General features: G+C 37.2%; 1 long non-coding RNA gene across 1 annotated transcript in view; it reads right to left on the minus strand.

Annotated features, from left to right (window-relative positions):
* Positions 1–136,233: 136,233 nt before the first annotated feature.
* Positions 136,234–144,179, minus strand: part of LOC145043355 (uncharacterized) — a 21,796-nt gene continuing 13,850 nt past the window's right edge. Inside the window, exon 3 of the long non-coding RNA XR_013680986.1 lies at positions 136,234–136,270. This is a non-coding gene — a long non-coding RNA (uncharacterized LOC145043355). The remainder of the gene's footprint in view (positions 136,271–144,179) is intronic.

The raw sequence follows: 144,179 nt of genomic DNA on the forward strand, positions 1-144,179 counted from the left end.
ACCATTATGCATCTTGATTTGCATCGTGCTACTGTTGTCGATACTGCTCACCCAATCATCACCCATCTTAATTGTGCTATTCCACTCTTTGAAGGAGTCCAACCACTCATGATTGCATTCCTTATGTTAGGATGCTGCAGAGTTAAAGACACAGGCATCAATAGAACTAGATGTACATATTGTCAAAACTTCACCATGATCCCCTTCATTAAAATTTCCTTGAACGACAACAACATTGTTGTTGCTTGGTCCAGCACCATTATTCCCTTTCTTCAGCAATGGACAATCTCTTCTTAAGTTCCCATTTTCATTGTAGTTATAACATCTCCTTCCTATCCTTTTCAATCTGTTTTCACTTCCTACATTTTTGGAATTGAATCAATAGTAGCAGAATCACAAGGAAAATGAAAACCAAGATTTCCTTTATCCGGTATCAAACGGGAGCTACGAGCAAATAGTTTGATGTTGGATTTAGATTTGGAACTTGACTTCCCTTTGTTACGTCCACCTATATCTGATCTTCTTCCTCTGCTTTCGAACAAACTTGAACTAGATACTTCTTCTCCAACTAAAACTTCTCTTTTTAGTTCCTTGGACATTAAAGAATCCTTCACATCATTTAGAGTGATCGTTGTTCTACCATACAACATGGTATCAAAAAAATTCTCATAAGAATGCAGTAGAGAACATAAGAGGATAGGTGCTTGATCTTCATCTTCAATCTTTAAATTCACACCTTGTAAAACCAAGATGATTCTATTGAAGTTATCAAATTGATCCTTCACTTGGGTGCTTTTTGACATCCTAAGAGTATACAAACGTTGCTAATGATACAACCTGTTGGTCAGAGAATTGTTCTAATACTTGTCACCCAACATCTCCCAAATCCTACATGCACTCGTTTGATCCACAAATTCTTTAAGTACTTCGTCTGTCAAACTCAATAGAATTACGTTGTGTGCTCTTATGAGAATATCCACCTTCCTTTCATCTGCCATGTCCTTTGGCAGTTTTGTTTCTCCTTCCATTACCAATGCATATCCTTGTTGAACCAGAAGAGCCTTCATCTTCACCTTCCACAAAGTGAAATCATGCAAACCATTGAAATTCTACAAATCGAATTTGTAAGATGCCATCTTCAATCAACAGAGCATAAACCGTAACTTTGATACTACTTTTTAAGAAATCAAACGATACTTGTCAAGACTCAAAATAAATCTGATCCCACTTTCCAATTTCTGATGACCCTTATTAGGAAGTAATGCAAATAATAAGAAAAAATAAAAGCACACAAAGACACCGTGTTTACGTGGTTCGGTTAAGGAGACATACATCCACAGGTAGGAGGGAAGTATTCTTTATTTCAGAGTTCTCAAACAAAGGTTACAAGTACAACTCACCAAAGATTCATCCTACTCATTAAGGATTCAAAAGACACTAAATGACTTAGCATGTATTCCTATTTATAATTAAGGGATAAGATCTATAATGTTAATGGGCCAAGCCCATTAGCCCATAGGCCCATGAATGGTGTCAACCAATCACAATTCGCCATGCAGGATCTTCTCGAGCATTCACCTATGTTATACAAAACATGTGTATCCTTAAAGTGTGTCACACCCCCAAATCAGGACGGCGGAAATGTCCAGGGGCGGATGACGTCATTGTATAGTATCATAACAATTGGATATAAATGAATCATAGCATCACAAACATTTATACATTGAGAATACAAGTTTACATTGTTTAAAGACATTGTTTACTAAATAGTTAAGTACAAACAATTGAAAAGTTGAAATCATGATGTTGTGACGCATGCCCTCAAAAATGTTTTTGTTATACCTGCTCACTGGTTTCCTGAAAATACAATCAATTTTGAAAAGCGTCAACGTTAAAGTTGGTGAGTTCATAAGCGTTTTTGTATGCATAAAATTAGTAATGTTTCATTGTAATGGATAGCGTAAAGTTTTCCAGAAAATCCATTATTTTCTTAAATGTAAGATGTAGTCTTGAACTGTTAGACCAAAAATGTAAGTTATACTGAACCGGGAAATAGTATGTAGTTTTATTTTTATATAAAAGAGATTAAGTGTAAGTTACTCCGTAAACCAACTCGTTTTGTTAATCTCTATGTGAGTTATTGTAACCATGCTTAATATGACTGATATGCCCGAACGACATTCTTCAGGCGTCGGAATTGGTAGACTTTTGTCACCCTAGACTTGTCGGTCTAACTGTAGCGAACAACTGAGGTGTGGGGTTGTTAATCCCATATAGATTTATACAAAATGGTCTCGCTCTTCCTCCAGGAGACTCTAGTTATAATGCATGACTAAAGGTGTACACTAGGTAGGTACGGTGAAGGAACGTCTCACAAGAGCATCAACAAATTTACATGAACTATGACTCCTTTCTCTTGTAAATTAATTATACCTTTGAAAACTAAACGTTTCCTCTGAAATGAAAGAGTAGTTTTGTGGCTCTCTAAACTATAGAAATTATAGTTTATCTTGTAAGTTTGTTGAGACCATTTATATAATCCTTAATATAAATATAAAGATATTACCTTATCTAGTGTCACAATATGAAAGTAAAACTTGATATGTTTGGGATAAAACAACCAAAATAGTAAGTGACTACAAAGTAACTATTTTTACTAAAAAAAACTATCTTTTAGGTGAAATGTTTCCAAAACCTTGAAATTTTGCATCATATTTTCTTGATGATATTGGTAACATAATATAAGTTATGTTTTTGGTTAACTTTGCATATCAAACTATTTTATCACAAATGTTGTATAAAAGTGGTGATAATCTTATCTTAATCAAATAATGGCTTATACTTCAACATCAAGAAGTAACAACAAATATTCATGTACTAAATAGATTTTTGCTTGTATCCTCCCCCCTCCCCCCTAAAACAAGAAAAGGTTTGAAAATGTAGGGGTATGAACTCACCTTGATTGGTTTTGTTAGTTGATTGGGAGAGGTGATGAGAAGTTTTTCAAGCTTAAATACTTGAATAAAGCTGATGATCTTCCTTAAGAATATTATTATCTAAGGTTTTAACACATTTAAAGTGTGTAAATTGAATGATCTTAACATAAGATTTTAAAGGATGCTAAGAAGTTTCGAATTTACTTACCAAACCTAAGAAGAATCCTAAAAGAAATAAGCCTCTTTAATGCTTGGAAGTTAACCTCTTGATTGCAATGGAATTTTCATAGTAAGTAGAATGGAATTATGGTATGTGAGAGAGTGGTTTTCGTCCATAATAAAAGGATGGAGATGATAAGATATCTGCTTAGTAAACTAGAGGTTAAAGCATTGTTATTTGGTGGTTAATACATGGTTTACTGTGATCATATTGGGAATGGGTGAGCTTTCAACTCCTAAAGTCAACCTTTCTTGTCTTATCCTCATTCATGACCGCAAATACTTCAAAATACTTTAATATGACCATAATCATACATGATTTCGGTCCTAGACTTGATTCCACTAATTGATTTCGGTCCTAGGCCTTTCCTCATGGTGCTTTCAGCCTTAATGGATCTTTAATGTGTGTTTTCGGCCCTAGTGGGTTTGCTTTGGATTGATTTTGGTCTTAACAATTCCTAGACATTAGGATTTCAGTCTTGAGTAATATAGATCACAAATATAATGGCATTAAAACTCAATAATTCAAGGCCCTTGCATAAATACATGTTGTTATGTTATAACCATTTGATTCTTATTTGCTTTGCATGAACTTTTCAAGGCTTAATTCAAACGTGAATTCCCAAGTGTATATTATCTTTAATTATACAAATGGTTCCCTCTTGGCTTTCAAATAACATTATTACATTAAAGTTACATAGATATACTTACATACAAGACTCCTTAGGCTTGGTTTGACTCAAAATTTTCTAGTTGTGACAAAGCGCATGATGGAGCACCTTGAGCCATAGTGATATAACATGAACATTAGTGGCCCAATATCCGTAATGGTGGAATAACAAGGTGTATTCCTTGAGCATCACCAACTTTTGACGATCATAGAGGACTTCATATCATATGTTGCTCATCAGGTATATCATGGCTCATCAAGAAACCAACATATTCAATTGGCTCAACATCTTCACTTGGCTTAACATCTTCATGGTTCAATATCTCCATGGCTCAACATGTTGGACCATATTGCTCCAAGTTTCTTCAAATCACTCAAATATGTTCCAAGCCACACCAAGTTGATTCAAACCCCCTTTTAGATGATTTGTTCCTTTAACACTTGATCCGTTTCTTTGTCAAATGATCCAAAGTCATCTCAGATGATCCGTTCCTATATATATATATATATATATATATATATATATATATATATATATATATATATATATATTGATATGTAAATCTTCTGTGGTATATTCACATATCATTAATCATATATGATTATTCACACATTGTCTATTTTAAAGTGATTAATTTTATCTGATTATGTGGTTGGTGGTGGATGTGGTGGTGGTAGAGGTAGAGGTGAAGGAGGTGGCGGTGGTTGATAGCAGCTGGTGATTGTGGCGTTGACGATTGTAAAGGAAAAAGGTGATGACATTGTATATTTATGTCATGTCGTTGCACTGTAACGCTTACACAATAATGAAATTAAAATATATGGCCTATATTTAATCTCTTCTTCTCAACATTTTTTTTCTTTCACACACACACACACACATATATATATATAATTTCACATTGTGAATTCTTATTATATTTATCGGATTCACCGTGTTAATTAAGATTCATATTGTAAACATGTTCAGATTCACACTGTAAGTTTGATGGAAAAAACAGTAATTTTTTTTCCAGATTTGATATAATTCGAAAAAAATAAAAAGTTATGAATATATATATATATATATATATATATATATATATATATATATATATATATATATATGATAAAAAATAAGTTCTAAAAATTGAAATAAATAGTTCATTGGTTCCATGGTTAATCATGGTTATCCATTAAACTTAGCTATATATATATATATATATATATATATATATATATATATATATATATATATATATATATATATATATATATATATATATATATATATATACTCTAATAAATGAAGGTTTTTTTTGCCACTTTCACACTCTCATTTAATTTGCTAAATGTAATTTTGTGATTATTTTGAATTAATTTTTTTCCACAAGTCATTTTATAAGTTTTTATTTTTTTTAAATTTCATATAATATTTTAATTTAATAATTGTAATAAATAGTAGTAATAAATGGATATCAATATCATTAATAAACTTACCTTTTAATTTTAAAATTCTCAAAATTAAAGCTTATTAGTTTTTTGTTTATTTATTTAAATTATTTTTTAAATTTGAAAGATAAAAACATTTTCATTATAATAATTCATTATTCTTCTTATTTTCTTAAAAAATTAAAGATGTGAAATATTTAGATCGTTATATTTATTTATTTTAAAATTAACTCATGTAATATATGGGTCTCAATATATATATATATATATATATATATATATATATATATATATATATATATATATATATATATATATATATATATATAAAATTTATGAGAAATAACAAATTAAGCATCCTTTTTTTATTTTATCGAATTGTTGAAAATAGGACAACAAAATGACGAGGAAACCTATTGGAATAGGATAGCCTCAATTTGCAAAAACAAAATTGTTAAAGTAATAGCAAAGTTCTTTATTGACCATCATTGCTTCATATCTATTTATTATCGACTTAACAATCAACCACTTATGTATTATCAAGTTATCAAATGCTAAAAAAAATACAAAACATAAATTAATAGCAAAACAAGAGTAAAATTTACAATCGATCAAAACCCATAAATGAAAAAATATTTATTTTTGGGATGCTCCTTTTTGATGAAAGAAGGTAATATTGGAGGGAAAACAATAAAGAAAAAAAGAATTAAAGAAAGCAGACAGCAAGGTAAAGAAAAAGAAAGCAAGTGATCACATCAAGGAAACAGTCCATTCCCATATACATTACATACTGACCAAAATTACATTTACATCTACCCATAAATTGTACCACCCAACATAGCCTAACATACAACTTTTGTTTTCTTCTTACAGTTGCACTAGACCATTCACACAGGATCTTCTAAGATTTTCTAAATCTGCAACTGCAAGAAAAGATAAAAAGATGAAGAAATACTGCAAGCGTTTAGTCTTTATTTTTATCAAAGTTTTTTTTAATGGGGAAAAATATAAAAATTAATTAACAATACATTTTCAAGAAAAAAAATTTAGATTTACAATATGAAAATTTTAAATTATTTCTATTCATTTCAAATTGTAACACGACAAAGATTCAAATTTTAGCATGTTTTACTACTACAATATAAAAAAAGACTAATGAATAGAAATAATTAAAATTTTCATACATTTTCAAGAAAAAAAATTTAGATTTACAATATGAAAATTTTAAACAAAGATTCAAATTTTAGCATGTTTTACTACTAAAATTTCAAGTTCCGTTGAAGACGAAATATACAACGGAACTTGAAATTTTAGTTTTTCAGTGATCAACACCGATACTTATGTAATGGAAACATAAATGTTATAAACATTTTATTTAAAAAAACAAACATTTTATTAAATTCTTAATTGTTTGGACTTTTTGAAATCGTGTGTTTTTCTTTTTTATGATTATCAATAAGAGATTCACGCTACTGTGATTTTTTTACATAACAAAACATTTAATATAAAATTTTTCTAGCAAAAATTGAAATCATACGAGTATTTTAACAAATCACTAATTTAATATAAACGTAATTCCGTATGGATTGAAATATATATATATATATATATATATATATATATATATATATATATATATATATATATATATATATATATATATATTTGTTTTAAATTTAAACAATCAAAATTTGATATCATGAATAAATTATTCGTTACTCAATATCAAAATTTAAGATTTAAAAGGGGCGCTTAGTAAAACAAATGGAAGTGAATAGTACTACAGATTTTTACTGTGACTATGACCATTTGAACAATGGAGATAGCATATTGATAGCAAGCAATGAAAAAAAGTAAAATCAGTCACAGTATGACAGTTTATATTAAAATAAATGGAGCAGGAATAACTGACTAAAATTCACATACTCCAAATTAATACTTCTTTTAAAATAATAAACTTAGAAAAGGTATTTATTATTACTGTATGACAGTTTATATCAAAATAAGGGAGCAGGAAACTGACTAAAATTCACATACTCCAAATTAATACTTCTTTTAAAAAACGATATTTATTATTGAATAATTTTATTTTTATGTGTTTTATTACTACTTCATAATTTTTTTTTTCTGATTTGTATAAACGTCTTAATCGTAATAAGAACTGGTATAAAAATGTTATTTATTTAAAAAAATTATATTTGAACAACATGCTATATTTTTTTTATTGATGTATTGTCTTCATTATCCATAAAGAAAAAAAAACATATCTCACATAATAACCACAAATTATGAAGATATCAAAACATTATCATGCTTTTCAAAATGTCAATTTTCGAAAATTTACTTATGGTAAAAAGGTTCTTCAGAATTTAATTACTTAGAAAATGACCTATATATTTTAAATATGGTTCGGAAATAAGATTTATTGAAATGTATATGGTTTCAAAATATGATTAAAAGACGTACATTTATTTCGAAAATAAATTTATCAGAATTTTCAAACTCACTTAGACTTCAAGAATCTATATATGACAAAGTAATTTCGGAACGTGATTTTTCTGGTAATTTCAAACTCAATTATTGTTTTCAAAGTATTTTTTCTGCAAAAAGAATATTTAGAAATTTCGAATTCGTCTGAAAATTATCTAATTTTTACACTATTCAAACATACATTTTCAGTATATGTGAGGGTACGTTTTTTGTTATTCAACACATTATCTCTGGTAATTTCGAAGTCAATTTTAAATGTGTTATTCATATCTTTAAATCTTTATACTAATAAAAGAGTACTTCTTTTACCATTTGTTATCATATTAAATCTCTTAATTAATATGTTGTCACATGTCAATCTATTAGTTCTCTATTTTAAATTTATTAGACATCATCATTAATGTGATGCTATTTGTCAATTTATTTATTCTCTATTTTAAATTTTAAATTTAAATTTTATATTATTGTTTTCATTAACTCACAGATAAAAAATATCTAATATATATTAAAAATTAATTTTACATATTTATTTGAATCAACGATTATAATTTCATATAACTAATAAAAACATTTTTTAATTAATTATTTATTTAAAATAATTGATTAATAATTTTGAGTTTTTTTATTATAAAAGTTCAATTAATTTTATAACTATAGTTTCCACATGTTATAAACTAATTATACAAATAAAATTTGAAAGTTATATTCAAAATCATAAAGTAATTATAAGGGGGATAACCACAAGGCTAATAACTAAACATTAAGTTACTCATATGTGGAAGCGTATGAAACCGAATATAAAAGATTTAATTATAATAAAAAGATCTTATATATATTTTATAAAAAGATCTTCGAATTTTATATGATCGAGGTTCATTTTTAAAGTATAAGAATTTGACTTATATTTGTTGCTTTAAAAACAAATACAGTCTTTTATCCTTGTAGGAATTGATTTGCATTTGATAAATGTGTTATGGACTATGGACTATGGAGTTGGGTAGGGAGTAGACTTACTTCAAAAAAGCATATGAAGCTACAGCATGCGTATGGGGGTCAACTTTTTTCATGCTTTTTTCTTCTTTTCTTAATTTTCTTTTTCTTTTTCTAAATACTTAAATAAATTTTTAAAAGAAATAAAGAATCCCTATACGCCTTTGGTAAAAGAAGCCAGAAAAAGAAATACATTATTTATTAATTTCTAATAAATTTTCTTACCCACGATGTAAAAAAGTTGCGTTGAAAATACCATAAAGCAATACGAAAATATTCTATTATTCCATCTCAAAAAGTGTATCAGTGGGATTTGGAAATTGAAGTAAAAATAAATAGGAAGTATTACTATATTAGTGTATAATCATGTATTTTTTTATTAGACAAAATCATAAAAGAAGTATTTAATAAATATCGTTTTTTATTCAAAATAACCATATTTTTTGCAACGAAATCACTGCTAAATCGCTTTATGCTACGACATTGCTTTTTTGAATAGCATTAACCAAAATAAACTTCTAAAATAAATTCAATGAAAAATCATTTATATAAGGTGACGCCCATTTAAAGAAACATTATTGGAAGTGATTTTTAGTCCTGCGGTTGTTAAATACTAAGGTCTATTCATGTATTATATGTGTTAATTAAAAAAATTAAATATAAAAATCTAAATATTTAAGAAGATTAGATTTATAAAAACATAAGAAAAATAATAAATCACTAATATTGATTTTTATTATCTTTTAAATTTAAATAAATAAACAAAATAAACTAATAAACATTAGTTTAGTTTGAAAATTTTGAAATAAGAATATAAATCCATTAATAAAAGTAGTATTCACTTATTAATATATTAAAATAACCAGAAAATAACGTTTAACAAATTGAATAAGAGTATGTCACATGGAAAAAAATTAATTTAAAATAATCAGAAAATAACATTTGACAAATTGAATTAAAATATGACATATAGAAAAAAAAATATTTATTTGTTAGAATAAATAAGATAATTATATAAAAAGGTAAAGTTAAAATATTATCCACATTATAGTCATTTTAATGTTTTTAATCCGTTATCATTTAAAGAGTTAAGTTTATATTAAAAAAAATCTGTAAACGAATAATATAAATCGTTATATATTTTCTTTAAAAAAACAATTTATTCAACCAAAACATCATAAAAATTTATATAAATTTTAAAATCATTAAAACAAATATAATAAAAATTAAAACTAAATAATGTATTATGGCATTAGATATTGTATTTAAATTAATATAAAAAAAAAATTAAAAATAAATCTAAAGATAATACAATAAATAAATAAATATATATACTTTTAACATATTCTTTTATGTAAAAATAAAAAAAATATTAAATTGATTTGAAATAAGTAATGTTTTATATATTAAAAAAATGTTTCATTATTACTTAATAATTAGATACCGTCTTCAACCCACTTTCAAACCACTGTAAGTTAATCATCGTTGCAAAGCCGTGAACCACTGTGAAAGAGAACAATGTGAACCACCGAGTTATAAAGGTGCACAAACAAGAACAAGTTTTAAAAAATCAAGATACTTATCTTATTAAAACATAGGTTTTTTAAAATCTTTATCCAAAACGTTAAAAATAGAAAACGTTATTCGAACTAGAAAATCTTTAGGAAATCACTTAATAATTATTGCGACGACTCAAATAATTATAACTACAAATAGCTTTGTTTATACACTTTATAATTCATGCTTATAATTTATCTCTTGTTATAAAATGTTGTGTTTATGAAAATGTATTTGCATTATAAACGAAACATTTTGACAAAAATAATATCAGTTTGAAATCTTAAATAAAAAGTATCTAATATAAGAGGTCAAAAATTCAGTTTTTTGTTAAAAAGAAATTTGTTTTTAAAATTCTTAAATAGCAAAAAATTTAAATATTTAAAAAGGTTTAAAATATTTTTTTAATTTAATCTAAACTTCATAACTTTATAATAAAAGGAAGTTTTATAAAAAAGTTAAAAACTCGTTCCTATCGTTATAACGTCGAATTAAAATTGGATATTAATTTTAACTAGTAAAATTGAATATAAGATATAAATTCAATTATATATGTTTGGAACTTTATAAATGTACTATGAAATATTTTATGTATGTAATATTCATGATACAAAATGATTTAAAATGCTAGAATAAGAAAACATTTATAAAAGTCATTTTTTTCAAAAAACATCAAATTTATGCAATCTTGTGCATTATTTGTGAATGTTGGTTCACCTTATCTATTTTGATTGTCAAATGATGGTTAATGTGTCTTATATTTACTTATGTGATAAAATTCACATAACCATTTTTGAAGTACAATTCACAAGTTTTTTAAATGGATGATTTGATCAAGTATCTTACGTAATAAAAGTCACTTAAGCATAAAAGACTTCAGGCACAATGTGATTAACATGCCATTAAAACACATAGATGTTTTTTTTTTTTTTTTTTGTATCTCATTAATACTTAGAACTACATAAGGGTTGTAATTGGTTATCGCAACTTACCGATCAACAAAATCACTTGTGTTGTGGGTAATTTCCTCAAGTTATTTTGAGCGATGTGTATCTTAGCTTTTCAATCTGAATTTAAAGGGAAATTAATTTTAAAAGAAATTATATCAAAGATATTAAAATGACTCTTATTATTTTCTAGATGGCTACCCCAACTGTAACCACCTCATCATTCGCAATCTGGTCCATCCTCGAAATCGAAAAACTAAGCGGACCTAACTTTCTTGATTGGTTTAGAAAACTTAGGATTTTCCTCGAACTTAAGGAAAATGACTATTTGAACCCATTCTAGAAGAGCTCCCAGCCAATGCAACCAAAGAATTGAAATATTGTCACACCCCCAAACCTAGGATGGTGGAAACGTCCGGGGGTGGAATACTTCAACTATAGTATCATAACAACGAGTATAATAGTGATCAAATTAAATACAACCATCATGAATATAATCGAGAAAGTTACATGGTTTCATGAGTACATGTTTCAAAATCGATAACAATATAATGATAAAATGGTTTGTCTAACGTCGTAGCGTTCCATCCTCAAAAGCTGGTAGTCACATGTTTTTATTGATTACCTGATGATACAATACATTTTGAAAGAGTTTCAATAATTAAGTTGGTGAGTGCATAAGTTTTAGTTTATAAAGTTGAAAACTTTCTTTGTATATGTAGTGTATGCACTAGAAAAACCCAATATTTTCCTTATAAAATGAGTTGTCGTCTTAAGACCCAAAGACCGAAATGTTCAAGTATTTTTCCCATACTTATAATAGTGTATGAAGTTTTATATGAATGAACCCATTTGAATGTAGAAATCACCCTAAACTGTGTGTTGTTATTTCCCTAGGTGAGCTGTTATAACCATACTATTGACATAGTAACATGTTACGACGTTTTTCAGGCGTCGGAATGTTATGACATTTGTCACCCCAGACCTGTCGGTCTAGCTGTTGCATGCAGCTAAGGTGTGGGTTGTCAATCCCAATATAGATTTATATACAAGTATCTCACTCTCCCTACAAGTGACTCTGGTTATAACTACAAGATTTTAACCAGTACTCTAAGAGTACAATGAAGTAGTTCCTCACAACCGGATTTAACGAGTTTACGTGTAGTGTGATTGAAGATCCTTTTTGTAGTAGGAATAGAACCTTCCTTAGTAAGTACCTAGAGTTAATGTAACATAAACTATACCTATTATAACTTATCATGTTTGTTTGTAGTAAATGAAAAGCCTTTTGTAATGTAAACGGAACCATTCATAGTGAGTTTGTAGTGTAACAAAACATAAACTATACTAATTATAGTTTATCTTATATGTTTGTAGCGAATAAAAACTCTTATGATGAATGAGTATTTCTGTTTCCTGAACGTAAACTTAACAGGAAACACAAGTAAATATATTGTCATCATCTATATACACTTTGCTCAACAAATTAAAAAGTCTTAATAAACTTGTAAACTGTTTTAACTAGTTTTAATTTTTCTGTCACTTATTTTATAAAAATCACAGAAAAATCATCGGAAAAAAAAAACTGAATCCGTAAACTCTAGAAGTTCAAAAAATGTGTCTAGTTTGTTCAAAAAATTTATTATGATTTTTAATGTTCTCTAACTAGTGTGAAAATGTCCATCTGCATTAACTGGTCCGAAATCATTTTTGCAGTGATAGACAATTTTGTAAAGATCACCATAAATTGTAAAAAAAATCGTATGAAAATGTGCAAATAGTAATTAGAAAGGTATAAACCTGAACTATTTTTATATTGAACAGTTTTGAAAAATATTGAGTTTAAGGTGATCAAAACAGTTCGTGATTATGCCATAACTTTTATGTTGAAAGCTGTTATTTGAGTTTGAGTATGTTTTTGGTGTTCTAACTTGTATTCTCCCCCTTAAAACTAGAATAAAAACATGAAAATATGGGGGTATAAACTCACCTTGAGTGATTCCTTGAGATGGATGGTTGAAGAAAAGGGGTTTCCAAGTCAATAACACTTGAAGAATGCTTAAGGATTTGAATATTCTAAGAACAAATATGACAATATTTGCGTAAGAAATCCATGATTTGAGTGAAGGAATGTAGAATATTTAGGAGTAATAATGAATAACTCACCAAAATTGGGGGAAGGAATTGTGACTTCCTGGGAGTTTTGAGTTCCAGAGAGAAGAAGAGAGAAAGAGATAGAGAGAGAGAATGTTTGTCTTTGGATAAAGGCAAATAAGATTTTTGGGAAATGTGGAGAATATAGAATTGTTATGTGGATTTGATGAAATCAAATCAGGTGGAGTGTTGGGGAGAGTAGAAAAAGGACAATGGTTTGACTAGGTAGAGTATGAATAGTGACATAAAGTAGGTATGTGGATGGCTTGGTGTCATAACTTTTTGGAAAAGTCAACAAGCCCTTAAATAATATCTTGTACAAAAGATATGATCTATAATAAGAATTTCCCCAAAAATACAGATAAAATATGATTCTATGGTGTCTAATATGTCAAAATACGACTTTGGGTGAAAATCCCCCGTCAAAATTATCAAAAAACGGGCTTAAAATGCGAAAGTGGTCCAAAAACCGAGAAAGAGAAGCGAACATGTGAAGGGGAGGTTGTAGGCGAGAGGGTTCGCTTCTAGTGTAGAAGGTGCGAAAGGGGAAGGGGGTGGGGGGTTCATACCGAGGAGGTTCACATGTGAGGGGTTCCTTTGGGTGCGATAGGATTTGCAGTGAGGGCTGCGATGCGAGTCACGTCCGGTTCGCAATGAAGGAAGTCCCGGTCAGAGATTAGGGTGAGAGTGCGAGATCTCCCGGCTAAGCTACGAATGTGATGTTCATAATGAGAGGGAGGCTCGGAGCGAAGGAGGGCTTGCAAAAGCTCCCGATTCGCAAGTATAGATGTGAACCTCGTAGCTGACTACGAATGTTGTTGCAACTTGCGTGGACCTGCGAGGGTTCGCAGGTGAATAGTGACCTGCGAACGTTCAGGACTGTTTTTGACTTCCTTCTTCCGTTTTAAGTTGTTACTGACCAAGGGAAAGTTTGGGATGGTACGGATGACCATATAAACTTTGGAAAACGTGGTTTTTATTTACCAAGAGTTTTGTGAGAGATTGGGAGAGATTCTAAAAGAGATTTGGGAGAGATAGTGATAGAGTGGGAGAGATTGAGAGAGACTTTGAGTGTAGCCTTTGATTGAGTTTAGCCCCATAATTCAAGGTTCTTAAACCCCATTATGCCTCATTATGAGTGTTTTACTTACACCCCCGAATGCTGCTTAATAGTGCTTTATATAGTCATTACATCTCTCACCCTGACTAGGGCTTAGAATTTCTTAACTTTTGAAACTTTTGAGTGACACCTTGTATTATGATAGAAGGTTGTACATTAGAAAACATAGAATATACCCTATCATACAAGCACTAATTGAGTTTATCGGTTTGACCCGTTGACTATGACTTAACCAGAATTTGATTGTTGTCACAAATATGATCGGACGAAACATGTAAATTACTTGACCAAAGTGGCTTGCATCATGCTTGCAACAATGAGCCCTGAGCTTCATAAAACTTGTAACACCCGTTTCCTGGGAAGAATCGAATTAGGGTTTCAAGGAGTTAAAAGGTTGGATTTTGGAAAAGAAGAAACCTCACAACGTGAGACATAAAGGCTCACGATGTGAGATGAGTTTATATGAAAACTGTTTTTCGGGACTGGTCTCACGAAATGGGACATAGAGGCTCACCTATTTTAGGGTTTCTTTTGTATTTAAGCAACTCTAAACCCATTTTAGGGTTCATCTCCAGCCTTTAAACCCTTTTTCACCTTAGAACACCCTAGCCTTTATACCTTGCTTGATTCTTGGTCATTTTGGAGACTTTCTTGGTTTGAAGAAGAAGAAGAAAAGAAGAAGAAGAAGAAGAAGAAGAATACTTTAAAATTAATAAAAAAAACATAACGTAAACTCTTCATCACCTACAAAAAAAACATAATGTAAAATTAATGAAAAAAAGTTAATTAATACACCAAATTCAAATTTTCAGCAAGTAAAAAAAAATCAAATACTTTTAATTCCAAACAACCAATCTTTGGTACAAATTATAGCCTCAACAATGTCATGCTTCAAAGAACTTCGATATTGATTAAGAACACGACTAGAGGTGGCAAAAATTGACACGACACGAACCCGACACGAAATAAACGGGTTTGGGTAAGATATTTCAACCCGTTTAAATAAACGGGTTGACACGACACGACACGAAAATTAAACGGGTAAGGTTAGGGTTGACAATTTCAACTCGAATATGACTCGAAATTGACCCGTTTATATATATGCAAATTTTTTGAATTATTTAAATAAACTAGAAAGATATAAAACCAAACCATAAGTAAAAGAAAACCTTCGAATTGAGTTGTTTTGTAATGTTGAAATAACCTAGCCATCTAGATCAAGACTTAATTTCAGTTTTTCCATTCTCTCCCAAACTACCCAGTCTCTTTCACCACTCTCACATCCTCGCGATCTTTTCATCCGCCTCTCCAACTCCCACTCTTTTAATTTTGTTATCTGAACTTGCTATGACTTCATCTATTCTGCCTCCAAACTATTAGTTTTTCCTCTCCGCCTACCTAACTCCTACTCTTTCAACATGCTCAATCTTTTAACCTCACATGACACAACATATTTTAAGGTATAGCCCTAACCCGAAACCCGACATGAACTCGACATGAAAATAAACAGGTTGACACGAGACGACACGTCAATTAAATGGGACGGGTTAGGGTCAAGTACTTTCAACCCGTTTATTGTTTCGACACGACACAAACCCAACACGACACGACACGATTGCCACCTCTAAACACGACCACCATTACTAAAGGCAGATTCAGATGCTAAAGTGGAGACCTGGATGCTTAAAATACATCGGGCCATGGAAGCAAGCTTTAGATAACGATATTGATGTGCTTTCCAAAAAGATAGAACATCCAAATCCCCATCCATGTCACTTCTTGGCTCATCTAAGTACATCTCCAACTGTGACTTTTGAGACAAAGCAAACTCTGTGCTCTCATACGTCGTGAACTCATATGAAAAAAATTATTAATAAGAAAAAAAATATGCATTAAGTTAAGAATATTTAATAAGTAGTTTCTTACCTTTAACATGTCTCTCATGCTTTTACTAAGCACCGCGTGACTCTTATTTTCATGCACAACATTTCTTGAATCACCCCTTGATACTGTTGAAGTTTTAGAAGACACATGTGAATCAATAACATACTCTTTAAAGAGATCAAATAATCTCTCCCTTACATGATCATTGTGATCACAAGATTTTCTTCCATATAGTTTTTTTTAAATGAACTCAATGTACTGTATTTTATAATGTGGATCCAAAATTGCAACCATCACCAAAATCACACTGTACTCAGATCAATACTTTGAAAACTTCTCATACATTTTGGAAGCTATTTCCTTCATAAACTTATCTGAACTTACCATTTCTTCTTTTAAAGTTTTTTCAACCATAGAAATAGAAGGAAAATATAAGTTTGTTGTGGAGTATTTGTTTCCAAAAAAGATGCAGTAACTTCATAAAAAACCTCCAAGAATCTAAAAATCTTTTCTAATTTACCCCATTCATCATGACTTGGGCAATCCAAATAATTAGAGTAACTAAGTGCTAAATGAAAGAAACCACGCCAAAAAAATATAGCACTTCCAATCATAAGATGGGCGGCATTCCATCGGGTAGGAACATCTTGATGCAAACCTATCTTTGGATTCAAATTGACATATTTCACACAATCAATAAATTTCTTTCTCCTTTCTTGAGAACCCTTCGCATACTTGATAGACTCTCGTACTTTAACGATCCCTTCATAAATAGCTTTCAAACCATCTTTCACTACTAAATTTAGCACATGAGCACAACAACGAATACGAAAATAATCTCCATTACTACGAAGAGCACCTTCATTGCACAATTGACCTTTTAGTAGATTGACAAAAGTATCATTACTTGATGCATTTTCTAATGTGATAGTAAACAACTTTTTATCCATCCCCTAATTGGTCAATAAAGTGGAAATTGTTTCTATTAATCATACGCCACTATGTCGGGGTGACGTATATTGAAAGCTTAAAATTCTCTTTTGCAATTTCCAGTCCTCATTAATGAAGTGACAAGTCACACACAAAAAACCATACGTGTTAATTGAAGACCACATATCAAAAGTTAAAGAAATTCTACCTGGGTTTAACTCGAGTAATTTCTTAAGTCTTATTTGCCCCCTCTTAAACAGGCTCAAAACATATGATTTAGTTGTGTTTCTAGTATAAGTGGTAACATATTCATTGAAGTACCGAAATACTTCTCTAATCCACTCATACACCACAAAATTAAAAGGTATATCATGCTTGAAAATAGCTTCACTCACAAGTTCACTAAATCTTTCGGGTTTATAAACCATGGAATTCATAGATAATAAACCACCAGATTTTGAAATAAGTAGTTGTGCTATGTCACTTGTATCTCTCCTAGGACACTTTTTTATGTGACTTTGAAAACTTGATGTTCAATTTTTTGTTTCACAGATATATCTTTTTGAGCATCTATTACATTTTGCCCTTCCCCTCCTATCAGTACCAATTGGAAGTCTTTCAAAAAACCTCCATACCTTCGACCATCGTTCTCTTTTTGATTTGACATGAACTTGTTCACCTTCTATTTTAACATCTACATCAATGTCATATTCTTCGAGGTTAACCTCCTTTAAAAAATGAACATAAGATTTAGGTATGCAATGAATTGAAAGAGTATTAAACTACCTAAAATGCAATAAATTGAAATGGTAGTAAAAATACCCGTGGAGCCACAACTACAACATGTTATGTTTTTTAATCAAGATTTGACTTCTTCATAACTAGGATGCCAAAAGTTTAAAAAAAGAATCAGAAAGAAACAAATGTATTACTATAAAGTCAGAAATAAGAAAGAAATCTTTACACATAGCAGTAAATTTCGAAAAACTCTGCAATGAAGTAAGAAAGAAACGAATTTATTACCATAAAGTCAAAAAAAAAAAAGATGAACACATAACATTGACTTTTAAAAAACACGAAGCCGTAAAATAAAGTCACATAGGAAAGGAAATCTAAGCTTGTAATAAAGATATATTTTGCCATAGAATGAACATAATACCAATTATAATTAGAGCATGTTTTTTTTAAAGAGAAGTAAACGAAAAGGTAAAACTGAAGTTGTACTTGGACTTTTATTATTATTACTTTGATATTTTTACTTAAATAATATTGTGTTTCCTTACAACAATGAATGTAAAGGGCTTGAAGAAACAATCACAACCTTGAAACAACTTCTTTCAGAAAATACCACAATTAAAGCACAAGCAGTTGAGATTGAACAACTCAAACAAAAAGTAGCCAAGATTACAAAGTCAAAAGAGCAATAAGAAAGTGAGAACAAAAGGACGAGAGAAGAGAGCTCATACACCAATGAATTAGCCTCTGATGCTGTAAATGAGGTTAAGATGATGTCTGAACAAGTCATGAAGCTAATGAACAAAGGTGTTGTTGTAAATTATATTTGTTGCAAAGTAAGTGAAATAATTAGATCATGTTATAAAAACAAGAATCAAAATCATACATGAAACATACATTGATACACCATACATTGTGCAGTTAGAAAGAAGAACACACAACAAGGAATTTTGGAAATCATATATTCTGCAATCAGAAAGAAGCATAAAAAAGTAATCATCGTTGATGGCTTGTACCAATAAATCAGAGCATATTAGGCAAAAAAAGAAACACATAGCAAGGAATTTCGAAAATCATAAATGGAGAAAATAGAAGGAATTTTGAAACATTATTGGACTAACATCGAACAAAAATAAGGAATCATCATTGATGCCTTGTACTAATGAGTAAAGATAATAAGAGGAGGTGAATTAGAGTTTCATACTTGTGTGATGGCGGTCAAAGCAGCAAATAAGAAAATATAGTTATATTATCAATTAGCTGTTGGTGATTTGTTATCATCAATGTTATTTAAGTGTAATGAGATAACTTTATTGACAAAAAGTGATCTTGATAAATATTAAACAAGTATGGAAGGTGTGGAGTACACACTTGTTTAAGTTTGATCAAGTATCAAAGTACACTGTCATTTAGGGGCGAAGCCCCTAAACGAACGGGGGTCAGGGGGCAGCTCCCCTAGGAGCGGGGTCCAAGGGGCAGAGCCCCTGGCTGGAAATTTTTTATATACGTTATGTTACCATATAAAAAATGCATTAGAAATCCTGTTTTTTAAATAATTGACCCAATTTTGACTTTTATTCAGTTGATCCGTTTTATGACCGTTTTGGTGGTTTTGTGATAGTTTTAAACTGTCATATGACAATTTTCAGACAAAGATCTAAATTCAGTTTTTGGTCTCATTTCTGGTACTCACAAAATCATATCCTCTCATTCTCTTTCTTTCCCTCTGATATAATCTGAGTCTTATCCAATTAAGGATTTGGGAGTACCATCCAAATACTTCGATTAGAAAGTGATTATCACGATTCTTAGATTTCCAAGTGCCAGTAAACCATATATCCAACAATAATCAAAGTAATCTTTGATCATGGCAAGTGGTGATTCTATAAAGGATATGACAAGCAAGTTTAACAAATTGAACAAGTTTGAACGGAAAGATTTTTGTAGATGGCATAAGAAGATGCACTTTCTTCTTACCACTCTGAAAGTGGTGTATGTTCTGAGTACACCCATGTAGTCTTACCAAAATCTGTTGAAGATGAACCTTTAGAGGCAACAAGAAGAAGATCAAAGTGGGAAAATGATGATTACATATGTCGTGGTTATATTCTCAATGGTATGTCTGACTCTATTTTTGATATCTATCAAAATTTCTAATCTGCAAAAGAAATATGGGATTCTCTTGAATCCAAGTATATGGTTGAAGATGCTTCTAGCAAGAAGTTTCTTGTCAGTAACTTTATGGGTTACAAGATGATTGACACCAGTCCTGTTATGGAACAATACCATGAAATTTTAAGGATCATAAGAAAGTTTGCTCAACACAATCTGAAAATGGATAAAGCCATTGTGGTGGCTGTGATTATTGACAAACTTCCCACTTCCTGGAAGGATTTTAAACACAATATGAAACATAACAAAAAGGAATTGACTTTAACTCAACTTGGAAGCCATTTACGGATTGAATAGTCCTTAAGGAGTCAAGAATTTGATAACAATCCCAAAGGCAAGAACCAAGTTGGTTCCTCTTCTGTGAACATGGTGGATGGAGAAGGATCAAAGAATCAAAATAAGTCTAATGGAAAAAAGGAAGTTTAAAGGAAAGGATGACAAGTATTCCAACAAGAAGGCTAAAGTGGTGTGTTGGAATTGTAACAAACTGGGTCACTTCAAGAAATATTGTTGTTTGCGTAAAGTGAACAAGGATGGTGCAGGACCAAGTGGATCCAAGGGTCCATAAAAGCAACAAGGTCAGAATTATGTTTTCATGCAGAAGTCTAACTATATTCAGAATTATATTTTTGTGATTTCTAAAGCATTTTATGTGCATGATGATAATGTTGCATGGTGGGTTGATTCAGGAGCAACAAGTCATGTTTGCAAAGATCAATATTGGTTCAAGGACTTTCAACCAATTAATGATGGATTTGTTGTGAAAATGGGAAATGTTGCAACTGAACCAATCAAGGGCATAGGATCTGTTTTACTTACTTTTATTTCTGGGAAATGTTTGTGTTTGAACAATGTTTTATATGTTCCAGGGATTCGTAAGAATCTCGTGTCTGAAATTGTATTAAATAATTTTGGTTACAAACAAGTATTAGAAAGTGACAAGTATATCTTGTCAAGACATGGTTCTTTTATGGGATTTGATATGTATGTAATGGAGTGATTAGGCTAAATATTAATTATCCTTTTATTGATAATTCTGTTTGCATGGCTTCTACTAGTACTATCAATAATTTTAATAAATATAAATTATGGCATGCTAGACTAGGACACATTCATTATAAGAGATTAAAAGACATGTCTAAAATGAGTTTCATTCCAGCTTTTGATATGCAAAATAATGGAATATGTAAAACATGCATGCTAACTAAAATCACTAGACAACCTTTCAAAGATGTTGTTAGGGAAAGCAAGGTGTTGGATTTAATACATAGTCATTTATGTGATTTCCATACAACACCTTCCCTTGGAAACAAAAAGTATGTTGTTACTTTTATTGATGATGCATCTAAATATTGTTATGTTTATTTGCTACATTCTAAGGATGAAGCACTTGATAAATTTAAAATTTATAAACAAGTTGAGCTTTATAAAAATGAATTAATAAAAGTCTTGCGTACTGATAGAGGTGGTGAGTGTTATGATCCAGTTTATTATGAATCAACTGGAATAATACATCAAACCACAGCTCCTTATACACCACAACAAAATGGTGTAGCTAAAAGGAAGAATAGGACTTTGAAAGAAATGGTTAATTCCATGTTGTCCTATTCTAGATTAAATGAAGGGTTTTGGGGTGAGGCAATGTTAACTGCATGTTACATCTGGAATAGAACTCCAAATAAAAGGAGTAAGAATACTCATTATGAACTTTGGTGTAAAAAGGTACCAAATTTGAGTTATCTAAAAGTTTGGGGTTGTAGAGTAGTTGTAAGGCTTGTCGAACCTAAAAGGAAAACATTGGGTGAGAGAGGTGTAGATTGTATCTTTATTGGATATGTTGAGCATTCAAAAGCATATAGATTCTATGTTTTACAATCTAATGACTCTGTGTTTGTAAATATAGTGATAGAGTCAAGAGATGTTGTCTTTGATGAAGAAAGATTTACATCTATACCTAGACCACGGGACATGATTCATCAATCTTCTAGAAAGAGTACTAATCAAGCTGAAGATGTTTCTGGTGGTGCATGTTCTGTACCTGAACCTAGGAAACGCACAAGAGTTAGAAAAGCTAAGTCTTTTGGATCTTATTTTCAATTTTATTTAGTTAATGGAACAAGGAATGAGACTATATCTCAACATCAATATTGTTTTAATATTGAGGAGGATCCAAAGACTTTTAGTGAAGTTATGGCTTCTAGGGATGTTCATTTTTGGAAAGAAGCAATTCAGGATGAGATTGATTCTATCATGCATTACAATACTTGGGTATTGTCTGATTTACCTCCTGGTTGCTAGGCATTAGGATGAAAATGGATCCTCAAAAGGAAAATGAAGGTGGATGGCACAATAGATAAGTATAAAGCCATATTGGTTATCCAAGGGTTTAGACAAAAGGAAGGCATTGATTTCTTTGATACTTATGCTCCTGTTGCCAGAATTTCCACTACTAGATTATTATAAGCTCTTGCAGTTATACATAATCTTGTGATTCACCAAATGGATGTGAAAACTGCATTCTTGAATGGTGACTTGGATGAGGAAATATACTTGAAACAACCTGAAGGGTTTGTGATGCCTGGAAATGAACACAAAGTGTGCAAGTTGAAGAAATCATTATATGGTTTGAAACAAGCACCAAAACAATGGCATCAAAAATTTGATGATGTTGTCTTGTCTAATGGTTTTAGATTAAACCAAGCTGATAAGTGTGTATATAGAAAATTTGATACTTCTGGTCAAGGAGTTATGATTTGTCTATATGTAGATGATATGTTGATTTTTGGTACTGATTTACAAGAAGTTGATAAAACCAAGAAATTCTTATCATCTAGTTTTGAAATGAAAGACTTGGGGGAGGCTGAGGTAATTCTTGCAATGATATTTTTGCAATGGTGTCCTTCTTCTTCTCTTAGGTGTCGATTACATAATCTAGGAATCCCTTGCAGCCATGTTGTATATATATCTCCTGTCCCTTTTGGCGGAACAAAAAGCTGAACTATTTCTGGAACCCTCGCCTTGAATGGTCAGCTCTCCCCTCCTTGGCATCTGAACTCGTACTATCTTTCACCTACAACTGATTATACCTTCCATTGGTCCAGCTAGTCCATGCCCACTATTATTTTCACATCCCTCATATGAATAGGAATAAGATATATTAGAAAACCTGTGTTTTGGATTATTAGGGTACAATTAAAGGTAAACTTTTGATGCTTTAATTATTTGATCGTTGCTATCTCGACCTTTAGGGTATGTTCCAGATCTATATGGTGATATCAAAGGTTTTTTTTAAAGTTAAGTGATATAAAGGAATGACTCGCCATGAATAAGAAATACTAAGGAAGAGATAGAGTTGACTAGAAATGTAGCTACTTTCATGCAAAACACTACTAGGTACTAAAAGGCATATATATACATTACAAAAATAAGGAATCAATGCCAGCTACGACGTCTGGAGATTCAACCCTTCCCTGGCATCCATCAGTGAGCCTTAAATTTGTAGGTACTAGAGTTTACAATGAAACTGCTGATCTTAGAAGAGGACATTCGACCTTAAAATGGCCCATCTGGTTGCAGTTGTAACAAACACACAAGCATGTCACCCATATCCTTGTCGACAAGGAACCTTAAGGAACTTTCCACACTTGTTGCAAGTATGGTCCTTCTATCCCCCAAACTTCGAATCGGCTGGCTTGAACTGCTTAGTTGTTGGCTAAGACTGAACCGAACACTGTCTCTTCTCTTTTCTTTGCGTATCCAACTCAATTTCTCTCTTCATGGCATATGAATTCATTTATGATAAGTGTAAGTCCCCAAAACACTACGTATCAATCAGATTCACTTGATGGTGCGGAATCCCAATCAAGTGAATGATGCAAGATATAATATAAAACAAGAACAAGATGAATAATCTTCAATACACGCTATTTATGGGTTTTATCCATAAGAACTTTCCTATGTGCGCATGCAAAACCCTAATGCTTGGATCTAGGCTTTCTAATTAAACATGCTTTGAATCCAAGACTTCTAATGCCTAATTAGGTTAAATAACAACATTGAAACAGATCTAGAACCATACCTTTGAATTCCTTGTTGATCTTGTTGTCTTGGAGCTTCTAGAGTCACAAATGTCACTCCTCTAATGGTTTACAAACACCAATACCAAGGAAGATGATTTAGGAGAGAGGAGAGGGGAGGAAATCGGCCAGAGTTCTCTTACTTTAGATGAGATGCCGATTTCCCTTACCCATGGGGTCTATTTATACTTGTAGACTCCTTAAGGGTTACAATCTAAACCCTAATTGGATAATCTTCTCTTAAGGCTATCCAAATCCATTCCTAGATAACATCATGGATGATTTTGAGCTATCCTTTAGCTCCTAGAATTCGTCCAATCCATATCTATATGGATTTACAGTCTCAAGTTTAACTATCAAACAATTGACAGTTTATACCCTCTTTATTTAATTAATCTCTTTAAGTCACCAAATTAATTCCAATTAATTCTATGACTTATATTAATCAAATAAGTATATATTATTCTTTATAATATTTACTCTCTCTTAATAAATCATTCCATCAAGTTGCTATGGTGAAGGCAACCCAAAAGGACCATGCACAACCGGGTCAAATACTTGCCTAATATAGTTACAGCCTTAGACACTATTCCAACAGTCTCCCACTTGGATAAGTCTAGTAACTATACAAGTACAATTCGGTTTGCAATCGTAGCTCTCAAAGACGCTGTCAAACTTTGATCTAATCAATCTTGTCCTTTAGATAAGGGATCGTACAGTCCTCTGTTAGATATCATGTTGACAATCCTATGGAACAGTTAGTCTAGCATTTAGGTTTCTCGATCTCTGATTTATTTGACATAGAACTTAATCGAACACATCAATTCAGTTCTGACCGGGCCCGGCACATAAGTCAAATCAAATCATCGAGCGGCCGAGATATCGCTTTTACCTTCTTTGATAAAAGTTACAGATAAACTTCGACTTATATGCATTTACTTATTCATTAACCAACTATACACAACAATGCGTTTTATAACACCAAGTTACTGATGCGTTTTCGCATTATCAATGTACAATCAATTAACTAATAATAAACCATATATCTAGGTTTTAAGACTATATGATATTATCGTCTTGCGATCACCTTTTATATCGTATTCCATAAAGTGATTCCAGCAAGCACGGGTTTGTTCCAATGCTCAAAACCAGTTCATAAGCACTCATGAACGTTGCAGCAACCCTTTGCTATGTCTAACACCATTTAGACAATCTACACACCAATTCATGATAATCTTCATTCATATCTACTTCTAACATATGAACGATTGTGGACAATTTGAAAAATTCGATTATTCCTAATAAACTCAATTATTCTGGAAGTCAAAACATGCAAAGTGAAACAATAGTTAAACGATCAACATAAGACAGTAACATTACTCATAAATAAAACTCCTTTATCTAATCGTCAAATGTTAATTACATTTCTCTATTACTCTTTTCTAATACTATCTAATCTATGCTAATATCATCCTTCAGCCCAATACTCCTAGCATGCTGCAAGTGCTTAACCCTACTCAGTCCCTTCGTAAGCGGATCTGCTGGGTTATCTTCTGATGATATCCTCTTAACTATGAGTTGTCCTTCTTCTACACGATGTCTAATGAAGTGATATTTTTTGTCGATATGTCTTGATCTACCATGATCCCTCGGTTCCTTGGTCAAGGCAACCGCACCTTCGTTATCATAGAAAATCTCCATGGGCTCCTTTATGGCAGGTACAACTCCAAGATCACCGATGAAGTTCTTTAGCCATATTGCCTCCTTTGACACTTCGCTCGCTGAGATGTACTCTGATTCGCACGTTGAATCAGCTACGGTTTCCTGTTTGGAACTCTTCCAAGTTACTGATCCTCCATTTAGGGTAAAGACCCAGCCCAACTGCGAACGGTAGTTGTCCCTGTCGGTCTGAAAACTGGCGTCACTATACCCTCGCACCTTCAAGTCATCACTCCCTCCAAGGACTAAGAACCATTCCTTTGTCCTCCGAAGGTACTTAAGGATATTCTTCACTGCAATCCAATGTGCTTTTCCAGGGTTCCCTTGATATCTGCTAACCACGCTCAAAGCGAAGGCTACATCAGGGCGAGTACAAGTCATAGCGTACATGATTGAGCCAACTGCGGAAGCGTATGGTACTCGGCTCATTTATGCTATTTCAGCTTTGGTACTCGGACTTTGAGTCTTACTCAACTTGGCATTACTTTGTATCAGTAGTTCTCCCTTCTTTGAGTTTTCCGTACTAAAACGTTTTAGTACCTTCTCTAAGTAAGTATTCTGACTAAGTCCAATTAGTCTCTTACTTCTTTCTCTTACTATCCTTATTCCCAAAATGTAAGAAGCCTCTCCGAGGTCCTTCATAGCGAAGCACTTCCCGAGCCAGGACTTAACTTCCTGCAGAGTCGGGATGTCGTTTCCTATGAGTAATATGTCATCGACATATAGAACGAGGAAGCTTACTATACTCCCATTGGCTTTGACATATACACAAGATTCGTCTTCGCTTCGTACAAATCCAAACTCTTTGACTTTCTCATCGAAGCAAAGATTCCATCTGCGAGACGCTTGCTTAAGTCCATAAATGGACTTCTCAAGATTACACACTCTATTTGGATGCTTCGGATCCACAAACCCCTCTGGCTGAGCCATGTAAACATCCTCAACCAACTTTCCGTTAAGGAAGGCGGTCTTGACATCCATTTGCCAAATTTCATAATCATGAAATGCGGCAATCGCTAGCATCACTCTAATAGATTTAATCTTCACAACTGGTGAGAAGGTCTCATCATAGTCAACTCCTGGAGTTTGAGTAAAGCCCTTCGCGCTTTATATGTGTGCACGTTCCCATCCACGTCAGTCTTCTTCTTGAAGATCCATTTGCACCCAACGGTCTTACGTCCGGGCACATAATCAACCAAATTCCAAACTTGGTTATCATACATGGATTGGATCTCGCTATCCATTGCCTCTTTCCATTTCGCAGACTCCGGGCCTGCCATGGCTTCCTTATAGCTATTAGGTTCATCAAGATTTACTAGTGTACCATCACTAATATACGTGTCCCCTTCGGTAGTAATATGAAAACCATAAAACTGGGGATGAACTCTAACTCTATCGGAACGTCTAAGAGGTAAGGACTCGTCAATCGGTTCAACCGGAGTTTCCTCCTCGGGTTGAGTTCCAGCGGTAGAGGTTTCTTCATCTATCGACTCTTGAATCTCTTCAAGTTCGATTTTCCTCCCACTATCTCCTTGGCTTATGAGTTCTCGCTCTCGGAAAACTCCTCTCCTCGCAAGAAAGACAACATTGTCCTTCGGTCTATAGAAGAGATATCCAAAGGATGTCTGCGGGTAGCTGATGAAAATACATCGCTCACTTCGAGGTTCAAGCTTGTCATGAGTATCTCGTCTTACGAAAGCCTCACAACCCCAAACCTTGATGTGTGCCAACGAGGGAGCTTTCCCTGTCCACATCTCGTGAGGTGTTTTGGCAACCTTCTTAGTAGGAACTCGGTTAAGGATATGGGCAGCAGTCTCTAAGGCATACCCCCAAAAAGAGATAGGTAGTGAAGCACGACTCAACATAGAGCGAACCATATCCAATAAGGTTCGATTACGCCTTTCTGCCACACCATTCAACTGCGGTGTCCTAGGAGGTGTCAATTGCGAAACTATTCCACACTCCTTGAGATAATTGTGGAATTCAAGACTTAGGTACTCTCCTCCTTGATCGGATCGAAGCATCTTGATTTTCCTACCCAATTGATTCTCCACTTCATTCTTGAACTCTTTGAACTTTTCAAAGGTTTCTGACTTTTGCTTGATTAAATAGATATACCCATATCTACTATAATCATCGGTAAAAGTCACATAGAAGCGGTTCCCATCCTTCGTGGTTGATCTAAAGGGTCCACATACATCGGTATGTATTAGGTCCAATAGACCCTCACCCCTTTCACAAGTACTCGTGAAGGGTGTCTTAGTCATCTTTCCAAGTAAACAAGACTCGCATGTGTCATCTTCCCTAAGGTCGAATGACTCCAACACTCCATCCTTTTGGAGTTGGGCTATGCGTTTCTTGTTGACATGTCCAAGACGACAATGCCACAAGGATGCTTTATCCATACTAGTAGAAGAATCAATATTCAAAACATCATTTCCTAAGTTATCAACAATCATGACAGTTTCATATATTCCATTACATGGTATAGCTTGAAAGTAAAAGACACCATTTAGATAAGCCAAAATAGAACCATTCTCATTATTAAAAGAAAATCTAAATCCTTGTGTATATAAACCATGAAATGAAATGATGTTTCTAGCCATTTCTGGCGAATAGCAACAATTGTTCAAATCTAAACATAAATTATTCCTAAGCACTAAAGAATACACTCCAATCTTGGTCACAGGCGACGATCTTCTGTTCCCCATGATTAGATTGATCCTTCCTTGCTCCACATCCATACTTCTTCTTAGTCCCTGCACATTAGAACAAATGTGATAACCACAACCGGTATGAAGAACCCAAGAAATAGCATGATTAGAATCATTAGATTTAATTGTGTATATACCTGCGAAAGATGGCTTGATCTTTCCTTCTTTGAGTGCTTGCAGGTATTTTGGGCAGCTTCTCTTCCAATGTCCTATCTTGTGGTAGTGGTGGTACTCTGTCTCCTTCGGGTTAGGACAGGGCTTAGTGGGATCAACTTTGGTCCCACTAGAAGAGGCACCATCTCGGGCTTTAACCTTGCGATAGTTCTTCGATGAAGCCTTCCTCTTCTTTCCCTTTCCTTGACCAATTGCCAAGACAGGAACAACAGGCGGATTGGGAGTAGGTGCAACAGATTTGTCTTTGAAGTTGCTCTCAGCGACCCTCAAGAGACCTTGGAGTTTGCTTAGGGTGACCTCCTCTTTGTTCATGTGGTAGGTCATCCTAAATTGGTTGTACATCGGAGGCAAAGAGTGAAGCACCATGTCGATCGCCAGGTCTTCCCCAAAGTCAACATTTAACTTGCGAAGGCGGTCGACATACCTTTGCATCTTTTGCAGGTGCACGGTTAGAGATTCTCCATGATCCAACTTAGCGGAAATCATGTTAGTGAAAATCTCATAACGCTCTTATCTCGCGTTTTGGTGGTATCTCTCCAATAAGTCTTGATGCATCTCGTACGGGTACATGTCCTCGTAGGACTTTTGGAATTCGGAGCTCATGGTGGCAATCATGATGCAATGTACCTTCGTTGCATCTCGCTCATGAGTCTCAAAAGCGGTGATTTCGGCCGGAGTAGCGATTTCGAGGTTGATCTTCTCAAGCTTTTCATTGAGGACATACTCCTTATCCTCATAGCGAGCAATGGTGCGAATGTATCTTATCCATTCGCTAAAGTCCGTTCCATCGAAGGTGACCTTTTGGCAAAGGCTCATCAACGTGAAAGAACTAGCAGCAGCGTTCTTTGCGTTCGACATCTATAGAAAGGACAAAGATAGATTAGAATAAGAATCCCTAATTATCACTCAATAAGAAAAATTAGGGTTAGGATCCAACAATAACATTTACATACTAGAAAAGGGATGCCGTAATCTAACATGCAAATAAATTGAAGGTAAGTGAATGACGAGTCACTAATTCTCCATCACAAGACCTAAACTATTAGTCCTAAGTGTATTGAGAATTCCTAGGTTCGGATGAGATTCATTGAAACTATTCAATGGCATGTTTAAATCTCGATATGCCCCTCTTGTTTGTGACTGGGATACCGAGGATCACAAAGCGGGTGTGAATTACCATGCAAATTCACATGGTGCCTTCATTGTAACGATCACCTATTCGATGTGCCGGTAAACCACACACGCTCCATCGAACTATGATAAACAATGAATCACCCTTTGCCACCTTTGCTTAGAACCAATTAGTGTGCCGGTAAACCACACACGCTCCACTAACTTCTTAGCAAGGGTGCAAAGTGTAATTTCATGGGATTGCATCAATTCACTTTTCCTAAAGTAACTAAGATTGGGAAATTTTAAAAATGTGTAGTTACTTTGTATTACTTATTATACTTTTAATGAGAGGATGAGGTTGCCCTATCCTACCCGTTCGGCTAACGACCCTCCACCAATCAAGCAAGCGGTGGGTGTGAGTGTACACCCATTAAGCGCCATTTTATAGGCCACAACCTTATACCCACCTTATAGATCAGCTTCGTGAATGAGGCTTACTAACGGTAAGACTAGCATTTAGTTATACATATATATATATATATATATATATATATATATATATATATATATATATATATATATATATATATATTATTCTAGTAATATCATATTAGTATAGGGTTGTGTTTTAAACCTTTTAAAACGTAGGGTTTGAAATTTAAGTTGTCTAAATTAAAACTTTTAATCACAAATATAAATTTCAAAACATGAGGGCAAGTTTTAAACATTTAAAACATGGAGGATCAAATAACAAATAATTCCAATTAACAATTAATATCCTAATTATCTATATTTGATTTATTCAAGATTTCTTTTAAGATAATTACCAAAATAATCAAAATAATTAATTAATTATCATATAAGGAAATTAAATATTTTATTAGATGATAAATATCTTTAATTAGACCAAGATTATAGTCATATATATCAAAAAATCGGATTAGGGTTGATCTAATGTGATTAAAGTAAGTTTCCATAAGATAAACATGAAAAAATCCCGGTTTTGGCTAATCCTGACGCTCGGACTCGCCGAGTACACAAAGGGACTCGCCGAGTCAGGCCTACTTGCCGAGTCCATGACTCAGAAACCAAAAAATCAAATTTTGCAGGTTTGTTTCAGTTAATCAAGCAACAATTTAAAGAAAACCAAGCTAGACTCTGATACCACTGATGGGTTTTATCCATAAGAACTTTCCTATGTGTGCATGCAAAACCCTAATGCTTGGATCTAGGCTTTCTAATTAAACATGCTTTGAATCCAAGACTTCTAATGCCTAATTAGGTTAAATAACAACATTGAAACAGATCTAGAACCATACCTTTGAATTCCTTGTTGATCTTGTTGTCTTGGAGCTTCTAGAGTCACAAATGTCACTCCTCTAATGGCTTACAAACACCAATAGCAAGGAAGATGATTTAGGAGAGAGGAGAGGGGAGGAAATCGGCCAGAGTTCTCTTACTTTAGATGAGATGCTGATTTCCCTTACCCATGGGGTCTATTTATACTTGTAGACTCCTTAAGGGTTACAATCTAAACCCTAATTGGATAATCTTCTCTTAAGGCTATCCAAATCCATTCCTAGATAACATCATGGACGATTTTGAGCTATCCTTTAGCTCCTAGAATTCGTCCAATCCATATCTATATGGATTTACAGTCTCAAGTTTAACTATCAAACAATTGACAGTTTATACCCTCTTTATTTAATTAATCTCTTTAAGTCACCAAATTAATTCCAGTTAATTCTATGACTTATATTAATCAAATAACTATATATTATTCTTTATAATATTTACTCTCTCTTAATAAATCATTCCATCAAGTTGCTATGGTGAAGTCAACCCAAAAGGACCATGCACAACCGGGTCAAATACTTGCCTAATATAGTTACAGCCTTAGACATTATTCCAACAGCTATTACAAATGAAGAGTCGGGTACATAAGATTCTTGATTACACACGTTTCTCTCTTGTTTCTCTCTAGATCTCGTTCTTGACTTGTTGGCCACCACAAAAACATCCCACTTCAATTATAGGGCTAAAATAACACTATTTATACCTAGACCTAATAACCAAGGCCCAACACATAACCCGAACATGACAATATTAATCCTAACCGAAATCACATCAGATTTCAGTCCAAACAACACCAAAACATGGTGTTTTCGGTCCTAGACCAAGAACTCTAATAGCTTATAAAAAGAAAAGTATAAACCACAATTTATGACCTAACAATCTCCTCCTTGGTTTATAGCTTTCTTTTCATATATCCTAACAATCTCCCCGTCTGATTGTAGCTTTCTTTTTCTTCACTTTGTTCTTGGCTTCAGCTTTTATCTTCGATTCCTTCATAACTTCAAGATGGACATATGAACTTCTACATGAATGATTTAATATTGAATAATTGGACTTCCTTCTAAAATCTGACTTTGAACACACATTAGGTGTAGAGGCTTCTTGTAAGGATTCTTGAAAATCAGAACTTGCAACTTTGAGAAACTTCAGAGAAAATAACAGAGAGACCAATTCTTCTGGATCACATCAGCAAGTTCATAGATAGCTGCAAATTGATCGAGGAGGCTTTTATGCAATCTGTCACATAACTTCAAGTACAACTTCACCTTGCTTCTGGGGTTGAAAATTTGAATTTTGAAAAATAATCTTCACTTCTTATTCCTTCAAATTCTGATCACGAACGCTATAGGTGTGGGAGTGACCCTGGTCAGGGAAGGCTAAGACGGCGCCTCGCATGTGGGTAGCAAGAGGGTGCTTATGCCCCGACGGTGGGGCCTTATGGGGAAGGGCCCAGCCCAATAGGGACAACACACCCCCCACTTCAAGTGCACCTCTGTATCGACTAAATCACTCTAAGGGTCTAATCGGTGGAACTGGTGAACCTCGCGAACTGGTTAGATGCGTGGGGCAGAGGGCTCGTAGTACCCCTTTTTCTTGATCTGGACTTTTCTTAGCTTCGGTAGTGAATCACAGAATTCTTTAATGATCACCATTACGCATTAAAAAGTAACCATGACTAAAAAGTCCCCGTGTATCACAGAATCATAAAGACCCTTCTCACGATAGTTTTTCAAGGACCCAGCCTTGGCTCAGAAGGAGACTACTCGCAGTATTTGTGTGAGCATGTAGGAACACACTACGATTTTTGAGTATCAGGGAACTACTCATGGCCATTTTGATGTAGACCTTGCATATCCTAGATTATAGACCTCAATGCAGTTTTTCAAGTTAAACAAGTTAACTTGGCCCCTGGCGAGACGTTTAACGATAATCGTGCCTTGCGAGGTGCATCCTCCTGGTGCCATGACATCTATACAGTTTTAGACTTTTAAATCCTTAAGTACAATAGTTCTTAGAAAGATACTGCCTAACTGACATTTTGTACAGTTGCATGCCTTCAATTTCTCCCATACGACAGTTCTTGAAAAGATACTACCTAACTGACTATTTGTATGGTTTCACGCCGTCAATTCCTTAGGAAAGTAGAGTGAAGTGTAATGACCGTCTAATCCTTTCAACTCCTTGCGCGGAAAATCCAAATACAAGGAATTCCAAATAACTCTTTACTTTAGGTGAGTGCTCAATTATCCGAGTGAGAAGACGAATATAGAGATGCATATGTTGTATCCCAAGTCGGATCTCTTCCAATCATGCGGATGGACAACATATGACTAACATAGATAGAGGGTTGGAGAGATAGAAAGGTGCATATGTTGTTTCCAAGGTTGGACCTGCTGATCACGCAAAGGGGACATCATACAACTGACATAGATGGATAGAAAAAAGCATAGATAGAGAAGTATAGAAATAGAGGTGCATATGTCGCGTCTTACGTCAGATCTTCTGATCACGCAAAGGGGGCAACATATGACTGACCGAGAGGATAAGAAAGAAAAAGAATTTCACACAGACCTACTTTATTAGAACCCCCCAGTCACCCTATCAACACCAGAACTAAGGAAATAAGTTCGTACATCGAAGAAGTGTTGAGCGATGATTCTAGACAATAATTAAGTTTAATGTATCTTGTTGGATCTCTTGTTTATCTTACTGCTCAATCTATCCAAGCATCGTATGGTCAGTCCAAATGAAACTATTTAAGTCCAGATGAGTTAACATTGTCAAGTCCTTTCATTGTCAGTTGTGTCTAGTCCTTTAATTTTGAATCCTTCATGCCTACCAACACATTGAACATAGAGTCTACACAATTCAACTTCAATACATTACATGCATCTCATATTGCCCTTTAGCACTAAACTTCATATCACTTCCCAAGAGTACTCACGAGAGAAAAACATATTTTTTTTATTTTTTTATTTTTTTATTTTTTTATTTTATAATTTTTGTATTTTGATTTCTCCCTCTTAATTTGTGCATGAGAAGAAAGAAAATAAAATAAATACACAAAAATAAAAAATTTGTCTTCAAAACGAATTATTTCAAGAAAAACTTAGAAGTATCAAGAAGAAAACTTAAACCGTAATTCAAAATTTTAAGTTACATCCAGATGATCTGAGAACAGCATGCAGATGTAGAAACATGTTCAGCCTTAGTTGTGTTTCAATTCTGAAAATAAGTTAAGATATCCAATATTAATCATGCCATTAAATGAGATCCCCATTTGTGATCCTTTATTTCTTCCTTCCCGCAAAGGACACATACGCTCACTAAAGTTCTGAATGTTGTACAGATGAGAGATGTCTCCTATCATGTGCCTGGAACAACCACTATCAACAAACCAAAGTCTGATGATATTCTTCCATAGCTGCTCTGACACATAGTACGAGATTAGTTGGTTTTAGGAACCCAATCCATTTTGAAGCTGGGTTGACCATCACTATCTACACACGGTACTCTTTCCCATGACATATCCTGTTTATCACATACAGAAGATGAAGAAATGTTAGAATCATTAGATGATTTAGGAGTGTGAAATTTTGGTACCCATCTTTAGTCTGGTTTAAACCATTTCTTGTTTGATCGGATGAATGCCTCAACACTTGTCTTAGAACTTGAAACCGACTGCCGAGATGACTTCGACCTAACCGATCGTTGTCTAACAGAACCATTTCTTGAATTTGGCTTCTTGTCAGACATTACCTTCTTATCCTTGGGAGATTGATTCTTGACCTTCTTAGCGTTCCAGTCACCATTATGTGAACGTGACCTCGAAGGGTTTTTTTTAGAAGATCTCCCTCTTGGCATATTATCCCAACCTTGTTTCTAGTAGGGAACATACGCACAATTTGGACGACTTATGGCAATGTGTCTAGGTGTTCCATAGTAAAAACGTGTTTTTTTCCTCACGTGGAAGTAGTTTCTTCCTGTCCCTGATAGCATTCCCATGAATTGTCTCTGATTGTTTCCACAAACATACTTACATTAAGCAGTTTGTTTTGATTGTTTTGGTGAGCTGTATTTATCAACAACATGTTCATTAGGAGTAACAAAATTTCAAGCAACACATTCATAGGGCAAAGGGACACTAGTTAGACAATCAACAGAATTAACATAACTAGAATGATTTATGTTCTCAATGTTCTCATCTTACACTACTTTACCTACACTTGAAGTAGAAGCATTAGTATCACTCACCTCTATACTCTCGGTTGGACCGGATTGTTCAGTCTTAATTGAAGTTGGTGTAGGGGGCTGGCTAAACTAAGCAAGTATCTCTACCTCATTGGTTTCAAGGGGTGGGGTATAGTTATCATTGAATGGAGGTGGAAGACTGTGATACCCTAGACCCCTATTCTGGTTATCTTTAGATTTTAATTGTTTTTAATCATTGTTTCAACCTTTTTACTTGACACATCAATTTTTTAAAATAAAAGTCTGCATTTTCAAACTTATTTTTCAATGTGTTAAGCTCGACAGTTAGACTGGCAATCTTTTGTTGGGCATAATCATAATGTTCACATTTATCGCTATAATCTACTTGAAGTTTTCTATAGTCATTGGTTTTGGCCTCTAATTTTTCTTTTAATGGTTTTTGGTCCTTTCTGAGACTGTATCCTTCATATTTAAGGTCCTCAATTTCTCAAATTAATAATTCATGTTGATCACGATAATGTTTAACTTTAGCTTCACAGGACTGAGAGCATGAAGTTTCATTAACCTTGGTGATTGAAGAACTCATTATTCACCAAAAAGGATAATTTACCAAAAATTAGAATTGATCTGAAGCCAAGAAAAATGCCCTTTGACTTGAAATCTTGAAAGTCAAACATTGAAGTCAAACTTAAAAGTCAAACTTGAAAGTCCAAGTTGAAAGCTAAAATTGAAAGTCAAACGTGAGAACTTGAAAGTCAAAAGTCAAAATTGAAAGTAAAAAGTTAAACTTGAAAGTCAAAGATGAAAGTCAAAACTTTTGTAAAAAAAGGAATAACCTTGATCGAAAACAAAATTTCATGACCAAAAACGAGAATATTTGACCAAAAACGAGGGTATTTGACCGAATACATGCCTTTTTGATCAAATCCGAATCTTTAGGACCAAAAACAAAGCTTTAATATAAAAAACGAGGCTTTAATGCTGAAAACAAAGCTTTGGGGCCGAAAAATGAGATTTTGAACCGAAATAGGGAAGCTTCTAATGTTGACCAAGGAGTCTTGAACCGAGAAGCTTCTAATGTTGGCCGAGAAGCTTCTAATGTTTAGTGGTTGCGTATTCTAGACAAAACAATGCTCTCCCATTAACATCTTTGTGATCTCCATTGCTGATTTTGATGTCTGCTTGAGCAAAATGTAATATAGAGCTAGGAGCTCCCTCTCCACTTATGGTACATACTCTATCTTGAATATATCAGTAAATTATTCCCACGTCATCGTAGGAGAAAAGGATTTAGAATATAAACCCCACCAATCCTTTGCTCCCATGCGTAGAAGGTTGAATGCAAACTAGACCTTTTGTCTATTCGGGCAAGAGCATGTGTAGAAACATCCCTCAACATTTACAACCCATATCATGCTAGAAATTGGGTCCTTGATACCATCACACTCTAAGGATTTTATGTTAGTGAACTCTTGGTAGGGCATTTCCCAACCTCCCAGCAGTGCAACAACATCAACAACATCAAAATGGATATCATTTTGGTCTTGATCGTTTGAAAAAACTCTAGAAACCTCTTCTTTATGGCCGCCACAACCCCAACTTTTGTTAAATCGCATATGTCATTCTCACTCGGACCTGACTCGTCTGAACCCATTAGAGAAGCATAACCGCCTCCTCTTGTGATCATCAAATACTGGAGTTATCAATTGAAATAAATTAATATGTAATCAAATAACTAACTCGTAATAATATTTAAACCATTAACAATTCCTTAGTATCCTTGTGGTTTTTCCTGGTTCCTTTATGGATCCGGTGTTTCCGATAGTTTGGGCCTATAGTACCTTCCACACCTATCCATACTAGTTTCAGGAACTGTCCGAATATTTCCAAGTCACTACATTCCACTACTATCGGGCCTTAATACAAACCTAGTGTTGAAAGAGCCAAAAACTTAAGCTTTCATAGAATTTCTTTATGGTATTCCGTCTACCCACTCTCTCGCACTGCTAAATTCTCTGGTAGCATTGAGTGTCTCCTTGTGTATGCAAGTCGTACATAATCTAGAATTGGATAGATGTAACACCAATATCTTTAACACAAATTTACACGCAAACATTTTCATTCATATAAATATTAAACAAGGAAAGTTTCATACATATCAAACAACATGTTTTAACTTTAATAAGTGTACAAAATATAGCCTAAGGATCACATTGGGTTGTTACAAAATATTAGACTATATATATTACACACAAAAGCAACTTTTATCATTTCCTTGATTCCAAAAGACTTTTATTAGAAACCCCTTTAGTTACTATAAAACACATTAATAACATCTATAATAAGCAACATGCTTTGTGAATAAAACTATTTTTCATAACTTGAAACATAACTATCAAAAATCATTTCATAATACAAATATAAATTCTCATATTTCTCAAGCATTCCTTACATTGTTTGACAATAGTATTTTTATCACCAAGATTAATACCAATACTCCTTTCATCGGTGTTACTGAAAAATAGATCACCAAATCTTTTCATTTTCACTATGAGTCAGTTCAGTTAGCAAGACTACGATGGCAATAATTTCATTCCTAGGATATTATAGTTTCAAAGACTATCCTAAATTTCTATCCATTTAGAACTTTAGCATTCCATCACCAAGACTTGCTAATTTAATGTTCCATCACCAAGATTTGTTAATTCAATCTTTCATTACAAACATATATATATATATATATATATATATATATATATATATATATATATATATATATATATATATATATAGTAACATCCCGAAATATCAAGAGTAGAGCTGAAGGGCTAAAAGAGTAAATTGGGAAAGAGCGACTCGGCGAGTAGAGTCGCGACTTGGTCGCGTGTTAAGTGGCCGACTCGGCGAGTCAGTGTATTGGACTCGGCGAGTAGGCGCTGAGTGGAGAAAACCCTAATTCCCGGGGTTGAGCCTTATATAATGATTATTATGTCTTCCTCCCAGCCTCTTTATCACCCCTTGAGCCCCAGAAAACCCTAAATCGCGGAGAAGCACCATTGTTGAGTGGATTGGATCTTGGAGAAGTAATGGTTGAAGGAATTTTTGGAGATTGAAGGCTTGGAGCAAGGAGCTTTGTTTGGATTCGAGTCTCATTTCAGTTGGGGCATTCCTTTGAGGTAATATCTCGTTTTTTTTTTTTGAGTTGCTATTTCTTAGATGCATCATTTTGGGGGTGTTGGAGATCATATCTTTGGATGTATTGGAGTTTAGAGGCTAGATCTGAGGTTGCTACCTCAGATCTGGAAGGGAGAAAGTCTAGAGTGCATGAAAGTCCCTGTTTGTGAGTGGTTGATGGAGCCATCTTGTCCCAAACCCTAGCCCCAATGTGCAAACGGCTTAGATCTCTTTGGATTCACGTAAAGTTTGCCACTTTACGTGATGGATGAGTGGTAGGAGGCTAGATCTATGTCTTGGAGCAATTGCATGGCCTGGAATGCTTCGGAATGTATTCAGACCGGTGGTACTCGGCGAGTCACATGGGTGGACTCGACGAGTTGGATGAAGATGGCCTGGAACTCGGCGAGTTGTATTAACAACTCGGCGAGTCTGTTCTTGGACTCGACGAGTCTTGTCGAAGAGTCCCAAATATTTCCTGGTTGAGTCGAGAATCGGTGAGTCAAGGGATGACTCGGTGAGTTGGGTGTGAGTGGACTCAGAGTAGTGGGACTCGGCGAGTCTCGGGGTGACTCGGCGAGTTGAGTCGCGGATTGGGGAAGTTCTGATTATGGGAACTCGACGAGTCACAGGGTTGACTCGACGAGTAGAGTCAGTCAGGGGTTGACCTAGACTGAGGACTTCGATTTCGACCAAGGGTTGGCCGTTGACTTTTAGGGTTTGGACAGCGATGTGGCCTTGGGCCAAGAGAGAGATAAAATAGACTTTTACCCATAAGAGGGTGTTATGAGAGGATTTATTCTAGCCTCGAGAGTTATATTCATGAGAGTATTTGCCTTACGTGTTAGGCGGTGGCGAGTTCGAGATTCAAGTGTGGGGATATATGCTTTCTGCTTGCCAGGTGAGTCTTCTCACTATACTTTACCTTGAGTAGGTAACCAGAGTTATGTGATCAGAGTATTTGTATGCTATTTGTATGTGATGTGTTGTACTGCATTATTTCTATGTGATTTATGATGTGCATGTTTATAGAGTTGGAACCGGAAGGTTCCCAGAGTTAGAACCTGAGGGTTCACAGAGTTTGGGTGCACGGACCCATAGAGTTATAGCCTCGAGTGGCTAATATGTGTTATGTGTGGTATTTTGGGGAACTCACTAAGCTTCGTGCTTACAGTGTTTTGTGTAATGTTTTTCAGGTCTCTTTCAGTATCACGGGACAGCACCGGCTTGATTGTACACACCAGAGAAAGAGTCATATTTTGGAGGATCCTGGTTTTCTATGCAAGTGAAAATGGAATCATGTTTTGTAAATCGACTATGAATGAGATTTTAAACAAGTGTTTCTAAGAATAAAATGATTATTTTAAATGAAAATTTTGTCTTGAAATTTACGGTGTTACAAGTTGGTATCAGAGCCTTGGTTTGAGGGATTCGGACGCGCCTTCGGGTAAATCTGGACTCAAACTGAGGAAGTAAGAAAAGTTTTTAAAGAAATAATTTTCTAAAAGTGAATAAGAGTTCAAAGAGAAAGCAAGAAGGAGCAGTGTGTACAATCAGCCAGAGCCCGAACGGTGATTTCCCGAAATACCCTTATTTTTTTTGTGTTATGAGATATGTATGATGCACTTTATGAGATATTATTGCATGCTAGAGACAGGCTAGGTATTTCATATGTTAGGACTAGAGTGGCCTGATTTGTGATGCCTTAGCCTAGGACTCGTTGTTATATGTGTTATGCTTTTGAGTATGTGATGAGTGAGAGTATCCAGTTAGAACCCATGAGGGGTAGAGTTACAGAGTTCGGTGGTACTTTCGAGGATGAGCTGAGAAGGTGGAGTTATCACAGAGAGGGATTCCTATGTATTCTTCGATGCTCGAATGCTGCTTGCTTTGTGCTTTGTGGAACTCTCGATGATGGGAGTCAGCTACCAAGTGAATATGACGATATTCAGGAGGTAGATGGCTGGCATCATTAGGAGCTCTTCAGTAGCTGATAGCAAAGAAGTGGGAGGACAACCGAAGAGCCTAGGGAATAACCCTATCCAGATGAGTGCGCTTGTAGAATACAGAATTTCGTTGGGGAGCGAGCGCGCGATGAGATTGGTGAAAGAGCAGGTCGAGCAGCTATTTAGAAGCTCTGGGATGGTCCGTGTGGAAAGTATGGGTAGATGTGGCAGGTAGTATGGGCCCGTACTACTGAAAGCAGAGGACCCATACTTGATACAGGGAGTATTCTGAAGGTTCTAAGGAGCAGATTGTGGAGTGATGTTATGGTTTGAGTACCATACATCGGAGCGGATCGAGGAGTGATGTTATGGTTCGGGTACCATACATCAGAGCAGATTGAGGAGTGATGTTATGGTTTGAGTACCATACATCGGAGCGGATCGAGGAGTGATGTTATGGTTTGAGTACCATACATCGGAGCGGATCGAGGAGTGATGTTATGGTTCAGGTACCATACATCAGGGCGGATCGAGGAGTGATGTTATGGTTCGGGTACCATACATCAGGGCAGATTGAGGAGTGATGTTATGGTTCGGGTACCATACATCAAAAGCAGATTGAGGAGCGATGTTATGGTTTGAGTACCATACATCGTAGCGGATCGAGGAGTGATGTTATGGTTCGGGTACCATACAGTAGGGCAGATTGGGGAGTGATGTCATGGTTAGGGTACCATACACCGGGGCATATTGAGAAGAGATGTCGTGGAAGGAGTACCATGGTTCGTAGTGAATGATGTCTGTGGTTCTCCGGTTATTCGGCCACGAGTAAGTTCGAAGAGGTGTCCCGTGAGAGGAAGATCGAGAGTCCCTCAGAGTATTCTAGTAAGGAGTCAGTGGAAGGGAGAATTTCGATCTGAGTTGAGCGATCAGTCGATAAAGGAGATGCCACCTCCTATGATCGGGGAGGTACTGATTATGTAAGTGTGAGAATATGAGAAGCATGATGTTTTGGTTTTGGGTTTAGGGGTAAACCCTGCAGGTCGTCATTGATGATGATTTCCCCCAGAGTATCAGGTAACATGTGTGCCGCGAGGCAGTGATTTATCATGAGCAGATAGGCAGTTTGGATTGAGATAGTCGAGGGCCATGCTACACCTAATTGAGTATAGTCGGGTGTATGGTAGTGGTATAAGTGGGGAGTTCAGTCGAGTTTAGCGGTGCAGAGAGTTTTCTATCCATGGGGTGTTGAATATGGGAGTGGGTCCTTGTTCTTGGGGTGATCCCGGTGTTGGAGCGTTGGTTGATAAGTTGACGTGAGGGGTACTGTGATTTTATGGTTCAGTCTATGAGCCAGGGATGTTATTGAGCAGTTGAGTTGTTGGTACTAGATTGGTACGAGATTTGGAACGACTAGAGGCAGACGTGACGAGAAGTTCTTGAGGAGTTCATCAGAGGTTCAGAGTATATGAGGTCGATTCATTTCTGTAAGGGGGATTATCGGGCGTTGTGTAGCACTTTCCGGGGGCAGGTGCGATTTTGCTGGAGAATATAGTTATGGAATAGTTGTGTGCTATTTGGTGACGATTCGAACCCTAAGTAGGGGAGAACCGGGTGCCACATGTAAGGAAGCAGAGATTTGTCAAGAGCAGTTATAAGTGGAGTATAGAGATATGCGGTAAGAAATCATGAGACCAGAGATGTCGGTGGTCGAGGAAAGGGGTCAGAGTGAGTTAATGCGGGAAGTACTTGTTTGAGAAGGATGAATGTCTCCACGACAGGTGTTTATTAGTCAGGAATCTGGTATTGGTCAGTGTTGGGGCAAGTAGATAAAGATTGATTGGGCAACCAACTCCCAGGTCGGTATGCGTATCCTTGTTTGGATATTGAGCGGCAGGAAAATGAGTTTCGAAGAATTATCAGCGTGTTTCGTAGCATTAGCGTTTCTTCGTATTGCAGTTGAGAAATTGAATACACCGAAGTTGCGACTTGGGAAAAATGAAGATCTAGTTATGGGGTTCAGAGGGAATGTATTATTGCATCTATATGGTGCTTGGGGCAGGAAATCTGTGGTCGTGGCAGGATCTTATGATGTTCGGTGGGGGTGTTCCGAGGTATCCGGGTATTGATATCTTTATTTCAAGTTATTCGTGAATCTTGAGGCGAGACGACTTGTGGTATATCAAGTATCTATGGATCTATTGAGAGCCCTTCGAGTATGGGCATCCAGGGAGATTACTTGGGAGAGTGGATCTTCGCAAGGGTAGGCATCTGTTATGGTGATTGCCTCCAGAGTCTGTGATGAATATTCGAGACGAGTATGGGTAGCCGCCTATGATATTCTGTAGAGCACGAGCTAGTGTAGTCAGAGGGTGTTGTGATACTGCGGGGAGCCGTAGTACTCACTAGTCAGAGGGTGTTGTGATACTGCGGGGAGCCGTAGTACTCACTAGTCAGAGGGTGTTGTGATACTGCGGGGAGCCGTAGTACTCACTAGTCAGAGGGTGTTGTGATACTGCGGGGAGCCGTAGTACTCACTAGTCAGAGGGTGTTGTGATACTGTGGGGAGCCGTAGTACTCACTAGTTAGAGGGTGTTGTGATACTGCGGGGAGCCGTAGTACACACTAGTCAGAGGGTGTTGTGATGCCGTGGGGAGCCGTAGTGCTCACTAGATGGCAAGAGAGTGTGATGATGGAATGTTCTCCGATCAGTGTATGATGTGGAAGAATTTTGGGCTTGAGTAGCCCTAGTATTGAGTCTTTGGAGCCTGGATGTTGGACGAGGGGTGAGACTGGGGTCCCCGTCTCTGTCGGGGAATGTGGTGAGATGCGCAAGGGATATGCGCAGCACAAACCAGAGATCAGAGTGGAAACGATCCTCGGTTGGATTGTACTTTCTTGCATAAGGAAAAGAGAATTTCGTGACTTGCGTGTCACGGGGACGGGTTAGTGGTCACGGGGAGGAAGTTAGTGGGATGTTTGGATCATGATTTGGGTGACCTTTGGAGGCTCAGCTGTGGAGTCAAAAGCTAACCTAGTGCCCAATCTAGAAGAGGGATATGAGATGAGCTAGAGCTTATCATGATGATGTCTAAGGACACCTCAGAGGGAGTGAACGATTCAGACACTCAAAGACATGCTTCGGGCATATGTATTAGATGTCGAAGGGTGTTGCGGCACGTATTTATCCTTAGTTGAGTTATCCCATTCAACAGCCATCATTAGTGCATTGGTATGCCACCCTTTGTGCTGTTGTATGGGAGGAAGTGTTGGACCCTCATTTGCTGGGGAAAGTGTTGATTCGCGGAAGTGAAAGTTGTAATGAGAATGGATGATTTGGAATATGGTGGTCGAACACTGTGTCTGTGACATTGGTATGGAATGACTTCATGATGGGATGTCTGCTGAGGACGCGGAAGGATTCCGCGGGTGTAGAGCCAAGAGTCTCAGGATGGATGCAGGGATGGAGTCTGGGACTCCCAACTTGATTCTGATCAAGGGCTGTGTGCGTAGTGGTGGTTTCTTCTGGGGATGTTGGAGACGTCATCAGTGTGACGGGTTTTCCTAACCCGAGAGTGCGAAGGTTGGTGCGGCATGGGTGTGTGATTGCAAGAAGAGGACTCATGGGAGTTGCTCTGGGATTTAAGAATGGGTCTTTCCGTCGTCACGGATTGGATAGAATGGGATTCGGATCGGGGATCCGATGGTTCATGGCTTCTAACCCTTATGGGTCGAGTTATTGTTGAGATTTGGGGCAGAGATACTTCATGGGTAATTCTCGGATCGTTGTGTGTGGTCATCAGAGGGTACATCCGGTGCCCGGTTCGAGACAATGGTCAGGACACTGTAAGGAAAGGGAAAGTGTATTCGAGTTTCGATGGGTATGCCTTGTGAGATCTGGTCCGATTAAGGCCAGGTGGCACGTTGTGGGAGTAATTCTGGAGTTGAGTTGCTGTAGGCTTTGAGGGCGAAGCCTAATTTAAGTGGGGGAGAATTGTAACATCCCGAAATATCAAGAGTAGAGCTGAAGGGCTAAAAGAGTAAATTGGGAAAGAGCGACTCGGCGAGTCCATGTGTGGACTCGGCGAGTAGAGTCGCGACTTGGTCACGTGTTAAGTGGCCGACTCGGCGAGTCAGTGTATTGGACTCGGCGAGTAGGTGCTGAGTGGAGAAAACCCTAATTCCCGGGGTTGAGCCTTATATAATGATCATTATGTCTTCCTCCCAGCCTCTTTATCACCCCTTGAGCCCCAGAAAACCCTAAATCGCGGAGAAGCACCATTGTTGAGTGGATTGGATCTTGGAGAAGTAATGGTTGAAGGAATTTTCGGAGATTGAAGGCTTGGAGCAAGGAGCTTTGTTTGGATTCGAGTCTCATTTCAGTTGGGGCATTCCTTTGAGGTAATATCTCGTTTTTTTTGAGTTGCTATTTCTTAGATGCATCATTTTGGGGGTGTTGGAGATCATATCTTTGGATGTATTGGAGTTTAGAGGCTAGATCTGAGGTTGCTACCTCAGATCTGGAAGGGAGAAGGTCTAGAGTGCATGAAAGTTGTAACACCGTAAGTTTCAAGACAAAATTTTCATTTAAAATTATCATTTTAATATTAAACACTTGTTTAAAATCTCATTCATAATTGAATTACAAAACATAGTTTCATTTTCACTTGAATAGAAAACCAGGATCCTCCAAAATATAACTCCTTCTCTGGTGTGTACAATCGAGCCGGTACCGTCCTGTGTTACTGAAAGAACCTGAAAACAACATAACACAAAACACTGTAAGCACGAAGCTTAGTGAGTTCCCCAATATACAACTTACGCATATACGCCTTTCCAGGCCCTGACCTTCCGGTCCACAACACGACGCCTTCCGGCCCTTAACATAATCGCCTTCCGGCCCATAACGTATTGCCTTCCGGCCCATAACACATTGCCTTCCGGCCCATAACACATTGCCTTCCGGCCCATATAAACATACACAGCACGCATAACAATTAACTTACCACATATATCATATATCTTATCCGACCTTCCGGTCACATAACATATTGCCTTCCGGCCCATAAGACATACACAGCACATATAATAATTAACTTACCACATATAGCACATATATCACATATCATATCCGACCTTCCGGTCACACAGTCAAACCCTTCCGGGTACAGTATAGTGAGAAGACTCACCTCGTGGATACTGAAAGTTAGCAACTCCTGAAATCACTCGTACTTGATCCGCCGAGCTACAAACTCCCTATAACATCATATATCTCTTATTAACACTTTTATCTTCCAAGTTAACTGACCCTAAGAAATCACACATAGGTCAACTCTGGTCAACAGTCCACGGTCAACTAGACCGGACTCGGCGAGTACTCTGGCGACTCGGCGAGTCTAGTCGTCCTTCAATCCTCTAAGGTTTCCCTTCTACTCGTCGAGTATCCTCCTTGACCCGACGAGTTACTCCTGGAAGAATCGCGAGGCCACCCCGACTGCACTCGCCGAGTCTAGTCGTCCTTCAATCCTCTAAGGTTTCCCTTCTACTCGTCGAGTATCCTCCTTGACCCGACGAGTTACTCCTGGAAGAATCGCGAGGCCACCCCGACTCCACTCGCCGAGTCTGAGGAACAGCTCGACGAGTCCCAGTTATTCTTCAAGCTACTCGCCGAGTCTGCTCATCTGACTCGGCGAGTCCATGCCATGCAGCCGCTCAAACTGCTTCCTAAGGTCATAACTGCTCCGACCATTCATAGGTCTGGCCTTCCTCGACTGGTCCATTACGTAAGGTCTTCATTTAGGTGCTCATGCTACACCCTGAGACTTATAATTCACGTGTTGACCTAAGGCATAAGGATTTCAATCCAAAACCTTCACCAATTCCCGAAATGCACAGATATGGGACATTCTGGACCTCATAGGGTCCCAACACGGGGTTACAATCGTTTGGGGGACTAGGGTAACATTCAATCTATCCACAAAAGGGTTCCATAAACCCTAATCCTCTAAATACATCACCATAGCAGAGTATACTTGAATTCTTACCTGGATAATGTACTCTCTGTGTCCCCAATCCTCAGAACGTGATTCCCTTGCTGTTCCTTTAGCCAAGCCCTTCTCTTCCTTGCACAACAACTCCTTCAAAATCACCAATGGCCTTTAATCTTGCTCTAGATGCACACAATCGATTTAGGGTTCTTCTCAGAAGGCTAAAACGAACAATGACGGCCTATAAGTCCTTTTTATACGTCCCAAAACTGAACGGATAGGGTTTTCGCTAAACAGCGCAGATTCGCTGAGTCCCTATCTGGACTCGTCGAGTCCAGTCGCGAATCCGCGATCAGGTCTGCGATCCTACTCGGCGAGTCTGGCTCCAACTCGCCAAGTCCCCTCTTAAAACACCCCAAAAATATAATTTTAACAATACTTGAAATTCCGGGCTGTTACAATTCTCCCCCACTAGAATCAGACTTTGCCCTCGAAGTCTCACTCTGAAAATAGCTCCGGATGCTGCTCCCGCATCTCACGTTCCGGCTCCCAAGTCATTTCCGATTCCTTCCGGGGTTGCCACTGAACCAACACCAGAGGTACCTCCATGTTCCTCAGAACCTTGATCTTCCGATCCCTGATGGTCACTGGTCTCTCAGCATAATTCAGGCTCGCATCCACCTAAATGTTTTCTAGTGGAACCACTGCTGACTCATCGGCTATACACTTCTTCAATTGTGACACATGAAAAGCGTCGTGGATCTATCTCAATTCCGTTGGCAGCTCCAAACGGTAGGCCACCCGTCCTACCCTCGCAATCTCACGAAAAGGCCCAATATACCGGGGCCCCAACTTGCCCTTCTTCCTGAATCGAATCACTCCTTTCCAAGGAGAGACCTTCAGGAATACGAAGTCGCCGACCTGAAACTCCAGCTCGGACCGGTGTCTGTCTGCATAACTTTTCTGTCGGCTGTAGGCGGTCAATAACCTCTGTTTAACCTGCTGAATCTGCTCTGTCGACTGAAGCACGATCTCTGTACTGCCCACCACTCCCTGTAACCGAGAATTACCCAAGATGCAACTTTGCTCTAAATCTCAACGATCACTCGGTCCATAAGGGTTAGGAAACCTGAATCACCGGATCCCCGATCCAAAGCCCACTTTATCCATTTCGGGACGACTGAGAGACCCATTCTCACTCTCAGAGCAACTCTCACGAGTACTCCTCTTGCAATCGCATACCCATGCTGCACTAGCCCCAACATACCTTTCTCTTCCCTTACCTAGGGAAATCCGCTTGACGACCTTGCCACTACTCCATGTATCTCACATGCTCTGGATCTGCTCGCAAGGACTCTCGAGTCCATGCGTTACCTCTCCTCAGCAAACGAGGGTCCGACACCGCCTCCTATGCAACAGCTCAAAGGGCGGCATACCAATGCACTAATGATGGTTGTTGATATGGGACAACTCAACCAAGGATAAATACGTGCCGCGACTTCCTCCAAAATCTCATACACTTGCCCGAAGCACGTCTTCGAGCGTCTAAATCGTTCATTCTCTCTAAAGTGTCCCCAGACGTCATCATGATAAGCGCATTTCTCATATTCCTCTTCGAAACTGAGTACCAGGTCAGCTTTTGGCTCCACAGCTGAGCCCCCAACGGTCCCCCATATCATGATCCAAATATCCCACTAACTTCCTCCCCGTGACCAGTATCCCGGCCCAGTGACACGCAAGTCACGAAATCCTCTTTTCCTCATGCGAGAAAAATACAATCCAACCGAGGATCGTCTCGACTCTAATCTCTGGTTTCTGCTGCGCATCTTCCTTGCGTATCTCCCCGCATCTCCCGACAGAGACGGAGACCCCCGTCTCGCCCCCGACTCAACATCCAAGCTCCAAAGACTTAATACTAGAGCTACTCAAACCCAACTCTTCCACATCATACACTGCTCGAAAAACGTTCCAACATCGAAGTTCTCTTGCCATCTAGTGAGTACTACGGCTCCTCGCAGTATCACAACACCCTCTGACTAGTGAGTACTGCGACTCGAATATCCATCACAGACTCTGGAGGCAATCAACATAACAAACACCCATCTTTGCGAAAATCCACTCTCTCAAATAATCTCCTTGGATGCCCATACTCGAAGGGCTCCCACTAGACCCACAGATACTTGATATGCCACACGTCGATTCAATTCAGGATTCACGAGTAACTCCGAAATAAAGATATCATACCCGGATATCTCAGAATACCCCAACAGAACATCACAAGATCCTGCCACAACCACTGATCTCCTGCCCCAAGCATCATATAGACACAATAATACATTTCCTCTGAACCCCATAATTAGATCTACATTTTTCCCACATTACAACTACGGTGCATCTAATTTCTCGATTGGAATACGAGAAAACGCTGACACTACGAAATATGCTGATAATTCTCCGAAATCCCTTTTTCCCAACGCTCAAAATCCAAACGAGGATACGCATACCGACCCCGGGAGTTGGCCGCCCAATCATTCTCTATCTACTTGCAACAACACCAATCACCTGTCATGGATACATTCGTCCTCCTCCTCAAGTACTTCCCGCATTAACTCCCTCTGACCCCTTTCCTCGATCACCGACATCTCTGGTCTCATGATTTCTTACAGCATATCTCTATACTCCACTTATAACTACTCTTGACAAATCTTTGCTTTCTTACATACTGCACTCGGTTCTCCCCCACTTAGGGTTCGAACCATCACCAATTAGCACACCACCAACCCACGACTATTTTTCACCAGCGAACTTGCACCCGCCCCCGGAAAGTGTTACGCAACGCCCGATAATTCCCCCTTAAGGAACTCAATCAACCCCCTATACTCTGAACCTCCGATGAACTCCTCAAGAACCTCTCATCACGACTGCCTCTAATCGTTCCAAATCTCATACCAATCTAACACTAAGCATCTCAACTACTCAATAACATCCCTGTCTCATAGACTGCACCGCAAAATCATCGTTCCTCTCACCTCAACTCATCAACCAATGTTCCAACACTGGAATTGTCCCAAGGACAGGGACCCACTCCCAACATAGACGAGAACTCTCTGCACTGCAAAACTCGACTGAACTCCCCACTGCTACCACTATAACACAACCTACTATTCTCAATTAGGTGTGGTGTGGTCCTCGACTACCTCAGTCCCAACTGACTGTCTGCTCACGATGAGTCACTGCCTCGCGGCACGCATGCTACCTGATACTCTGGGGAAATCATCACCGATAACGACCTGCAGGGTGTACCCCCAAACCCAAAACTGAAACATTAGGCCTCTCATGTCTTGCATACGAACAAAAAATAGCACCACCCACCTAGAAGGTGACCTCTCCTCTATCGACTGATTGCTCAACTCAGACCGAAATTTTTCCTCTTTCTTTAACTCCTTACCAACATACTCTGATAGGCACTCGCCTTTCCTCTCGAGGGATGCCTCTCCATACTCAATCATGGTCTACAGGCCTAAAACCCATAGCATCCGATCTCTACCTCATCGATCATGACCGGATAACAAGATAATCACCAGCATCATTCACTACGAACCATAACATCACTCCTCAATCTGCTCCGATGTATGGTACTCGAACCATAACATCACTCCTCAATCTGCTCCGATGTATGGTACTCGAACCATAACATCACTCCTCAATCCGCTCCTTAGGACCTTCAGAATACTCCCTGTATCAAGTATGGGTCCTCTACTTTCAGTAGTACGGGCCCATACTACCTGCCACATCTACCCATACTTTCCACACAGACCATCCCAGAGCTCCTAAGTAGCTGTTCGACCTGCTCTTTCACCAATCCCATCGCACGTGCTCGCTCCCCAGCGAAATCCTCTACTCTACCAGCGCACTTATCTGGCTAGGTTTACTCCCTAGTCTCTCCCGTTGTCCTCCCACTTCTTTGCTATCAGCTGCTGAAGAGCTCCTAATGATGCCAGCCATCTACCTCCTAAATATCGTCATACTCACTTAGTAGCTAACTCCCATCATCGAGAGTTCCACAAAGCACAAAGCAAGCAGCATTCGAGCATCGAAGAATACATAGGACTCCCCATCTGTGATAACTCCACCTTCTCGGCTCATCCTCGGAAGTACCACTGAACTCTGTAACTCTACCCCTCGTGTATTCTAAATGGATACTCTCACTCATCACATACTCAAAAGCATAACACATATAACAACAAATCCTAGGCTAAGGCATCACAAATCAGGCCACTCTAGTCCTAAGATATGAAATACCTAGCCTGTCTCTAGCATGCAATAATATCTCATAAAATGCATCATAGTTATTTCATAACACAAAAGTAAGGGTATTTTGGGAAATCACCGTTTGGCTCTGGCTGATTGTACACACTGCTCTTTCTTGCTTTCTCTTTGAACTCTTATTCACTTTTAGAAAACTATTTATTTAAAAAAACTTTTTCTTACTTCCTCAGTTTGAGTCCAGATTTACCCGAAGGTGCATCCGAATCCCTCAAACCAAGGCTCTGATACCAATTTGTAACACCGTAAGTTTCAAGACAAAATTTTCATTTAAAATTATCATTTTAATATTAAACACTTGTTTAAAATCTCATTCATAATTGAATTACAAAACATAGTTTCATTTTCACTTGAATAGAAAACCAGGATCCTCCAAAATATAACTCCTTCTCTGGTGTGTACAATCGAGCCGGTACCGTCCCGTGTTACTGAAAGAACCTAAAAACAACATAACACAAAACACTGTAAGCACGAAGCTTAGTGAGTTCCCCAATATACAACTTACGCATATACACCTTTCCAGGCCCTGACCTTCCGGTCCACAACACGACGCCTTCCGGCCCTTAACATAATCGCCTTCCGGCCCATAACGTATTGCCTTCCGGCCCATAACACATTGCCTTCCGGCCCATATAAACATACATAGCACGCATAACAATTAACTTACCACATATAGCACATATATCATATATCTTATCCGACCTTCCGGTCACATAACATATTGCCTTCCGGCCCATAAGACATACACAACACATATAATAATTAACTTACCACATATAGCACATATATCACATATCATATCCGACCTTCCGGTCACACAGTCAAACCCTTCCGGGTACAGTATAGTGAGAAGACTCACCTCGTGGATACTGAAAGTTAGCAACTCCTGAAATCACTCGTACTTGATCCGCCGAGCTACAAACTCCCTATAACATCATATATCTCTTATTAACACTTTTATCTTCCAAGTTAACTGACCCTAAGAAATCACACATAGGTCAACTCTGGTCAACAGTCCACGGTCAACTCGACCGGACTCGGCGAGTACTCTGGCGACTCGGCGAGTCTAGTCGTCCTTCAATCCTCTAAGGTTTCCCTTCTACTCGTCGAGTATCCTCCTTGACCCGACGAGTTACTCCTGGAAGAATCGCGGGGCCACCCCGACTCCACTCGCCGAGTCTGAGGAACAGCTCGATGAGTCCCAGTTATTCTTCAAGCTACTCGCCGAGTCTGCTCATCTGACTCGGCGAGTCCATGCCATGCAGCCGCTCAAACTGCTTCCTAAGGTCATAACTGCTCCGACCATTCATAGGTCTGGCCTTCCTCGACTGGTCCATTACGTAAGGTCTTCATTTAGGTGCTCATGCTACACCCTGAGACTTATAATTCACGTGTTGACCTAAGGCATAAGGATTTCAATCCAAAGCCTTCACCAATTCCCGAAATGCACAGATATGGGACATTCTGGACCTCCAAGGGTCCCAACACGGGGTTATAATCGTTTGGGGGACTAGGGTAACATTCAATCTATCTACAAAAGGGTTCCATAAACCCTAATCCTCTAAATACATCACCATAGCAGAGTATACTCGAATTCTTACCTGGATAATGTACTCTCTGTGTCCCCAATCCTCAGAACGTGATTCCCTTGCTGTTCCTTTAGCCAAGCCCTTCTCTTCCTTGCACAACAACTCCTTCAAAATCACCAATGGCCTTTAATCTTGCTCTAGATGCACACAATCGATTTAGGGTTCTTCTCAGAAGGCTAAAACGAACAATGACGGCCTATAAGTCCTTTTTATACGTCCCAAAACTGAACGGCTAGGGTTTTCGCTAAACAGCGCAGACTCGCCGAGTCCCTATCTGGACTCGTCGAGTCCAGTCGTGAATCCGCGATCAGGTCTGCGATCCTACTCGGCGAGTCTGGCTCCAACTCGCCGAGTCCCCTCTTAAAACACCCCAAAAATATAATTTTAACAATACTTGAAATTCCGGGCTGTTACAAAAGTCCACGTTTGTGAGTGGTTCATGGAGCCATCTTGTCCCAAACCCTAGCCCCAATGTGCAAACGGCTTAGATCTCTTTGGATTCACGTAAAGTTTGCCACTTTACGTGATGGATGAGTGGTAGGAGGCTAGATCTATGTCTTGGAGCAGTTGCATGGCCTGGAATGCTTCGGAATGTATTCAGACCGGTGGTACTCGATGAGTCACATGGGTGGACTCGACGAGTTGGATGAAGATGGCCTGGAACTCGGCGAGTTGTATGAACAACTCGGCGAGTAAGTTGAAGATAGCCGTAGACTCGGCGAGTCTGTTCTTGGACTCGACGAGTCTTGTCGAAGAGTCCCAAATATTTCCTGGTTGAGTCGAGAATCGGTGAGTCAAGGGATGACTTGGTGAGTTGGGTGTGAGTGGACTCAGAGTAGTGGGACTCAGCGAGTCTCGGGGTGACTCGGCAAGTTGAGTCGCGGATTGGGGAAGTTCTGATTATGGGAACTCGACGAGTCACAGGGTTGACTCGACGAGTAGAGTCAGTCAGGGGTTGACCTAGACTGAGGACTTCGATTTTGACCAAGGGTTGGCCGTTGACTTTTAGGGTTTGGACAGCGATGTGGCCTTGGGCCAAGAGAGAGATAAAATAGACTTTTACCCATAAGAGGGTGTTATGAGAGGATTTATTCTAGCCTCGAGAGTTATATTCATGAGAGTATTTGCCTTACGTGTTAGGCGGTGGCGAGTTCGAGATTCAAGTGTGGGGATATCTGCTTTCTGCTTGCCAGGTGAGTCTTCTCACTATACTTTACCTTGAGTAGGTAACCAGAGTTATGTGATCAGAGTATTTGTATGCTATTTGTATGTGATGTGTTGTACTGCATTATTTCTATGTTATTTATGATGTGCATGTTTATAGAGTTGGAACTGGAAGGTTCCCAGAGTTAGAACCTGAGGGTTCACAGAGTTTGGGTGCACGGACCCATAGAGTTATAGCCTCGAGTGGCTAATATGTGTTATGTGTGGTATTTTGGGGAACTCACTAAGCTTCGTGCTTACAGTGTTTTGTGTAATGTTTTTCAGGTCTCTTTCAGTATCACGGGACGGCACCGGCTTGATTGTACACACCAGAGAAAGAGTCATATTTTGGAGGATCCTGGTTTTCTATGCAAGTGAAAATGGAATCATGTTTTGTAAATCGACTATGAATGAGATTTTAAACAAGTGTTTCTAAGAATAAAATGATTATTTTAAATGAAAATTTTGTCTTGAAATTTACGGTGTTACAAGTTGGTATCAGAGCCTTGGTTTGAGGGATTCGGACGCGCCTTCGGGTAAATCTGGACTCAAACTGAGGAAGTAAGAAAAGTTTTTAAAGAAATAATTTTCTAAAAGTGAATAAGTGTTCAAAGAGAAAGCAAGAAGGAGCAGTGTGTACAATCAGCCAGAGCCTGAACGGTGATTTCCTGAAATACCCTTATTTTTTTTGTGTTATGAGATATGTATGATGCACTTTATGAGATATTATTGCATGCTAGAGACAGGCTAGGTATTTCATATGTTAGGACTAGAGTGGCCTGATTTGTGATGCCTTAGCCTAGGACTCGTTGTTATATGTGTTATGCTTTTGAGTATGTGATGAGTGAGAGTATCCAGTTAGAACCTATGAGGGGTAGAGTTACAGAGTTCGGTGGTACTTTCGAGGATGAGCTGAGAAGGTGGAGTTATCACAGAGAGGGAGTCATATGTATTCTTCGATGCTCGAATGCTGCTTGCTTTGTGCTTTGTGGAACTCTCGATGATGGGAGTCAGCTACCAAGTGAATATGACGATATTCAGGAGGTAGATGGCTGGCATCATTAGGAGCTCTTCAGCAGCTGATAGCAAAGAAGTGGGAGGACAACCGAAGAGCCTAGGGAATAACCCTATCCAGATGAGTGCGCTTGTAGAATAGAGAATTTCGCTGGGGAGCGAGCGCGCGATGGGATTGGTGAAAGAGCAGGTCGAGCAGCTATTTAGAAGCTCTGGGATGGTCCGTGTGGAAAGTATGGGTAGATGTGGCAGGTAGTATGGGCCCGTACTACTGAAAGCAGAGGACCCATACTTGATACAGGGAGTATTCTGAAGGTTCTAAGGAGCAGATTGTGGAGTGATGTTATGGTTTGAGCAACGTACTTTCACCATTTCTTGGTATACCCTTTTCCATGTCGTGGTTCTTTCAAATCACATTGCTATGATTTTTACATCATAAATATTACCGCCTCCCGCCATGTGGCCCTTCCTTCACTGCAATGCGGTTTCGCTGTTCAGAAAATTTTCTTCGTAAGTATTCCTATTTTACCCTTCTCTACCCTTTTAGTCATACCAATTTATCATTTCTCCTTCTCCAAAATTTTATATCATCTTTAAGCATAAATATATAATTTCTTCTTCCAAGAAAGATTTAACTTACAAATCATAGTAAATAAGCAAAATGACCTTCACAACCCTTAGTTAGTAATAGCATTGCGTGCTTCGTAATACCATACATACACATATACCCATCATTCTTAACTTAATTAAACTAGTACATTAAAATAGTCAGTCGAACTAATGATTCTATCATAAGTCCACAACCAAACAAGGAACATGAAATAAAGTTTGAATCAAGCATTCTAAGGCTATAGAATCCTAGTTATATACCACTCTAAAACATACACTCATCAAATATATAATATCAGAATAGGTTTCAAGTAGCACATTTAATAATTTTTTAAGGCTTCAAGGCATCCCAACTATCAAGTAATTATAATATTCAATTCCTAAAAAGATCTTACCCTTCATACGTGCATGAATTTCTAACAATTCAAATATTAACATATATAGCGAGTATGTATATATTGGGAATTACCTTCCTTTTTGTATCGCATACTTTCTTTAAAAAATAATTATTTTTCAAAAGATTTGTAAATATATTTCAGATCCTTACTTTGAGTTCAGACACATGCAAGCATGAGTCAAAAGCCTTTAAATCATGGCTCTGATACCAACTTGTAACATCCCATTTTCCAACATAATTTTTTCATATTTAAAATGAAATAGAATAACTCCAACAGCCCATCTTTATTAATAGATCAAACTCATTATATTTATTAAACATAAAAGCGGAAGTCTAAAACATATTATTTATTTGATGTGAGTATAGTCATGTTGGATCCTTTTCACGACGAGAGGATGAGAGGAACAACCTGAAAACAATTACTTTGTAACTGTAAGCCAATGCTTAGTGAGTTCCCCAACATACCACATACAACAATATACACACAATGCATAGATATAATAATGGCATTCAACACAAAGCTAGTTAGCCCCTTTGGCCTTCAGCATAAAGCTAGTATGCCTGAGTATATTGGCTCGGAACACAAATTTGGACTGCCCTCAACTCACAACATAATATGTCAACACATATGTATATCAAACAGACAAATAAACAATCCAAAACTACAAGAACCTCACTAAACAATTCTACTTGCATAACAATACAACTATATCCTAACATACAAATTATACGTATTGTATTATATAGTATAGTGATAAAACTCACTACTACTCTCCAAACAGGTAATTAGGTAGCTTTGTAGACAGCTTGGAATGAGCACAACCTATAATACATCATACCGGTTACTGTCTTATTTGAGTGTAACATCTAATATTTAGATCCTTCACTAATCCCAAAATATACTTTCATGACCATCAAATAAGGATTAACCAATCATGACAATCAGGAGGTAGAACCATTTCGAGACATAACTTTTCATAAATCCAACAACCAAGCCATCATTTCTATCCTAGACACCTTCTCATAAGTAGTCTAATCAATACATTTAACTAGAATTAATGACTAATCTAGACTTGAAGATTCATAAAAATGACTTAGGGTATTACCAGTTAAGAGTATGTATAACTTACTCGTTTTTGAAAAAAATCCATATATCTACGATCATAACTTTGATTCCTACTAATCTCTTTCTAATTTTTCTAGAATACTCTCTTTTGTCCAACGCGCCTTGTATGGCTATGCTTAGATAGTTGAAGAAATGTAATTCTCGACTCTCTATAAATAGAGATCAATATTTCTTACTAAATATATATCAGATAACACTATGCATCTTGAATTTCATATTTTGTGTTATTACTCTCAAAGTTCACCTGATTATAACCGTATATTATCTCTCTTCAGAGCAAGTCATTCTTGACTTAATCACTAAGTTTGATCTCACTTACTAACTTGGTTTGAATGCATTCCTTGTTAAGAGTCAACTTATGTGTATACTTGATATAATATCTTCTATCATTTATATTTCCTTATATTTCCGCACCTAGCTCTCTAACTATCTAACTCTAACTTATTATTATTGTTGAGCGTTTAGATCCTTTGAGATAAACTATTCAGCAACTATACTTGTTCTAACGTTTGTTCAAGCGTGTCTCAAGTTTTTCTCTCAACAATTGGTATCAGAGCCAAAGTGGTTGCCTTTTGAAGTAAAACTCTGATTTTTAAAAAGACTTATATACTACTGAAGCTCATTTAAAAAAAAATCAAAACAAGGAAATATGGCACAGGCGTTATCTCTCAATGTTCAAACAGTGTTGGTGGTTCAAATAGAGCACCGATACTTGTGGCGAATGAATATCATCACTGGTCCCAGATAATGGAAAGATATTTAAGAAGACTTGGAAGAGACGTATGGAGATCTGTTGAAGAAGGGCTTCATGTTCCTGTTCTTACTCCAGTACAAGCCGATGGGGCCACAGCCAGACTAGGAGGAGGACAACCAGCGTTGAATCGTCCCACCAAAGACGATCTTGACAAAATGGAAAATAAAGCTATTGGCTTTTATAAGATATCATGTGGAGTTGCGACTGACAACTTCAACATAATCATAAATTGCAAGTCTGTAAAGGAGATCTGGGATGTTCTTAAAAACCTGTATGAAGGAACTGAACAAGCTCAAGACAAAAAGCTTACTACTGCACTCAATGAGTTTAATAACTTTAAAGCTCATGAGAGTGAAAGTTTGGAAGATTCCTTTAAGAGGTTTAATCTGATAGTGACAAAGTTATCCAACGGTGGCACGATCCGAAGCAACCATGAAACAAATCTTCAGTTTCTAAACGGTTCAGGAAGACACTGGATGACTGCCAAAATGATTGTTCAAGGGGATAGGAAAATTCACTCTCTGTCTGTGTATAAGATCTATGGTGAACTACAAGCTCAAGAGTCTACGGTACTCAAAGATTGTGCATACTTCGGTGGTCCAATTGCTCTTGTAGCACAATATCCTCACTCTCAATCTTACTCCACTGCATATGACAACCCTCCGCATTCATATGAAGCAGACTCAGAGTATGACGATGAAGAAGAATTTCAGAATGCAATTGCTCTTGTCAGTCAAGAATTCAATCGATTACCACCCACTTCATTCCGAAAGAATGAGCAGTATAACAAACCACCTTTCAACCGTAATCTTAACTCTGAAAACAATCACTCTCGTTTCACTAAAAACCCTTACCCACCACCGCAGTCTCAAAATACTCAACCCAAGTAAGCACCAAAGTCCATCCAAATCCCTGACTCCGATACGCCCTCAGAAGAAAAAAGTGATGTGATATGTCACAAGTGCAACAAAGAGAATCATTTTGCCAAAGACTGCAAGGCATATGTGGTGAAAGATATAGCATTCTATCTCAGAATGGCTCAAGAGATGGAGGAAAAAGAAAAACGAAGGGCATATGTTGCTCAAGTAAAAAGAGATCATCAAGTTTGGTCCTCCTAGGATATGATGAAATCAGCACCATTAAAGGAAAGGGAAAGACATGTATGATAGCGACTGCTAATGAGAATAACTCTACAAAGATGGAGAATAATTATTTCTATATGGTGAAATATGGGACACTCAGCATTGTCGATCAGGCAAAAATTATGATTCAAACTCTAAATTATATCATGCATGACTGTCAGCCATTCTTAGACAATCTTATTGACATATGTGTTTCCGTCCTTAGAGACTATAACAAAGCATTAGATGAGAAAAATGTTGCGTCCCAGGAGATGTCCCACATAAGAGGATGATTGGACAACAAAGGACTCAAAATGGCTATGTTAGAAAAGGACTTAATTGTAACCCCCGGGTTTCAGGGCTAATCATTTTAGACAATGTAATTGTCTAGCTCAACTATTGTAACTCTTTTTGAAGTAATAAAGATGAAATATTTGAGTATTATGTGAATTATGTGTATTTATTTGCTTATTATTTAATTATAAATGTATAATTAATAAAGAATAAAATAAGTGTCAAAATTAAAGTGTGAGATAAGCCCGATATCTTTATATAAAGTTTTAGTGATCGAAACAAGGATTCTGGGGATAAAAAGAATGCCGAAATCTGAGTTATAACAAAGACGTTATGACCCGTCGAAGTTTTACGGCAAAACCGGCACGACACCGGGAGACGTAAATAGTGAATTTACGATGGATGACTTTTTAGCCTTATTGATCTAAACAAGTTGTAGTATATGTTAAACCGAGAACATCCATAAAAAGAACGCCCAAATCTGAGTTCGTATGAGGAACTTATGATTTTTCTAAGATTCGGCTTGGCATTGCACAACCCGAAACTCGAATTTTAGTTCGAGCGGTTTTTGGCTTACGCAACCTAAATGAGAGTTGAAGATCTCATTTATAGGAACTCAACAATAAAAAGACAGACGAAAATGGAGTCCGTATAAAGGAGTTACGAATTCTTCGCGGTCATTTAACATTCTAAACGCCTCCTACTGTTAAATTTGATTCGGTCGAGAATTAGCCGACGAAGTCAAAATGAAAGTTGTAGATCTTATTTTTACCTACGCGTGGATATAAAGAACGTCAGAAACGGAGCTCGTATGTGAAAGTTACGGATTTTAGAAGTCGGAAGTGTCCTGTGCGAAAATGGGTGACATGACACAATCTTGGCCATTTCTTTCTCCCCAAGGCTTGCCACCAGATGGTAACATGTGGCACCAAGTTCAGCCACATTTCACCCTATAAATACCACCTCTCCCACCCTCATTTTCTTCACATATTTCCCATTCTTTCTTCTCTTTACTCTCTCTCTCTCTCTCTCTCTCTAGAACCTCTCTCTAGCCCTAAAATCCCCCGAAAAGCCTAGGGAACCTCCCTAGCACGGGGCGGAAGCCCCGGAGTGCTCGACGGCTCCGAGAAGAAGAGTTTTTTGGCTCGGAAAAACTGCTCCAAGCAAAGCCTGGTTTTCTATAAAACCCGCTGTAAGGGAGCTACGCCTATGCTATTTTTAATATAGCTTTTATTTAAATATAGTAACGTTATTAGGAACTTATAATAAATACTTGGGCTATTATTATGGGTTATATAAGTATTTTTAATGCTTATATAATAGTAATAATAGCTAGACTATTAATTAGTCTTGGCAAATAATAGACTAAACTCTAGTGATAATAATACTAGGTTTCGTCAAAGGAAATTATTTTTAAGAAGCGAAGCACTATCTGAGTTCGGAATCACCACCTTTTCAAGTGAGTGCATGGTCCCTTTCATCTTACACATAGATATGAAGTATTTTATATAAACGACGTGCTATGTGTGTATATTATTTTTATACTTGCTATCTATGCTGGATGAACGATTTTATACAAGTTTTATATGATTTAAATTGTATATGTATTTTATATCTACAAAAATGTTGGGGTAAAACATGGGTAGATGTAATAGGTGATGTGTGATAAAATGATAAGAGGCCTCTATGTTGTTGTTGTTGATCCAGTCATCCAGCGGAGTATAGATGACGATCACAGACTCTTCTAGACAGTCCAGTGGAACACTAGCAGGCTCGCAACCTGTAGGTGTTTGTGAATGATGTGTTCACCGGTGTACTCCATCCCCCACATGGTTTCCTTTAGGACATTTATTGCTAAGGAAACCCCTTAGCAGTAGTGTCCATCCCGATGATGATCCTTAGGCTAGGTCCCTTATGATAGGTGTTTAGGGACGTAAAGTGAGGATAACGGGAACGGGTAATCGGGTTATTATTGATTGATGAAATTAATAAACTTATTTATTGTGGGCTGAAAACCCTATGTGCTCACCAGGCTCCCAAGCCTGACCCACTCAGTTTCTTGTATTACAGGTAGTGGCGCATGAGCATAGATGTGATGTTTTGGATGAGGGATTACGGATATAGGCCTGTAGATATGAAATAAGGTAGTAAGGCTTATATTGTACTGTTTATGCTTTTGATCTGTATCGAACATGACATCCCAAGTCTTTTAATGAAATACATTTCCTTGGAAATGCTTTTGATAAATCTTTATCATACTTTGTTTTGGGACAAATTCCGCAACACTTTTATTTAAAATGATACTCTGATTTTCAAACAAAGCATAAACAAAATCGGTCTTTTCTGGCCGTGAAAATGGGGATGTCACAGTTGGTATCAGAGCATTAGTTTAAGCGAACTAGGAATTTGTAGTATTTTTAGACTTAAACTTAGAATGCTAAACGATGATTGTGAGGTGTGAGCACTAGCTTATTTTAGGAATTGTGCCTAAAATGCTTTTATGTGCTAAATGCTTTGTGCCTGATATGTTGTTAATTGTTCGGATCTATGGTATGTTGTCGACCGGATCTGGTAACCTTATGTGTTTAGGATTCTAAACGTACGACTAAGATATTAGAACTAGCATGTAAACATTTCGGAGAGATGAGGATGATTTGAACATCAGTCCTAAATAAAGATCTAAATTCACTTTATTTGGTGTATAGATCAAGATGGCAAGGACCCGTAGCGGAAATGTAAATGCAAATGGGAACAGAAACCAACCCCCAGTGATTGAGAAAATACCAATTGTGGAATTTGTTTCCGGGCCAATAATGGTGGCCGGAGTGCAAGCGATCATCCAGGCGATGTTGGATCGTCAAATGGAGGAAACCAGGCGATTGCTCCAGCAAAATCGAGAGGAAGCAACCATAGAGATCGAACAGTCCGAGTTGAATGAAGGGAAGACTGAGGAGGGAAACTACAGTGGGACTGTTGGGCAAGCCAACCCACCGATAGTTAGGCAAAACCACCAGGATGGAGGAAATGATGGACGTGGATGCAAATACAAGGATTTCATGGCATCCAAACCACCGAGTCTATCCGGAAGCCCGACACCGGTGGAAGTCATGAACTGGATTTCTGAGATGGAGACGATGTTTGAGAGTTACGAGTGTAGCAACAGGTAGAAGACTGCTCTCGCGGTTCCTCTGTTGAAATCTGGAGTACTAAGCTGGTGGAAGCTACTAGCTGATTCAATGCCCAAAGGTGAAGCAAGCAAGATGTCATGGGAGGATTTTCTGGTGCAGTTAAAGATGCAATACTGCTCTGAGTAGGATCTTCTGGAGATCAACAATGAATTCCAAAATCTAAAGAAGGGAAGAATGAGCGTTACTGAATACGCTACAAGCTTTACTGAGAAAATGAAGCTTGTTCCTCACCTCATCCCAACTGAACTCTCCAAGGTTAACAAATTTGCCCTCGGATTACCAACGGACTTTGGTCCAATGGTTAAGAAAACTACCACTCTGAAAGCCGCTATCTGGGCTGCTAAGAATGTGGAGACCCAGATACGAGAGAAGGGTTTGGAGAGAGCCGAAGTGGGAGAGAAAAGGAAGTTTGATGAATCATCGAGGTCCGGAAAGAAGAGTAAATTCTCGAAATCTGGTTCGAGAGGAGGAAGATCAGAAGCGAAGTGGTGTGACAAGTGCAAGAAGAAGCACTCTGGGAAGTGTGACGGAGGGGTCACTTGTTTCAAGTGTGGAAAGCCTGGGCAATATGCCAATGAATGCACGTTCACTAAAAAGGTTTGTTATGAGTGCAACGAGAAGGGGCACATTTCAAAGGATTGCCCGAAGAAAAAGGAGGCAGGAAGACCCAACATACCACCGAAGTCAAAGGTAAGAGCCTTCCAGATGACGCTCGAGGCTGCAAAGGAGGCAGCAAATGTCGCTTCAGGTACCTTTCTTGTAAATGGTTTGCCTACTAATATACTATTTGATTCTGGAGCCACCTGCTCCTTTGTGTCGTGTAAGTTTGGTGGGAAACTAGCATTACCTGTAGAAAAACTTGATAATGCCCTAATTGTAGAAGTTGCCAGTGGCAAATTCGTACTTGTTAGTAATTGTATTAAGAATGTAGTCATCGACCTAAATGGAAACGAATTCCATGAGGAGCTATTACCCATAGAGTTAAACAGTTTTGACATAGTTTTGGGAATGGATTGGCTTAGCGCCAACGATGTTGAGATTCTTTGCAGGAAGAAGATAGTGAGGGTGAACCCACCCGGAAAAGAATCATTTATGGTGTACGGGGACAAACATAGAGTGAATTCTGGAATAATCTCCCTGATGAAAGGCATGAGATGTTTGTCCAAAGGATGTGCATCATACTTGTCATTCGTAATCGATGCTAAGAAGGAAAAGAAAGAGGTGCAGAATATACCGGTTGTGTGCGATTATCCGGAAGTTTTTCCCGAAGATCTTCCCGGATTACCACCTGATAGGCAAGTAGACTTTCAAATAGACTTCTTACCAGGTACAACACCGATAGCAAAGGCACCTAACCGATTAGCACCAACGGAGATGAAGGAGCTTATGACGCAACTTCAGGAGCTGTTGGACAACGGTTTCATTCGACCTAGTTCATCACCCTGGGGAGCTCCGGTGTTATTCGTAAAGAAGCAGGACGGAAGCATGAGAATGTGTATAGACTACCGAGAGCTGAACAAGACAACGGTGAAGAACAAGTATCCATTACCGAGGATTGACGACCTATTCGATCAGCTGCAAGGTTCGAGCTACTTCTCAAAGATCGAATTTAGGTCGGGATATCATCAGCTGAAAGTGAGAGATCAGGATATCGAGAAGACTACATTCAGAACAAGATATGGACACTACGAGTTCTTGGTTATGTCGTTTGGACTAACCAATGCTCCAACAACATTCATGGATTTGATGAATAGGGTTTGTAAACCATTCCTCGATAAATCTGTAATAGTGTTCATCGACGATATTCTGATCTACTCGAAAAGCCAAGAGAAGCATGGAAAGCATCTACGGGAAGTGTTGGAAGTGTTAAAGAAGGAGAAGCTTTACGCTAAGTTCTCCATGTGTGATTTTTGGATCCGAGAAGTCCAATTCTTCGTTCATGTGGTTATCCAAGAAGGGATAATGGTTGACCCAACAAAAATCGAAGCTGTAATGAAGTGGGAACGTCCAAAGAGTCCCACGGAGATCCGAAGCTTTCTAGGATTAGCTGGATATTACCAAAGATTTATCCAAGGCTTTTCTTCGATAGCTGCTCCATTGACAGCTTTGACTCACAAATGAGCTACATATACGTGGAGTGAGAAACACGATGAGGCATTCGAGAAGATAAAGAAGAAGTTATGTGAAGCATTGATACTTTCTCTACCCGATGGAGTTGAAGACTTCACGGTTTATAGTGATGCATCTGGATTCGGGTTGGGTTGTGTTCTGATCCAAAGAGAAAAGGTGATAGCATACGCATCTCGACAATTGAAAGAGCATGAAAAGAACTACCCTACTCATGATCTGGAGTTGGCAGTGGTAGTACTTTCCTTAAAGATATGGAGGCATTACCTCTACGGCACGAAGTGCAAGCTTTCATAAGAGTCTCCAGTATCTCTTTAATCATAAAGAGTTTAACATGAGGCAACGACGCTAGCTAGAACTACTCAAGGACTATGACTGTGAAATACTTTACCACCTCGGTAAAGCAAATGTTATTGTTGATGCTCTCAGTCGGAAAGTCAACCTTGAAAGGAAAAGGCCAAGAGCGCTGAGGATTGAAGTCGTCTCGATGATTGTGGAAAGTATCAGGAAAGCCCAAGAAGAAGCTTTAGAGAAGAATGACCGAAAGAAAGAACGTTTTGGCAAAACGTTAGTGTTTGGTACAAACAGTCGAGGACTGAAGGTATTCCAAGATCGGATTTGGGTACCTAAGACGGGAGGAATAAGAGATATTCTGATGGAAGAAGCACACATGACCATGTACTCAATTCATCCCGGTAGAACTAAAATGTATAGGGACTTAATGTTGGGTTTTGAGCAATCTAACACTTCCTAAGTATGCATGCAACCCTAATAAACCTTGGATCTATGTTTGTCTAAATACATGCAAAATAATAATTTTCCAAGGTTCATAACCTATCTAACATGGCATGGGGTACTTTTAAACATAAAAGAATTAGATGAGATTACATACCTTTCGATGATGAGTTTGATTCCTAAGGAGTTTGAGGGCCAAGCACCAATAGTGTGAATGCCTCAAATAGAATCACAAATCACCACAAACTCTTGGAAAACTTTGAGAGAGTGTATACACACTTAAAAAATCGGCCACACACAAACACACACACTAGTGGCTATTTCATGCAACAAAAGCATGCTTATATAGTGTACATGATTAGGGTGAAACCCTAATAACCCATGACCTTTCCTTTCCCAAGGATCCATGGGTTAAAAGCTCCATGTATCATCCATGGACTTCCATATAAGCCTTGCCCATTAACTAATGAGTATTAGCCCACACCATATAAAACAATAGCCCACAATTTAATTAGTCTTCCTTTTAATCTCTAAATTAATTCATAATTAATTTAAGACTAAGACTAATTAAATAACACGACTTCATATTAATATATTATAACTTATAATATATTAATAATCATATATGTATAACTCTCATAAAATTATCCAAAAATAGTTCGGATGAAATGCAACCCAAATGGACCATGTCGGGTCGGGTCAAGTATATACCAAATAAGTTATGGACTTAGACACCTTATCCAACAGACTCCCACTTGGATAAGTCTAATAACTATATTTGTGTATGTTACTTAAGGAACCAACCAACAATTGTAGCTCTCGAAAACTCTGTTGAACTATGAAGCGCCATTTTAGATAAGTGATCATATAATCCTCTGTTCTCATGATATCAGCCGGACAAATATATGGAACAACGTCGTACTTATTGTCCAGCAGTTTGTTTCTCGATTTTCGACTTGTTTAACAAAGAACTTAATCAAACACATCAATATAGTTCTGACCGGCCGGTACATAGGTCACAACAAAATCATCGAGGGGCCCAGATATCGCTTCTATTTCTAGAAGGAACAGATAAACTTCGACTCATATGCTTGTTCTACTACTTGTTGAATTGTACACAAAGGCACGTTTTATAACATCAAGTTACTGATGCGTTTACGTGCAATCAATGCACAACCAACTCATAGGTAACAACTCATATCTCTAGGTTTGAAGATTTCTATGATATTACCGTCTCACGATCACTCGAGATAAATTCCATGAAGTGATACAAGTGAGCGTGGGCTTATTCCAATACTCATAACTTATGAGCACTCATGAATGTTGTAGCAACCATTGCTATGACTAAACCCATTTAGCCATCTACAAACTCGATTCATGATAGTCTTGATTCATACCTACTTCCAACATATGAACAACTGTGGAGTGTTTAAATAACTTAGTCATTCTGTCACACCCCGCTAAAGCGGAAACGCAAGGTATGACAGCGATAACGGTTTCATTGCAAAAGATAAAGATACATCACCATAGCAGTATTTAAAAGTTTACAACCCATAGCTTCAAAAGAACAAAATACAAGTTTTTCAAAATAACATTGTTCAAAATATAGCTTCATAATAGCTTCAACACGATGCAGCATGCTCTATGATGATGAATCTTTACATCCACTTACTAATTATTTCCTGAAAAAGCATGTAAAACGAGCGTCAACTATGAAAATAGTTGGTGAGTATCACAAGTTTATAAAATCGAGCGTACAATAAGGCTTTTCGTAAATACAAGTACATTGCTTCAATGATAAACAAGTTGATTGCTATTAATGAATACAAGTTTATTGCTATAACGAGAAACGAGTTTGTATGTGTATGAGCAAACAATGAGTCTCAACCAAACCTATGACTGAAGCCCTATCGAGATCTATGCTTATCGTTCCATAGATGAATATGGTATCATGCACTCCAGCGATTCGGGCGAGTGAGGAGTTGTCAATTCCTAATAGCGCTATCCATAACGACCATTGGCTCAAAGAGTTAATGGTTAGAGATAAGGGAAGGGCCTTTGTACGATAAGTTCTCATGTTCCGTGTTGCATAGACATACATAAAGAAACATAGCAATACAATAGCAATCATGTTTGATACAATTCAATTTAAGTACAACATGCAAACAATAGTTTTTCTGGACATGCTTTTCCACCCCAAAACATAAAAAACCGAAAATAGGGGAGTGCGTGAATACTCACGATGTTTTGTGTAGACACAAGCGGTACTTCGGGATGCACCAACGTCTTACTACCGGGATCCTACGACACCAAACACACGCACTAGTGAGTTTCCATGTCGATATCTAATGCTAATATACTAAACTCTACATATAGGGAAATGCCAATTTATGTTTTAGTATTGGATTTATATCATTTTGTTACACTTTTTCTGATGTATTGAAATTTTACAAGTCGTGCGATTAATTACAACCTTGGAAGGTTAATTTTCCAAATTTTAAGTCTCAATAACAACATAAATTCACGAAAAATAGCATTCGAGGGATAAAAATTCTCAAACTTTTTATTTAACTGTTAATACACAATACTAAGCTGGGAAAATTATAAAAATGGATTTCCAAGCTGTTTAATTATATTTTATAATTTTTGAGCATTTATTTCAATAAAAATTGAAATAAATAGTAAACAGTTTCCAAAATTACCCAAACTTTGTATTTAATTGTTATTATACATAAATAGGCTGGGAAAAATATAAAATATATTTTTCAGTGGTTATTTGTATTTTTCCTTGTTTTATTCCTTTAAATAGTCATTAATTAAAGAAATATTATTAAACAGTTAAAATAAATTACCATAAATTTTTGTAACATCATTTACAGTATAAATATCTTGGGAAAAATATCAAAAGTGGTTTTCATAATGTATAAACTGGTTTTGGGTATTTATGTATATTTAAGTGAATTTTAGTGCAATTAACTTTAGAAAATAAGGGAAAAATAGTTTACAGTGGAGAAAAATATTCAAAATTTTTATGTAACCTCCTACTATATAATATGATATCCTGGCAAATTTTCATGAATTTTGGATAATCAGAACTATTTTTCCCATTTTTAAGCCATTATAATTACCAAAAATTGGGAAAAATAGCTAGACATGATGAAAAATCTTGAAATTATTTTCTTGAGTTACCCATCACAAGTAAGGTATGCGAAAATTGTTAGATACAATTTTCACATCCTAAAAAGTGGTTTTGTAATTTATCATGTCCTAAATAAAAGAAAATTAGAAATCATATGAAACAGTAACAAAAATTGCTGAAATTTGGTGAGGGGTCATTATTCCCCATAAGTATCATCCATGAATTTATTTAGGATTTATTGACCTCTGGAAGTATTTTATATGATTTATGCCCTTGGTTTTAGCAATAATTCTAATAAATCAAATAAATAACAAAAGCTCTTGAAATTTTCCAGATTATCTCATGCATGCAAGGGCTTTCAAAAGTAAAAATGTTAAGAATGTATTCAGAAGAGAAATGAGGGTAATGATTCCAAACAATTTAAGAAAAGTTGCATGCAATAATGCATGAAGTGTAGATGTGGCTGAGGTTCATGAATTTTTGTAGCCCATTCAGTGAGGTTTTAAGCCACGAAATTTCAACCATAACTCACTAGATATGTTAAGTTTCTAAGGTATTTTTCCTAAGATTTATGGTTGGGTTTAAGACCATTGTTTAAGCAAGATAAAAATAGTGATCACAGAAAAAGAGCTGTATGCGCAACCTTTTTGTAAAATCTGCCAAAAATCGGATATTTAATATTTTACAGTAAGACCAGTTGGGTTTGAAAGTTAACTCGTGGAACTAACCAATACAAAAAGAATATCATGATTTGGTTAAAAAATGACTGAGTTATGACTGTTCAAAGTCGAACAAAATAATCTGGCAGATTGCATGTTTGCTTGTGTGCATTTTTAGGGTATTTCAATAAGAACATCATGCATGTCCTTGGTAAGGCCCGATTTCTAACACATGCATGGAATGAATGAGCATCCAAGATGTACTAGAAATGGTTTAATGCTTTCGTTCATGCATGAACACACAAGAAATGGAGAAGAACATGAAATATTATGTTTTGATGTCACATGATCATATGTGCATCTTTTTCACTCCTTGCATGGGTTTGATCCCGGATTTTCACCATTTCAAACACATGCATTGTGTTATGGTGAGAATCTACAAACCACAAGGGGAGAATAAAGATTTCTAGCCATGGAAAGGCATAGAATCCTAAAAGAAGAGAAAACTAAGAAGGAAAAGAAGTAGAATCATCAAACTATGGAAGAAGATGATGTTGTTTACCTTGGTTATGATCTTGAGAGAAGTAAGAACACTTCAAGGTCTTCAAAGTCTTGAAATTTGGCAGAGAAATGAGAGAAATTTCGTGAGTTTAGAGAGAGAGAGGAAGAGGGTGAAGTGTGTGAAGAGAGTGAAGTGAGAAGAGTGAAGAGAGAAGAGGTGGAGTGTGGGTTTGAGTTTAATCATGAGTTTTGGGAAGAGAGTGCATGGGGAGAGGGGAGATGGCCAGATTTTTGAGGCATTAAAGCCTCCTCTCTCCTAAATTCAAATTTTTATAAAAAATCCCTCCTTAATTTTTATAAAAATCTAATTTTTATAAAAATCTAATTTTTATAAAAGTGATTCTTTAAGCAATTTTTGATTTATTTAAAAATCTTGTTTTTAACTAATAAATTATGATTAATACTTGTAATTTATATTTCTATTTCATTGGTATAATCCATAATTTGATTAATAAAATTTGATATTAGAAAGTTTATAGCCAAATTTTATAAAGTTTTTAAGCTTTAAGATTTATAAATTTGGATTTTTGGCTGTTTAGAGTTTTTGGAACATTGATTGATATTCAACAACATGTTGAAGTATAATTAGAGTGTTTTAATTTATTTTTAGAGTTTTATACCCTATTTCAATTATAACAAAGTTTGAAGCTTATTCTAATTATAGTATTGGCATTTCCTATTGTAGCTAAGCAACTTACTAGAATTGTAAGTATCAAGTATATTAGTCCTAGACCTTAGTTGGATCCTAGTTTATGCAAGATTTTTGACCTAATTTATACTACTAGGTCATGGCAAGTTGTGCATGAATGGTTATTATAAATATGCATGAGTCCAAGAATGACCTGAATTGACAGTTGTCACAGTATCCCCCACTTAAAAAGAATTTCGTCCCGAAATTCATTCTATATCATCGCTTGTCATCGCATGGGAATAGTTGCGGATACTTTTCCTTTATGTAATCCTCGCGCTCCCAGGTGTACTCCGGCCCGCGTTTTGAGTTCCATCGAACTTTCACAATCGGGATCTTACTCCGCTTAAGTTGTTTTACCTCCCTGTCAAGGATTTCTATCGGTTCCTCAACGAAGCTCAGCTTATCATTGATCTTAATTTCCTCCAGGGGTACTATTAATGTTTCGTCGGCTAGACATTTCTTAAGGTTGGAGACGTGGAATGTGTCGTGAATGGCGCTTAACTCTTGGGGCAATTGGAGTTTATACGCTACCGGACCAATCCTTTCAAGGATTTCAAAGGGTCCAACATATCTCGGGCTTAGTTTTCCTTTCTTACCAAAACGCACAAGCCCTTTCCAAGGCGACACTTTTAAAAGTACCTTGTCTCCTACTTGGAATTCTAATGGTTTTCGACGATTATCCGCATAACTTTTCTGACGATCTCTAGCAGCTTTAAGCTTATCTTTGATGATAGTAATCTTGTCAGATGTTTCCTGGATAAGTTCGACTCTAGTCAACTGTCTGTCACCGATTTCTGTCCAGCATAAGGGCGAACGACACTTGCGTCCATACAATGCTTCATATGGAGCACATTGGATACTCGTGTGGTAACTGTTATTGTAGGAAAACTCAATTAGGGGCAAATGAGTATCCCAATTTCCTTTGAACTCAATGACACACGCTCGTAGCATGTCTTCCAATGTTTGTATTGTTCTCTCTGTTTGCCCATCTGTCTGAGGGTGGTAAGCTGTGCTCAAATCTATCTTGGTTCCTAGTGCCCTCTGTAACATCCACCAAAATCGAGATGTAAAACGACTATCTCTATCAGAAATGATAGATAGGGGTACACCATGCAGAGAAACAATTTTGTCGATGTAGATTTGGGCCAATTTTTCCATCTTGAAATCTTCTCGAATAGGGAGAAAGTGAGCGGATTTCGTCAGTCGATCCACTATGACCCAAATTGAGTCGTGACCTCTAGCAGTTCTAGGGAGTTTGGTAACGAAATCCATAGATATTTGCTCCCATTTCCATTGGGGAATTTCAGGTTGTTAACCCTTGGAATCCAGACCCTGTCTTTAAAATAACGAACTCCATCAGGTTTGGTTTCAAATCTTTCTTCCAAACCATGTAAAGTTTCGCCTGGAAGATTTTCCTTGCATAACGCTTTCTCCTGGGCATTAATGATTTGAGATTTCAAGCTTGTCTGAATTACCATTCCCAAAGCTCTCACACGGGAAGGTTTCACTCTTACTTTCCTACTAAGAGCGTCGGCTACTACGTTAGCCTTTCCTGGGTGGTATCGTATCTCACAATCATAATCACTAAACAACTCTACCCATCTTCTCTGCCGCATGTTTAACATTTTCTGATCCAGGATATGCTGAAGGCTTTTGTGATCGGTATAAATGGTGCATTTGGTTCCGTACAAATAATGCCTCCATATCTTAAGGGCGAAAACTATTGCTCCTAGTTCTAGATCATGGGTGGTATAATTCTTCTCGTGCGGTTTGAGTTGTCTGGAAGCATATGCAATGACCCTATCTTTTTGCATTAGCACACATCCTAATCCTTGATGAGACGCATCACAATACACCAAAAAGTTCTCTGATCCTTCTGGTAAAGCCAGAATTGGTGCATTGCACAGCTTGTTTTTCAGGATTTGAAACGCCTCTTCGTGTTTCTCTTCCCAGAGAAATTTTCTATCCTTTTGGGTCAAAGATGTTAATGGTTGAGCAATCCTAGAGAAATTCTCAATGAAGCGTCTGTAGTACCCAGCTAATCCTAGGAATTGTCGTATTTCTGTCGGGGTTTTGGGGGCCTCCCATTTCTTGATTGCCTCTATCTTAGCTGGATCTACATGGATTCCTCTTTCACCGATCACATGACCAAGAAAATGTACTTCCCGAATCCAAAATTCACACTTAGTGAACTTGGCATACAATTTTTGTTCCTTCAACAGCTCCAACACTAGCTTTAGATGTCTATTGTGATCTTCTTTGGTCCGCGAGTAAACAAGTATGTCATCGATAAAGACAATTATAAACCTGTCTAGGTATGGTCTACAGACCCTATTCATCAAATCCATGAATACAGCGGGTGCGTTCGTTAGTCCAAAAGGCATGACTAAGAATTCATAATGTCCATAACGGGTTCTAAACGCTGTCTTGTGAATGTCCTCTTCGTGAATTCTTAGCTGATGATACCCTGACCGAAGGTCGATTTTTGAGAAGTAGGAAGCGCCCTGCAACTGATCGAACAAGTCATCTATTCTAGGGAGGGGATATCGATTCTTGATTGTCAACTTGTTCAATTCTCTGTAATCAATGCACATTCGGAACGAACCATCTTTCTTTTTGACGAATAACACTGGGGCTCCCCAAGGTGAAGAACTTGGTCGAATAAACCCTTTGTCTAGAAGTTCTTGAAGTTGTCCGGATAGTTCTTGCATCTCGGATGGTGCAAGGCGATATGGTGCTTTTGCTACCGGTGCCGCTCCGGGAACTAAGTCTATCCGAAATTCGACCTGTCTATAAGGGGGTAGACCGGGCAATTCCTCCGGAAATACTTCGGGATAGTTTTGAACCACTGGAATCTCCTTGAGTTGCTTAGCTTCAGGTTCTCTTTCTAGCACATGGGCCATGCATGCAATACAATTCTTCTTCAGGTACTTGTGAACCTTCACGCTTGATACTATGTTTAAACTTCTTCCTGGCTTCTCACCGTGTATGATAAGGGTTTCTCCATTAGGGAGAGGCACTCTGATGACTTTCTCATAACAACCAATGTCTGCTCTATTTTTGGATAACCAATCCATCCCTACTATCACATCAAAACTACCTAGCTCTATAGGAATTAGGTCAATGCTAAAGAGTTTATCAGCTAAATTCAGAGTACAACCAGGAATTATATCACTAGCCCTAATTTCATACCCATCAGCAAGTTCAATAGCATATGCAATCCTCATCTTTACCGATTTCAAGCCAATTAACGGTCTAAATGCTAAAGAAACAAAACTCCTATCTGCTCCCGCATCGAATATTACTGATGCAAAATGGTTGTTCAGGAGGAACGTACCTGTTATCACTTCAGGGTTCTGACGAGCTTCTTCTGCACCAATCACAAAGGCTACACCTCTTGGCTGTCCAACTTGATTTCCTTGAAAGTTTTTCCTGGCTTGGCCTTGTCCATTGTTACCAGGTCCATTGTTCAGTTTAGGACATGCTCTACGGAGATGATCATTACTCCCGCACTCGTAACATGTCCTTTTTCCCTCCTTATTCACCTTACAATACTTCGAGTAATGGCCTGTTTGCTTACAGTTTTGGCACACCGGGCAAGCTCCCTTGTGATGGAAGTTACACTTATTGCACTTCGGAAGCGGCCCTGAGTACTGCTTTCGCTCCTGCACTTCTTGTCCTTGAGTTTTCACTGGTTCTTGCTCCTGGGCTCTTACCATAAAGTTTCTTGAGACTTTCTGCTTCCTCCCTGACTTGCCTCCATACTTCTTCTCTCCCTGATCTGCTGGCTTCCTCTTGCTACTAGAGCTTTCCATTGTCGATGCTCCCATCCTTATCACATCACAATCAATAATAGCCAACCAAACATATAATATGCTGTCATCGCATGACCTGCCTCTCGTCTAGCAGCACTAGCAGTGTCAGCAGTCTCCATCGAATGCTGATACAGGATTTCCATTCCTGCCAAGACTTCATCCAAAACTTCTCGATGCCCAGCTATCGCAGCGAGACTGTGACGTAGGCCTGCTGCTATCGACTGCAATCTCCGGGACTCCTCCGGGGTCATACCTGGCTGTCGGACAGGTATCCCTATGACTTGCTGAGGTGAGGATGCTCTTGGTCCTGCATCGCTGGGTCCTACCCCGCTAGGTCCTGCCGTGCCATGTCCTGCTGTGCTGGCGGGTATCCTTCCTGGAATGGGGACACTCTTCCTCGCTGTCCTCCGAATGCGAAGTCCATAGAGCGGTGGCTGTGGCAACACCGATGTCGGTGATGCCTCGCGTCGTTGACTCGGGGCGTTGTCATTGCTGATCTCCACCGAGTTCCCAGTATCTTCCGTGTCCTCTGATGGGTCTTCTTCTACTGAGGCGGGGGGATTACGTCGAGGGATAACAGTGACGTAGCCGGATTCATCGGCTGAGGCGGTAGCGCGGGAAGATGACGATCTTGACATAGTGGACTGTGACATAGTTTCAATGAGATATGAAATAAATGACAATGCATGCCTATAATATGCAATGCTTACACACACCAAAATTAACCTTTTGAAATTTTTAAATAAGGTTTTCTCAAATATTTTTGTTGAACATATTCCCATTATAATTAGCTCAAGCTTTGTATAAATCTTTTCTTAATTAAACATAGGTGATCAGGCTATGTTTAATCAAGGTCCAATAATACAACTCCCAACCTAATTATACTTGTAATATGTTTGATGTAAAAGGAATTTCTTTGTAAGTTTTAGTTATAGGTTGTGTTTTCTTAAAGAAAAACCGATGTTCTCTATAACTTTAGCTCTGATACCACTTCTGTCACACCCCGCTAAAGCGGAAACGCAAGGTATGACAGCGATAACGGTTTCATTGCAAAAGATAAAGATACATCACCATAGCAGTATTTAAAAGTTTACAACCCATAGCTTCAAAAGAACAAAATACAAGTTTTTCAAAATAACATTGTTCAAAATATAGCTTCATAATAGCTTCAACACGATGCAGCATGCTCTATGATGATGAATCTTTACATCCACTTACTAATTATTTCCTGAAAAAGCATGTAAAACGAGCGTCAACTATGAAAATAGTTGGTGAGTATCACAAGTTTATAAAATCGAGCGTACAATAAGGCTTTTCGTAAATACAAGTACATTGCTTCAATGATAAACAAGTTGATTGCTATTAATGAATACAAGTTTATTGCTATAACGAGAAACGAGTTTGTATGTGTATGAGCAAACAATGAGTCTCAACCAAACCTATGACTGAAGCCCTATCGAGATCTATGCTTATCGTTCCATAGATGAATATGGTATCATGCACTCCAGCGATTTGGGCGAGTGAGGAGTTGTCAATTCCTAATAGCGCTATCCATAACGACCATTGGCTCAAAGAGTTAATGGTTAGAGATAAGGGAAGGGCCTTTGTACGATAAGTTCTCATGTTCCGTGTTGCATAGACATACATAAAGAAACATAGCAATACAATAGCAATCATGTTTGATACAATTCAATTTAAGTACAACATGCAAACAATAGTTTTTCTGGACATGCTTTTCCACCCCAAAACATAAAAAACCGAAAATAGGGGAGTGCGTGAATACTCACGATGTTTTGTGTAGACACAAGCGGTACTTCGGGATGCACCAACGTCTTACTACCGGGATCCTACGACACCAAACACACGCACTAGTGAGTTTCCATGTCGATATCTAATGCTAATATACTAAACTCTACATATAGGGAAATGCCAATTTATGTTTTAGTATTGGATTTATATCATTTTGTTACACTTTTTCTGATGTATTGAAATTTTACAAGTCGTGCGATTAATTACAACCTTGGAAGGTTAATTTTCCAAATTTTAAGTCTCAATAACAACATAAATTCACGAAAAATAGCATTCGAGGGATAAAAATTCTCAAACTTTTTATTTAACTGTTAATACACAATACTAAGCTGGGAAAATTATAAAAATGGATTTCCAAGCTGTTTAATTATATTTTATAATTTTTGAGCATTTATTTCAATAAAAATTGAAATAAATAGTAAACAGTTTCCAAAATTACCCAAACTTTGTATTTAATTGTTATTATACATAAATAGGCTGGGAAAAATATAAAATATATTTTTCAATGGTTATTTGTATTTTTCCTTGTTTTATTCCTTTAAATAGTCATTAATTAAAGAAATATTATTAAACAGTTAAAATAAATTACCATAAATTTTTGTAACATCATTTACAGTATAAATATCTTGGGAAAAATATCAAAAGTGGTTTTCATAATGTATAAACTGGTTTTGGGTATTTATGTATATTTAAGTGAATTTTAGTGCAATTAACTTTAGAAAATAAGGGAAAAATAGTTTACAGTGGAGAAAAATATTCAAAATTTTTATGTAACCTCCTACTATATAATATGATATCCTGGCAAATTTTCATGAATTTTGGATAATCAGAACTATTTTTCCCATTTTTAAGCCATTATAATTACCAAAAATTGGGAAAAATAGCTAGACATGATGAAAAATCTTGAAATTATTTTCTTGAGTTACCCATCACAAGTAAGGTATGCGAAAATTGTTAGATACAATTTTCACATCCTAAAAAGTGGTTTTGTAATTTATCATGTCCTAAATAAAAGAAAATTAGAAATCATATGAAACAGTAAAAAAAATTGCTGAAATTTGGTGAGGGGTCATTATTCCCCATAAGTATCATCCATGAATTTATTTAGGATTTATTGACCTCTGGAAGTATTTTATATGATTTATGCCCTTGGTTTTAGCAATAATTCTAATAAATCAAATAAATAACAAAAGCTCTTGAAATTTTCCAGATTATCTCATGCATGCAAGGGCTTTCAAAAGTAAAAATGTTAAGAATGTATTCAGAAGAGAAATGAGGGTAATGATTCCAAACAATTTAAGAAAAGTTGCATGCAATAATGCATGAAGTGTAGATGTGGCTGAGGTTCATGAATTTTTGTAGCCCATTCAGTGAGGTTTTAAGCCACGAAATTTCAACCATAACTCACTAGATATGTTAAGTTTCTAAGGTATTTTTCCTAAGATTTATGGTTGGGTTTAAGACCATTGTTTAAGCAAGATAAAAATAGTGATCACAGAAAAAGAGCTGTATGCGCAACCTTTTTGTAAAATCTGCCAAAAATCGGATATTTAATATTTTACAGTAAGACCAGTTGGGTTTGAAAGTTAACTCGTGGAACTAACCAATACAAAAAGAATATCATGATTTGGTTAAAAAATGACTGAGTTATGACTGTTCAAAGTCGAACAAAATAATCTGGCAGATTGCATGTTTGCTTGTGTGCATTTTTAGGGTATTTCAATAAGAACATCATGCATGTCCTTGGTAAGGCCCGATTTCTAACACATGCATGGAATGAATGAGCATCCAAGATGTACTAGAAATGGTTTAATGCTTTCTTTCATGCATGAACACACAAGAAATGGAGAACATGAAATATTATGTTTTGATGTCACATGATCATATGTGCATCTTTTTCACTCCTTGCATGGGTTTGATCCCGGATTTTCACCATTTCAAACACATGCATTGTGTTATGGTGAGAATCTACAAACCACAAGGGGAGAATAAAGATTTCTAGCCATGGAAAGGCATAGAATCCTAAAAGAAGAGAAAACTAAGAAGGAAAAGAAGTAGAATCATCAAACTATGGAAGAAGATGATGTTGTTTACCTTGGTTATGATCTTGAGAGAAGTAAGAACACTTCAAGGTCTTCAAAGTCTTGAAATTTGGAAGAGAAATGAGAGAAATTTCGTGAGTTTAGAGAGAGAGAGGAAGAGGGTGAAGTGTGTGAAGAGAGTGAAGTGAGAAGAGTGAAGAGAGAAGAGGTGGAGTGTGGGTTTGAGTTTAATCATGAGTTTTGGGAAGAGAGTGCATGGGGAGAGGGGAGATGGCCAGATTTTTGAGGCATTAAAGCCTCCTCTCTCCTAAATTCAAATTTTTATAAAAAATCCCTCCTTAATTTTTATAAAAATCTAATTTTTATAAAAATCTAATTTTTATAAAAGTGATTCTTTAAGCAATTTTTGATTTATTTAAAAATCTTGTTTTTAACTAATAAATTATGATTAATACTTGTAATTTATATTTCTATTTCATTGGTATAATCCATAATTTGATTAATAAAATTTGATATTAGAAAGTTTATAGCCAAATTTTATAAAGTTTTTAAGCTTTAAGATTTATAAATTTGGATTTTTGGCTGTTTAGAGTTTTTGGAACATTGATTGATATTCAACAACATGTTGAAGTATAATTAGAGTGTTTTAATTTATTTTTAGAGTTTTATACCCTATTTCAATTATAACAAAGTTTGAAGCTTATTCTAATTATAGTATTGGCATTTCCTATTGTAGCTAAGCAACTTACTAGAATTGTAAGTATCAAGTATATTAGTCCTAGACCTTAGTTGGATCCTAGTTTATGCAAGATTTTTGACCTAATTTATACTACTAGGTCATGGCAAGTTGTGCATGAATGGTTATTATAAATATGCATGAGTCCAAGAATGACCTGAATTGACAGTTGTCACACATTCGGAAAGAATAACCTATCTATTTTGGAAGTCAAAACATGCAAAGTGAAACACAATAATAATCGAATCCAATATGGTCTCAGAACCCTTTTGAATATAAATAGAACCACCTTTTATTTATCACCATATTGATTACACATTATTCATTGTATAATGTTTCAAACAATCAACTTAAGACTTGAATAAAAACAATAGTCGTCCCATGCTCCTAGCATGTACACTTTGTTTCTCTAAACAATAGTTATGCCATACTCCAAGTATGCACGCTATGTTTGTCTATGATCCTTACTTTGTGATGTAGATCAATTGAACATGATTCCAATGATACTCATTTCACAATCCCAAATCCTTATTGTAAATGTGAGAATCCCTGATTCCTATCACTTACCAAAAAAAACTATTAGATTTTAAACTTTTATGCAATGTTCCTCTTGTAATGATTATTCACAAAGTCACCAGAACCTTGTCACCAGTCATTACAAATTATTCCAAAGAAGGTCAACTTCTATGGAACGGAAGTCTCATATTCAAAGTACATTGCTTTGAACATCCTTCTTGCATTAAGGTTTTCTAATCTTACATAGATTGAATAACTTCCACCTATGGAGACATTTCCATAGTCCCATTTTGACTATCACTTCCGAACAAGAGTTACTTCTTTTCAGAACATGTCAATACGGTCCTTTCCGACAACTTACATCATACTTCCAACTTTCCCTGAGCAACATATCTTTGGCGAACCTCAGATTGTCCTCGACAATTGCATAATCACTTTAGTCACATCCAGTTCTAGACTTTTCCCTTCTCAATGCCTTAAGCATTTGGAAAATTTAGAAAAAATGAATATTATATCACATGGAATCGATCCTATATCCGAAGCATATGGGACACGATTCATGATGTTTCACATAAAGACATGATACTAGACTAGTCTTTTGCTACAATATTTTTTTATTCGCCATGTTTTCAAAATTTAACTATGAAGAGGGATGCCGTAATCATAATCGAATTTTGAAAACGCAATATATATATATATATATATATATATATATACATATATATATATATATATATATATATATATATAGAATTTCCTTAATTCGAACCATTCAGACATAAAATTCATATATATGTCCTTGACTAAAGATGATTAAAATCTCAATCTAAGCTTCTAGAATTGAAATGAAGTATAATTTTCTCTCCTTTAATTATAGCAAAACGACTTTTTCAACCCCTGCAACTTCACGAATTGAAACTTTTGTTTTTCTATAATTAACATTGCTAGCTTGCAATACTAATCATAATTATCATGCTCCCACTAACATGATGATTATCAGCATACCACTTATGCTCCCACTAGCTCTGACATATTTCCAGAAATCTGCTGGACTTCTGAAATTTAGATTCATACACCCTTTCTTAGATAGCTCACATGTGTGTCTAAACAATTTTCAGAACTATGAAAAGGGATGTCGTAATCATAGTCTCAATTCCTTAGACCTTTTCCATTTCTCACAAGTCCATGTTAGTGTGCCGGTTAACCACACGCGCTCCACTAACGACTTTTGAAAATTCAAATGACACAATTGATATCTACGTAAAATCTACTTAGTGAAAGCGTTTCCTCACCATCATTTTCATGAATCGGAGAGAAACCTTATGACACTTAGATTTTATAGTGTATGAGTTCCTATCCATGTGAATTTGTCAAAACCATAATCAGAAGATAAGGTTAGTGACAAATTCAGCCTTACACGGATTAAACTTGTTCAATCTTAGTTTCTTGTCACCTTGGTAGCACAAGGCCCACCAATGCTTCCAAGTTGAACTCTGATAACTCACATGCAAATTCAACTTATTTGAAGTAGGTACAGAAATAAGAATTATGTCAACACGACAGGTTGTAAACCTTAAGTCGTGTGCTAGTGATAAATTATAGGTTTTACTCTTGATTAAATCTTGAAACTCTTTCAGGATCTTTAAGGCTCCCACTGTCCCCTTGACATATAAGTTTCCCCAGTCAAGAACCATTCCTTGACAAAACAAATATTCAAGGGATAGTGCAGATTCTTATCAAGACTAACACTTCACATAATTGGTCTTAGTTGGTCTTTGTCTCATCCAAGACATCACAACTTACCAATCTCAATTGTACAAGAGTAGAAAACATTTTACTCTTACATTTGACTAGTGTTAATAAATCTTCCTTTATGTCACTCAAGGTTACAATCTTGGAGTATGACTCTAAGAATTGTTTTGGAACGAAGTATGACTCATCTTCTTGATTTTAACCAATCCAACAATTCATGACCTCTCTTCTTAGCCATAACAATGCACTAAGATGTCCTTAGAGTATGAATTTGTGATATGGCTTCATAAAAATTAAGATGATCATGAAATATGATACTAAAGTACTCTCCCATCCTTTTAGATTTGAGAAACTTTTATCTTTCTGCCTAATCTGATTCTTTTCATCTGTTTTGTCATACATTGTATCCTTTCCAATGTTACAGAATTATACTTAACCTTATAAGTATAATCATATTTACTAATCTTTAGTAAATCATGACAAATCAATCTTTGTGGTGGACCTTGACCAGCGCACACCCAGTGTACCTAATTCCTTAGTCCTTCAATTGACTCACATATACATGTGATCAAAGAATTAGTCTTAATCTTCAAAGATGAAAATTCCCATTCGTCATACAATACAACTTGTATGATTCCAAGTTTCTGTCCAATTAAAACTTGGGTGATGAAAAACTTTCTTCATTTGGTAAATTCAGACACTACCACAAATGAAAGATTCAAATCCACTTTCCAATATTGCTATTACTGGAAACATATAAGCAACAATTTTCCACAGATGCCATTGTAAGGATACTTTTAAAAAAAATAAAATTAAAACCCTTTTTTTCTTTTCTTTTATTTTAAAACTTTGCGGAAAAACTTATCCTTACAATCCACATGAAAACCTTGTTGTTATCTATTCATAAGCAATATATTATAACTCTTAAGCAACAACTCAAAATTCTGATTACCGAACCATGCGATCGAAACCCACCTTAGCAATCAGAATCAACATATACTTACTTTAAGCTTCCTATCATTTCTTTGATTCTTAAAACATCAGCATGTGACCCATTCACATTATGTAATAAGAATCTCCAAATAGGAACTTAATAGAGTTAGACAGTGGACTTTAACTGAAGTAGACTCAAACTTTTTGACTTGATCAACCTTATGACCTTTCAGGTGAATAGGACAGATTTGCAACCAATGCCCCTTCCTTTGGCAACAAAACACATGGACCCTTTGGTAATGGCACATGGGACTATCTCAGACTTAGCCTTTCTCTTTACCATTTGGTCAACCGAGTTGACTATGGCCGATCCCTTTCCATTGGGAAGAGAAATCCTTTTCTTGATATCCAATGCTACCATTGTTAATGTCCATTTAAGACTTGGGAAGTTGTTCTTTTAATCAAATTTGCTTTACTGGTGTTCCAAATCATTGCTGATTCCATAACACCAAGCAAATAGATAACATCATTAAGGGTCATGTCATAGTCTGTCTCATAGTAGTCCCAAAGAGACTCACTATGTTACTAAGAAAGTGATTGAACATCCAACTTTCACGAGACTTTGACACCCAACTCTCCCGGCTTGTCAATATGTGACTTTATCTCCAAGATGTGAGCACACATAGACTATTCTTGCCAACAGGGATTGAGTGACTTTTCAAGAACTTGTGGGTGAGGGAGAATAATTGGAGGAGGTGGAGGAAGTGAAGCATGATGTTGAGGGACACCATCTTCAAGAGATTTGGGAAGATCATAGTGTCTGAACCAGACATCTATAATGGGAGAAAATCAAGTTAGTTGATTCAAAGTCCTTAATATAACACCCAATATGAAATATTAAGGCTAGGACCCAACACAATATTTTATAATTTGGAAGAGGGATGCCGTAATCCAAGCTATAAAATATTTGAAGGTAGGCAAATGACGATTCACCAATTTCCACCATGAAAAACGAAATAATTTATTAGGTTTTAATTGGATTTGAAATTCCTAGATCTTTTGAGATTCATTGAACTTTTCAATGGCATGTTTCAATCTCGAGTGTGCCCTCTCAAATTTTGTGACTGGGATGCCGAGGATCACAAAACAAGGTGTGAATAACCATACCAATTCACTTGGTACCCTTAATATTATCACCTAATCAATGTGCCGGTTACCCACACGCGCTCCATTGATCTATGACAAACATTAAGTCACCCTTCGTGATCCTTACTAGTCCAAGTTAGTGTGCCGGTTACCCACACACGCTCCACCAACGACTTGGTAAGGTACAAAGTGTGAATTCCATGGACTAGCACCATGTTCACATTTTTCCTAAAGTAACTAAGATTGGGAATTAAATAAAAAATATTTAGTTACTTTATAATAATCATTATACTTTTAATGAGAATTTAAAGTCATTGTCCTACCCGTTCGGCTAACAACCCTCCACCGATCAAGCAAGAGGTGGGTGAGAGTGGACACCCACTAAGTCGCCATTTTATAGGCAACAACCTTATACCCACCTTATAGACCGGTTTCGTGAATGAAGCCTACTAACGGTAAAATGACTTGCTCTTATACATATATATATATATATATATATATATATATATATATATATATATATATAAAATTAACCATTAATGTTATAAATACTATAAGTGTTGAATTTTAACTTTTAAAATTCTAAGTGTTAAATTTAAAGTTTATTAAAGTGTGTGAAACTTTTCCAAATTCCAAAACTTGAGGGCAAGTTTTGTAACTTCAAAACTTTTCATTTCATAACTTATGAATTAAAGGTTCATAAAATGAAGACTCTTCATTTTATGTAACTTATGTGTTTTTAATGTGTGTTAAAGAAAAGTGACCTTTGGATATCCATAACTTGAGGACAAGTTATGGACTCCATTAAAACACATAAATGATCAAGAATTAATCCTAAACAATTCAGCAAATAATTCCTATCATCTTCTAAATTCATAAGAACATGAACATGATTATCAAAGTTTCAAGAATTATATGAACACATACAAAGCATGAAATTTGATATATGCTATTGTAAATGGATTAGAACAACCATTACACAAACTAAAATAAGTTTTAAAACATCAAAACAGTTTAGGGTAAAGTTTCTAGTCCATTTCCGGCAGCAAAAGTCGAAAATCTGCATTCTGAACCTTCTACTCGCCGAGTGCACGAACCTACTCGGCGAGTAGGATGAATTTTGCCTTGGACTCGGTGAGTCCCCCCCATGGACTCGGCGAGTCCATCATGTAGACAACAAAAATTTCGACTTTTTTTTTACTATTTTGCATCAAGTATCAAACAAGCAAGCCTAGGCTCTGATACGACTGTTGGGTTTTGAGCAATCTAACACTTCCTAAGTATCCATGCAACCATAATAAACCTTGGATCTATGTTTGTCTAAATACATGAAAAATAATAATTTTCCAAGGTTCATAACCTATCTAACATGGGATGGGGTACTTTTAAACATAAAAGAATTAGATGGGATTGCATACCTTTTGGTGATGAGTTTGATTCCTAAGGAGTTTGAGGGCCAAGCACCAATAGTGTGAATGCCTCAAATGGAATCACAAATCACCACAAACTCTTGGAAAACTTTGAGAGAGTGTATACACACTTATAAAATCGGCCACACACAAACACACACACTAGTGGCTATTTGATGCAACAAAAGCATGCTTATATAGTGTACATGATTAGGGTGAAACCCTAATAACCCATGACCTTTCCTTTCCCAAGGATCCATGGGTTAAAAGCTCCATGGACTTCCATATAAGCCTAGCCCATTAACTAATGAGTATTAGCCCACACCATATAAAACAATAGCCCACAATTTAATTAGTCTTCCTTTTAATCTCTAAATTAATTCATAATTAATTTAAGACTAAGACTAATTAAATAACATGACTTCATATTAATATATTATAACTTATAATATATTAATAATCATATGTGTATAACTCGCATAAAATTATCCAAAAATAGTTCGGATGAAATGCAACCCAAATGGACCATGCCGGGTCGGGTCAAGTATATATCAAATAAGTTATGGACTTAGACACCTTATCCAACACTTAAAACCCTACTACTGGTGGCCGACGATGAAGCTCGATGTTGCGAAGTATGTGGCTGAGTGTGTAACATGTGTGAGAGTTAAGGCACAACATCAAAAACCGTATGGGAGTTTAGAACCTTTACCTATACCCATGGGTAAATGGGAAGACATCACCATGGATTTTGTGACTAAACTACCTAGAACAAAGAGCGGTCACGACATGATTTGGGTGGTCATGGATCATTTCACCAAGAGTGCACACTTCATAGAAGCCAACGAGAAGTGGTCTATGGATAAGCTCGCAAATGCTTTCGTGAAGGAAATTGTAAGACTTCACGGTGTACCCTTTACGATTGTATCAGATCGTGATAGTCGTTTCACGTCGAGGTTTTGGAGGAGTCTACAAGAGGAGTTGGGTACAAAGTTGTGTTTGAGTACTTCTTACCATCCGCAAACTGATGGTCAGAGCGAAAGAACGATTCAGACACTGGAAGATATGCTGAGAGCATGTACCCTCGAGTTCCAAAGGAACTGGGATGAGCACTTACCTCTGGTAGAATTCTCCTTCAATAATAGTTTCCACTCAAGCATCAAAATGGCACCTTATCAAGCCTTGTATGGACAGAAGTGTCGTACTCCGTCTTGTTGGCTTGAAGCCGGATAGAACGAGTTTATGGGCCCCGAGATAGTCCATGAGACTGTTGAGAAGTTGAAGGTGATTAGGGTAAGGATGTTAGCAGCTCAAGATCGTCAAAAGAGCTATGCTGACAAGAAAAGACGACCGATGACCTTTGAAGTTGGGGATTCGGTTTTGCTTAAAGTCTCACCGTGGAAGGGACTTATACGATTCAGGAAACAAGGAAAGTTGAGTCCAAGGTTTATTGGAACCTTCAAAGTTCTTCAGAAGATTGGAAACCAAGGTTACAAGCTGGAATTACCCGAAGAACTCGATGGTATTCATAACAACATCCATGTGTGTTATCTGAGGAAATTCACGGGAGAAGTTCCCGACATAATTCCAATCTCAGAGTTAAGAATGGATGAGAATAAGAGGCTGATCGAAGAGCCTGAGGAAATTGTTGATCGTAAGACTAAGAAGTTGCGACGCAAGATGATCGACTTAGTGCTAGTCCGATGGAAACATTCGAATGGGCCGAATCTCACTTGGGAAACAGAGGATGACATGATGAGTCGCTATCCACATCTGTTTGCTGATGCATGATTCTGGGACGGAATCATCCTAAGGGGGAGAGAATTGTAACGCCCGGGTTTTAGGGCTAAGCATTTTAGACGATGTAATAGATTAGGTCAACTATTTTAACTCTTTTTGAAGTAATAAAGATGAAATATTTGAGTATTATGTGAATTATGTGTATTTATGTGCTTATTATTTAATTATAAATGTATAATTAATAAAGAATAAAATAAGCATCAAAATTAAAGTGTGGGATAAGCCCTATATCTTTATATAAAGTTGTAGTGATCGAAACAAGGATTCCGTGGATATAAAGAACGCCGAAATCTGAATTATAACGAAGAAGTTATGACCTGTCGAAGTTTTACGGCAAAACTGGCACGAGACCGGGAGATGTAAATAGTGAATTTACAATGGAGGACTTTTTAGCCTTATTGATATACACCAAAGTTGTAGTATATGTTAAACCGAGAACATCCATAAAAAGAACGCCCAAATCTAACTTCGTATGAGGAAGTTATGATTTTTCTAAGATTCGGCTTAGCAGTGCACAACCTGAAACTCGAATTTTAGATCGAGCGGTTTTTGGCTTACGCAACCTAAATGAGAGTTGAAGATCTCATTAATAGGAACTCAACAATAAAAAGACAGACGAAAACGAAGTCCGTATGAAGGAGTTACGAATTCTTCGCGGTCATTTAACATTCTAAACGCCTCCTACTGTTAAGTTTGAGATCGGTCGAGAATTAGCCGACGAAGTCAAAATGAAAGTTGTAGATCCTATTTTTACCTACGCGTGGATATAAAGAACGTCAGAAACGGAGCTCGTATGTGAAAGTTATGGATATTAGAAGTCGGAAGTGTCCTGTCCGAAAATGGGTGACGTGGAACAATTTTGGCCATTGCTTTCTCCCCAAGGCTTGCCACCAGATGGTGACATGTGGCACCAAGTTCAGCCACATTTCACCCTATAAATACCACCTCTCCCACCCTCATTTTCTTCACACATTTCCCATTCTTTCTTCTCTTTACTCTCACTTTCTCTCTAGAACCTCTCTCTAGCCCCGAAATCCCCCGAAAAGCCTAGGGAACCCCCCTAGCACGGGGCGGAAGCCTTGGACTGTTCGATGGCTCCGAGAAGAAGAGTTTTTTGGCTTGGGAACACTGCTCCAAGCAAATCCTGGTTTTCTATAAAACCCGTTGTAAGTGAGCTATGCCTACGCTATTTTTAATATAGCTTTTATTTAATTATAGTAACGTTAATAGGAACTTATAATAAATACTTGGACTATTATTATGGGTTATATAAGTATTTTTTTTAATGCTTATATAATAGTAATAATAGCTAGACTATTAATTAGTCTCGGCGAATAATAGACTAAACTCTAGTGGTAATAATGCTAGGTTTCGTCAAAGGAAATTATTTTTAAGAAGCGAAGCGCTATCTGAGTTCGGAATCACCACCTTTTCAAGTGAGTGCATGGTCATTTTCATCTTACACATAGATATGAAGTATTTTATATAAACGACGTGCTATGTGTGTATATTATTTTTATACTTGCTATCTATGTTGGATGAATGATTTTATACAAGTTTTATATGATTTAAATTGTATATGTATTTTATATCTACAAAAATGTTGGGGTAAAACATGGGTAGATATAATAGGTGATGTGTGATAAAATGATGAAAGGCCTCGATGTTGTTGTTGTTGATCCAGTCATCTAGCGGAGTATAGATGACGACCACGGACTCTTCTAGATAGTCCAGTGGAACACTAGCAGGCTCACAACCTATAGGTGTTTGTGAATGATGTGTTCACCGGTGTACTCCATCCCCCACATGTTTGCCTTTAGGACATTTATTGCTAAAGAACCCCCTTAGCAGTGGTTTCCATCCCGATGATGATCCTTAGGCTAGGTCCCTTATGATAGGTGTTTAGGGACGTAAAGTGAGGATAACGGGACAGGTAACCGGGTTATTGTTGATTGATGAAATTAATACTTATTTATTGTGGGTTGAAAACCCTATGTGCTCACCAGGCTCCGGAGCCTGGCCCACTCAGTTTCTTATATTACAGGTAGTGGTGCATGAGAATAGATGTGATGTTTTGGATGAGGGATTACGGATATAGGCCTGTAGATATGAAATAAGGTAGTAAGGCTTATATTGTACTGTTTATGCTTTTGATCTGTATCGAACATGACATCCCAAGTCTTTTAATGAAATACATTTCCTTGGAAATGCTTTTGATAAATCTTTATCATATTTTGTTTTGGGAAAAATTCCGCAACACTTTTATTTAAAATGATACTCTTTTTTTCAAACAAAGCATAAACAAAATTGGTTTTTTCTGGCCGTGAAAATGGGGATGTCACAGTAGAGAAGGATGTAAGAATGTTGAGTGATACACAGATAGAAATAGCTTTGAACCAGAGAGATTTAGCTCAGAGTGAAATTGTAAGTTTAAATCTTTTAATAGAAAAACTGTTTAATGAAAGTGAAGCCATTGGAAATCTTTTTAACAATGGGACTACTGACAATACATACAATTGGGGTTGGTCCAATGGGTACTCTACCGCAACGGACTCATCACCCTGATTCAATAAGGATCGTCCCTACGTCCCTTTAGACAGTGAATTTTTGTTTCTGGTCAATAAGAAAACATTTCCCGAAGATCTCAAATCTCACTTTGGTAAAGTTCATGATCTGAGTAAAAATTGTGTTATCGAGGAAATTCTCCCTGAATTTTCTAATCCAATATTTAGCATAAATCTTCCCAGTTCTTAGACTTCATCAATTGTTGATGAGGAAATTGTCTTGGAAGGTCCTGAAGTCTTATTAGACTTCTCGTCTGTACCATCAGACCGTAGTATCCCTTACTGCATTCATGAACCGTAGTCTGTCCATCTACCCTTCACCAATTATCCCACCAATGTATCCACTCAAACCTATCATGCGGTTGTTCAAAGCTTCGAACCACAAACCATAGTCAAAAGTACCGTGACCATACAACCAATTCATCATGAGTTACCAATCGAAAACTTTGAAGTTGGTCAATATTCCCTGAATCCTGAATTCTCTCGTTCTGATGAATCAAGTCATTTTTTCAAAATTACCAAATGTTTCAAGGAAACCACAATTGAATGTCACTAACTGTGGTTCTCCTAAAACCGAGGCAAAAATGGCTTTCAAAAATGAAATTCGATCCCATGGAAAAAAGCGGGAAAATCTTTCAAAACAAAAGCAATTTGTCAAAATTCCCAAGTCTAGGAGTCCTTAAAAACTTGTTTTCTCAAATTATCTGTCCAAAAACTCTACAGTCAAGAAAACAAAGAAAAAAGAATGTACAGTTTCTAAATCCATTCCAAATTCATCTGACACAACCCAAAAGAAAGTAAAGTCTTTTCAAAGCAATGGCTTTCAAATCTGTTCCTCAGATGATCAAAAATGGAAGGGTATTTTGCCAACTCCAGCACTCCTAAAGTCACATCAAAGTTTTAAGAAATCACTTCACAAAAGGTCTACACGTGCTTTTACACCTGCTACACCAACAAAACCTACAAAACTTGCAAAACCTACAAAACCTGTTTTTTCAAATCTTACCAACACCATTGTCAGACCTCACAATCCTCGGACTGGTCACAAGCATACACCCTCATCAAGACCGCTGACCAAACAAAATGTCAAGGTAAATGAAAAAAGTCCAGTTTGCAAATGTCAATGTCAAAAGTTTCTTCTCATGTCAAATCTCGTTCTTTTCAAAAACCTCGTAACTTTACTCATCTCAAATCACGTTATTTTCAAAAACCTCGTAACTTTTCTCATGTCAAATCTCGTTCTTTTCCAAAAACTCGTAACTTTTCTCTTTCTCACAAAACTCCAAAAAATCTTAAACACCCAGGACTAGGTTTAAAAATTGATACGAAACCTGTCCTTGGAACCTCGTATCATGCATCAATTAAGAATTTATTTGTTGCCCCGGGCTCCAAACTTGTTTGGGTGCCCAAAGTAACCATTTAATTCTCAAGCTTTGTGCAAGGAGGACCAAGAATAAAAATGGTTAATCGATAGTGCCTGCTCCTTGCACATGACCGGAAGGTTGGAGTACCTTCAGGATTTCAGGCCAGTTTCCAACAGGGGTAACGTCACATTCGGCAACAACGTGAATGGAATCATCCAATGTTATGGTGTTCTTACTATTGGAAGTTTTTCCATCCAAAAGGTCGCTTATCTAGAAGGTCTTAAACACAATCTCATTAATGTTGGCCAACTATGTAAAGCAGGCCATCGGGTTGAATTTGATAACCAATTTTGGTACATAATGACAAGCGATGGGAGCACTTGTTAAATTAAATCCAGATCTGAAGGTACTATGTATCCTCTGGATGTTTCTCTCATCATCGGCAAACCGCGGCTATGTTTCCTATCAAAAACTGTATCAGAAGTCAGCTGGCTTTGGCACCGCAAGCTTGCTCATCTTAACTTTTGGTATATCAACAACCTGGTCACAGGAGAACTTGTTTGAGGTTTCCCTTTTCTTAAGTATCACAATGACCCTCTCTGCCCTGCATGTGAGTGTGTCAAACAGTCCAAAGCAAGTCATTCTATGGTGATCGACTCCTCACTAGAACTTCTCCATATTGATCTCTGCGGTCCATCCACCATAGGTAATCTTCACCACAAGAAATACATACCGGTTATAGTATATGACTTAACACGTTTCACATGGGTCTTCTTTCTTTGATTCAAGTCAGAAACAATACAGGCACTCATCAATTTTGTCAAGGAAATAGAGCTTCAAATCAAACTACCAGTGCGTTGCATCCATAGTGATAATGTTTCTTGGTTTCCAAGGGCATAAGTCACAATTTCTCAGCTCCATACACCCCACAGCAGAATGGAATAGTAGAGCAAAGGAACCGCACTCTGGTAGAAGCAGCCAGATCTATGCTCAACTTTGCCAACCTTCCTCTCTACTACTGGGCCAAAGTAGTGGCCATAGCATGTTTTGTGTAGAACCGAAGCATTGTGTGCAAGCATCTTAGCAAAATACCATACGAGGGCCTTAATAACAGAAAGCCTAATGTCCGATTCTTTCATATATTTGGGTGCAAATGTTTTGTGATCAACAATAAGGATCATCTCAACAAGTTTGCACCAAAATCGGATGAAGGCATCTTCCTTGGCTACTCAACGAACAAGGTAGCCTACAGAGTTCTCATAAGACGCATGAGACTAACAGTCGAAAGCCTTGATGTAAAATTCGATGATTATTATGTTCACAACACTGCTCCCTCCACCGAAACCAAAGCAATCTTGGAATGTGATGTTCCTGACTCTTCGGGTCCATTAAACATAGTTGAAGTTAACTATGATGATCTCTTCGACCCAATAGAGACTGCTAAACCATCTAAGGTTCTTGTGTCTCCTCAAGCCCAAATGCAACATGCCGAAGTATCTGGACCTATGCTATCCGATGATGTGTCACTAAATACTTCCACCTCGCCGGTTGAGGGGGAAAACTCAACTCCTGATCATAAGAAAACCATGGAGGTTCCAGTACTAGAATAAGCATCTCCAGTCTCTCTTCACAGAGGATCTCAAGCATCAAATGCTTCTTCAGACTCGGATGAGGAAAACATAGAGACTATCGACACCAAAACCGACCCAAGAGTTTTCACAATTCCAACAATCCAGGGGGAACCTTCTCCAGCTCAAGAGGAACTTCCATCCGCAATCCAGGGGGAACCTCTCCCAATTGCTCAAGAAAATGCTAATCTCGCTCCAACAATCCAAGATGATTCCGCAGACTGTTCTCATGTCCAGGAGGAACTACCATCTCCAACTACAAAATCTTCAGATATTGAAGATATTCCCTCTACCGCAACGGATGATCATTTGCAACCTCGTCTACACGTATGGACGAAGGACCACCCACTAGGTAAAATCATCGGCAACCAATCCGTAGGTATCCAGACTCGATCATCCAAGGATTTATCTGATCACTGCCACTACGTAACATTTATGTCTTCGATCGAGCCCCGAACGATCAAAGAAGCATTACTCGAACCAGACTGGATATCCAAAATGCAAGAAGAACTTGAAGAATTCAAAAGAAACAAAGTGTGGCAACTCGTTCCACAGCCGCAAGGTCATACTATTGTTGGTACTAGATGGGTGTACAAAAACAAGTTGGATGAATCAGGTGCGGTCGTCAGAAAAAGGCAAGGCTAGTTGCCAAGGGATATAGTCAACTTGAACGTATTGACTATGATTAAACGTACGCTCCAGTAATGAAAGCTATCCGAATCTTCTTAGCATACGCAGCTCACAATAATATCAAAGTACATCAAATGGATGTGAAAAGTGCTTTTCTCAACGGTGTATTAAAAGAGGAGGTTTAGCTTCTGCAACCTCCTGGCTTCGAAAGTCTTGAATTTCATGATCATTGCCACAAACTTGAAAAAGTAGTCTATGGTCTGAAGCAAGCTCCGAGAGCATGGTACGAGACTCTCTCAGAATTTCTTGTCTCATCTGGTACAAAAGAGGAGCGATTGATCCCACTTTATTTAGAAAAGCAGATGGTAATCACCTTATGCTTGTACAAATATATATGGATTATATCATCTTCGAATCTATAGATCAGGGAATGGTGGAATGAATTTGCAAAGCTCATGACCAATAAGCTTCAAATGAGCATGAATAGAGAGATTAATTTTTTTCTAGGTCTTCAAATCAAACAAGTTCCTCAAGGAATATTCATCCATCAAGAAAAATACACCTCTGAACTGCTAAAGAAATACTGAATGGACAACTATTCCTCAACAAAGGTGTAACAACCCGAAATTTTGTTCCCTCGCCGTAACCGTTTCGTTAATAAAACTCGTCTTAAGCGAGTTGTTTCGATTTCTTCTTCGAACTAGGTCAATTAAGTTAAAACTTTTATTTTGACCTTGTAAGTATCCAAACATGTTGGAAACATGTGAAAACGTCCCAAACTAGTAATTTGAAAATTTTTAGTTTCGACCATATCGGGTAACGACAACTTAATCGGGTGCGACCCAAAGCATCGGTTAACGTCGGTATCGGGTAGAATTCCACTGTGTAGCCAATTCAAACCATATTTAAAGTGAATTAAAACTCATTTGGAGCCTTTTCACTCTCTCTCTAACCTCTCTCCTCAAATCCAACTTGTTGATCCAAAATCATCCATTTCAAGCTTCAAAACACCAAGGTAATCATCCTAGCTCCTAGTATAACATCCTTAGCCTTGATTTTCGTGTTCAAATCATGGAATAGGACCATAAACATGTGTTTATAGCCATGGAACAGCCTTAGGCCGTGAACACATGTAAATGGGGTTTTTGAGCCTTAAAACCCACCCAAATCACCATAGGAGCTTAGATATGGCTTAAGGACTTATTGGATTGGACTTAGAACACCTTGAATATCATTTTTGAGGAGTAAACATGAGTTTACTGCCCAAGAACAAGCTTGGGCCATAAACACCATTTCATGGGGAGTAAACTCCTTTTTGGGTGTTAAAATGCAACTTACACACCTCATAAGCCTTGGAATAAATCCTAGAACCAACCAAAAATTATTTGGGGGCCTTAAACAAAACAAAAACCCTCCATTTAAGAGTTTACAGCCATAGCATATGCTCCAGGGCCGTAAACTCCTAAATATGGGTCATTTGATGCCCTAATCTAACCCATTGGCTTGTAAAATTGAGTAGAATCTCTTTGGATAAATCAATGACCTTTAAATCAATTAAGAATGGTGTGGGTTAGAGTTTACAGCTGTAAACACTTAGTTTACTGCCATAAACTCATAAATTGGTCCATATGGTTGAGTTAATTCCTTGATAATGCCCTAGAACTAAACCTAGCAACACCCTTCATTTGATTTAAGGCCATTTAGCTCATAAGAACACCCACCATGAGTTTACGGATATAAACTCATGGGGATGTGGTGTTTAGGGCCGTGAACACTCCCTAGAGTTTCCTCTTGAAGAGTAAACTCCATTCCTTAGCCATTCATGTCCTGAAAAGTCACCCGGGTCACTCCAAACACTTATTTTGAAGTGTTTTCGCGTCTTGGAGTGTATAATCGTAACTGATTAGTGTTTTAAAGTCTAATTAGATACATTTGTGTATCATTTAACATTACATAGGAACCTCGCTCGTTTTCAAGCCTTGATCCAACGTTTAGCATCCCCGTCGACACATTTCTCGCCTAGTGAGTTCATACCCCTACCCTTTTTCAATGGTTTTTAAATGTTTTCAGGGGGAATACAAGCAAAAGTACAAGAATATCTTGTACTTAAATTCATTATCTCGTTTAAATGGTTTCATAATCCGCACACTCTTAAGAATTGAAAACAAATTAGCAAACTGTTTTAACTTGCAGAGTTGTTTGTTCAAACCGATTTCTCAATTCTTATTATATACTATTATGTTTCACAATCGATTGTTCACACTGATATTGATAGAGAACATAAAACATTTGTAATGTCCTTAATAAAACACCTAGGCTCGAGTTTAAAGGACAGAATTCATTAGAACTTAGTTAGTCATAGATACTACTTCCCCTAGGTACGAGAAGTAAAGAGAAATCTTAAAGATTGGAGACACGTTCTTTGTAACACTTCCTTGGCACGAGAGAGTGGAGGACTACCCCTGAAACCAGAATCTCCGATCAGAGGAGAGCGTGACTTGAGTGTATAGATCTATACGAGACTGACAATCTCGCACCTGGCTGCTAGCTACAGCCGAACCGAAAGGTTCAAGTGTAAGGAAAGTCATAAAAAGGATATTGGCCACGACCCGAGTCATATCTAGTCTGAAGTATGGTTAAGGACTCGCAATCAAGATTATTAACACTTTACACTTATTTATTAGTTTTATGTACGTAATAAAACTAATGTACATTTAAGGATAATCGGACTTTTAGGAGACTTCAGTCACATTTAGGAAAACATGGGGTTTTCCTGGGGATAACATTGAACATAATCGGAATCGGTAATAGTTCGCACACACACATAATCGGTAATAGTTTTGTGTTTTACTTTGCTTACTATGTACATTGGTTATGATATCCCCATGAAGTCACCTCCACCCCGAGATGTTTCCGCCTTCGGTTTCGTGGTGTGACAAAAGGTCCCGATGGCCTTCGGACATAAAATCTCCACCGATCCTACCGGTGAATCCATAGGTCACAAAAAATATCGAGGAATAATTTGTTCGTTAATGTACCTCACCACAAGCAGACCAGATATTGTCTTTGCAACAGGCGGTATGCGCAAGGTACCAGGCTGATCCAAAAATGTCACACATGACCACAACCAAGCAGATTTTAAGATACTTAAAGGGTAGTAGGACTCTTGGTTTATGGTACCCCGCAGGAAATGACTTCAGCCTACATGCATTCACTGATGCGGATCATGCCGGACGCAGACTAGATCAAAAAAGTGCCTCCGGTGGATGTCAATTTCTGGATGGAAGACTCGTCAGCTGGTCATCAAGAAAAGAAAGTTGTGTATCACTGTTTACCATAGAAGCTGAATATGTGGCCGCAACCAGCTGTTGCTCACAAGTCTTGTGGATGAAAACACAACTTATGGACTACGGATACAGGATGCTACGGATACCAATTTATTGTGACTTCGAGAGTGATATAGCGATTTCTCACAATCCTATTCATCACTCTAAGACGAAGCATATTGAACTACGGTATATCTTCATCAAAGACCACTTTCTGAAAGGTAACATTGAAGTAATTTTTGTTAGTACTCATGAACAGATTGCTGATGTATTCACTAAAGCATTTGACTCTACCAAACCCAACAGTTTCCTACAAATGTTAGGAATGATGAATTTGGACCCACAATTCTTTTTGAATTAATAGGTACCGCTGACCATTCTTGGTTTCCGTTGCGGTCCTAATTGAATTTATTTTTGATAGATAGTTTTGGTATATTCTATGTACCGTAGTATATCTTATGTACCGCAGTATACCTCATGTACCACACCTGTATATCATATCTATGTTTCAATGGTCCTAATTGTTAGTTACTAACTTTTGTTTTAGTGCTTTTCTCAAATTTTCTACTGCAGTCATCTAACCATCCATCCGCAATGATAAAAGATCCATATGCAATGAAGTTTCAATCCGCAATCACATTGATTAATTTCTCAACTACTTCATGAATTCTTGGAACGTTGTGTGCTATTTAATGATCCTTCATTAAATAAGAAAGACATTCTTAAAAAAACATTCTTTGTGTAGCAGATCATCGTTTCAGTTCCACTTTTCAAATAAACTTTGTGTCAGACTTATTTTGGGTATGACGACAAAAAGAATAGTTTTCCACAAAAAAAATATTTTAAGAAATCTTTTTCATTAAACTGTCTCTTCCTATTCCCGCAAAATGTCATATCCGTTACATCTTCCTCTTTTTTACAACGGATGAACCCCCTCCCCACACATTCTTCAAACGTGAGGTTATAGGGTCTGACATTTCATTAAATGCAACCTCTTTTCGAAAATTCAAAAATAACATAATTTTCTTAATTACATCATCTGTGGCTGGGATTGATCCTTTTAATCTAAAAAAAACAATTTTTTTACCTTTATCCGTTTCTGCTTAGGGTAAAATCAATAAAGTTTCAAATCCGCCACTATAAAACCCTTCTTCTTCCCAAGAAATCTTTACGCTTTCTGAAAACTCTCAAGACAAACTTCATCCTCTTCATCCACATGCACTCTGTTTTCCTGCAAGTTCTTTAACCCTTTTAAAAAATGGTGAAATCGGGTATCTCAAAGAAACATTCCAAGGCATCTGTCTCTGTTCACCCAACTGGTTCAGACTCTACTTCAAGAAACCAAATTCCTACCATTGCATCAAGTAATTTTAGGGCAGTGTTTGATGTGCATTCTTCTTACTATGCTTCAATCAAATTGATGATCAAGTTCTTGTCAAATCATCTGTTGTTTGGTCTGTTTGATTCCTTCACTGATGTGGTACCTCTATCAACACTCTTTAAATTGTGCTTTCTCTGCATATCGTCCTCTCAACAACCTTCAAGAGGTACATCTGAATCTGGTGAATAATTCTTTGGTTATTCTGACGAAAGAGAAACTTCTCAACGCCATGAATCTGTTAGTTCATCCTTCAACGAAGTTCTTCACCCCAAGCACGGCCGATATTCTATCTGCACTTTACCAGATAGGATACCAAAAGAAGTTGAAAGGCATTGGCGAATTTAAGAAGAATCAGTTGCCTGCGGTATGGCAGTTCATTTGCCATTTCGTGATCCGCAGTTTATCTGGCAGGACCGGAAGCACAGACAATATGGGTCTCAAACTGTTAGAGTTAGTGTGGAGTATTTTACTGGCCACAACGTAAACTATGGTCAGATTCTATGGGATGACTTCTTGCAGTACATCCCCAAGGAAAGTGTAAGAGAAAATCCTACCGAGCTCACCTTTGCAAGATTCTGGTCTCTATGCATCTGAGATCTTCATGTTGATGCAAAATTGAGCATGGGCAATGATGTCAACCTCTTCATCACTAGATATCTTAAAAGGTACAATCCCTCTACAAATCAATCTGTTTTTGGACCCATTAGATGACTACTAGTCCACATATTGTCTACACTAGGACTTAACGCCAATGATGTCACGGATCACATAGGGGCTACGGAATGTATTGACCCATACCTTCCTACCCCACCTCTACCCAGTCAGAACATACAAGCTTCAACTACACCCATCAATCCTCGTAGTACCGTATCTCCATCTTCCACTACTCTATCCAACTTACCATTATCAACAAGGCTCAAGATGGTAGCTTCACCCAACCAAGGCCCCCGCAACATCATCAAGAAACATAGGACAACAAAGAAAAAAGATACTCACAAGAAAACTAAACCATCCAAGAAAAGGAATCTCACATAAATTTTTCTTTCGGATGACGAATCAGATGATAATCACCCTCGATCTCCCTCTGTGGAACTTATGAGTGATTCTATTGTCGAAACACAACCCATTTCTATCCTCAAGAAAAGAAAAACCAAATCGACTGAGAAAATGCATGACCACACTGATCTCGCAGCCTCTCAAAAGGCTTTGGTAGTCCTTGGGGTGGCCACATACCCATTCAATTAAACCATCGAATTCCACTCAGACACAGAAAGTGTGTTTATTTCACTTGAATGTGGAGACTCACCCCCAGCTCACTCCCAAGGGGATGGAATTGGTTCTCGCCCTACAGTCTCCTGGGCTTTCCATCTACATTTCTTTTCTTCCAGGGAGTTGAATTCCATCCTTTTGTCTTTAACCCACACACTTCAAACACCTTCCCAACAGCAGGGCAATTCTTCCGCCCTTGCCAGAACTGAGATGAGCCCAGACTTGACCACGCGTCAAGGAGACCAAGGAATCCTAGGAAATCCTACTATGCTTACATCTTTTCTAGGTGGTTTAGGCACGGTGAACACAATTGTGCAATGATCCGTTAACCCGAGGGACACCTTAATGCATGTTCAAGGATTTGACGGAATTGATCTTAATGATTCTTGGACTTCATACCAGCCATCCAATGAAGCTGAAGCAAAGAAATATGCCGCTTTCCGGAGGGCATTTCAAGCAAGAAAATATCAACAAACCAAGCAGCTTCAACAAAAACGACAATAAATTCAATCAGTAGCAAAGTATTGGGCAGACGCCATCAGCAACGCCTACTCCGTAACCTCAATTCTGAAAGTACAGGAGTGGATGACCAAAATGGATGAGATGATCCATAACGCTCAGACCACTCCTGGTGGTGAAGGCCCATCAAACCCCCTTCCAAATCCAAATGTTAGAGATTCTCAAGATGATGGAATCGCAATCGAAGTCAGCTCCGCACCTACATTCAGGTTCAATGACTTTGATATCAATGAGGTAAATCAACCTACCTCTTCTAATGATGATTTAATGATTTTTGATGGGGAAGAAGCTTCGAGTGGCTCTCAACACTAAACCTCCAAGCCTAAAGAGAAAAAGAAGAAAAAGAAGATTGTTGTTTCAAGAATAGAATTTCTGAGTCTACAAGCCAAAGTAGATCAGATTCTTGATGCGGTTAAGTCTACTCAACCACAACCTGAAGACATACCAGGATGGCAATCCCTTATTGACAGGATCGAATGGCTCGAAGCCCGTGAACGACTAGCTATTGAGAGAATTTCTCTGAAATTCGAAATGGGAATTCGATCTCTAGATACAAGTTGTCAGGCTGACCATCAGCAGTTCATGGCTACTGCGGAGTGCCTCATCTCTGAGGTATCCGCAATCAAAACAGATCTTCAAACAACCATTGCAGACCAATCAACTCATTCAAAGAAACTGATAGACGAAACTCATACTGCCTACGAGTCCACCATCTCGGTCCTACAATCTACAATCTACAGCCTTCGACGCTCCCTATCTTCCAACTTTCATGGTCTTGAGATTGTTCAACTTACCAAAGAGATTCATCGACTAATCTTCAAAATAACCATCCCAAACAATCTGCAACTGGCTGATGCACTCAAAGCTCAACTCCAAGATGTGTGTACTAAAGTCGATGGTATTAAGCAATGGCTTGACGATTCCCTGACTCTGCAATCCTCGAGAGGGGGAAGTGATGAAGACCATCACTCAGATCGCATCTCTCACCAACATACCAAAACCCCTCAATCTTCACCGCAACCATCTCCTCACAAGAATCCAAGTCATCAGTCACCACTGCATCATCAGTCACCACTGCAACAAGAAATCATTCAAGAATATAATCCTTCTCCTGAGTGACCAGTGACTCCTCCCCACTTCAAGAACTTAGCCTCCAACATGTCATCTGAAAACTCCAATGATTCTCCCGCAACGAAACAGAAGAAAGCTGATTGGAAAGCAGCCAAATTTGCCGAGCTAATCAGGAGAGAAAACGGATTCGACATCACCATGGATGAATCCTTGATCAACTCTTGGATCAATCCCCACTGAAGACTACAAGATGATGACTATAAACCCTATCTTACCTTTGTTGAACCCCTACCTGACGGTTACTGGTATGTTCCAATCTCCCTCAATGCAAAATACTTCACTGTATTTGAGCAATTTGACCGCAACTTACCTGATCACAAGAGACAGCCCATGGAATTTGAAAGACTCAATCGATTCCATTCTAAATGTTCTTCTTCAGTAGAGAAAATCTGGTCTAATGATAGACCATCCGCAATCAAGAACTTTAAGCCCTGGAAATTCTTGAAAGCTGAATTTATCCAGTATACTCTTAGAAGAAGGAATCAGGACTACATCCGCACCCAAGCTGACTTCCCATGCATGAATCCAGAAGAAGTCTTCCTGATAGAAAAGGTGTTCCAAAAAAATCTAAAAAGTATCCAAAGATGAAGATAGAATTTGATAGGGCAAGCACATTTCTCAGTGAAATTGTCCGTGACTTCGCAAAGATTGATGCAGACATTCACCCTATCCTTGCCCAAAAGTTTGATCTACCACCACTTGACCCTGCACCGATGTTTACTGAAGATTATCATGAAAGATCTCTGGGTGCAACAAAGTTCCCAGATCTTGGAGTCATTTTCAAACAAAAGATCAATGAAACCAAATATTTCATTCCTATGAATGCCATGAATCGTCTTACAAGGAAGCAACTTGAAGTTTGTCGAATCGCAGTTCAAAAGTCAAAACACACAACTACCAAAGTTAAGTTTGAAATTTTAAGAAGAATCACCTGGTTAGATACTATCAGAAAGTTTTAGTGGATTCTCATCAATTTCCTAAAACTTGATAGTTGAAGAAAAGTTGAAGAGGTCACTTAGGGGAAAATTGTTGAATGATAAAAGGTGACCCACTTAAACTTAGTCTACTGCAGCCTTCCAGGATCCGCAATCAGCTCTGATCAACAAATCATCCAAAGTCATCATCATTCGCAGTTCACTATCTAGTTTTCTTAGTTTAACTCTTTATCTGCTTTTTCTAGAATACTCTCTTTTGCCCAGTATGCCTTGTATGGCTATGCTTATATAGTTGAAAAATGTAATTCTTGAGTCTCTATAAATAGAGCTCAATCCTTCTTACTCAATATATCAGATAACACTACGCATCTTGAATTTCATATTTTGTGTTATTACTCTCATCTCCTTATTACTCTCAAATTTCACCTGGTTATAATCGTATATTATCTCTCTTCGGAGGAAGCCATTCTTGACTTAATCACTAAGTTTGATCTCACTTACTAACTTGGTTTGAATGCATTCCTTGTTAAGAATCAACTTATGCGTATACTTGATATAATACCTGCTGTCATTTACATTTCCTTATATTTTGCACCTAACTCTCTAACTCTAACTTATTATTATTGTTGAGCTTTTAGATCCTTTGAGATAAACTATTCCGCAAATATAATTGTTCTACCATTTGTTCAAGTGCCTCTCCAGTTTTTCTCTCAACACTAACCATAAAAGAGCCAATGGAGATTTTCTGTGATAATGGAGTGGTTGCCTTGATAAAAGGAACCAAGAGATCATGGTAGATTTGGATATATCAACAGAAAATACCATTTCATCAGACATAGGGTAGAAGAAGGACACCTCATCATGAAGAGGGTATCATCTGAAGAGAATCTTGCATATCCCGTCACAAAGGGATTGAGTAGGATTATGCACGTTCAGCATCCAAGGAGCATTGGTCTGAAGAATGATATTAGTTTTAGTGATTAGATGGATATTTAGAAACTTGTAACAATGTAAATGTAATTGACATTTGATGATTAAATAATGAAGATTTATTTATGAGTATTGTTTACTATTTTTTGTCAATTATTTATTATTGTGTTTCATTTTGCGTGTTTTACTTCCCGAATAATTAGATTATTCAAATATCCACATTCGATCGTACTTTGGAATGAAGTAGTGAATTAAGATTGTTATGAATTAGACTGTAGATTGTTTAAGGGTTTAGACATGGCAATGATTTGTTGCAGTGTTCATGAGTACTTTTGAAATGGAGAATTTGAGTATTGGATTAACCCACACTTGGAGAATTACTTCATGGAATTTATCACGAGTATTTCTAAGACGATAATATCGTATAATCTTTAAATGGAGATATATGAATTGTTGTTTATGAGTTGGTTGTGCATTGATAATGCGTAAATACATTAGTAAATTGATGTTATAAACGTATTGTTATGCATGATTTGATGATTAAATAGTAAACGAATATAATTTAAAGTTTATATGTTCCTTTTTCCCTAACGGGAAAAGTAATATCTTAGGCCCCTCGATGATTTGGTGTTGACTTATAGTGTCGGGCCCGACCAAGACTAAATTCATATGCTCGATTAGTAGTTCTTTGTCATTAAAAATAGGAAATTGGGAAACAATGTATTGGAAAATCAGATTTATTTGTTCCATGTCATTTTTCCATATGATACCCTGCAGAACGGAGATTAGATGATCACTTATCTTAAGACATGTAACTGACTAGGTCAGAGTTCAATAGCTGCTTTGAGAGCTACAATTTGCTAGTCAATTTTTGAAGTTGTACTTGCAACTATAGTTATTAGAATTATCCAATTGGGTGACTGTTGGAATAGGTATCTAAGCAAATAACTATAATTGGTATGTATTTGAATTGATAGTAGCACAGTCCTTTTGGATTGCCTTCACACTAGCAACTAGACAGGATGACCTATTGATAAAGAGGAAGAATTTATTATTTGATTAATAAATTATAATAAATGATTTATTAATATATTATGGAAATAATATATTAATTAGAAATCATAATATTTAATCAAAAAAATAATTTGAAATTAATTTTGGGATTAAATTAATTAAAAGTGTAGGGGCTATTTAACAATTTATTAATAGTTGTAGATTTGGGCTCTTGGACCACCCTATAAGGGTTGGATTAAAACTTATAGGAAGGCCCTGGAATTTTCGTGCAAGGCCTTGGATGAGGAGTCCATGGCCTGCTTAGGCCTTAAGCTAAGGAATTAGGGTTTCCTCCAGTAAACCCTAGCTTTTGCTCTAAGTTGCCTTAGCTATATAAGGAGCTACAACCCCTCGTGATTTCGGCCACTCTAACCCTAAGAAGAATAGCCAAAAATTGAAGCTTCCTCATCCTCTCTCATATTTCATCCACTTTCTAAGTGTGTTTGTGAGCCATTAGAGGTGTTACATTTGTAACACTAGTTCTCAAACTTCTACAACAACAAAGCATCATTTGTTACTACTACTTAACATTCAAATGTAGTTTACTATCTCTTGTTGTGAATTTTGAAATTACTAGATGCTTCCTAGGATTTTTCCTTTTATGTTCAATATGTGTATGTTCAATTAGAGAAAACATAGATCCAAGAATTAGGGTTTCATGCAAACATAGGGATCGTTTGTTATGCTAAAAAACCATCACTTAGATGTGAGGAATTCCTTGAATAACCCATGGAAGAAGTTTTTAGTGATGTTGATGCTATGAAAGACAACTTGAAGAAGCTTCTAGAGAATGAGATTCTGATGAACGATTTAGGAGCTGAAAGGAAGATAAAAAGGATTGAAACTCGGAGGGATAAAAGAGGGGGATGGTTATACATTTCTCAATACATTAAGAAAGCTTTGCAGTCGTTCTATCGTGATAGTCCAAATGTATTGGTACTTCTTTGGTTATTCAAGGCAATCAAGGTAAAGCTCATTGGGAAGTTCTCAAGTGGATCTTGCGACCTTTGAAGGGAACGTTTGATGTTTTTCTAGTGTATGATGCAAATACACGACATACAAACTTGGTTGGAATGGTAAACTCGGACCAAAAAAGTGATATGAAGATAAGAAGATCATTGGTGGTTAGCCTTATTTAGAGTCTTCTTTTCAAGGTAGAGAAACCTATCATGTTCTATGACATGTTATGCATTCAAAAGTTTGGTGCCAAGGAGAATCTGAAAGACATGGTGACAAGGACATTTCCCAGAGAGAAGTGAAAGTTTTTCTTTGACTTGGTTGATGTTCACAGGTGTTAAGACCCTTCGGGGATTGATGACAAGAAGGGACAGGAAGTTCTTGTTTAAGGTGGAGTTCATAGGATGTTCAAGTCAAAGTGGAGAATGTTATATGTGACTTGAGCTTTTGGAGCATTCGCATGGAGCATTTGAGTTCAGTGGAGTACTTGGAACTTAGTGGAACACTTGGAGTTCATTAACCATGTGAAAAAGGAAAGTATCATGTGACAAGGGAATGGATCATGTAATAGGAAATGGATCATGTGAAAAAAGAATGCATCATCATAAAGAAGTAATGACACATCTAAGAAGGGTGTTGAGTACCTGAGAAAGGAATGGAGCATCTGAGAGGGTTACAGAAGAACTGGGATTGAATGGGGCATCATGGTCCATCGATGCGCCATACCTTTTGGATTGTTATTGTAAACAATTCCTTGAATTCTTCCTTATAGATCTTCAGAAAGAAAGCACCCACAACATGATGCCTCTTATGACTCACACCCAAAGCTATACACTATAAGGTTATTAGGATAGAGGAGATGGGAGATGATTTTTGGCTAGGGTATCACTAAGATGAAGTGGCCGAAAATTGCAACGCTATGGTCCCTTTCTATAGTTGCGTGGAATCCATAGAAACCTTATATTTTAACATAAAATAATGTTATTTGAAATCCTAGTGATTATCTACTTTCCTTATATTAAATGGAGCATTATAGATTGCCTTCAAATGCATCTCAAAACCGTCCATCATTGGAGGTTTCTAGAATCTCTCTTTTGCTCAATTGTTAAGCAATTTCAAAACATACCTTACACTTCTAATTAATTCCAACTGATCACAAATTAATTCCAAATTAATTATGATCAATTCTTAATTCATTTATTATATTTCTAATTAATTTATTAATCATATAATAAACAAAATTATTGCATCTCTCTAATAATGTCATTCTAATCAGATTCTAGTTATGAGGGCAACCCAAAAAGGACCTTGCTTTCAATTATTAGTTTTTACCAATTCGTTATGAGCTTAAACACCTTAATATGAAAGTGCCCCACTTAGATAAGTCTATAACTACAATTGCTAGTATTACGTTGAAACAAACAACAAAGCGTGCTTTCCAAACCACTTCCGAACTCTGATATAAATCAAACATTGACCCTAAGATAAGTGATCAACTACCGTTTAGTTCTTCAGGATATTGTATGGACATGATACATGTATTATAATCAATCTGATTTTCCAAGATTCTATTTCCCGATTTTTTGATTTATGATGTCAACATCAAATCACCAAGGGGCCCAAATCATGCATGAAATTACTCTTTATAACATATAGTTACGAGATGTGTTTTGGTACACCTATGCATAACTGATCCATAAAGTATGAACTATATCTCTACGCTTTAAGAATAGTAGATATTATTATCTCAAAATTACTCATGAAAAAATCCATGAAGTAATCACTATGTGTGGGTTTATCTGATACTTAAAATCCTCATTTTCTAAGTACTCATGAATATTTCAATAATCTCTATGCAATATCTAATCTCTATAGACAATCTACAAACGATTCATGATAGTCTTGATTCAGTACTTACTTCCAAAAGTATAAATGGCTGTGAAATTAGAATAATAATAAAATTATTCAGAAAGTAAAATATGAAAAATGAAACACAATAATAAATAATTGAAAAAGGTAGAGAAAATACTCACAAATAAATCTCTATTATTTAATCACCAAAAATAATTACAATTTATTTTGTTACAAAGTTTCAATCAATCAACTAAACACTAAAAATAATGTCGTCTCTCAAACCAATGCTCCTATTATGAAAGGATTTGTAGGATTATCTTCTGATGACACTCATTTGACCCGGTGATGCCCATCTCCAACTCTATGTCTGATGTAATGATATTTCCAGTCAATGTGCTTGGACCTTCTATAATCTTTATATTCTTTGGTTAAAGCAACCAAACCTTCGTTATTAAAAAGAGCTCCAAAGGTTCCTTAATAGTCAGAAAAAATGCAAGGTTGTGACAACCCGAAGTTCGTTCCATTATTTGTAACCCTTTTCATTTATATATTCGTCGTTTTCGATTTCGTTTCCGTTACGTCATTAAATTAAGTCATAATTGTGGGACTTCTATTATGACTTAATGAGTGTCTAAAAATGTTTAGAACTCACATTAACACTTCATATTAGTAATCGGAAACATTTTAGAATCGACCATATCGGGTTACGGTAACTTAATCGGTGCGACCAAAAGCATCGTATAACGCCGGTATCGAGTAGAATTCCACCGTGTCCAAAATTTAGAACCTATTTAAAAAGGTTTAAGCTTCCATTTGAATCTTTTGCTGTCTCTCACTACTCTCTCTCTCTCTCTAACCTCTTGTGACAACCAGAAATTTCCATTCTATACAAACAGTATCACTTCAATAGAAGTTATAACAGTCATAGTCGATTTTCAGACTTTTCGTATAAGTTGGAGTAATTTAGGGTTTACACTTCAGTAAACATCAGAAGAGTGGATGCACTATGGTTTTGTGCAACACTGTTATTCCAACACTCGGTTATATTAGAAATCAATTCCGGAATAAAAATATTTTCTGCCAAAATATTTCAGGACTATAAATAGATTTCTGAACTAAATTCATTCATTATTCACATTTCCAACTAGAGAAAAGCCATTTTCTCTCTCACAGATCTTCGGGTTTTCATCCCAAATCGTGAGTCTACTTTCCTAGATGTGTTTTAATGCTTGTTATATGCTTAATAACATTGTTTACATGTCAAATATGTAAGATCCGGGAGTTTATCGCCCAAGAACGTTCTTGGGGAGTAAACTCCAAAACGAAGCCTAAGAGCTATCTAGTCCCATTTCCATGTTAGGTAACTAGTTAAGGACATTATGTATGATCATTTGAGGCTAGAACACAATCAAGAACACCTAGTTTTAGGAGTTTACGGCCCAAGAGTTTCTTGGACCGTAAACACCAATTTCAAGAGCGTAAATGTGCCCTAATCACTCCTAAGGCTTTAAGACATTAACCCTCTATTACTTCTAGATATTTTGGAGACTTAAACACATCAAAAACACCCCTTAAAAGGAGTTTACAGCCAAGGAATAACTCTTGGGCCGTAAACTCCAAGTAAAGGCACCAAAGTGTGCCTAGGGTCCCCTTTAGCCTTAAACAAAAGTCTAGAAATTATCCTTTGTGTGCAAGAGGCTTGAATGAATTAAAACACCCACCCCATAGGATTTTACGGCTGTAAACTCTAGGGGATATGGTCTTTAGGCCGTAAACTCCTCAAAGGAGCATTCTAAGGCCCTAAACTACCTAAAGGATTAAACCACCCATGCTAGGCTTATTCTAGAAATCATTTGACACTTTAAAACACCCAAAACCACCAAGACAAGAGTTCACGGCCGTAAACTCAAGGTTTTATGACTGTAAACTCCTTGTGTGGAGTTTATTGGGTAGTAAACTCTTATTCAAGGTCTTTTGGTACATTAAACCCTTTAACCTTGTCCCATAACAACCTAGAAGCAACCCTTAGGACCTATAACACTTATACAAAGTGTTTACATGTTCATGAGTGTCCCAACTTATTTTATTAAGTTATTATTGGGCTAATTAGTTATATATATGCTCATTATATCATAACTAGGCTCGTGCGTGTAAACAAGTCTCCGTTTGCCACCTAGCATGGTACCCGATACTTCAATCCAATCCACTCACCACTAGTGAGTTCATACCCCTTTAATTAACCTTTGAAATGCTTTTAAATGTTTTAAATACTTTATGGGGGATACAAGTTAAATACTTATAGTTATTACATCAATCACATGTGATTACATTAATCACATGCGATTAATAACTAGAAAACCAATGATTTTATCACTGTTCAAACTGTTTATCAAACTGTTTTACTTCAAAATCTTTTACAAACTCTTTTACTTATCAAATGATTTTATTAAACTTTGTTTTACTTCTTATAAATTACATGCCCATATAGGTATAGATATATAAGAAATGTTTAAAGGGCTTAGGAAGACTATCCACCCTATTTCCTTTTCGCGCATTGAGATGTGGTCTGGTGGGATTTCGGGTAGTCGTCCGAAGGTCGTTTCAATATTACTAATATATCAAATATACATGTATAGACATAAAAGTACTTCCATATTCATACTTATCAGTTCATCAGCAGTAAGTTACCATCGGGGTAACATAGGATCATACTACTACAATTTCTAGATAAATGAGTCAGTTCATTCATGAGTCAATACTTATTACTACGAGAACTTATACAACTATACTAGAAAGAGAACATATACAACTATACTAAACAGAGAACATATACAACTATACTAGAGGAAGAACATATACAACTATACTAGAACAGTTCATTACATTACATATACAAGAATACGTTAACAATTGTGATCCACTGTATCGGAGCACGCCTTAATTGTCATGGCCCGAGTTGTAGCCAGAATTCTCTTGGAGGGAGAGCGTGAGTTTACGTATAGATCTATACTGGATTGACTATCCTACACCTTGCTGCTAGCTACAGCCGGACCTGCAGGTCTGCGGGTGCCAAACGTCATTCCGTTATTATGACCATTCATATGTCGTTGTTACCAGTCGATAGTATGGTGCAATTTATCACATGATACCTTAATATAAATCCGGTTTAAGGTAGTTAGTACAGCAGTTATTCCTATAATACAACACTACAGTACTTCAATAATTTACCCATTACATACTTTTAGTGATTGTTTCACTTAAACTTTAATGTAGAAACTATATTTTGTTAAATGATAGTTACACTTGGGAAATTACACACTTTTACAACAAACGAGCATACAAAACAGTTAAGCCTTGGTAGAAGGCTACTTTAATAGAAAATATAGGTTTTTCTGAGAGATTCAAACTTGTACAAACACTTACAAACATCTACTTACATTTTACAAACTTACACTTGAGACATGTTCAAACGTTTTTGGATGACAAATACCGACACTAAAATACTTATGAACTCACCAGCTTAATGCTGATAAACTCTTTCAAAATAACTTGTATTCTCAGGTCATCAGTAGACAGGTACCAAGGCCAGCTTTTGAGAAGATGGAGCGCATCCAAGACTCATCTTATTATTTTGATATACATTATTTTTGGTGTCTATACTGTACAGAACACGCTTGTATTAAAATTATATATTTAATGCAATGGATGATGTTGTTTGCTTATTTATATTTACTGTGTTGTGATACTTTACATGACGTCCTCCGCCCCAGAACGTTTCCGCCGTTCTTGGTTTTGGGGTGTGACAGATTGGTATCAAAGCATTGTTTATAGTGAATCAAGTATATCAACCCATAAAAGATATACTAAACTAACCCATTTGGGATTAAAACACTCTCACCAAGAGTCTATACTTTAAATACTAAGATATTTAAGTAAGTATACTAGTCTGCATTCATACTAAAATCAGTGTCACAATGACAAGAACAAAAGTATTACGATTGTTAAATATCACAGGTAAGCTCGGGGATATATGGTCAGTCCTGGGAATGGCATAGCCTGATCAACTATGCTGGTCCGAGGAGTCATTAGCATATGCCCTAGAATGGTTGTGATGTGTTAACAAGTCTAAAAACTTACCAACAATACCACAAGAAGATCAGTAGAACCTAAACTTAAAATACTATAGGTGTATTTTGTACTACTAGCTACATATATACTATATCCTTATATCTCTCTTCTCGCATAGATTTAAATGGTTGGATTTCATCATGGCGACCCATACTTTCCAAATGAAGGCAACGCAGGATGGATTGAAGCAGAGTTCGATGATGAGCACCAAATTCCGTTGGATGATCATCAAGCTGAAGGCTTTTCGGATGGATCGGACTCTGAGCCCGAAGTCAACAACCTACCTCCAGTAGGTCAAGCCCTGAACAACAACCCTCGACCAGCTTTTCCAGGTCCCACTCCCATGTGGGTAAATAACTTGAATCGCTGGAGTGACGAACAGGGTCAACCCTTACCATACATTGGGGATCGAAGCTTTTAAAACGTCAGCAAAGGTGGTTCTGCTGACCGAGCTCTGCCTGTCATTATCCGCAGAATAGCTCGTAATGTTGAGCAAGGTCGAGCAGCCATCGACCGGGTCGTGGAGATTGATGCCAACTCTGGTGTCAACATAGTCCGCATCCGCCATCTCGAAGAAGACATGGAACGGACCTGGAGAACCAATGAAACCCTACAACAACATCTGGTTGCCTCTCAAGCAGAAGTCATGGAACTACGAGCTCGTCAAAGGGTTCATGAACGACACCTTCAAGAGGTGATCCGTCAAATGAGAGACCTCAGGGTTCTCCTGAGGAATACTCATCGCCGTTAGATGATGTCTAGTACATCATTATCTTTTGGGTTAAGGATTAGCCTTTAACATTTTTGCTCTAAGTAGCACTTGTCTGTCAAATATTCCTAACTTTCAGTACTCTAATTAGGAATCTAAGATCTCTCAAACTTTTCTGTTTGGTATGATGCCAGACCTATTGTTAGGTCGATTTTCCCTAAAGTTATTACATCGGTAATACTAGTACTTTTGACATCTATCTAATCTATGGGGAAAAATTTTACACTCTTGTTTTCCTACAAATCTTCCTTGTTATGATCTCAAACACTCATTCAACTGTTGGGCTATGGTTAGTTAGTCCATGTGTCACTCTCACCTTACTTACAAATTGATTCTTACCACTTTGCTCATCTTTATAAACTTATAGCTGAAAGATGCCTCCTCGCAAATCTCCCCGGAATAAACCTACACCTACACCGCCTCCTCCACCTCCGGTCATCGATACAGTAGCCCTAAATGTTTTCATAGCTGCAGCAGTGGCAACTGTCATGGCACAGTATCTCTCTACTGATGCCAGCAGAGGTGGAACCCCTGTTAACTCTATTCCGGTTGAAAATCCTATGCGCTCGAGAGAGTGCTCTTACACGGATTTCACCAACTGCAAGCCGAAGTCCTTTCATGGGATCGATGGAGTCATTGCCCTCTCGCAATGGTTCGAGAAGACTGAATCAGTCTTCGAAATTTGTTCATGCCCCGCTGCGAGCAAAGTCAAATATGTCGCATGCAAAAACACCACTCATGAGTTCACAACCGTGAACTCATGTGGGTGTGGTGTTTAGGGCCGTAAACTCCCTAAGGAGTTTACTCTTGAAGTGAAAACTCATTATCCAAGCCATACACGTCCGTAGATGTCAGTCGGGTCACTCCAAACACTTGATTTGAAGTGTTTACGCGTCTTGGAGTGAGTAACCATATCTAATTAGTGATTTAAAGTATAATTAGATACATTTGTATACCATTTCATATTTCATAGGAACCTCATGCGTTATCAAGCCCCAAACCAACACATAGCGTACAAACCGACACGTTTTCTCATCTGGTGAGTTCATACCCCTACCCATTTTCAATGTTTTCACTGTTTTCAGGGGGAATACAAGCAAAGTACAAGTAATACTTGTAATCAAAACTTGTTTTATATACATTGTTTTTCATATTACATATGCTTTTAAGACTGACAGTCGTAACAAGCAATCATTTGAACCTACAGAATACATTATAATATTATTTGTGAAAAACAATATAAATTGTTGTAACTATATTTTCACAAATGTTTTCACACATTATATCAGTTAAAAGCATAACATTTGAAATTAGAACTTTATTTTGTTCTCGGTAACACTCCACAGAGATACGCGAGTGGAGGATAGTCATTTGATCTTTCAGTATTATTACTAGTAAATTTGTTATTCCTATAAATTGGAGACGCGTCCTCGGAGAACACTCCACAGAGATACGCGAGTGGAGGACCGCCCCCATAACCAGAATCTCTTAGATAGGGAGCGTGACTTGAGTGTATAGATCTATACGGGGCTGACTACCCCACACTTGGCTGCTAGCTATAGCCGAATCGAAAGGTTCAAGGGTGACGAAAGTCATAAGGATGTGGACTGCATATTACCATATCTAGTCTATTGTATGGTTATGGAACTCGCAATTTGGATAACAGAGATTTACTTTTTAGTAATAATGGGTTTAGTAACCAGTTTACTTGGTATTTATTAGTTTTATAAATGTGTTAAAACTAATACATTTTCAGCGTACATCTTTTACATTACATTTTGGATTGGTGAACTAACATACACTTTACAAGGATAACCAGGTTTTCAGTATACATCTTTCATATTAGGAAAATATGGGATTTTCCTGGGATAACAGTTGAACATAACCAGAACCATCTTACATAACAGATAACCAAACATTACTTTTAAGAAAATATGGGATTTTCTTGGGTCGTAACATTCTCAGAAACCAACAGGAAACTCGTACATTTTCACAAAACAAAACCGCTTATGAACTCACCAGCTTTATGCTGATTTTCAAACTACTTGTATTCTCAGGTCCGCATTAGACAGGTACCCGATGATCCTTTTGGCGAAGACGGAGTACGTAGAAGGCATGTCTTGCTTTTGTTCATATATATACATATGTATCACACTTGTACAACTTTACTTTTGAACAAATGTAAATTTCTATATGTAATGTAATGGCTATTTACTTTGCTTACTATGTGCATTGGATTTGATACTCAAAGTGGAGTCCGCCCCAGAAATGATTCCGCCTTGGTTTTTGGGGTGTGACAAAGGTCACCTATGAAATTCTTTAACTAAGTTGCTTCCTGTGATGCTTCACTCATTGAGATGCACTCTGATTCACAAATGGAACCAGCCATCATTCTCTTCTTGGAACTCTTCTATGTCACTTCTCCGCCATTCAAAAGGAACACCCAGTCTGACTGTGAACACAAGTTATCTATGTCTATTTGAAAATGGTGTAACTATAACCTGTCACTCTTAATGTATCATTACCACCAAGAACTAGGAACATTTATTTGGATCTTCAAAGATAATTTATAATATTCTTGATTGTCGTCTAATGGGATATGATTGGATTATCTTGAAATCTATTAAGCATGAACAAAGCATAAGACTCATCAGGAAAACTATATGTCATAGCATAGATAATCGATCCCATAACATATGGGACTCCACTCATGTCATCTATTTCTTCAGCAGTACTAGGACATTAAGTATTACTCAATTTAACAATATGATGGATGGGTAAATCCCCTCTCTTTTAATTTTCCATATTGAAATGCTTTAATATTTTATCCAAGTATGTACTCTAGCTAAGTCCAACAATGTGTTTCTTTCTATCCCTGGAAATGCTTATTCCAAGAAGGTATGTCGCTTCCCCTAGATCCTTCATAGTGAAATATTTCCCAAGCCAAGATTTTACTTCTTGCAAGGTTGGAATATTGTTTCGTATAAGTATGTGACATCCCCAATTTCACGGCCAGAAAAGACCGATTTGTTTATGCTTTGTATTAAAATCAGAGTAATAGGTTACAGAAAACAGTTGCGGAATTTGTTCCCAAAACAAAATATGATAAAAATTTATCAAAGCATTTCTTTAAAGAAATGTATTTTCATTAAATAACAAAATCTCGGGATGTCATGTTCCGATACAGACCAAAATCATAAACAGTATAAAATAGACCTTACAACAGTTATTTATAACTACTAATCTATAATCCAAAATCTTTCGTCAAGTCCACCAACTTATACTCTTGTGTCATTACCTGTAATGCAAAGAAAACTGAGCTGGTCAGGTTTGGAAGCCTGGTGAGCATATAGGGTTTTCAACCCACAATAATATAATTATTATATTTAATCATCAAACAATCAACCAAATTACCCATCCCCATTATCTTCGTTTAATCCTCCCTAAAGATATTATAGGGTCATCTCATATATCATATTTACCTCTCATCTCCTTACATCTTATTTCCTTATATGTTTGTTCCTAGAACTTTTCCAAAGGATCATCGCCTACATCGCATAGACAATACTAATTTGGGTATCACTCCCTCCATATGTGTCTAGTAAGGGTTAGGGTATCATCGCATGATTACGCAACCACAACATCGCCTGGACTCGTAAATCATAATAAGTGTTAGAATATCATCGCATGAATACGTAGCCACAACATCGCCTAGACTCGTAAATCATAATAAGGGTCAGAATATCATCGCATGAATACGTAGCCACAACATCGTATGGAATTGTAATTCATAATAAAGGTTAGACTATCATCGCATGAATACGCAGCCACAACATCGCCTAGACTCGTAATACATAATAAAGGTTAGACTATCATGGCATGAATACGCAGCCACAACATCGTCTGGACTCGTAATTTATTACCTATCTATCATCACCTAATTATCATCACCATTATATCCTCACCTATCTCTTATCACATTATTTCATCACACACCAACTATTTCATCTACCCATTTTCTACCCAACATATTTGTAGATATAAATTACATATATAGTTTAAATCATATACAAACATGTATAAAACATTCATCCAACATCCATCTCAAATAAACAAACAATATATAAACACATAACACGTATTTCATAGCAAATACTTAATATCTATGTGTTAGAAGAAAGTAACTACACACTCACCCAAAACATATACTTAATACATTCAAACAATACTTGTATTAAAATCTTGTTTATGAAAGGGACTATACACTCACTTGATCAGAAGATGATCGAACAACACTACGGCTCTAAGAGTAGTACTTCATCGGTGAAATCGGGATCACTTCGCACACCTGGCTTCTCGCGGGCACAGCTTCAGCTCGGAAACTCTTTTCTTCTCGGGATCTTCGGGCTTCAGGACTTGCTTCGGGTCTCGGGATGATACTAGGGTTTCGGGGGGTTAAAATAGGGCTTAGAGAGGGTATCAGGAGAGGGAGAGAAGAGATTGAGCAACCAAACTCGGCTACCCCTTGAATTCTATTTATAGGGCCATTTTTCTGGATTCACATCGTGAATCTCAAATATTCATGTCGTGAGTTCAATAATCATCAGGTGCGTCATCACTACTTGCGTCTGTCAGGCTCTGTAAGTCATAAATACTAAGTTCACACCGTGAACATTGTACTCACGTCATGAACTCTAACAATTTTGGGGTTTCGCACCCCGAACTTCATAAATTCATAACTTTCACATATGAACTCCGTTTTCGACATTATTTATATCCACGCGTAGATAAAAACAAGATCTACAACTTTCATTTAGACTCCATCGGCGAATTTTGACTTTATTTTTATTATATTATTTTTATATTCATTTTAGTAGGCCGAGACAGGAAAACTCCGTTAGAAATTCATAACTCCTTCATCTGAACTCCGTTTTCGTCTGTCTTTTTACCATTGGACTACTATCGATGAGATCTTTAATTCTCGTTTAGATCATTTCGGCTAAATATTTCTCGATCTCATATTCGAATTTCAGGTTGTACACTACTAATGTTGAAACTTCGAAAAATCATAACTTCCTCATACGAAGTCAGATGTACACGTTCTTTTTATGCACGCTCTCGGTTTAACGTATTCTAAGACTTTCATTTAGATTGCTAAGGACAAATATCGCTATAACGTAAATTCACTATTTACGTCGCGTTATGTCGTGTCGGTTCTGTCACGAAACTTCGACATGTCATAACTTCTTCATTATAAATCAGATTTCGGAATTCTTTATATGCACGGAAGCCTTGTGACATATAATACAACTTAGTTGAGATTACTCCTTCTAAATAATCTTCCATCAAAAAGTTATTTTTGAGGCTTATCGTCTCTAAATTGACTAGCCCGGATCTACGGGCGTTACAAAGTAGTATGGCATCTACATACAATACTAGAAACATCACTACACTCCTACTTGCTTTGACATATATGCATGACTCATCCTCACTTCTAGAGAATCCAAACTCTTTAACTTTATCATGGAAATAAAGATTCCAGTTGCAAGATGCTTGTTTCAATTCATAGATGGATTTCTCAAGCTTACATACTCTATTAGGAAATTTGGCATGTTCAAAACCTTCTGGCTTAATTATGTACATGTCCTTGGTTAACTTCACATTTAGGAATGTGGTTTTAACATCCATTTTACATACCTCATAAACATGAAAGGCAACAATGGTAATAATTATTCTAATAGATTTAATCTTAGCTACTAGTGAGAATGTCTCATCATAGTCAATCCCTTAGGTTTGAGTAAAGCCCTTTGCAACCAGCCTAGCTTTGAAAGTGTGTAATTTCCCATCCATGTGGGTCTTCTTCTTGAAGATCCATTTGTATCTTACTATCTTTCGGTTGGGTACATAATCAACCAAGTTCCATTCTTGATTATCATACATGTATTGAATCTCACTATCCATTTCCTCTTTCCATTTTGCAGCCTCAAGGCCCACCATCACTTACCTGTAGTTAGCAGGATTATACAAATTCACCAGTGTATTAAACGTGTCCCTATCTGTAGTTATATGAAATCCATAAAACTCAGGTGGCATGCTAACTCTATGGGATCAACGAAGAGGTGATGAATTGTCAAAAAAACTCAATTATAATCTCATCCTCAGGTTGAGTGGTAGTGTTATCTAAGGTTCCGTCATCAAATGACTTTGAAGTCTATGACATATCAATAACATTCCCACTATCCTCTTTGAATATGAGCTCTTTCTCACAAAAGACCCCCCTTCGAGTTATGAAGACCATGTTTCCACTAGGTCTGTTGAACATGTATCCAAAGGATTTCTATTGGTAACCAACGAAAATACACTTATCTGCTCTGGGTTCATGTTTGTCATGAGTTTCTTATCTTACGAGAGCCTCACAACCTCATACCTTGATATGTGCGAGTGAGGGAGCTTTCCCTATCTACATATCAAGAGGTCTTTTTGGCAACCTTCTTTGTTGGAACAAGTTATAGGATATCGGTAGGTGTCTCTATGGTATATCCCTAGAATGATATAGGAAGAGTGCCTTGACTTAACATAGAGCGAACCACATCCAACAAGGTTTGATTTCGCCTCTCAGCCACACCATTGAGTTGTGGTGTTTTGGGAGGTGTCAATTGTGAAATGATTCCACATTACTTATGGTAGTCATTGAACTCGATGTTGGATTAGGTGTCTAAGCCCATAACTATTATTGGTATGTACTTGACCCGAGAGTAGCATGGTCCATTTGGGTTGCATATCACTAGGACAATCTGATAGGATAGACTTTCGAAAATAGGTTATTTACGATTTGTTAATATATTATAAGTTCTAATATCTTAATATGAACTCATATTATTTAATTAGTATTGATCAATAATTAATTTGGAATTAATTTTGTGATAAAAAAGAGACTAATTAAATATAAGGAGTTGATTGGTAAATCATTTATTCTTATGGTGTTGGCCAATGGTCCATGATTCCTCAGGTTGGGCTAAACCCATGTCACAACCCATTGATGATCCATGGAGGTTTTAACCTATGGATCCTAAGGAATTTAGAAGGTCATGGCTATTAATGTTTACATGGTGTAACCCTGATGTGCCACCCTATATAAGAAGTCCTTAGCATCCAAAATTTGCTACTACATACACTAGTGATCATTGGAATCCATGAGCCAAATTTGGAGTGTAAGAAAGTCTCTCATAAGTCATCCTTTTGTTCTAGGTGTGTTGTGATTCCATTTGAGGCATTCATATTATTGGTGCTAAGTTCTTAAAGGCCAAATACAACAAAGTTTCCAACTACAATAAAAGGTATGTCATCTAACTAGAACTTTGTAGTAAAGATACTCTATTATATGCTAGTTAAGATGATGCTTTGGAAAATTAAAGTTTACATGCATATTACAGAAAACATAGATCCAAAACATCTAGGGTTGCATGTACACCATAGGAGTGTTAAATTGCTCAAAACCCAACCGTGGTGTCAGAGCCTAGGGTTGTTTTCCTATATACTTGATGCTACATGCTTTAAAAATTGCTTTTTCTTGTTGTCTGGATAGTGGACACGCTGAGTCCACTCGGGGACTCGACTAGTCACCTCACAAATACAACCAACTCACCGAGTTAGTTCATGCACTCGACGAGTTGGTGCTCCAAAGTGCAGATTTTCGAGTTCTAAGGTTGGAATTGGACTAGGATCATTACCCTAAACTGTTTTTGGACTTATAAACCTGTTTTTGATATGGTAATGATCATGCTTATCCAATTTAAAACATAATTGTCAAAGTTTCATATTTTGTATTAGTTTATATGGTTAGGCGAATAACATGAAATTTGTTTGATATAAATTGTCTTGTTATTATGAGTTTAATTTAGATCTTAGATAAATTGATAATTTTTTGTAAGTTACAATTTAATCTAAATGGTTTTTTATGAATTCCATAACTTGTCCTCAAGTTATGGAAAGTGAAAAGTCTGTTTTTAAATGTGATCATAAAATGGTTTTATGTCTTCCATACCATGTCCTCAAGTTATGGAACTTGAAAGGTCGTACATAAATATTTTTATGAACTCCAAAACTTGCCCTCATGTTTTGGAATATGTAAATGTAAAAGTATAACCTTTGAAACATTTAATTCCAAACCCTAGAATTTTAAAACTTTAAAATTCAACCCTTATACTATTATAATATTATAGATTTAATATATATATATATATGTATGTATGTATGTATAAGAGTAAAGTCAGTCTTACCGTTAGTAGCCTCATTCACGAAGCGGTCTATAAGGGGGGGTATAAGGTTATTGCCTATAAAATAGCAGTTTAATGGGTGTCCACTCTCACCCATCGCTTCTGTAACTTATGGAGGGTCATTAGCCGAACGAGTAGGATAGGACATTAATTCTCATTATAAGTATAATGATAATTATAAAGTAACTAAACTTTATTAAAATTCCCAATCTTAGTTACGTTGGAAAAATGTGAATATGGTGCTAACACATGAAATTATACTTTGCACCTTATAAAGTCGTTAGTGCAGTGTGTGTGGTTAACCGACACACTAATATGGACTGATAGTGTGTGGCAAAGGGTAGCTTGATGTTAATCATAGATCAATGGAGCGTGTGTGGTTAACCGACACATTGATTAGGTGGTTGTAACTTTGGGTGTACCAAGCTAATTTTCATGGTTATTCACACCTTGTTTGTGATCATCAGCATCCCATTCACAAACTTGAAGGGCACAATCGAGATTTAAACATGTCGTTGACAAGTTCAATGAATCTCAAAGGATCTAGTAATTTCAATCAATTTAAAACTTAATTATCAATTTTGTTTTTCATGGTGGAAATTGGTAAATCTTCATTTACCTACCTTAAAATATTTTGCAAATTGGACTACAGCATCCCTCTTCCAATTCGTAAAATATTGTGTTGGGTCCTAGCCTTAATATTTCATTTGGGTGTTATATTAATGACTTAAATCAAATAACTTGAATTTCTCCCCTGTAGATGTCTAGTTCAAACAACTATGGTTTTCCCAAATCTTTTGGGACAAGCTTTTCTCTTGAAGATGATGTCCCGCGGTTGGATTGTGGAAGTCATACTTCACTTCCTCCACCTCCTCCAATAATTATACCAAACCCACAAGTTCAAAGACTTGAAAAGTTCAAGGTCACTTAAGCCCTACTTGCAATGAAACATCAAGATGGAAGGTCTGTGTGTACTCACGTTTTGGAGATGAAGTCACACATTGACATGCTGAGAATGTTAGGGGTCATGTTCCCAAGGAAGTTGGCTATTGACTGGGTTCTTCAGTCACTTCCCGGGTCATATAGTGAGTTTGTTAAGGACTACTATGTGACAGACCATGACATGACCCTTATTGATCTTACCTATTTGCTTGTTGCTGCTGAATCAGCAATGATTTGGCGCACTGGAAAAGCAAATTTGATTGGAAGATCTACTTCTCAAACTTTTATGGACATTGCCAATGGTAACATTCGAAGTCTAAAAAAGTTTTCTCTTCCCAATGGAAATGGATCAGCCATTGTCAACCCAGTTAACCAAATGGTAAAGGGAAAGGCTAAGTCTGAGATTGTCTCATGTATTGTTCCCAAATAGTCCATATGTTTCTATTGCCAAGAGAAGGGGAATTGGTTGTGAAGCTGCCCTATCTACCTGAAGGATCACAAGGATGGTAAAGTCAAAAATCTTCACTCTACTTCAGTCTTCAGGTAAGTCTATTGTCTAACTCTATTAAGTTCCTAATTACTAATTATTAATACATGATGTGAGAAGGTTATATTTTGATGTTTTGTAGGATCATGCAAAGGGAAAGAAGCTTAAAGGAAGAGTATGCAGAATTTGGTCGAGAAGATGGATTTCAATCGCATGGTTCGAAGATCGGATATTTGAGTTGCTGCTTAAGAGTTATGATAGATTGCTTAGAAATATGTAGTAACATAGTTTTCATTTGTAATTGCATTGTAAGGAAAAGTTTTCCACATTTTATAAATAAATAAAATTTTGGTCTTATTTTTATATTATATTTCCTTGCAATGGCATTTGTGAAAATTGATGTTTGTATTTTTCTATATTATCAATATGAATATGATTCTTTCGTTTGTGGTAGTGTCGAAAATTTTCCAAATAAGGAAAGATTCTCATCACCCAAGTTTCAGTTGGATAGAAACTTGGAATCATGGAACTTGTAGTGCATGATGAATGAGAACCTTCACCTATGGTAAATTAAGACTAATTACTTGATCATATGTATATGTGAGTTAAGTGAAGGACTAAGAGATCGAGTACACATTCTTGTGTACTGATCAAGGTCCACCACAAAGAACGATAAAATTATTCGTCATGATTTACTAAGGTTTTGTAAATATGGTTATGCTTACAAGTTTAAGTATAATTCTGAAACATTGGAAAAGTTTCAATGCATGGCAGAAGGAATGAGAAGAATCAAAGTCGGCAGAAAGATAAAAGTTTCTCCAATCTGAAAAGATGGGAGAGTACTTTAGGATTGTGTTTTATGATCATCTTATGATTATGTAAAGCATATTACAATTGATCATCTAAGGTTATTTTTGAGTTCAATTGTGTTGCGTCATGGGATTTATATTTTGTATCCGGATTGGGCTTGTCCATCCGTGTTTATCTAGTAGGGTTTTACTATAAGTATGCATTTTACGCGGTCGCTTATTATGTTTATTGTTTTGTAATCCTAAACACCTCTACAGTCGAAGTTCTTAATCGAGCTCTTCTGAGGTGTTGAAGTATTAATCATACGAAAAATTCAAAGCCATACTCGTGTTCATATTTACGTTCATAATTGTTTTCTTGCATAGAATCTAACGATCCTAATTGAACATAGTTCTAAAAATTGGTATCAGAGCAGGAGACTGTGTGATCAATACACATTTCTTCTGTATTCATAATTCTTTAGGGTTTCTGGTTTTATCGTATAAATAGAAGCCATCTTCTTTGTATCAACGGCAACTATGTTTCAAATAAAACCCTAATCTCAAGTTTACAGGTTTGATTCTAGCAGCTCACCATGTCTAACAAAGATTCGCAAACAAATCCCATCAACATCTCAAACAACATTGGATCTACAACCAGGATACCCATTCTTTACACTCAAGACTATGAAGTATGGGCACATCACTTTGAAGACTACGTGGTTGGATCGGAAGATAACGGCTATCTCATCTAGGAAGTTATCACACTTGGATCGTTTGTTCACTCAGGAACGAACACAACTGTTAAGTCTCAAAAGGAATATAACAAGCTGGGGGCGGATGTAGATAAGATGCCACGGGACGAGAAAGACAAGTTGATGTGTAATGTGAAGGCTAAAAAATGATCAGATTCACCTTATAATCTGACACTTTTCGGTTGGTAGGTTCATGCACGACTGCCAAAGAAATATGGGATAGGTTGAAAGAACTTTATTCAACTGATGAAGATCTAGAACACTCCATTCAAACCTTGCTTCTGTAAGAATTTGGAGTTTTCGAATAGAAACCGGAGGAGAAACTCATACAAACTTTTGATCGGTTCAATCATCTCCTAAGTAAGATGATCAAGCATGGAATAGAAAGAAAGTTGATCGAGCAGAAGGTAACCTTCATGAACAGACTTAGACCGGAATGGATGGTTGTGGTTTCAACCGTGAAAGAACACGAGCAGTTTAAGTCTTACTCACTGGCGAAACTTGTGGGAATACTTAAGTCCCATGAGAGTGTAGTAACCAAAGAAGTGAAGGTAGTTTCTGGCGTGGGATCATTGGACCTTGTCTCAAAAGGAAAAAGCATTGCAGAAGAACAAGAATAGTCTGCTATGTCTGAGTGTGATCTTATAAGCGAAGAGTACGCTATGATGGTCACCAATCCAAAGAAGTTTGCACAAAGAAAATTTCCTGTCAACAAGAACCGAAACTGGCAAGGAAGTTATAGTTCTGAGAAGGTGAAGGATGAAGCGAAAATCTCTTCTCAAAAGGATGAAGATAAGAAGGAGAGTAAGCTTGCAGGAGACTCTGGTTCGGTTGCAATTACTGTCACGGCAAGAACCACTTTGCCAAAGATTGCATGCTAAAGAAAATGGCTGAGAAAAGAGATGGTGTAGATGATTAGGTGTACTATATGCGCAAGTTGGAAGAGATCAAGAAAAAGAAGGAAACTAACAATTTTATGAATGCCTTAATTGTACAGGAGAATGTAGATGAAGATGAGTTCCGTGGCGTTGAAGTATGGTCAACCGAATCTGAAGATGAAGAGGTAAGAAAGCCCACTCATGGAAAGGCTTATGTGGCAAAAGAAGTAGGTTCGCCTGGAAAGTGTTTAATTGTCACAGCTGGTTCATCAACCGAAAGTGAAAATGAGGAACTGAACCTGACAGAGGACAAGTGTTTTGCAGCCAAGCCTGTTAGTGACAAGATCAACGACTACGATCGGTTGATCAAAAAGGTACAATCCATCCTTGAATCACTTAAAGTTCCAATAACATATTATGAAGAAGAATTAAATTAATTAAAATTCAAATTTTCTAACTTAAGTGGTAGTCTTATGCAAACTCGCTTAGCGAATTCTAACCCAACTGACCAACTCAATAGGGTGTCTTCAAAGAGTGAGGAGAGAAGGATGTGGATTGAGCTGAAGGAGTCGGAGTTAATTACGGCTAGGGATCAAAGTATTTATTTTCAAAAGATAAAATTTAAAGTTTTTAAAACAAAGGAATGTTTTTTGTTTAATTGCTAAGCGTTTATACACTAATATTGTTCAATTACATTTAAGCTGTGAGATTGGAAAGAATATACATAAGATGATTTTACCCTTCCTTGAATTTAAGGAGGATGAGGTCATAGCAGAATGTGAATCAGTAGTGCCATCAGAAGAGACATCCATGACTTATAGAATTGAACTGGACAAGATAGAAACCTTCATTGATTATAAGGAACACAAATGTATGCTAAAAGATATTTTAGATGAAAACGATAGGTTGAAAATTAAGTCAGACACTATTCAATCATTTGACCTATCTAATGCCAAATTAACTCCAGAAAATAAAATGAACTTAGAAAATGCGTCTGAATTTGATAAGGAAAGTGAGATGAGTGAAATCTCAGTAGAAGACGTAGTTGATTGCTCTAAGTTTATGAAGAGCAAAACCGAGAATGAGAAACCCCTCATTTCTAAAAATTTGGTTGAATTCGCTCGCATGTCAAAAGACAAGCAACAAGAACTTAAAGGAAAATCTATGGTTTATCAAAAGGCTCAAACTGTGCCAAATCAGGTCTATGCAGTTACAGGAGTCAATACAAAACAAACGGCAGAATTAGAAGTCTTTGTTGACAAAGACAATGGTGAAGGGTTCAACGATTACTTCTGGTCTGCCCCTATTGACAATACAGACGAAACCGTAGGCTTATCTGAGCAAACTTCATGGAGGGTTAAAGGAAGATATGTTGTTAAACCCATCAACAAGCCCTTAAGTTTCGAAAAACCAAGCACAAGCGGAACTAAAGAAATCCCTGAAGAACCGATGACAAAATCAAATGTTCCAACAAATACAACCGAATGTCAAAAGCAGAAGCGAAAGGCTAGCTTCAATATCCACAAATCACAGAAGGAGTTAGCGGAATAGAAACGCTTAAGAAATAAAAGATACGCAAAGAACCTGAATGAGCGAAAACGTCACTGGGAATCTGAAAACCCCAACTACGTACCTCCTAAGAAAGAATCAACGCATAAAGGGAAGGAAAAATTGAAAGGAAAAGAAAATTTCAGCCCAAATTCCTACTATTCCAAATGTCCGAACCGAACATCTACTCTCGTGTGACATCCCCATTTTCACAGCTAGAAAAGACAGATTTTGTTTATGCCTTACAAAAATCAGAGTACTTCTTTTAATAAAAATGTTGTGGAATTTTTTCCAAGAGAAACATGATAAATACGTTATTAAAAACATTTTCGAAGAAACGTATTTTATTCATTTCAAAACGTTTGGGATGTCATCGTTAATACAGAAACATAAGCATAAACAGAACTTACATTTAGCTATTCTACTGATCTACATCTCTTTAAATCTCTCAGTGTAAAGTGACTTCGTATCAACACCTGTGATATAAATAAACTGAGTGGGTCAGGTTGGGAAACCTGGTGAGTACATAGTGTTTTCAACCCACAATAATATAATTATTATGTTTAAACAATCAAGCAATTAAACCCAATTACCCATCCACATTATCTTCTTTACTCTTAAGGATCTACCCTAAGAATCATCTATTCCTCATTCATTCCTTCCTAAGGATTATCCTAAGGAATCGGCACAAAGTCCTTCATTGCCACGGTTTATACAACGGGCACTAAGTCTGCATAGTCACCAGGGTTTAAGCATCAAGTCTGCATGATCACCAAGGTTTAGGCATCAAGTCTGCATGATCACCAAGGTTTAGAGTACACCGAGTGAACACATCGTTCACAACACCTACAGGTTGCAAGCCTGCTAGTGTTCCACTGACTGTCTAGAATAGTATGTGGTTGTCATCCATACTCTGCTGAATGACGGGGCCACATTTAGGAAAAAGACTTCTCACATTATCCAACTCTCATCCTCACCTCGTGGTCTATAACACCTCTCAACTCATATTTCATCTATTATATCTACCCATGTTTACCCCAACATTATCGTAGATATAAAATACATATACAGTTTAAATCATTTAAAACATGTATAAAATCGTTCATTTAGCATAGACAACAAGTACTCGGATAATATGCACACATAGCACGTAATTTATATAAAATACTTCATATCTATGTGTAAGATGAAAGGGAACTATGCACTCACCTGAAAGGTGGTGACTCAGAACTCGGACAGCGCTTCGATACTCTCAAAACAATTTCCTTCGATAAAACCTAGTACCAATACCACTAGGGTTTAGTTTAACGATAACCGCGACAAATTAATTAGTCTGACTGTTATTATTATTATTATATAAGCGTTAATAACACTCAATATAACTCATAATCATAGCCCAAATAATTATTTTAAGGACCTAATAACATTCCTATAATTATTCGAAAGCTATATTAAAAGTTGCGTAAGCGTAGCTCACTTACAGCAAATTTTATCGAAAACCGGAACTTTATTTGGAGCAGCGTTTCGAAACCGAAAGACCCTTTTTCTCGGGACTCCGGGAGCCTCGGGGATTCCTTAGGGTGCTAGGGGATCACCTAGGCTTAGAGGAGGGTTAAAACCCTTAGAGAGAGAAAGAAATCTAGAGAGAGAAGGAGAATGGTGTGAAAAATCTGAGAGAATTCGCAGCTATTTATAGGCTGCTGGCTTCGGACTACGTTGGGCGTAACCTTCGGTTACGCTGGGCGTAACTCCGGATAAGACGACCAGGTGGCGAAGGCTCGATGGTGCGACGTGGCTTCTTCTGGACCGAGCATGGCTAAGCGAACGCGACGCGTATGAGACCGAACGCTGGGCGTAGCGAGGGGCGACGCGTCACTCATCCGAGGCGGGTACTGAGTCAGCGATGGAGGGTCCAGATTGCGCCACATCATCGGATTTGCAACAGACTTCGCAATTTCGAGTCTAACCTTTAAAAATCCGTATCTTTCGCATACGATCTCCGTTTTTGACGTTCTTTATATCCACTCGAAGGTGGGAACGTACTCTACAACTTTCGTTTAGACTCCATTGGCTAATTTTGAATCTATTTTAAATTTTATATTATTAACAGGTCGGGACAGGATTGGTCCGTTAAATTCTCATAACTTCTTCATCCGATGTCCGTTTTCGCCCATCTATTTCTCGTTACACTACTCTTATCGAGATCTTTGATTCTCGTTTAGGTCGTGTTGGCTAAAAATCACTCGATCTAATATTCGAATTTCGGGTTGTACACTGTTAATCCGAAACTTCGAAAAATCGTAACTTCTTCATACGAAGTCAGATTTGGGCGTTCTTTTTATCGATGTTCTTAGTTTAACATATTCTACGACTTTTGTTTATATTGCTAAGGCTAAATCTCGCTCTATCGTAAATTCACTATTTACGCTTCCCAGTATCGTACCGGTTCCGTCGCGAAACTTCAACGGGTCATAACTTCTTCGTTTTAACTCCGATTTTGGCGTTCTTTATATGTTCTGAAACCTTGTGACATATTCTACAACTTGGTTTAAATAATCTCTTGTCGAAAAGTCGTTTTCGACCCCTATTGCCTCTAAATTGACTAGCCCGGATCTACGGGCGTTACAATTATCTCCCCCTTAGGATGATTACGTCCCGGAATCATCAACAAAACAGGGCTCACATGATGAATCCATTCGTTATCTATTCATCCTAAGTCATTACTTCAATGTTTCTTCGAACATGTATCTAATTCTTAGATACCTTGGCTACAAGTGGTGCTCGATCCTGCATACGCTCTCTACCTCACGTTAGACTCCAAATTATGACCTTCCAGTCACAACGTCAATGATCAGTTGATACGAACTTAAGATAAGTTCTTTCATTACTAATGTGCAACGATGTGTCATATTCTGATGACCTATCATCGTGTGATGCATTGCTTGGACTCAGGTCGTTTAGAGTCAAATTCCAGAACAGACTATACCTTCCTTCATGTTCGAATCGCATCTTAATAGGTAGCATTTCTAGCAACCGTCATGATACTTCTACTGATCGCTTTGATTAATTCTTCTGGCTCAAGTCGGTGCTACATCAAACTTGGTTCTCTAAACCACGTAACATACTTATCGTAGTCGGACTCAATTCAATATGACCACTCAGGTCGGAATATCAATAATCTTCTTGGTTATTACCGAAACGATGGTAACGACATGCTTGAATAAAACGAAATCATTTACTAGCTTCTTGGTAACCTTGTGACTTTCCCTCATCCAAGCGTGAGTCCTATGCTTCCGGTAGTATATGCATCTACTACCTTTCACACCTACTCATACTCGTCCCAAGTATTGTCTCGCAGTTTTCCCAAGTCACCATACAAGAAAATCACATAACAGTTTAACACATCAGATAACAAAACGAAGGTTTTATTATTTATTGAAACTATTACATAGGTGTTCAAGTTCACCCTAGACTATGCCTCTAATAGGCTACATCATACGATACTATGGCTACTGCATAACTCGATCTTCGGATATGAAGTCCTCATCCTTGATTCCTTGCACGGTTTTCTGCTTCATCGAGGATCATGTGGAAAACCCGTGGTCTCGATGGTGTTTCTGGTCTTGGTGCTTTATTTTTCCCCAGGCGGTCCCTAGAAATATGCCCTTCCTTGTTACATCCGTAACACACCTTCTTGTTGGACGCACACTTGCTGGCGTAATGCCCTGTCTTTCCACATTTGTAGCAAGTCACCTCCTCGCTATATTTCCCAAAGTGCTTCTTTTTACACTTCTCGCACCACTTGGTTTCACCTCCTCCTCCTTATTCAGTCTTTGAGAATTTCCTTTCTTTGTTGGATTTTGAAGATCCTTCATGCTTCCTTTTCTCGCCAACTTCAGCTCTCTCGAGACCCTTCTCTCGTATCTGGGTCTCCACATTCTTAGCAGCCCAGATGGCGGCTTTCAAAGTGGTAGTTTGCTTGACCATTGGACCGAAGTCCGCTGGTAATCCATGGGCAAACTTATTGACCTTGGAGAGCTCAGTTGGAACTAGATAAGGAACAAGCTTCATTTTCTCCGTAAAACTTGCAGCATACTCGATGACACTCATCTTTCCCTTCTTTAGATTCTGAAACTCGTTGTTGATTTCCAGAAGATCCTACTCAGAGAAGTACTGCATTTTTAACTGCACTAGAAAATCCTCCCATGACATCTTGCTCGCTCCTCCTTTGGGCATCGAATCGGCTAGTAGCTTCCACCAGCTTAGTACTCTAGATTTCAACAAAGGAACCGCGAGAGCGATCTTCTGCCAGTTGCTACACTCGCAACTCTCAAACATCATCTCCATCTCGGAGATCCAGTTCATAACTTCCACCGTCGTTGGGCTTCCAGATAGACTCGGTGGTTTGGACGCCATGAAATCCTTGTATTTGCATCCACGTCCATCATTTCCTACATCCTGGTGGTTTTGCCTAACTATCGGTGGGTTGGCTTGACCAATAGTCCCACTGTAGTTTCCCTCCTCAGTCTGCCCTTCGTTCAACTCGGGCTGTTCAATCTGTATGGTCGCTTCCTCTCGATTTTGCTGGAGCAAACATCTGGTTTCCTTCATTTGACGATCCAACATCGCCTGGATCATCGCTTGCACTCCAGCCATCGTTATTGGCTCAGCAGCAGCTACCACAACCGGTATTTGCTCAATCACTGGGGGTTGGTTTCAGTTCCCATTTGCATCCACGTTTCTGCTACGGGTCCTTGCCATCTTGATCTATACACCGAATAAGGTGAATCTAGACCTTTACTTGTGATTGACGTTTAAATCATCCTTATTACTCCGAAACATTTATATGCTAGTTCTAATATCGTAGTAGTACGTTTAGAATCCTAAACACATAAGGTTTCCAGATCAGGTCGGTAATAGACCATTGATCCGAACAAATAACAGCATATCAGGCACAAGCATTTAGCACATAAAAGCATTTTATTTTCCCTAAATAAGCTAGTGCTTGTGTCTATTCAGGTGTATTACCTAAATTTTATTAGACACACTCCTCACAATCATCGCTTAGCATTCTAAGTTTAAGTCTAGAAATAAATCCATATTCCTAGTTCGCTTAAACTAATGCTCTGATACCAACTGCGACATCCCAATTTTCACGGCCAGAAAAAACCGATTTTGTTTATGGTTTATAAAAATCAGAGTACTTCTTTTAATAAAAATGTTGCAGAATTTGTTTCCAGAGAAACATGATAAATACGTTATTAAAAACATTTTCGAAGAAACGTATTTTATTCATTTCAAAACGTTTGGGATGTCATCGTTAATACAGAAACATAAGCATAAACAGAACTTACATTTAGTTATTCTAGTGATCTACATCTCTTTAAATCTCTCAGTGTAAAGTGACTTCGTATCAACTCCTGTGATATAAATAAACTGAGTGGGTCAGGTTGGGAAACCTGGTAAGTACATAAGGTTTTCAACCCACAATAATATAATTATTATGTTTAAACAATGAAGCAATTAAACCCAATTACCCATCCCCATTATCTTCTTTACTCTTAAGGATCTACCCTAAGAATCAGCTATTCCTCATTCATTCATTCCTAAGGATTATCCTAAGGAATCGGCACAAAGTCCATCATTGCCACGGTTTACACAACGGGCACTAAGTCTGCATAGTCGCCAGGTTTTAAGCATCAAGTCTGCATGATCACCAAGGTTTAGGCATCAAGTCTGCATGATCTCCAAGGTTTAGGCATCAAGTCTGCATGATCACCAAGGTTTAGAGTACACCGAGTGAACACATCGTTCACAACAGCTACAGGTTGCGAGCCTGCTAGTGTTCCACTGACTGTGTAGATAGTCTGTGGTTGTCATCCATATTCTGCTGAATGACGGGGCCATCATTTGGGAAATAGGCTTCTCACATTATCCACCTCTCATCCTCACCTCGTTGTCTATAACACCTCTCAACTCATCATTCAACTCATATTTCATCTATTATATCTACCCATGTTTACCCCAACATTATCGTAGATATAAAATACATATACAGTTTAAATCATTTAAAACATGTATAAAATCGTTCATTTAGCATAGACAACAAGTACTCAGATAATATGCACACATAGCACGTAATTTATATAAAATACTTCATATCTATGTGTAAGATGAAAGGGAACTATGCACTCACCTGAAAGGTGGTGACTCAGCACTCGGACAGCGCTTCGTTACTCTCAAAACAATTTCCTTCGATAAAACCTAGTACCAATACCACTAGGGTTTAGTTTAATGATAACCGCGGCAAATTAATTAGTCTGACTATTATTATTATTATTATTATTATTATTATATAAGCGTTAATAACACTCAATATAGCTCATAATAATAACCCAAATAATTATTTTAAGGACCTAATAACATTCCTATAATTATTCGAAAGCTATATTAAAAGTTGCGTAAGCGTAGCTCACTTACAGCAAATTTTATCGAAAACTGGAACTTTATTTGGAGCAGCGTTTCGAATCCGAAAGACCCTTTTTCTCGGGACTTCGGGAGCCTCGGGGCTTCCTTAGGGTGCTAGGGGATCACCTAGGCTTAGGGGAGGGTTAAAACCCTTAGAGAGAGAAAGAAATCTAGAGAGAGAAGGAGAATGGCGTGAAAAATCCGAGAGAATTCGCAGCTATTTATAGGCTGCTGGCTTCGGACTACGTTGGGCATAACCTTCGGTTATGCTGGGCGTAACTCCGGATAAGACGACCAGGTGGCGAAGGCTCGGTGGTGCGACATGGCTTCTTCTGGATCGAGCATGGCTAAGCGAACGCGGCGCGTACGAGACCGAACGTTGGGCGTAGCAAGGGGCGACGCGTCACTCATCTGAGGCGGGTACTGAGTCAGCGATGGAGGGTCCAGATTCCACCACGTCATCGGATATGCAACAGACTTCGCAATTTCGAGTCTAACCTTTAAAAATTCGTATCTTTCGCATACGATCTCCGTTTTTGACGTTCTTTATATCCACTCGAAAGTGGGAACGTACTCTATAACTTTCATTTAGCCTCCGTCGGCTAATTTTGACTCTATTTTAAATTTTATATTATTAACACGCCGGGACATGATTGGTCCGTTAAATTCTCATAACTTCTTCATCCGATGTCCGTTTTCGCCCATCTTTTTCTCGTTACGCTACTCTTATTGAGATCTTCGATTCTCTTTTAGGTCGTGTTGGCTAAAAATCACTCGATCTAATATTCGAATTTCGGGTTGTATACTGTTAATCCGAAACTTCGAAAAATCATAACTTCTTCATACGAAGTCATATTTGGGAGTTCTTTTTATCGATGTTCTTAGTTTAACATATTCTACGACTTTTGTTTAGATCGCTAAGGCTAAATCTCGCTCTATCGTAAATTCACTATTTACGCTTCCCGGTATCGTACTGGTTCCGTCGCGAAACTTAAACGGGTCATAACTTCTTCGTTATAACTCCGATTTTGGTGTTCTTTATATGTACGGAAACCTTGTGACATATTCTACAACTTGGTTAAGACTATTTATTATAAATAATCTTTTGTCGAAAAGTCATTTTCGACCCCTATTGCCTCTAAATTGACTAGCCCGAATCTACGGGCGTTACAATTATCTCCCCTTAGGATAATTACGTCCCGGAATCATCAACGAAACAGGGCTCACATGATGAATCCATTTGTTATCTATTCATCCTAATTCATAACTTCAATGTTTCTTCGAACATGTATCTAATTCTTAGACTCCTTGGCTATAGGCGGTGCTCGATCCTGCATACGCTCTCTACCTTATGTTAGACTGCAAATTATGACCTTCCAGTCACAACGTTAATGCTCAGTTGATACGAACTTAAGATAAGTTCTTTCATTACTACAAGGGAACGATGTGTCATATTCTAATGACCTATCATCGTGTGATGCATTGCTTGGACTCAGGTCGTTTAGATTCAAATTCCGGAACAGACTATACCTTCCTTCATGTTCTAATCACATCTTAATAGGTAGCATTTCTAGCAACTGTCGCGATACTTCTACTGATCGCTTTGATTAATTCTTCTGGCTCAAGTCGGTGCTACATCGAACTTGGTTCTCTGAACCACGTAACATACTTATCATAGTGTGACTCAATTCAATATGACCACTCGGGTCGGAATATCAACAATCTTCTTGGTTATTACTGAAACGATGATAACGATATGCTTGAATAAAATGAAATCATTTACTAGCTTCTTGGTAACCTTGTGACTTTCCCTGATCCAAGCGTGAGTCTTGTGCTTCGGTAGTATATGCATCTAATACCTTTCACACCTACTCATACTCGTCCCAAGTATTGTCTTGCAGTTTTCCCAAGTCACCATACAAGAAAATCACATAACAGTTTAACAAATCAGATAACAAAACGAAGGTTTTATTATTTCTTGAAACTATTACATAGGTGTTCAAGTTCACCCTAGACTATGCCTCTAATAGGCTACATCATACGATACTATGGCTACTGCATAACTCGATCTTCGGATATGAAGTCCTCATCCTTGATTCCTTGCACGGTTTTCTGCTTCATCGAGGATCATGTGGAAAACCCGTGGTCTCGATGGTGTTTCTGGTCTTGGTGCTTTATTTTTCCCCAGGCGGTCCCTAGAAATATGCCCTTCCTTGTTACATCCGTAACACACCTTCTTGTTGGACGCACACTTGCTGGCGTAATGCCTTGTCTTTCCACATTTGTAGCAAGTCACCTCCTCGCTATATTTCCCAAAGTGCTTCTTTTTACACTTCTCGCACCACTTGGTTTCACCTCCTCCTCCTTATTCAGTCTTTGAGAATTTCCTTTCTTTGTTGGATTTTGAAGATCCTTCATGCTTCCTTTTCTCGCCAACTTCAGCTCTCTCGAGACCCTTGTCTCGTATCTGGGTCTCCACATTCTTAGCAGCCCAGATGGCGGCTTTCAAAGTGGTAGTTTGCTTGACCATTGGACCGAAGTCCGCTGGTAATCCATGGGCAAACTTATTGACCTTGGAGAGCTCAGTTGGAACTAGATAAGGAACAAGCTTCATTTTCTCCATAAAACTTGCAGCATACTCGATGACACTCATCTTTCCCTTCTTTAGATTCTGAAACTCGTTGTTGATTTCCAGAAGATCCTACTCAGAGAAGTACTGCATTTTTAACTGCACTAGAAAATCCTCCCATGACATCTTGCTCGCTCCTCCTTTGGGCATCGAATCGGCTAGCAGCTTCCACCAGCTTAGTACTCCAGATTTCAACAAAGGAACCGCGAGAGCGGTCTTCTGCCAGTTGCTACACTCGCAACTCTCAAACATCATCTCCATCTCGGAGATCCAGTTCATAACTTCCACCGGCGTTGGGCTTCCAGATAGACTCGGTGGTTTGGACGCCATGAAATCCTTGTATTTGCATCCACGTCCATCATTTCCTCCATCCTGGTGGTTTTGCCTAACTATCGGTGGGTTGGATTGACCAACAGTCCCACTGTAGTTTCCCTCCTCAGTCTGCCCTTCGTTCAACTCGGGTTGTTCAATCTATATGGTCGCTTCCTCTCGATTTTGCTGGAGCAAACATCTGGTTTCCTCCATTTGACGATCCAACATCGCCTGGATCATCACTTGCACTCCAGCCATCGTTATTGGCTCAGCAGCAGCTACCACAACCGGTATTTGCTCAATCACTGGGGGTTGGTTTCAGTTCCCATTTGCATCCACGTTTCTGCTACGGGTCCTTGCCATCTTGATCTATACACCGAATAAGGTGAATCTAGACCTTTACTTGTGATTGACGTTTAAATCATCCTTATTACTCCGAAACATTTATATGCTAGTTCTAATATCGTAGTAGTACGTTTAGAATCCTAAACACATAAGGTTTCCAGATCCGGTCGGCAATAGACCATTGATCCGAACAAATAACAGCATATCAGGCACAAGCATTTAGCACATAAAAGCATTTTATTTTCCCTAAATAAGCTAGTGCTTGTGTCTATTCAGGTGTATTACCTAAATTTTATTAGACACACTCCTCACAATCATCGCTTAGCATTCTAAGTTTAAGTCTAGAAATAAATCCATATTCCTAGTTCGCTTAAACTAATGCTTTGATACCAACTGTGACATCCCCATTTTCACGGCCAGAAAAGACCGATTTTGTTTATGCTTTATAAAAATCAGAGTACTTCTTTTAATAAAAATGTTGCAGAATTTGTTCCCAGAGAAACATGATAAATACGTTATTAAAAACATTTTCGAAGAAACGTATTTTATTCATTTCAAAACGTTTGGGATGTCATCGTTAATACAGAAACATAAGCATAAACATAACTTACATTTAGTTGTTCTAGTGATCTACATCTCTTTAAATCTCTCAGTGTAAAGTGACTTCGTATCAACACCTGTGATATAAATAAACTGAGTGGGTCAGGCTGGGAAACCGTGTGAGTACATAGGGTTTTCAACCCACAATAATATAATTATTATGTTTAAACAATCAAGCAATTAAACCCAATTACCCATCCCCATTATCTTCTTTACTCTTAAGGATCTACCCTAAGAATCAACTATTCCTCGTTCATTCATTCCTAAGGATTATCCTAAGGAATCGGCGCAAAGTCCATCATGATTCCCAGAATGACTGCTCTGAGCACAAGGTTCTGATTCCCTCACCAAAGGATGCTTCTGTGGTCGGCTTGAAATGGGTCTTTAGAAATAAATTGGAAAAACAAGGGAACGTCATTCGCAACAAGGTTCGGTTGGTGGTGAGGGGATATTTGAAGCAAGCAGCGAGAGCCTGGTATGAAACTTTAACTCGTTTTCTGACAAATGTCGAAAATTCAGCAAGGATCGGTTGACCCAACCTTCTTCTGAAAGAAAGAAGGCGAACATCTAATGATAGTTCAGATTTATGTTAATGATATCATCTTCGGCTCTATGAATCCTAGCATAACAGTTGAATTCAGAAAGGTGATGGAGACTAAATTTGAAATGAGCGTAATGGGTCCAATTAATTTTTTCCTTGGTTTAAATATTAGACAGGGACCAGAAGGTATCTTTATCAACCAGGAGGCATACACAATGTCACACCCCGCCAAAGCGGAAACGCAAGGTATGACAGCGATAACGGTTTCATTGCAAAAGATAAAGATACATCACCATAGCAGTATTTAAAGTTTACAACCCATAGCTTCAAAAGAAACAAAATACAAGTTTTTCAAAATAACATTGTTCAAAATATAACTTCATAATAGCTTCAACACGATACAGCATGCTCTATGATGATGAATCTTTACATCCACTTACTAATTATTTCCTGAAAAAGCATGTAAAATGAGCGTCAACTATGAAAATAGTTGGTGAGTTCACAAGTTTATAAAATCGAGCGTACAATAAGGCTTTTCGTAAATACAAGTACATTGCTTCAATGATAAACAAGTTGATTGCTATTAATGAATACAAGTTTATTGCTATAACGAGAAATGAGTTTGAATGTGTATGAGCAAACAATGAGTCTCAACCAAACCTATGACTGAAGCCCTATCGAGATCTATGCTTATCGCTCCATAGATGAATATGGTATCATGCACTCTAGCGATTCGGGCGAGTGAGGAGTTGTCAATTCCTAATAGTGCTATCCATAATGACCATTGGCTCAAAGAGTTAATGGTTAGAGATAAGGGAAGGGCCTTAGTACTATGAGTTCTCATGTTCCGTGTTGCATAGACATACATAAAGAAACATAGCAATACAATAACAATCATGTTTGATAATAATTAATTTACATACAACATGCAAACAGTAGTTTTTCTGGACATGCTTTTCCACCCAATACATAAAAACCGAAAATAGGGGAGTGCGTGAATACTCACGGTATTTCGTGTAGGCACAAGCGTTACTTCGGGATGCACCAACGTCTTACTACCGGGATCCTACGACATCAAACACACACACTAGTGAGTTTCCATGTCGAAATCTAATGCTAATATACTAAACTCTACATATAGGGAAATGCCAATTTATGTTTTAGTATTGGATTTTATATCAATTGGTTTCACTTTTGCTGAAATATTGAAATTTTACAAGTCGTGCGATTAATTACAACCTTGGAAGGTTAATTTTCCAAATTTTAAGTCTCTATAACAACATAAATTCACGAAAAATAGCATTCGAGGGATAAAAATTCTCAAACTTTTTATTTAACTGTTATTACACAATACTAAGCTGGGAAAATATAAAAATGGATTTCCAAACTGTTTAATTATATTTTATGATTTATGGGCATTTATTCCAATAAAAATTGAAATAAATAGAAAACAGTTTCCAAATTTACCCAAACTTTTTATTTAATTGTTATTATATATAACTAGGCGGGGAAAAATATAAAAGATATTTTTCAGTGGGTATTTCTATTTTTCCTTGTTTTATTCCTTTAAATAGTCATAAATTAAAGAAATAATATTAAACAGTTAAAATAAATCATCATAAATTTTTTTAACATCATTTAAAGTATGAATAACCTGGGAAAAATATCAAAAGTGGTTTTCATAATGTATAAACTAGTTTTGGGTTTTTATGTGTATTTAAGTGTATTTTAGTGCAATTAACTTTAGAAAATAAGAGAAAAATAGTTTACAGTAGAGAAAAATCCTCAAAAGAATTTATGTTACCTCCTACTGTACAATATGATATCCTGGTAATTTTTCATGAATTTTGGATAATCAGAACTATATTTCCCATTTTTAGACCATTATAATTACCAAAAATTGGGAAAAATAGTAAGACATGATGAAAAATATTGAAATTATTTTCTGGAGTCACCATTCACAGGTAAGGTATGTGAAAATTGTTAGATGCAATTTTAACATTCTCTAAAGTGGTTTTGTGATTTATTATGCCCTAAACAAAAGAAAATCGAAAATCATATTAAATAGTAACCAAAATTGATGAAATTTGGTGAAGGGTCATTATTCACCATAAGGATCATCCATGAATTTATTTAGGATTTATTGACCTCTGGAAGTATTTTATGTGATTTATGCCCTTGGTTTTAGCAATAATTTTAATAAATCAAAGAAATAATAAAAGCTCTTGAAATTTTCCATATTATCTCATGCATGTGAGGGCTTTCAAAAGGAAAAATGTTAAAAATGTATTCAGAAGATAAATGAGGGTAATGAATCTAAACAAATTAAGAAAGGTTGCATGCAATGATGCATGAAATGTAGATGTGGCTGAAGTTCATGAATTTGTGTAGTCCATTCAGTGAGGTTTTAAGAAACAAAATTTCATCCATCATTCACTAGATATGTTAAGTTTCTAAGGTATTTTTTCTCAGATTTATGGTTGGGGTTAAGGCCATTGATCATGCAAGACAAAAATAGTGATCATAGAAAAAGAGTTGTATGCGCAACCATTTTGTAAAAATTGTCAAAAATCGGATATTTAATATTTTACAGTGAGACCAGTTGGGTTTGAAAATTAACTCGTGGGACTATCCAATACAAAAAGAATATCATGATTCGGTTAAGAAATTACCGAGTTATGGCCGTTCAAAGTCGAACAAAGTAATCTGGCAGATTGCATGTTTGTTTTTGTGCATTATTAGGGTATTTTGACAAGAACATCATGCATGCCTTTGATAAGGTCCGATTTCTAGCACATGCATGGAGTGAATGAGCATCCAAGATGTACTAGAAATGGTTTAAATGCTTTTGATCATGCAAGAACACAAAAGAAAGGGAGAAGAAGATGTAATACTTGTTTTTGAAGTCACATGAACATATGTGCATCATTTTCACTCCTTGCATGGGTTTGATCCCGGATTTTCACCATTTCAAACACATGCATTGTGTTATGGTGAGAATCTACAAACCACAAGGGAAAAATAAAGATTTCTAGCCATGGAAAGGCATAGAATCCGAAAAGAAGATAAAACTAAGAAGAAAAGGAAGTAGAATCATGAAACTATGGAAGAAGATGATGTTGTTTACCTTGGTTATGATCTTGAGGGAAGTAAGAACACTTCAAAGTCTTCAAAATATCGAAATTTAGCAGGGGAATGAGAGAAATTTCGTGAGTTAGAGAGAGAGAGAGAGAGAGAGGAATAGAGTTTGTGTGTTAGGAGGGTGGAGTGTGAGAGAGTGAAGAAAGAAGAGGAAGAGTGAAGAATAGGACTTAATGACTGAGTTTTAGGAAGAGAGAGCATAGGGAGAGGGGAGATGGCCAGATTTTTGAGTGGGTTAGGCCTCCTCTCTCCTAATTTCAAATTTTATAAAATTCCCTCCATTATTTTTATAAAAACCCTAATTTTTATAAAAATAATTCTTTAAGCAATTTTTGATTTATTTAAAAATCTTATTTTTAACTAATTAATTATGATTAATGCATGATAATTTATATTTCTATTTCATTGGTATAATCCATAATTTGATTAATAAAATTTGATATTTGGAAGTTTATAGCTAAATTTTATAAAGTTTTTAAGCTTTAAGATTTATAAATTTGGATTTTGGGCTCTTTAGGGTTTTTGGAATATTGTTTGATATTTATCATCATAATGAAGTATAATTAGAATATTTTAATTTATTTTTAGGGTTTTATACCCTTTTTCAATTATAACAAATCTTGAAAGTTTCATTCAAATTATAGCATTGGCATTTCCTATTGTAGTTAACCAACTTACTAGAATCGTAAGTGTCAAGTATAATAGTCCTAGATCTAGTCCTAGATCTTAGATGGATCCTAGTTTATGCAAGATTTTGACCTAATTTGTACTACTAGGCCATGGCATGCTGTGCACGAATGGTTTTTATAAAGATCCATGAGTCCGAGAATGACCTGAATTGACAGTTGTCACACACAAATAACCTGTTAACAAAATTTGGCATGATAGGAGACTCTAAAGTGAAGGTTCCTATGGCATTTGGCACTAAGTTAACACTATCTCTGGAAAAACCTGCTATTGACATAACACTATATCATCAAATGATAGGGTCCCTTATGTATATAACAGCTAGTAGACCAGACATTATGTTTTCTGTTTCTTATTGTGCTAGGTTTCAAGCTAATCCAAGAAAACCTCACATGGTGGCAGTGAAGAATATCTTTCGTTACCTAAAGCGAAACTCATCTCTCGGTCTCTAGTATCCGGCTAAATCTGGATTCTTTATTCAAGCTTTTTCTAATGCTGATCTTGGAGGATGTGGTCTGGACCGAAAGAGTACTACAGGTGGGTGCCAATTTCTTGATGGAAAACTTGTTAGCTGGCAGTCCAAGAAGGAAACCTGTGTGTCACTTTCAACAGCAGAAGCTGAGTACATAGCTGCAACATCTTGTACTTCTCAAGTAATATGGATTCAAATTCAATTGAGAGATTACGGGCTGAGTATGAAGAAGATTCCTCTGTATTGTGACTCAGAAAGTGCAATAAGGATTTGTCACAATCCAGTGCAACACTCAAAAACTAAGCACATTGCACTTAGATATCATTTCATCAAGGATCATGTAGAAGATGGGGAACGTGGAAGTGCATTATGTTCGATCCTCTAATCAACTGGCTGGCATATTCACTAAAGCCTTACCTGAATCATATTTCAATAAAATTTTACAAGGTTTGGGAATGATGGAAGCAGAGTCGGTACCAAATCCTCAAATCTTGCACTAAAAATTAGATAGGCAAAATGGAGCGAATGCTTGGTCTATTTCGGCTCCAAAATTTTCGAGAACCGAAATGAACCGAACGCTCGGTCTTTTTGGCTCTGGAATTTTAAGGAACCGAAATGAACCGAACATTCGGTCTATTTCGCTTCACTCAATAAAGATAAGGTTACAGTTGTATATTATGTATATTTTATTATCTCTATTCTTTTAACTTCTTTATGTTTTTTTTATTATTTTTCAGATAACTTCAAAAACCCAAAAATATATTTTTTTCTTGCTTTTTTTCAGAAAACTTCAAAAATCCAAAAATATTTTCTCTTTTTGTTTTTATTTAGAAAATATCAAAACCTCAAAAAAAAATTGTTTGTTCGTTTTGTTTTTGTGGTGTGTTTGTCTGCTTATTCTTTTAAATAGGTTCCAAGTATACCAGTACAACAGAATTTGGAGCTGAGGCAGGTATGATTATTCTTTTATGAACTAGTTAAGGGTCCCTAGAAGCATGTTGCTGCATGTTGACCAACGCCTCTACGACTTAGAGCAAGGCCTTAATGATTCGATCTTTACCTATCGTTTCTTCCAAATCAAGCTGATAAAATCAACTCGGTCTAGAATTACCTTACTCTTCTCATATGAGTTAAGAGTTTTTCTGCTTCGTCACGTCTTTATCGCATAAGGTACTTTTGGTTCTTTAGCCATCCTCCTTACATTCTCCATCAACTTTCGGTTCACCACTGTAACCCTTGAGACTCTCGGTTATTACCACTGAGGTTTATGGTTGCATAAAATCTATGTTTGTGATCTTAGATACGTATACCACATGCTGAGTGAAACCCAAAATTCAACACCTATAATGAATTGACGGTGAATTATTATATTCAAGATCTTACTGGTTACCTACTGAAATCTCTTTTTATTTTTTATTTTTGAGTGCTCTGTTATGAATTTGTCTAACACCAAGGCTTTTCTTCCCATAAAGATCCAGTTTATTTTTGTTTTTGAGATTTCTATAACTTCTTTAGTCATTATAAAATATATCCTACCTACTTGTTCAACAAACCACATCGGTCTCACAAGTACTTCTTACAATGATCGGTCTTACATTAAGAATCGACGTTCTATTGAAGATAAGCCACCTTAAGCCTATGAGCCTTTCAATGTTTCTTTACAAACACTTGATTGTATTTTTTAGGAAACCACACAAGCACTTCAAGTCTATCTTGACTTTGAAGGAAGCGATTCTTGTCTGGAATCACCTGCTTTCTGTCTTGTAATAAGACATCACTCACATCCAATACACATTTGCTTTATTTCTTTAACTTTTGTCACTCAATTGCACAGAAATTTTAATTTTCCAATATTCTGGTGGCTGTAAGTTCAAGTTTTGTTTATCTTTTAGCTAAACAGGGGTAATCCTATTTCTTGTAGTGAAACTGAATTTCAAAACAATGATTGAGGATAAGCATTTGGGCGCGTGAATTTGAATGGTCTCTATACCCACGCGTGCTGATGTATACCTAGGAGTAACCAACCTGTCACGTCGCGCTTTTTCAGGCGACGTTTTAGTGATCACATCATTATCATAATGATTTTTCTCTCTCCTGGAAACGGTATATAAAGGGTTTCTACTTTTATTTGTCATTTATTAGCAACAAAGTCTCTCAAATTACAAGGCAAGTTCAAACTGTTCATCTTCCTGCTTCGATCAAAAATGGCATCTTCTTCATCAGTTCACGATCAGACTGCTTCGTCCACATTGCTTTCGATCAAGCCAAATCAGAATATGATCCTCGAACTCAACCCATTTCTGTATGATTCATATATGATACACGTAGTTGAATGTTTGAAGTATTCACCGCTGGTTCTAGCCCTAACGCATGTGGAAGTCGTACCAATGTCACTCTTATCCCAGGTTTACTCTACTGCCACATATGACAAGAACAAAGAACAATTCTACTTTCAAATCAGTTCTAAAAAGGCTTCTATTTCAAAAGGGAGATTTTGTTCGTTGTTACATCTTGCCGTGGATTCCTATGTCATCTCACCAGACTTCATCACAACTACTCAATTGTTTTCGATGCTCTATGAGATGGGTTATACGGATGTGCTCACCACAGTTACAAAGGTTAAGAAGTCTTCTTTACCATCTCAGTGGAATGGATTGCTTACTCTTCTCATCAAGAGTTTGGCAGAGAGGAGTGTTGGATCTGATGGCACCAACAAGGGTTTCATGACCCTTCTCTATGGCCTTTACAATGGTCTCAATCTTGATTATGGGACAATTATCTGGTCTCAAGTGGTGCAGAGCCTCAACACTTCTATGAGGCATTTGGAAATTTCATGTGGTCGGTTCTGGACTCTTATTACACGAAGGGCGATTGATACTTTTGATATTCCTGTAATAAAGGATGCCCTAGTCACGTCAACTGTTATGTTTCACACCAAGAAGATCATCATTTCTGATCCAACAAAGTTCCCTCACAATGGCTCTATTCCTGAGTCTATGTATCGATGTGTCACAACCGAGAGTCATGTTATGGCTAATTACCGCAAACTTACTCCTAAGGAACCAAGAATCCTATCTCCGGAGCAGCAGGCTTCCTTGGAGGCTATAGACAAGACTGGCAATCGAGGGAAACGGGCTACAACCAAGAAGGAGACTACAGAGGAGGATAAGTCTAAGTCTTCTAAGTCAAAGAAGTGCAATTTAGAGAAAGGGGATTCTTCTAAACCTAAGAAGATTAAAAAGTTGGCAAAAAGGTCCAAGAGTCCTACTCCTCCTAGCTCAGAAAATCACGAGGAAGATGAAGAAGAGCAAATTTGTCATGACTCACTGAGAGGTAATACTCCTCCACGATCTCCTAATCCAATCGAATCTCCTCATAACAAACTTCCAACCCCACCTCCATCTCCGAAACAGACAGTTCCAGTTTCTGTTGTTCCTATTCCTCCACCTACCACATCACAAACAACAACTTCTTTTCCACCATCACCACCAGTTTCTTCCATACCTATTTCTATAATTTCCTTACCACCTCTTATATTTCCCAATCCACCACCACTACTATTCCTGAACTGACAGTAGGAGTCAACGTATCTGATACGGGGGCAACTACTGAAACCGAACCTCCAGTCATCACTAAACCTCTTTCACCATCACATTCAACCGATTCTGGTGCCACTCTCGTTGGTACTAATGATGAGTATGACTTTACATACTTCAGTCCTTATCGGCTTCTTACTAATGAGGATGATGATGCTCCAATCACCAGCCAACACTTGCATAGCATTCATGAGAAATTGGATAAATTGCTTGATGCTAGCAAGTCCTATAGTGGTGTTGTTCTAAAATCCTTTTTGGACACTGCCCTTGAGCAATACACTGACTCCATCGACAAATCAACTAAGGCTGTTGATGAATCTACTTCTTCCTGTCAAAAGGCCTCTACTAATGTTGCGGACATTGTTCATACTACTCGGATTTTTCTAGAGGCTCTTAAAGGGCATGCTGATATAAATGTAGCCAGGGTGCAAGTCTTTGTGGATTCGTTTTCCAAGTCCCTTCAAGAAGAGCATACCAAGTTTGAAGATGTTCCATCCAAGCAGAGAACAATTCACTTCTTAGTTCAGTGTCTTCTCGGCTGGAATCTCTTCACGTTGATCTTGCAAAAAAAAGTGCTCTGAAAGAAGAACTTGCTCAACAAGCCTCCATGATTGAAGTTTGGAAGGTTCAGCTAGCTCAAGCTGAAAAAGAAATTGGTTTGTTGAAGACAGAGAGAGCTGTTTTTCGAAGCTGTACAGGGGATGTGACGAATATGCTCACCAACATTCTTGGTGCTCATGATCCTATCCCCACTTTGACCATTCAGAATCATCTCACTACCAAACTTCTTCCTGTCCTTGCATTGTTACATGAGATGAAGGGTTTTTCGGAGAGATTTCTTGCTCCAAAACAAGGGGGAGAGGGTGCTCATTAACCGAAGGCTAAAACTGAAACTGATCCTACTCAACTGAAGGATAACGTTACAACCGAACTGAAGGATAATGTAGCTTTAAGTTCTGGTTCACAAGCCAAGCGAAAGGAGATTGAAGATGGTAGCGGTGATGATGTTGAGGAAACCATTGTTGAGGCTCTCAAAAGAAAGAAGAGAGACTGAGAGTTGGATGAAACTCTAAAAATTA

Source organism: Lactuca saligna, chromosome 4, assembly GCF_052625555.1.
Source record: "Lactuca saligna cultivar CGN05327 chromosome 4, ASM5262555v1, whole genome shotgun sequence".
NCBI lineage: Eukaryota > Viridiplantae > Streptophyta > Magnoliopsida > Asterales > Asteraceae > Lactuca > Lactuca saligna.